The sequence below is a fragment of the Molothrus ater genome, chromosome 8, assembly GCF_012460135.2.
Source record: "Molothrus ater isolate BHLD 08-10-18 breed brown headed cowbird chromosome 8, BPBGC_Mater_1.1, whole genome shotgun sequence".
NCBI classification, from domain to species: Eukaryota; Metazoa; Chordata; class Aves; order Passeriformes; family Icteridae; genus Molothrus; species Molothrus ater.
Genome location: NC_050485.2, coordinates 33825430 through 33969133, shown reverse-complemented (window position 1 = coordinate 33969133; position 143704 = coordinate 33825430). Strand labels below are relative to the sequence as shown.

Sequence of the window (143704 nt, the reverse complement as noted above, 5' to 3'; positions counted from 1 at the left end):
CCTGAGCAGGACACTGGGCTGGGGCTACCAGAGCCAGGTGGGCTTTGGAATTATGGAGTAGTTTGGGTTGGAAGGGACCTTAAAGATCATTCCAGCCATGGCAGGGACACCTCCCACTGTCCCAGGCTGCTCCAAGCCCCAGTGACCAACCAGGCCTTGGGCACTGCCAGGGATCCAGGGGCAGCCACAGCTGCTCTGGGAATTCCATCCCAGCCCCTCCCCACCCTCCCAGGGAGGAATTCCTTCCCAAAATCCCACCTAAATCTACCCCTTGTCAGCTTAAAGCCATTCCCTGTGTCCTGTCCCTCCAGGCCTTGTCCTCAGTCCCTCTGCAGCTCTCCTGGAGCCCTTTCAGGCCCTGGCAGGGGCTCTGAGCTCTCCCTGGAGCTGCTCCTCTCCAGGTGAGCCCCCCCAGGTGTCCCAGCCCTGGAGCAGCTCCCAGGTTTGCTCCCCACCCCATTTTGGTGCCCCTGTCCCAGCCTGTCCCTCTGAGCACCCCAGGAGCTTTACAGCCCAGAACAGCCTGGGAGGGTCTTGCTGAGCCCAAAAAGCCTCATCTGGAGACCAAGCTCAGGCTTCAGGAGATGCTTGCCAAACTCCCCAGGACTGGGAGGGCTCCTACCTTGAGAGTCTTGGTGCTGCTCTGCTGCTCCCCAGCTCCCCGCAGGATGGGAGCATCCAGGGGCTCGCGGGGCTCCAGCCCTGACCCCACAGCCAACCCTGGGAGCAGGAACAGCATCTGAAGGGCCTGAGTTCCATCCTCACTTGGGCACCAGGTGTGGTGGTTCCAGTCATTGGTTTCTCTGGGTCTGGACTGAAGGCACTTGAGAGGGCAGTTCATGTTCACACTCAGGTGTTTGTTATTTCTTATCAGTAAAACAGCCTCACTGCTGTGAGTTCAGCAGCTTTTCATTAGAAGGCACAAAATGGCCAACAATCTCTTGGTACAAGGCCTTTTAAGACTAAACTGTCCAATTAAGAGCTGACACCTGGATTATTTCCCTTTTAACCCAACAACTGATCCCACAGAGCCCCCAGTGCAGACTTTTCTGCCCAATTACAAAATGCCACCCAAACCCAAGAAGAGGAAGGAGGAAGAAGAAGCATGGAGCAGAAACCCAGGAGGGCACCCTGTGCCCTCCATCTTGCTTCCATCCACAACACACTAAAAATCCCAAAACCTCAATTTCTCACCAAGTGATCCACCTACACTGCTCTCTATAATCTATTTCACACTTTTGTGGGTTGTGGTCAATCTTGAAGTCTGGGAAACTTTCTCCATGGATGAGGGTCAGAGTCAGTGCTGCCCTGGGGTCAGGGCACCCCAGAGCAGACACAGAAATATTCCCTGTGGTGTCCTGGGTTTCTGGAGCATGGGAACATTGTCACCCTGTGGGGATCTTCTACACCATGCCCTCACCCACCAGGTGAGCTGAGAAATCTCCTGGAAGCCACAATTCTCCATAAAACACATCAGGTGCCTGCTCAACACAACAAATAAAATAAAATAAAATAAAATAAAATAAAATAAAATAAAATAAAATAAAATAAAATAAAATATAAAATATTTTAAAAATAAAAAATAAAATTAAATTAAATTAAGTATAAAATTAAATTAAATTAAATATTTAAAAATAAAAATTAAAATATTTTTTAAATAAAATACTTTCCAAAAAATTTAAATAAATAAATAAATAAATAAAATATTTTAAAATCAAATAATAAATTATTAAAATATTAAATATTTTAAAATATTAAAAATAAAATAAAATTTTTAAAAATAATATTAAATAAAATAAGAAGCTTTAAAAATATTAAATAAGATAAAAATTAAAAAATATTATTTTAAAAATAAATAAAACAAAATAAAATTAAATTAAACAAAACCACACTCTCCACAACACGGCAAGAACATGACAAAGTTTGACGTTTCTTTGACAAAAATGCAACTGAAGGGTATTTCATTTTAGGCATGGTCCGTTTTTGCTGTGGAGGAAAAAGCAAATCACCAGAGCTAACATCAAAAATAGCATCTAATTTACTTTAAAACTAGTAAAAATTGCAAATAATTAGAGCAGGGTTGCCCAGGAATCGTTAGAGAAATCAATATCCAGCACCAGTCTACAAAATACCAGATGGTCACCAGTAAAACCCAGAACGTGAGAACTCAAACACTGCCTGGAAAGGGGAAAAAAAGATAAGTGTGAATTTTCCCTGGGGGAAGACAAAACTGATCAAAATTAAATTCGGCAATTTCACGATGAGCTTGTTTTGCTAATCAATATCTGAGCAGAAGGGCCAGGCTGGGATGGGCACCTGCCCTGGCTGGCAGGGATCCCAGTGGGAATGGGCTCTGCTCCTGAAAATCCCGTGCCAAGGGCTCCGCCTGCCTTCACGGGACTGCAGAGACCACTCTGAGCCAGAGAGAGGGAATTTGAGGGACAAATTCCAAAGAAAGAGATGGAATTGAGGCACCCATTCCAAAGAAAGAGATGGAATTCCTCAAAACTAGAAAGAGAGAGAGGAAGGAAAGAGAGGAAGGAAGGAAAGAGAGGAAGGAGAGGAAGGAAGGAGAGGAAGGAGGGAGGGAGGGAGGGAGGGAAGGAAGGAAGGAAGGAAGGAAGGAAGGAAGGAAGGAAGGAAGGAAGGAAGGAAGGAAGGAAGGAAGGAAGGAAGGAAGGAAGGAAGGAAGGAAGGAAGGAAGGAAGGAAGGAAGGAAGGAAGGAAGGAAGGAAGGAAGGAAGGAAGGAAGGAAGGAAGGAAGGAAGGAAGGAAGGAAGGAAGGAAGGAAGGAAGGAAGGAAGGAAGGAAGGAAGGAAGGAAGGAAGGAAGGAAGGAAGGAAGGAAGGAAGGAAGGAAGGAAGGAAGGAAGGAAGGAAGGAAGGAAGGAATCACAAAATCCCTGAGGCTGGACAACCCTCGAGGACCATGGAGTCCCAGCTGTGCCCATCCCCACCTTGTCCCCAGCCCAGGGCTCTGAGTGCCACCTCCAGGAATTCCTGGGACACCTCCAGGGGTGATGACTCCAACCCTCCTGGGCAGCCCCTGCCAAGGCCTGGCCACCCTTCCTGTGACAGAATTCCTCCTGATGTCCCTCCTGGGCCAGGCCACCAGTGTCCCTCGGTTCTGTGCCACCACTGCACTCCTGGAGGTCCAGCAGAGCCCAGCTGAGGGAACAAGCTCGGAATTCCATCCTCCTCAGTTTTCCAGGGTGAGACCCAGTCCAGGGGTTCTCCTTCTTAGATCAGGATGGCCAGGAGACCTTTGCCAGAACTTTCTGATTTTCTCACTTGGTCATGGCTGAAACAACCACTTTGGGCAGCTTTGGCTTCAGTTCAGTGATGGGAAACTATGTACAAATAAACATATTTTTAAAATATTAACTCAGGGTCTTCTTCAGATTTTAACTTCCTAAACCCTCCAGTTTTAGTTATTTCAAGTGAAGCTCAGGGACTTTGTTCCCCAGTTAACCTTGGAGAATGAATTAAATTGGAGAACTCTTCCTTCGGCTGACAACTCGCTGTCCACATGATGCTGGTTGGTATCCTGCAATATCTCCCAGAAGAGCTGTCTTTTACCAGGCTTACAAATTGGGGATTTGGCTCCTTTTCCAGCCTTTCTGATCGTTATGGAAGTGTGTCCATGTGGCCTCTGCTTCCATCTAATTAAATCTCCATTAAATAAGTGATTGCACCCACTATAAATGACAGAGGCATCCCCTTGGATATTTAACCCATAGCAACTGCTGTGACTGTCCCAGGCTGGTTTAAATGCACTTTTAAGGAAAGTCAAGGAATTTGGTGTGGCTCAGTCATTGCAGACTTGTTTCTTTGGAGCCCATGGAATTAGGATATGGAAATAAACATGAGACTTGGAGCCCTGAGTTTGGATAAAGCAGTGAGGATCAGAGCTGGGGCTGTGGGAGGTGGCCAAAAGGAACCTCAGAGGCCATGGCAAAATTAGAAATCACAGCTCTGGCCTTAACAGATATTTTAGGGGAATTTTAAAATTGAAACTTTATTGAAATGTACTGAAATTTAAATTGTAGGGGAATTTTAAAATGGAAGCAGATTTTTGGCTCCCTAAGGAGGAGATTGCACACAAACAGCATCAGTTTGGCAGGAATTTTTGGTTGGTTTTGTTTGTACCTGGATATCACTCTGAGGGGTCTGAACCAGCCAAAATTGCTGCTATTTCAGCTAAGGAATAACTCCCTTCCCTGGAAATTCAGAGCTGGACAGAGGGAGAAATGCCAAGCATATTCTTAATATGAATTGGGCTAATTTATGACCAAGTGAGATAATTTTCATGGTTTTACATTTCTGTCAGGTTTTAAGGCACTGAGGATTGCACATTCCCCTGCTCTTGGCTTAAGTGCAGAAAAGATGCAGAGGCATCAATTAAGAAATTTATCCTTCTCCTCCATGAATCAGTCAGAGAAACAGTCCATGGCTGCACTTGTGACTGTCAGGACTGTAGAAAACCAGGTTGGACAGCAAATCTAAACTGAATTTACAAAGCCTGCAAGGATAAAATCCTGAAGAAGAGCCTGGTTTGGGCTGGACTTTATCTCTCCCATCTATTGGACACCAGATCAGAATTTCTGCTATTGCAACAAAACTTGAAATGCTTTAAAGCTGATAGTAAATGAATGTGGCTGTGCAGCTTCAGTACAGCACAACAACCTACAGAGGGGTCATATTTCATCTTTAATTCATTTAAAATCAAGAGGCTGCATGACATCACTCTGACATTCCCTAAGATAGCAGCAGCCAGCTGATGTCACACACATTCTAAGGAAATATGTCAAAATGTATTAGCTCATATTTTTATCTGGACAGCTATCAAATGAAATCAACAGAAAACAAGCTCTGCTGAAAGCAAACATTTCCATTTCCACAGTCTCAAAAGGGACAGAACAAATTATTTATAACGCTGCAGTTTGTACATGCAGGCACGACTTCCTCTTCAGACTTTAGGAAAAAGAAAACAAGGAGAGCATTAAAAGCCAGCTTATCTTCAAGCCTGCACTAATTCCAGTTTCACAGGTGTACAAACCAGCACTCCCAGGAGACTGTGATACAGTAAAACAAAACAAAATAAAGTAAATAAAGTAAAATTCAGCCTGGAGATGGGCTGGGTACCACTTGTTTAAATGTGTAAATCGTGAGAGCCTGGGAGAAAACACCAGATTCCTTTTTTGGGGGTTGTTTGCCCCGAGCCAGAGGCTGTTTCAATCCCTCTTTTCCCAGTCCCACTGGGAATCTCACACACAAACCCTGGCACAGCTCAGGTTTGCATCTCACCCAAGCCTAAGGGGCAGAGGGCAGGGCCTCCTCTCCCTTTTGGATCCTCTGTCACACAGCTTGGTGAAGCTGCAAACAATAAATTTCATGGGTTTTTATATTATTGACAATTTTATATCATTGTCCGTGGCAGGGCATTCTTGCAGCCCTCCTTGGCCACTCTGTGCTCTCTGAAATGCTCCTTAGGCTTGGCCTTGATAAACCCCACCTGAATTAAGCTCTGACTTACCAGAAACTCCATTTGCTCCCAGAAGTTTGGGCTGTTAGGAATTCTCCTTGGAAACTGCTTTTTCTCACCTGAATAACCCAAATGGAAGATTCTTTTTGTCCTCAGACTTTCTAGGAAAGCCACCAACCTGAACTGTGGCCAGGATGGAAGATTATGAGGACTGAAATCAACTCTCTTGTGACCCTGCAAAAATTCCTGTCTGGATTTTAGGGGGGGGGGAAACGTTTAAAAAGTGTTTAAAATGTTAAAAATGCTGAATCGTTTGTTGGGGCTCTCCGAATAAACCTTTCAGGGTTTGATGCATTTTGTGGGCAAAGCTGGGAGGCCTCGGGTGGAACTGAGGAGTTCCACTGGGCTGCTGGGGGTACAAATAAAACCCGAAAGAATTCGGGGTGAATCAGAATTTATCAACCTTTTAGAGACACCAATCCAGCCTGAAATTCCTCCTGGAAAGCAGCACCCTGCGACCGAGGATTTTGGAACAAAAAGCATCACTGAAAAAACTCATTCACCTGATGATTCCTCAGAGTGGCCGGGAAAAAAAAGGCAGCTGGGCGGTGGCGTTTTACACTTAATTACCAACAATTCAATGCTAATCCTGCGCCTTTAACTGCTGCGGGTCCAAGCATTGCCCAGGTGGTGACACCCATCCAGGGGCTGCTCCTGCCCTGGATTTTTAGGACAGATTTCCTGATCTCTCACTGCCCCCAGAGTGTGAAACTGTGCAGATTTGGATAACAATAAATAAATAAATTTAAAATAATAATAATAATAATAATAATAATAATAATAATAATAATAATAATAATAATAATAATAATAATAATAATAATAATAATAATAATTATTATTATTATTATTATTATTATTATTATTATTATTAACTATTTAATATATTATTATTAACTATTTAATATATTATTATTAAATATTAATACTATTATTATTAAATATTAATACTATTATTATATACTATTATTATAATATATATTATATATTTTATATCATTATATATAATTACATAATATTATATATTATTATATATTATAGTCTATGTATTATTTTATTTAATAATAATAATAATGATAATGATAATAATAATAATAATAATAATAATAATAATAATAATAATAATAATAATAATAATAATAACTGCAGCAGAGTCCCACAAAAACATACAGGAAGCATTACATGAAGCAGAAGCTGAAATTCCACCTGAAAAGTGCCAAGGACAAAGAAAAGAAATGAAATCTTTGGGTATTTGGTGCATCACAGGTAGCACTGGAGGTTCTTGAGACATTTTATGAAAAATAGAACAAATAAAGATGCACCAGTCAAAGAAAGAATTGCAACAATTAACAGGAATTGCAGTGTATGGGAGGAAAGTCGTACCCAGATTTTCTATAATTTCTATTCTCTACAATTTCTCACCCACTTTGCACAATTCACAAAAGGGGGAACAGTGGGAACAGAACTCAAACAGGAGGAGGCAGGCAAGCTCCTGATAATGGGAATTACAAAAACTTCAGAAAAGGAAGGCAGGAAAAACATTTTTAAATCCCAAACTCTGTTTCCAAGCTGCAATTAGAAAGTCAGGATGACCAATGATTCTCCAGAAATATACATTCACTCATGATTTTGGGCATTTCTCCATAATCCACCACTTCAAAACCTGCTTAGATGTGATACTCAGGAACAGAAAAGTTTCTAAGTTCCTACAGTTGTACCTAATTACAAAGGCAAAACCTTTGATCAACACTTTATCATCTTTCATTTTGGGTACTGCAAAGACTTTTTAGATTTTTAAGTCTAATTCTCGTTCACCTCAATGTGATTTTTTTTATTGAAAGTGCTCTTTGAAACACAAACCAAAACAGTTTTTAAAAATTTACACTTGGTACAGACACTCATAGGCAAGAACTGTTTGAGTGGTTACAGAAATGGAGCTTGCAGATAAAGCAAAACTGATCAAAAATTAAGTTCTGGCCACAGAAAGTGCCACAGCTCATTTTTGGTTTTGGGCAAGCACCAAATGCAGCTCTCTGGAGAGAGGGGTTCCAGCCCTTTGTGTCACCATGGATTTTTGGCAGCCTTTAGTCTGAGGAGCCACTCGAGTTTGTGAACTATTTGCACTAAACTTGTGACATTTTTGATAAAATATACTAACTCCTCATGCACAGCTGCCACTTTTCAGTACTCTGATTTGATTATCCAATTTATTGGTTTTTTAACAGCAAAGAGTGCACAGTTTGCATTACACAGTGACAATATTCAGCTGTGGTGGTGGAGGGCTGATCCTGGCTGGTGCCACCAAAGCCCCTCCAGCAGCTGGGCAGGGGAGAGAAAACACAACCAAAACCTCAAGGGTGGAGATAAGGGCAGGGAGGGATCACTCACCCCTCACCCTCATGGGCAAAACAGCTTCCACTTGGGGAAATTAATTTAATTTATCACCAATCAAATCAGAGCAGGATAATGAGAAATACAAATCTTAGAACACATCCCCCCCCACCCCTCTCTTCCACCTGGCTCAGGTTTTCTCTCCCTCCCCGTTCCCAGAGGCACAGGGGGATGGGGAATGGGGCTGGGGTCACTTCATCACCCTCACCCCTTCCCCTCCAGCCTGGGTCCCTTTCCATGGGTGCAGAGACAGCTCCTGCCCCTCCTTCCTCACTGCCTGGGGCTGCAGAGCTGCTCCTCTTGCCCATCCTCTCTCCCCTGTCCAGCTGAGCTTGCACAGGGTTTTTAAGCCCCTTCCTAACCCTGTTATCCCAGAACTGCTCCCCCATGGCAGCTGGGCTCAGCTTGGCCAGCACTGGCTCCATCCTGGAGATGTTTATCACGGTGCTGCTGGGTTATAAAGGTGGGAAACAGGCTCATTTTATCAGAAAAAAATATTCCTGATTTCATTTCTCCCTTGTCCTGTACATAATGAGGGGCCTAAAGCTGGAATTGGCTCTGTGGGAAATGGGGAAAAGTCCCAGCAGCTTCTCCCAGAAACCACCAAAACCTTGTCAAGCAAATCCAAGCCAGTTGTAGGGAATAAATTCTTCTGGAATGAATGAACCACTGGGTTGATTTATTCCCCACTTGAGGAAAGCTGAGGAAGGGAGCCCAGCCCTGTGGATATCCCATGCTTTGGCTGTTTCTTCTCTCTCCTGAAGGATCCGTGGAAAAGCTTCAAGCTGAGCATCTAAAAGTGGGGTTCAGGGTGTAAAATCTGCCTGCAGTGCTGCCATGGGAGTGTGGCAGGGAATGGGAGGATGCTGAGTTGATTGTAGGAGAAATTTGTCCCTTTTGGAGCCAGCGCTGCTTGTCCTGAGCTGGGTCATCAAAATGAGGTGGCCCCGACACCTTGGGAGCCTCCAGGAGTCCTGGAGCTCGTAAAAACTGGGAGAAAGACTTCAAACAACGCCTGAGACAAGGTCAGAGCACTTTGGCAGCAAACCTGGAGCTGCTTTCTCCCTGCAGGAGATCCTGAAGTGATGAGCCCAAGTTTCAGCGTGGGCAGCACCTCCAGCCCAGAGGGTGGAGAAACCACCCCGAGGAACACGAGCAGTGTCCTGAGATACAGCAAAGGCAGCTTTTTCCAGGGAGGAACCATCCAAGGAACACATTTCCAGCAGGAATGTCCTGGAGATCCAGGAAAGGCAGCACTGGGCATTTGCTGGGGAATTGGATGGAGCAAATCCACATCCTGGCAGCAAAGTGGCCAATTTATTCCTCCCTTTTCTCCTCGTGGTGAACCACCCACACACAGCCTGTGGTCCCCAGGATCTTCTAAAAAATTAGAAATCTTAGTCTGTAAAAAGAGATTTTTACATCAAATTCAGCATTTTTAAACTTAAGCAAAACAAAGACAAAACTTCAAGCGCCACTCCCTATCACCCTGTGTATAAAAATACAGATTCTCAGTGTAATTCTACCTCAGTTCTGTTTTCATATTCTTCTGGGAAAATCCTGGGAATATTTCCTGAGCAACCCCAGCTACCAAACCTGCACTGAACTCCTGCTTTTCCAGTTATGCTTTATGGCTGGCAGGAAACATTTGTTATTTTCTTCCCAGGATATTTCACCTGGAAGAAATGACAGGGAAAGTGGAAAAAAAAAAAAGTTTCTCTTGTTTGCAGGCTGGATCCCAGTGAGAGCAGGACTTGGGGAGAAAAATACTTTATTCACATTTAACAAATACTTCATTCACATTTAACTGCTTTGCTTTTCTGAAGACAGATCCATTCATTGAAACAAAAAGAAAATTGTATCCATATAATTCATACAAAATTCTTGAAACCCTCCATCCCATTACACTATTTAAAAATATTTATGCCTGTGCATGGAACAGATTTTTTTACCTGCCAAAAGTAAAAGCTTCCATAATGAATTGTAGCAGGAAGTCTCTTCCCTAGAAGAGAAAAAATCCATAGAAATCCCAGATTCAAGCACAGGCATTTTAAATTAGTGCTCCTTAAAAGCACAGGTGAAACAAGTCTCAATATTTTCAAAGCAAAATTTTTTTTTAAAAAAGTTAATTATGAATGATGAAAATGATTATTAAAGGTGTGATTTGATTTCTGCCCAGACCGAGCACCTGAGTGCTGGGTGTCTCCTGACACCAAATCCACGTGAAGCCAGGTGGGAAATGTCAGGAGAAAACAGGAATAAAGTCACAAGAAATATTTGTAATATTTGTAATGTTTGTGTGTGTGGCTTTTTTGCCACTCCATCAACACCTCAAGCAAACCAAAAACCTTGTTTGAGTTTTGGCTTTCATTTTTAAATCTTTACTTTTGTATTTCTCTTACACTTTGTGGGAGTTTTTGGGTTTAACAAGTTGGTTTTACTCCTAATTTATAGCAGGAAAGTTTTCCTGCGTGTCTCTTTTGATTTCTAAAGCATTTCTTTTATTTCTAAATCTCTTTCTGTTGCTAAATTAAACTGCCAGTGGACATTTACTGAATCAGGGGCAGATCCAGAGCTGCTGCCAGGAAATAACCTGGAGCAGAAGGACCAGCCCTGAAAAGCAAAGGCTGCTCCAGATATTCCTCTAAAAGCACCACTCAAATCTAAGGTTAAATTTTCTTTTCAAGATTTTCCACTAGGAAAAAAATAAGACCTATATTTTTTTTATTTTTCATTTACATTTTCACATTTTTTCCCCAGGTCAGTATTCTCTTACCTACCTTAACATGACTTTTTTTTCCATTCTGAAAAGGCATTGATGCAAATCATTCAAAGCAAGCCATGCCTCTGTAGAAAATTAAAATAAAGTAAAGTAAAAGAATACGGTAAAATAGAGTAAAATAATACAGTAAAATAATACAGTAAAATAGAGTAAAATAATAGAGTAAAATAATGAAATAAAGTAAAATAGTGAAATAAAGTAAAATAGTGAAACAAAATATAAAATAAAATAAAATAAAATAAAATAAAATAAAATAAAATAAAATAAAATAAAATAAAATAAAATAAAATACGTCTTTTCATTCTGGGCTACCAGTTAAAAACAAACTTTGCAGCAGGCAATGAGAGTGTGAAGCATCTTTTTTTTTCCACCACAGCCCTTTTCTCTGAGCAGTTAAGCTCCTAATTATGTACAGGACAAGGAGATTCCCCAGCACAAGGCACAGATGAAAACAGGAATATTTTCCTGATAAAATGCACCTCTGATCAGGTGTTTCCCACCTTTGCAAGCCAGCAGCACCTTGATAAATATAAGTATATTGATAATATATAAGTACATTATCTTGACAGTATATAAGTGTGTGTATATATATATATTAAAATAAAAGTATATTATCTTGATAGTATATAAGTAAATATAAGTATACTGATAATAATATAAGTATATATTATATACTATAACATAACATAATATAACATAATATAACATAATATAACATAACATAACATAATATACATTATTATTTATAATATAGTTATATTATCAATAATATATTCTTATATTATCAATAATAAGTATCTTGTTGCAAATAAGTGTAATATATTATATTGACCATATAAATATCAAGAAATTGCTATTTAGTCCTCAGCAACAACCTGCCTTGCTGCCAGAGCCCATGACAGATTTAAACACACATATTTTGAGCAGGGACTATTAAAAATCACCCATGTTTTATTTTTTTTCTGCACTTTGTGCTGCAGATTGCCACAGCTGAGGAGCTGCCCCGGCCTGGGGAGGCTCCTGGGGCAGCGCATTCCAGCCCTGCCCTCCTGCAGCCTTTGCCCTCTCCTGAGCAGCCAGGCTAAATTGGGTAGTGCTTTTGGAAGTGAACAAATTGGGACTAGGCAAAGACCCCAAGCTCATTTTCAATTTTGTTCTGAGCTCCTGTTTGAGCTGGAGTAGTTAGGAAAGCAATAAATAGGCCAGGGCCATGGGGGAACAGCTCCTGATGTACATTTGGGTCAGGGGCTACCACCAGGATTTCTTTAGGAAGCCAGATCATATTCCTTTATGGAAAAAAAAAAATAAAATCCCAACCACAAAAAAGTTTGGTGTGGAGCATTTTTGGGAAGTTGTGAGTACAACAATAATAATTAGCATTGCAAATTAGAGCTGGATGAGATTTAGAACCAAGTTTATTTTACCCTGTCATTTATACATTGGAAATTTACCTCCCCAAATGTCTCAGCTGGCAGTTTAAAATAGGCATTCCACACATTTATGATTAATTACTATGCAAAGGTATTAATTGAAGCAATTCGTGCACTTAAACTTAGTTTTTAGTGAATTCTCTAATTTAGCAATATTAGACATATTAACTTTTATGTTAATATAAATCATTTAAGAAATATAAAATCTTATTAGGAATAGGTCAATGATAAAAACCAAAATTTCAGTCTTTATCATTTTTATATAGATCCTTAAGCTGCAGTCAGTGTTTTATTGCCCAAGGTTATGAGAGTTGCACAAATAAACAAAATAACAAATCTCTCTGCCTTTTTTGAGTTCTTCTGTCTTGTCCTTCAGACGATTAACACAGAACATGCAGACTGAAATTTGGCTTTTTAAATGAAGATTATTCATCATTTGCATTTTGGTGGGCTTTCAGTTAAGTTTGCTCTGCTTTTCTCATACCTGGGCCGTAAATTTACATTAAAATGGGCAAGGCTTAAGAAAGAGGAGAGATTTAGATGGGATATTGGGAAGGAATTGTTCCCTGGCAGGGTGGGCAGGGGCTGGGATGGGATTCCCAGAGCAGCTGTGGCTGCCCCTGCATCCCTGGCAGTGCCCAAGGCCAGGCTGGACACTGGGGCTGGGAGCCCCTGGGACAGTGGGAGGGGTCCCTGCCATGGCTGGGGTGGAATGGGGGGGATTTGGGGTCCCTCCCACCCAAACCTGGGATTCTGTGAGGGAATTATCCCTGTCCTTGGACTGGAAGCTGCCCAGGTTTACCTGCAAACATTCCCTGGCCTCAGGGCCCGCTCAGGGAAGGGTTCAGCCCATGGGGCACCAGCTCAGGGGATTTGCTCCCACAGAAACATCCTTGCTGAAGCTTAATGAAAAATATTATTTATTTAATTAAAAATTATTTTAAAATATTAAAATATTGAAATTTTATTTAGTTAGTTAAAAAATATCACCCTGGAGCCATCAGCTGCCATACCTGGAGCATCCAGAGCAGGACTCAAACCTCCTCTTCAGCTGGACCACGAAGGGTGGCTCTCACACACCCAGGATGCTCTGTAGGACAACATTCCATGGACTGGGGCTGTCCCAAAGCCCAGGAGTGTGGTTGGACCCAGGGATCACCAAAGCTGCTCCATCCCTCCCTGAGCTGGGCGGGAGGGACAGACAGAAAGGGCCAGGGTCACTTCTTCACCCTCTGTTCCTCCTCCTCAGGGACTGGAGCCCTTCCCTGCTCCAGCCTGGCTCCCACGGGAGCCAGTTCTCCATGCACAAAGGGAGTCCTGCCATTTATTTTTGCAGATAGATGATATTATTTTATTTAGAGGGATTCCCCTGCTTCTTTTTTAAGGAATTTTAACGATCATTCATAATTAGTGGAGCACTTTTCTGATCATTCCTGCCCTGTCTTTTGAAACAACCAAGGGACACTTTGGTATTCTTGGAAATAAATTAATGATTTATTCGATCTTATTAACTTAAATATTTTAAATAATTTTAAAATTTTTATTAATTTGATTTATTAACATGAACAACAGTGTTGTTCATTTTGAATTTTTTTTTCATTCCTCCACAGCTGGACACTGTTTATCACCACTCTGGAGTGAAAGTAAATAATAAAATAGTTCTCATGGAATGAATCATTCAAAGAAATGTCAGAAAAAAACAAAAACTCCAAGAAATTTTAAGGTCCTTCTCTTTCAAGGCCTTTCTTTAAAAGTGGAGGGAAAACTTGGAAGGGCCTGCCAATATCTGCTTTGATATTAATTAGAATTAATAGATCAGAATTGTATGAAATATTGTTTGCTGGTTAGAGCAGAAACACTTTGGGAGATTGCTCCTTTGAATAATTATGGGTGCAAAGGGAAAGATTAAAGTTTTTAAAGTAGTTCTATCCAGTTGTAATAATAAATGACCAAAAGTTTGGATAAGAGGAGAAATGAAGTCTTTGCTAATTGTTATTACAGTTGTTTTCTGTGACTGAGGTCATGTCAGAATTCCAATAAATTTGATTATTTCAGATGGATGAATCACTGCCCAGAAAGCCTACGTGTAAATACTGCATGAGTGGCTGCTCACTGTATCTCTTAATGAATTAAATCTCATTATTTCCCAAAATAATTTCTAGTAAAGGCTACTCAGCCAGCACAATATCCATTTATTTTACATAGAAACATAGAACCAGTAAGGTTGGAAAAGACCTTAAAGATCATCAAGTCCTACCATCAACACCTTGAAATAGTTCTGAAAAAAAGACTGATTTTCACTGAAAAAGACTTTTCTGTCCTCATTCCCTAAGGCAAACTTGTTTCCCTTTCCCTCCCTGCTGCTCACAAGGGAATTGGTCCTTGGAAAACATAAAAAACGACTTAGAAAAAGGGTTTTACTTTCAGAGAAAGTTCTTAACGTGCACTCAAATGACTTTTCTTTATTCCTACCTCACCTGTAGCAACCCCCTGTGTTTATGGACAGGTGTGAGAGGTGGAAAAGGCAATGAAACCCCAGCAAATGTGGGGTTTGGGGCTGGAGTCTGGCAGGGACACGGGGATGGGGACACAGGGGTAAACAAAGCGAGCCCAGGCTTTGCTTTCACCCAGCAGCAGCATTTAACCCCGGGCTTGAAAAGGAGGATGCTCACAAATACAGTGAAGTCATGTATTCAATTTTGCTCAACTACTGGTGTGAAATTTTAATCAAAAAACTAGAGAGCTCATTCAAAAAAGAAATTAGTGAAGAAAAAAAAATTAAAAAAAAAAAAAAACTTTGGTCGTCTCTCATCAGTGAAAACTGATTTAGTTATGCAAATTACTGCTATGAATATTAAACCACTGATGAAAGGTTTTTAATGAAGGGATCTTTTGTTTTGGAAATGCAAGGGTATATGCTTTAATTTCTTGCTAATTTACTGTTCTTTGATAATGTTCGCATTTTCCCCAAAGTGACTCCACTGATGGGTTTAATACTGTGAATAGAACTACAGGCCAACAATACTGGTTTTGACAAGCCTTCCCCTGTGTAACTATAGATCATGATTTGCAGCCCCTTATGCACAATTCTATTAGGGTGAATTTTGTCTACAGGGCTTTCCATGAAATGAATTCTCATTTTAATGTTAGCCTCCTGCAGTTTTTAATTTTTAATCTGTAATATGAAATTGCAAATTTTACAAACATCATTTGAAAAAGCCACTAGGACAGAACCGAATGCCAAAGTTTACATATTGCCTAATTAGACTGTTATGAGAAGCAGCTTATCAATGTCAAGCCAAAGATCATCAAAAAATCCAATTACTAATTTGAAAAACACATATATTTATAGGTTCATTTTGTTTAATTTGCATCCGATTAGCTTAATAATTGTTTAAAAATTGTATTAAGGTTAATAATTTGGGTTCAGTTAGCAACACACCTGGGCTGCCCAAGTGGGTACCCCACCAAAACCAAAGCTCTGTGGTAATCTTTTCCAGCAGAAAGCACAGAGAGCTCATTACTCAAATGACAAGGCAATTTTAAATATGAGAAGTTATTAAATCCACTCATAGGCTGCTCTTTTTTCAGCTGGTACTGGTCAGGACTGCTCAGGCTGGGCTCTCCCAAACTTCCAGGAGGATTCACCTCGTTTGGATGCTGAGTCCTGTCTCACCAGCCAAGGTCTGCTCCGAGATCCTAACAGGGAATTTGGGCTTTTAAAAGTTGGCATTAGAGGGGAGCAATGGTGGGCAAGGCAAAGGGGGTGTTTCTCTTTAAGGTCAGTTTTAGTGCAAGCTCAGAGTGGGCATTGCTAACCACAGCAAGGGACAGGTCTGGGAAATTGGTCCCACGGCTGGACTCAAAGGTCTTCTCCAACCTAAATGACTCTAGAATTCCATTAATTCCACCAAATAGGTGCCACAGCCAACATCACTTAAGAAATTGACTCCTGGGAATGTTCATCCTTCCCTAATGCTGTGCTGGTGAGGGCAGTGGTGTCCTGAGGAAACACGGGAGCTGTCCAAGGGGAACTGCTGATCCTAGGGACAGAATTGATCCTAGGGCCAGAACTGATCAGAGGAACAGGACTGATCCTAGGGACAGGACTGATCCCAGGGACAGGACTGATCCTATGGCAAGAACTGATCCTAGGGACAGAACTGATCCTATGGCAAGAACTGATCCTAGGGACAGAACTGATCCTATGGCAAGAACTGATCCTAGGGACGGAACTGATGCTAGGGACAGAACTGATCCCAGGGCCAGGGCTGATCCCGTGGCCAGAACTGATCCTACAGACAGAACTGATCCCAGGGACAGGACTGATCCTATGGCAAGGACTGATCCCGTGGCCAGAACTGATCCTATGGCAAGAACTGATCCTAGGGCCAGGACTGATCCCATGGCCACAACTGATCCTAGGGCCAGGACTGATCATGGCAAGAACTGATCCTAGGGACAGGACTGATCCTAGGGCCAGAACTGATCCTATGGACAGAACTGATCCTAGGGACAGGACTGATCCTAGGGCCAGGACTGATCCTAGGGCCAGAACTGATCCTAGGGCCAGAACTGATCCTAGGGACAGGACTGATCCTGGGGCCAGGACTGATCCCATGGCCAGAACTGATCCTGGGGCCCAGCACAGCCATGCCAGAGGCTGGGAAGCTGTGCCAGGCTGGGCAGGTGGGCTGGGACGGTGGTGTCCGTGTGTCCGTGTTCCTGCTCTCTCAGAAGCCACCTCAGCCTTGGAACTCCCCAGCCAAGCCCTGCCCGGGGTTCCCTCATTAAGCCAGGAGTGGGGCTGAGCTTTGCCTGAGGACCAAGGCTTTCCCTTCAGTTAATGGGAAGCAGGAGGTTTCTCCAGAGGGAGAACGGGAGCCCCAAGCCGAGCTGGAGCGCCCTGGAGGAACGGCCGCGGATCTTGGGAGGCAACTCCCCAGATGATCAAATTAGTGCCTCTGCTGCCTAATTGGCACGGGGTGCACCAACTAATGAACGTGGAGCAGTGCAACAAAGGAGGCACACGCTGGAAAGGGAGGAAAATGAGCTGGTGCTAATTGGTGGGCTTGACTTGGCTGGGATTAATCACACATTGTAACGGGAGGGCTACAAAGTAATGCCCACACCCCAAAAGGCACTGCAGGGCTGATTTGCATATCTATAATGAGCTGGGTTTTGGTGAATTGACAGGATTCGGCTTCAAAATAAAAAAAGCTGGTGGGTTTTCACCTGGTCCAGCTCCTAAAAGTCTCAGCTTTAGTTTTAAACTTAGTTTCAGGCTTTGACTGAGGAGATGCTCTCAGTAGGTTCAATTAAAATGGATTTGGCCCCTCGCTTGCCTCATGGATGATTTCTGATCTGCCTGACCCTCCTAGAGGGGTTTCTCATTTCCCATTATTTAAAAAATAGGTCATTGAGAGTTTTAGGAACACAGGCAAAATATTAATTACAAAGTTCACCAGGCACAGTTTTGGTCAGCTGGTGGGGTATCTCCCCTCAAAGAAAAACAAGCATTGATGGCAGTGGGTTCTGGGGAGATTTACAGGATAAATGCTCATAGGTGGTTAAGAAGAGCCTGGTCTAATCTAATTTACAGCTCTAATTAGCTGGTTTTTAAAAAAAATCTGTTTGACCTTCTTGAGGGCAGTGAAGGCAGCATCTTTCCCTGGTATTCACAAACATTGCAATTTAAAATACCTCCAGAGCTGCAAAACTGAGAGCATCAGATCCAGATGGATATGCAGCTCCCTCTGGAAGGAGCAGAGGAGAAAATCAGGGGTTCATTCCTGTGCCACACAGTAGCCACTAAGATTTCCTTACATTCATCCACCAAGAAGCCTGGAAAACTAAATTGCACAAAATCCCAAATTTCATTCCATCACGTCCTAAAGAATGGGATCCTCTCACTGAAGAAAATGACATTTAAAAAATTTAGAAGCTGAATATTAAATATAAAAAGATTCTACAATAATTTCATACTGACATAACTTACTTTATAACAGTATTTCTATGAGAAAGCTAAATATTAACAAAAATAATTTGAAAAATAAACTTTTACTTAGAATTCAATTGAGAAATTTAGAAATAAATTTCTGTTTTTCAGATGGCTGCAAAGCTGTGCAATCCTTTGATCTCCTACCACAAATAGCAAAAATGGTATTTTTCTGGAAATCATAAGTTTTTTTGTTTCATGAAAGAGCTGCAATTTCTTGCTAAGAAGTTTCATGTTCCACCAGAACAGAAAAAAAACTCCAACAAATTATTGTGTCTGTCCAGGTTGAAACTTGAGTTTAAACTGGGGTTAAACTGGATTAAATTCCTCTTTCTAAGTGCTGAAGTTCACTTAGTCCAGGTCTCTCCTGGAGCTGGGAAATTTGTGTTGAAGGATTTGAATCAGCAGATTTTAAACTGCTGAAGTCAAAATAAGATTTTTTAATTCCTTAATGAACACTGAGGAGCAAAACTCCTCTCACTCAGGTTTTGTTTTAAATATCCATCCAATTTTAGGTGGGAAAATAAGCCACGAGGAACATTCTGGCAAGATTTTTATCTTAATAAAATATCTTAATAAAATCTAAAGAATATCTTAATAAAGTATCTTAATAAAATAAATTTTAAAATGCCGTAACTTTACTCAGATAATTCCAATAGCAGCACTAAAAACACTGATTTGTTGCCAGTGTTTCTTCCCTGGCACACAGAGACACAGGAGAATTTGCCTCCAAGTGCTTTGATTTCTTCTGGCTTTGGCTGAAAAGATTTCCTGGGCAAGGTGATCTGGATGATGCTGCTCAGAATCAGCAGTGAGTGGGTATTGAAGCACTTCTGTCATGGTTTTATGGTTTCCCACCTTGAATTCCAAATTCTGGCTGCAGAATTTGGTTTTATCTCTTGATAAAACTGATTATTTTCAGTGAAATGCAGTAGGAAGTTTTACTCTTTCTGCCATGTGTCCTGTAAAAGTTGTGGTATCAAACTTTGGGATTACAAGGGTGCATTTTAGCCATGCACAATCCTGCATTCTACTGGAATTTAAAAATCCCTTCTGGAGAAAAAAAAAAAAAAATCAATCTGGAGAATTTGCTTAAATTAATTAAATAAAAAGGAAAATTTATAATGCTTTAATCTTTAAATTTAGAATTTTAAAGATCAGAATAGGATAGGGGTTTTAGCTTTCAAATACACTGATTTTCCCCAATTTTTAGTGTTAATTTCTTGTCACAAGCTGACAAGTCCTGACCTACCTGCCACTCAGAGAGCCACAAAAACATCAACATCTTCCACCTGAGCACCATCAAACACCCCCAGATCACCCCACACCCCTGATATTTAATTTCCAGTTGTTTTCATTACCTTTTTTAGTACCACAGAAAGAAAATTTACTTCAGGAGATGTTCCTCAAGTTTAGTTTATCCACGAATTCCTGACTCTGTTGGCAAACGTGAGAATATTCACTAATTAGGACTTTTGGAGTGGCAGGGAACCTCACATGGAATTTTTTTAAAGGATGGGAGTTCCCACCTGTCTCCAGTTTTTTTTGTGACCTCCTCTGAGTACCAGCCATAAATGATATTCTAAAGGATCAGGGAAGGAAGCTGGAGTGGGAATCTATGGAGACAATGTCCTCAAAGATCATAAATTACCTGCTCTCTGCTCATCTCTGAGAATTGCCTCCATCCGAGCCCAGCCTTTGGGAAATTACAGAATTTCCCAAAATTCTGGGGGTGTTTACAGCTCAGCTCCAAGGTTAACAACTGCTCTCCCAAAACAGCATCGCACCTCTGGGTCAGGGCAGGGGAGGAATGCCAGGGAAAGAGACAAAAGGTGCAAAATTCAAACCATTTTCTTTCCATATTTCATGTAATTAAGCAGCTTGTCTTGCTGTCAGGGAACTCTTTCAAGCCAAGGAGCCTGGAAGGAAATTGGATATGAAAGAGACTGTCAGGAACAGGCAGGGCTGTGGCAGTGATGGCAAGGCAGGGCTGAAATATTAAAATCCAGTTTTGTTGTCAGGAAGTTTTGAAGGTTTTGAAACTCCCTGTGACAATCAGGTTGATTTTTCAACCTTATTTATGTAGTGGAAGCAGGAAGTCCATCTATTTTTAATAAGTGTGGAGATGGAATTGAGAGGAGAGACGGAGGCTCCCACAGGGATCGGTGACAATTGACAGCACAGCGGTGACAAGGCCATCAAAAGGAGGATCAAACCAAAACCTCTGGAAAAATAACGCTCCTGCTTAAATAATAAATACTCTGCAGGGATTTAAGAGCCATGAGGATGTGGCATTTGGGGACACGGGACAGTGGTGGCCTTGGACTCAATGGTTTTGGAAAACTTTTCAAACCTAAATGAGGCTGTGAGATTAAATATCATCAACAGGCAGCTCTGTATATTTACACAAAATTTAAAATGCTCATTCCTCTTTACTACTCACTCAAAATCACTGGAGCAATTAGCTGTAAATAAATTCATAGATATAAAGCATATGTAATATGCTGAAATTAGCTTTAAACAAATTCATGGATATAAAAGCAATTTGTAAATGCAAGGAACAATCATGGATAACTAAGAGAAACCTCTGCTTCCTGATGTTATTTATGTCCCATTCTTTTCCTTCTTTCCTTAGGAAAATCATCAGCCCAGATTAAAAAAAAAAGATTGACAATGCAGAAAGTTTGCAATGAAATTTTCCTACCATTTCCTTTTTTTTTGTTTTAATTTGTGCTGCCACACAACCAACAATGAAGATGTAGCTCTACAGAAATTACAGAGAAAATAATTTGGAAATTTTCCTAGAGGAAAATGATTTGTTTTTTTTGGCTGACCCCTCAGATAAAAGATTCATCTCAGCTCTCCCTCAGAATTATCTACCTTGAGGTAGATTTGCAGTTTCAAATTTTCGGAGTGGAAATGGAGCTGCCTATAAAATAAAATACATATACATACAATAAAATATACATACAATAAATACATACAATAAATAAATTATCGAATTTGAATCAACAGGAATTCATGTTTAAATACCAGTTCTACAAAAGACCACAGGAAACATCCTGGACAGTGAGCAAAGCCCAGGTCTGGGTGGCTGCAGGGTCCCCACAACCAAATAAATACAATAAAATGCAGCAGCCCCGTACCTTAAACTCCTGATTTCCCTGGCTGGCTGTAGACACTGCCAAAAGTGACACAACAACAGCAGCATCACTCTCTGAGAGACTTCCACGAGTGAACCTTGCTTTGGGAATTCCCATCCTCCTTGGTCCATCTCTTCACCAAACACATCTGGCCTTGCACAGATCTCCAGAGCACAGGTGTGCTCCTGGCATTACAGACACTGGGTCTAGAGCTGGAGATCTCTGAAATTCCTGCAAAAGCAGTGGGATAAATTCCTCAGGAGATCTCTCCAATTCCTACAAAAGCACTCGGATACATTCCTCAGGGAGATCTCTGAAATTCCTACAAAAGCACTGGGATAAATTCCTCAGGGATAAATTCCTCAGGGAGATCTCTGAAATTCCTACAAAAGCACTGGGATAAATTCCTCAGGGATAAATTCCTCAGGGAGATTTCTGAAATTCCTACAAAAGCAGTGGGACACATTCCTCAGAGAGGTCTCTCCAATTCCTACAAAAGCAGTGGGATAAATTCCTCAGGGAGATCCCTGAAATTCCTACAAAAGCAGTGGGATACATTCCTCAGAGAGATCTCTCCAATTCCTACAAAAGCAGTGGGATAAATTCCTCAGGGAGATCTCTGAAATTCCTACAAAAGCGGTGGGATAAATTCCTCAGGGAGATCTCTGAAATTCCTACAAAAGCGGTGGGATAAATTCCTCAGGGAGATCTCTGAAATTCCTACAAAAGCACTGGGACACATTCCTCAGGGAGATCTCTTCAATTCCTGCAAAAGCAGTGGGATAAATTCCTCAGGGAGAGGCTCTGCCCACGTTAGAGGAGATTCTGCCCAGGATTCCTTCCCAGTCTCGAGACCAGCTCCAGTGAGGCACCTGGGAAAGTGGCAATGAGAGGAGACAATTCCTGATTTTTGATACTAGAGAAGGAGAATTTACTTCAGGAGATGTTCCTCAAGTTTAGTTTATCCACAAATTCCATCTTGGGGAGAAACCCCAGCTCTGGAGGAGAATTGAGGCATTTAATCCAAGCTTTGTTAGATTTGAACTAGGATTAAAAACCAAAAAGGGACAGATCTGAGTGACTGGAGAAAAAAACCCAAACAACTTCTTAGAACCAGAAAAATATTCCTGTGGATCCCTGTATTTCCCAACCATGGCATTGCTTATACAAAGGAGACAGTTTTGAATTTAGGGGAGATGGTAAAATTTTGCTTTTCTCCTCTGAGATTTCAGTGTTAAAGTTCTAGGAATGTCATGATTGGAAAACAGGGTTAAAAAAAGCCACAAAAAACCCAAACCAAACCAAAAGACCTCCCCCTTCCACCCACCATAGTATATTCCAATTCTCATATTTAACCATGTGAAGTTCAAGGGAAAGTAGCAGATTCTGCACCTGGGATGGAGCAACCCTAGATGTACGGACAGACTGGGAATTTTCACACTAGAATTGAGTAATTAAAAAAAAAAAAGTGCATTATAATTCAATAAAAACCCTCTGTGGATATGGGTACAGCACATTCCACATGATAAAAAACAAACAAGCAAAAAATCCAACCTAAATTAAAAAAAAAAATATTATATCAGATCTGAAGTTTGGAGTCTTAGGGGTCTTTTCCAACCTGAACAATTCCAATTCCAACTGCTCTGCTGCAGAACCATCCCCAACTCCTCACACACCACATCAACAAAGGATTTTGAATCAGGTCTAACAACTGCACACAAGTTTGATGCCCAGGCTGAGTTTTCTCTGTTTCTGCATTTAAGAAGCCCCCAGCCTTGAAGACAAATTATCTGTAAAAAGTCCTAAAAATTCTGCCTGAAAACCACATCAATCAGAGGATGAACCTTAAAAATGAACTCCTAAGACAGCAGCAATTATTCTTAAGCATCCTTAAAAGCAAAAAACCACACAAGTGCCAAACTGTTTACAAGTTTAATGACTTCAGAACCTGCACTTTTCAATACAAATTTAATTTTTTAAAAAAACTTATTAAAAATTTAGCATAATACTTCTGCTAATACAACTACTTTTTTTTTTTAAAAAGAATATTTACAGAACTCCAAGGAAAAATAAAACTTAAGCATAGGAAAATTTCAGCAGAAAATAGTTTTAGCTGGCAGTAATATGGCTTCCTGATTGTTGTACTGATCAGCAGGAAAAAGGGGAGAAACACTGGTAAACAAAATGGAATTTATGTTTGCAGCTTTGCACAAGCACCCCGTGGTTTAGGAACCACCACATATTGGCAAAGCTACTAAAGAAAGATCTACTTCCTATCTGTAGACACATTAAGAAACGTATTTTGCAAAGCAATCATGTCATTACCAAAAATCTTAGCTTAAAATCAGAGTGCAAATCAATTCACATTAAAAAAAACAACTGTAATTGGAATTACTGAATTGATTTAAAAACTGGTTCTGGGACTCCTAAGGCTATTTCCTTGTTCTTGTGCTGGATCTTGTCCTCCTCTCCATCCCTCCAGTGGTCTGAGCTGCCCTTGCATCCTCTTCTCCAAGTTTAGTTTTGTTTCTTCTTCCTCTTTGGAGAGACCCATTTTCATCATTCCCTATTTGCACATGGAAAAAATGTCAATTTGTATCATCAATCAAACATTTCCCACAAAATTCCATCTTCACCTACATTGTTTTGAAAGGAAATGTCCCCAATGACAACATTCCAAAGATTCTATCTCTGAATTCAACAAACCAAATACCAACCCCACACTTCTGCACATCCAATATCCTTTAAGTTGGATCCCTGAGGATTCACAGCTATTTCTGAAAGTAGGTTAACATTAATGAGAGCACCAAAACCAATTAGCTGCCATTTTAGCTAAAATTCCTCCCACCGATATGTGAAACTAAAACAGGACCAACACCAAAGTCCTGCAAAAATGAGAAGAGAGCAAGTTTTATGGCAGGCAATTCCTTGCTGCAGCACCAAAGAGTTGCTGCCATTTCTACTTCAAGGCACTCATTTGATAATATTTTCTGATTGGGAGTTCTTAAGTCAAGCTGAAAACTCCAGGGGATATTTTAGGTGGCAGCAGGACCAGGACAGTGATTGTCCCCTGCACTGGGGAGGCACCTCCAGTGCTGTGCCCAGTTTGGGTCCCTCAGCTCAGGAGGGACATGGAGGGGCTGGAGAGTGACCAGGGAAGGGAACGGAGCTGGGGAGAGCCCCAGGAGCAGCTGAGAGAGCTGAGATCTTGGATCTTCTCCATCAGCAGCCCCAGAGCTCTGTACTCAATTGGCGTATCTACAAACTCATCCAACCTTCAAGAGAAAGCCAAGCCTTGCCTCACCTGGTTTTAGTTTTTTGGGTGGCACATCCTCTGCTGGCAGCTGGCACTTCCTCCTGCGAGAGGCGGGAGCTGCCTGTGGAGCAGGGGCACCCTCCTGGCCTTTTCCTGGCTGATTCTCCTCAGAACCAGTGGATGCTCCACTCAAATCCTGAGTTCCCAGAGTGCTGCCACTTCCTGGCAAGTCACCGCTTCTGTGGGGAGAAGCAGAAGTAGCTGCCTCTAATGACACCTCCACCTTCCTCCTACTGTTTCTCAACTGCCTTGTTCTTCCTTGGCATGGATTATTTTCTGGAGATGCATCTTCACTTTCTTGAAGAACCCTCTTCTGACCTCTGCCTCTGGGCAGGTTGGGTTTTCCCCTGAGAGAAGTGGAAATTGTTTCTTCAGAAGTGGAAGTTTTCTTCCAGCCCACTCTTGATGGATTTTCTTTTGCAGGTGGAGCTACATCCAGAAGTTTACTTTTTTCTTCAGGAATTCTGTCTTTACCACCTTCTGGCAAACCCTGAAGTGAGGTGGGATTAAGAGCCAGTGAAGTGGTTACTTGCCTCAAGCTCTCTTGTACAAGCTCCATATTTTCTTGGGAAGAATTGTCCAAATTCTCTTTAGCTTCCCTATTGTTATTTTTTCTGCCACTTCGTTTTGACAGGACCTGGTTTCCCTGAATAGAACTTTTGGCTTCTATCAAGGGGGCAGTTTCCTTCCTCCTGCCTCTTCTCAGTTGATTTTCTTTTCCAGATGGATCACAAGTTTCTAAGGGAACATTCTGCTCTTCTTTGGGAGCTTCTTCTCCATCACCTGCCGGCAACCTGCGCTTCCCTCGAAGAGAGATGGACTTGGTTGTGTGTGATGCCAGAGCAGCTTCTTTCCTTCTGCCCCTTCCTGGTGCCTTCTCCTTAGCACAGGACACTGCTTCCAAAGGCACACTTTGTTCTTCCTGAGTACCCTCATCTTTAGTCTCTGACAAGCCACATTTTCCCTGGAGAGGAGTTGGACTTCTTGCCTCTGCTGCTGGATCCATCTTTTTCCTTCTGTCCCTTGCTGGTGCATTCACTTTTGCCTGTAAAGTTTTATTACCCAGAGCTGCATTTCCCTCTTCTCTCTGTGCCACCTGCGTAGCATCACCTTCCAGCAGCAGCCCACGTCTCGTTCTGACAGAAGGAGATCTGCTCTGTGAGGCTGCAGCCACCTGGCGCCTCCTGCCCCGCCTCGGTGGATTGTCCTCTGCTGAAGAGGGAGCAGCTTCCAAAGCTGATCCTGCCTCTTGTACAACAGCCTCATCTTTCCTATGATCTGCAGTTAATGTTTGTTTTTCCATAAAGGCAGGACTAGCTTCTTGTGGGATGGAATCAGGTTGCTTTCTCCTGCCCCTCCTTCCCTGTGAAGGAAGATTTTCGGAATTCTCATGTTGATTATCTTTGTCAGTCATCCCTTCATCACCCTCAGGTAAACTTTTTCCTTCAATTGCTTTGGAACTGCTTTCTTCAAGCTGAAAATTAACTTTTTTACCTCTTCCTCTTCTAGACACCACTGCATTTTTTTGTGCTGGACTGCCCTGCAGGGTTTCAGTTTGCTTTGCTCTAAGTATTCCCTGTTCATTTCTGGTCCTCCTCTGAGTGCCCTGAGCAGGACTGGCACTGTCTGCAGCTGGGACTGGTGGGGCACCTGGGCTGGGCTGCTCCTCCCTGCCTTGGGCTGCACTGACACAAACAGAGCCCACAGAGTCCTGCAGAGAAGACTCATCCACTTCTGACTTCAATTTGGGAGCAATTGGTTTTAGGCTGTTCACATTTTCAGTAAATTCCTCAGCTTTTTGCTCCAAAGAGTCTTTTTTGCCTCTCCTGCTTCTAGCCCTGTTTGCTTCCATGTTCTGAGCACTGACTGGCATTTTGTTTGTCTCTGCAGAAGGTGACTCTGCCTTTAATCTTCGAGCTGCCTCTGTTGTATTTTCCTGAGCATTTTCTGTTTCATATCCCTGAGATTCTTTCATCTTATTTTTCACGTGGGATTGTGTTTCTGCATCAGTTTCAGTTGATGTTTCCTCAGTTTTCTGAATGTTTTGTGTATTTTCAAGTGTGACCTCACAAGTGTCTGCTTTTATTTCAGCTGAGTGCTTTCTGTTTCTAGTACTTCTAAGAGATGTAACTCTTCTCTCTGTTGCCTTTAGTTCAAGTTTAGTGCCATTTTCAGATTCTTGGGCTGTGACAGCCTCAGGAGCTTTGTCACAAGCCTGTTCCTGTCTTTGTGAAACCTTTGGGGATGGGTCTTTACGAAGCTTTCTGGTTGTTCCATGAAGCTCTCCTGGAGAAGCTGCTTTACCTTGGTGATCCCTTGCCTGTCTCCCTCTTCTTGGTGGAATCACTGGTTCTGTGCTCTGCACTCCTCTGCGCCTCCTCCTTGGTGACAGGAGCACTTCTTCACTGTCCTCCATGCCACTGGCAGCAGCTTTGCTATCAGGATTATTTACACCTGTTTGCAGCTGACACATTTCACCCTGAATGCTTCCAGCTCCTGTCTTTGTGCCTGGATCACCTTCAGTTCCATTGGTGCCACAGTCCTGCAAACTCTGTTTGGTATTTGCAGGCGCTTTTTGTAGCACTGAGGAATCTTCAGCACAAGACTCCAGATGTTCATTTGGATGTTTTAACTCCTTCAGCTCTTTCCTTTTACCTCTCCCTGCTCTCTGAGCAGCTCCAGGTGGTTCCACAGATGAGACAATGTCAAGTCCTTCCTGATCAGGGCACTTTGGAGCCGCCTCTTGCATGCAACGCTTTGTCCTCCTTCCTCTTCCCTTGTTTTCAAGTGTGATCACTCCCATCTCCTCTTGGGTTTCAGGACTCTGCAACTCCTTTAAACTCACACCATTTTCACTTGGCTTTGCTGCAGCAGGAGGCACAGCCCTCCTGCCCCTTCTGGGTCTCTGGGTAGGCTGCTCTTCACCAGCTGAGTCCTTCTGTTGGGAATCTTCACCTTGGGAAACTTTTCCTTTCTCTTCTAGAGGAGGGCAAAGAGCACCAACAAAAATTAGACATTCCTGTGCCTGATTGAGTATTTCCATTTTCCTCAGAGAGGCATCTTGCTCAAACAAATCATACAATAAATACAGAAATATTTAACCAATTCCTAGATTAAAGGCCAGGCTTCTGACTGAAGTTGTTTAATTTATTTGAATAGGTCAAAGGGAAAAAATTATCTTAGCTCAGGAAATAGCTGAGCTCACTGAGAGAGGTTTAAACAACATTTGAACTTCATGGTAAAATTTATGATTTTATATATTCATTATTCCTCTAAGCAAAATATTTGTACTTACCACGTTTATGACTGGAATTAGAACCAGGAGATGCAATTTCTCCCTGAGAATCCATAACATTTACTGATCTGACCTAAATGAATAAAAAATAACCAATAAATGTGTGTCTGACAGGACAAGAACTTATGGAGCCAACCAAAACCAGATGAATGTACAGCAACATTTATAAAAATGTTTGTGAAACCCTTTCCTTACAAATTAAATCAATTAGTCTTATAAATGCATCATCCATTTATCTGATATAAACTCACAAACATAGCAAATTCAATTCTTGCCATCTAAAGTGAAAGACAACATTGTGGAGAGGTTGAGAAGTGCCTAATTTAGTGCTCAAAGGGAACTTGGGGTACTGAAGAGAAATTGAGTGCTCTGTAGTGTTTTATTGTGGTTCTAAGCACTAAGCCCAGGGATACTCAGCATTTTACCTATGGAATGTGAGAATCAAAGTAATTTTTTCAGGAAATGATACTGGCAGTGATGCCAGCACATCTCCACTGAAGATCAAGATTCTTGTCACAATAAAAAGCAGCACCAGAACAAACCAGGCTGGGCACAGACATCACCCACCCTGACCCACTAACTGGAGAACTTCACTTCTCCTACTTGCAGTGGTCAGTGTGGAATGGTGAATGAGATGCTGGCAATGTCACTTTTATATTAACCTTATCACTTTCATTAAGCCTGTTTTTAATGATACTTAACCTCAAAACACTTGTTTGTGACAGGTCCTTTCAAATAAATCCATTTTAATACACACAAATGCAGCTGTCCCCAAAAAATGTTGCAAGATAGAAGAAAGTGTCATACTAGGAAGTCAAAATGCATTTCAACCACAGGTTTCAAAATCTAAAAACATCCTTTCCAAAAGTTGAAGTATTTTACCTTCATTTCTCTGGGGTACCAAACATTTCAGTCACTCCAGCATAGTCCACTTCAAAATCAGAAGATTTCTGCCTGGGTTCTGCCATGAGCCTTTGCAGCCCCACAAAATCCTCAACTGGTTGATATTTCTCTTTAGGAGACTTCATCAATCTCTTAATTCCAAACATGTTTTCCACAGGCTGCACCTTCTCCTTTGGTGTCTGGAAAATGCGGCTGATGCCAACCATGTCTTCCACAGGCTGGGATTTCAGCTTTGGGCTTTTCCTGGCTGAAGTCACAGCTGGCACAGCTTTTACTGCTCTCTGCTCTCTACTGGAGTCTCCAGCAACCTTTTCAAGGCAATTTCATCAGTGACTGGTTCCAGCTCTTGCTGAGGGGTCTTCAGGAGCTGCTTAATGCCTGACAGGTCCTCCACTGGCTCTGGCTTCCGCCGTGGGGTCCTCATGAGCTGTTTGATGCCTGACAAAGCCTCCACAGGCTCCAACTTCTGCTTTGGGGTTTTCAAGAGGTGCTTGATGCCTGACAGAACCTCTACAGGCTCCAACTTCTGCTTTGGGGTCTTTAAGAGGTGCTTGATGCCTGACAGAACCTCTACAGGCTCCAGCTGCTGCTTTGGGGTCCTTATGAGATGCTTAATGCCTGACAAAGCCTCTACAGGCTCCAGTTTCTGATTTGGGGTTTTCAAGAGCTGTTTGATGCCTGATAGAACCTCTGTAGGCTCCAATTTCTGCTTTGGGGTCTTCAAGAGCTGTTTGATGCCTGACAAAACTTCTACAGGCTCCAACTTCTGATTTGGGGTTTTCAAGAGGTGCTTGGTGCCTGACAAAACCTCTGTAGGCTCCAATTTCTGATCTGGAGTCTTCAAGAGCTGTTTGATGCCTGACAAAACCTCTGTAGGCTCCAATTTCTGCTTTGGGGTCTTCAAGAGCTGTTTGATGCCTGACAAAACTTCTACAGGCTCCAACTTCTGATTTGGGGTTTTCAAGAGGTGCTTGGTGCCTGACAAAACCTCTGTAGGCTCCAATTTCTGATCTGGAGTCTTCAAGAGCTGTTTGATGCCTGACAAAACCTCTGTAGGCTCCAATTTCTGCTTTGGGGTCTTCAAGAGCTGTTTGATGCCTGACAAAACTTCTACAGGCTCCAACTTCTGATTTGGGGTTTTCAAGAGGTGCTTGGTGCCTGACAAAACCTCTGTAGGCTCCAATTTCTGCTTTGGGGTCTTCAAGAGCTGTTTGATGCCTGACAAAACTTCTACAGGCTCCAACTTCTGATTTGGGGTTTTCAAGAGGTGCTTGGTGCCTGACAAAACCTCTGTAGGCTCCAATTTCTGATCTGGAGTCTTCAAGAGCTGTTTGATGCCTGACAAAACCTCTGTAGGCTCCAATTTCTGCTTTGGGGTCTTCAAGAGCTGTTTGATGCCTGACAAAACTTCTACAGGCTCCAACTTCTGATTTGGGGTTTTCAAGAGGTGCTTGGTGCCTGACAAAACCTCTGTAGGCTCCAATTTCTGATCTGGAGTCTTCAAGAGCTGTTTGATCCCTGACAAAACCTCTGTAGGCTCCAATTTCTGCTTTGGGGTCTTCATGAGTCTCTTGATACCTGACAAAACCTCTCCTGGTTCCGACCTTTGCCCAGGGGTCCTTAAAATCTTCCTTTTGCTTGACATGACCTCAACTGGCTCCACTTTCTGCTTTGGAGCCCTCCTTTTACTTCCTGATTTCACCAGAGATGCTGGTTTTGTTGGAGTTACTGCCAAACTATCCACAGTATCTTTGTGCACAGCTTTTCTCTTTTCAGGAGTTTTTGTGGCTATCTCATCAAACATAGGTGGAGATGACTCCTGTCTCAGAAGGTGGAATATGCCTGGACTCACTTGCTTCTGCTCTGAAGCATCTGAATTATTTAATGGTGACACCATCATCTCTCCTGAAATAAGCAGTAGACTTATGTCATTTGGAAAATAAATTAAGCAGAAAACCCAAGCATTTTAATTGCTGCATAATAAAAACAATCAACTTCAAATACACCCTTCTAGAAATCAAAATCTAAACATGTGCATTGGGCATTCAGTGTCTGGATGTCTCATCAGCAGCTTGAAGTTCCATACCAAACAGAATGAATAATAAAATATCCTACTCAGAAACTAACTGGAACTACATTTTCCTTTAATACCTGATAAATCTCAATGGTTCCTCTCATGGGTTGCTGGATGCTTCACCTCAGTTAAATCTGCCTAGGCTGAGACTGCTGCTAACCCATAATATACCTCAGTATTCTTTTTTTAAAATATCAAACCTACCAGATTCCTCCGGAGTGTGCAAGTCAGAAATGTCCCCTGCAGCCCATGGTGGTGTAACATCAGCACTGTGAGCAGTGGCCAGAGGAAGTGTTCCTTCTCTCTGATTTTTTGGGGTTTGGAACATTTCAGGCACCCCTAGAAGTGACATTTGGGGAAATGAGCAGAGGTTTTGACAAAAGAACTGCACAGCAGGCAGATGAAGCAACAGACTTTGAAATCTCACCTGTGAAACTTTCATCCATATCCATGTTGAGCTTCAGCTTGGGATTTTTTACCACTTTAGGGACGTGTCCAGCTGACCTGACTGTGGTGGAATAAGCTCTACCTACAACTATGGTAGCAGGTGACTCTGCATGACCTGTGCTGAAGTGACCTTTTATTTTCTTCTCTGGAGTCTGCAGAGGGAAAAGGGAAAAAAAAAAACAAACAAAACCAAAACCAAACAGTTATTAAACAAAGATTCATGGTGGAAGAGCTGGCCAAGCTCCTTCCACAATTTATCATCAGTCATGGTTAACTGGGAGGCTCCAGAAGGCTGGAGGATGTCCAGGGCCAGGGAGGGTTGGAAGGTCTGGCCAGCCTGAGTTTAGGAAAGGCAGATCCTGCCTGATTTTTATCATCAGAGCTTGGATTCCAAGATCTTGGAAGTCTTTTCCAACCCTACTAATTCTGTGATTATTTTTGCACAAACCTCCATCTCCCACATGCTGTGGGAGACAATGACTCCCATTTTACATCACACCAAGAGCTCAGCTTCTCAATCAAAATCCATCCAGGCTGCTTGGTGGATATGCAAGAAAATAAAACAAAGCAACCTAAGAAAGAAAAGCATACCTTTGGTGGGTGCTTTAATCTCTTCAGGGCTTTGCCTTTATGGACAGTTTTTTTAGCAGTCCTTGGCTGTGGTCTTGCAACCCCCAATTTTACCACTTCTGCCCAAGATTTTGCAACTAGAAGAAAAGGAGAAAGAACCAATTCAACTCTCAGCTGTGTAAATGGAAGTTCACAATTATTTATGATTCCAATACATTTTCTGCAGTCTGGCAGAGGAAAGTGGTTGTTATTATCTGATAACACCTGAAGTGTTCTCTGAAATATTCTCAATTTGAAAATCCAATTTCAGCTGAAGTTTAAGAAGACTCCAAGTACCCAGTGTGGCTTTCCACAGTGAAACAATGAGCTTCATACAGTGAAACAATGAGCTGTGTCAAACACAGCTCAGATCCTACAGCTGACCACTGACCCAGTTCCTTCCTCTCTCTTTTGGAAGGAACTCATTTTCCCCAACAAAAAACTTGCCATGAGCTTTTCAGCCTTGTTCATTATAGATGAGCTTTACTCTGGTGAGATTTAACAACAGAAGAGAAATTGTTTCTAAGTGAAGTTTCTTTCACCACCTTCCTGAGGAATTTCAGTTATTTATCCTGAATTTAGATCTACACAGACTTCCCATAATTTTTCTTGTATCACTTTCTCCTTGTGACACACTCCCCAAATTCCCAAAGCAAGGTTATCTTCATCACAGCATCATTCTGTACACAGCAGTGGGAGCAGGGAATTACAGCTGTGGAATAAATGAAGCTGGAAGTTGTAGGACACCTGCCTTGTTTACTTCAGGAAAAAAAAAAAAAAAGCTATCAGAACAAAGGGATCACATAAAAGAAATGACTTTTTAAAACAGAGATGAAAAGGGGAATGCTGTTCCTTTTCCATCCAAGAAAAGGATGCTGTTATTCTCTTGTCAGAATTGCTATGTCAGTCTGTAAATAAAAAGAACTTTGAAAAGCTGACATTGTCAGGGCGTGCAGGATGCAGAGAAAAATGCCAAACATCCAGGAAATTACCCGAAAAAGCTCTGGAAACAGTTTTACTTTGGATCTGAAATTTTTAAGAGCTGTGATGTTCTTTTCATATTACAGAAGGAATTGATGCAGTGGTATCAAAAAAGCACATTAGTGAGGTGGTGAGAAATGGAATGCCACTGGTATTTGTCAAGAGCTCTGCTGCCATTAGAATGGACAGAACAATAAAGTAATAAAAATTCCTGGGTGAATGGGGAATTGGACTTTGTCAAACTGATTTAACTGATGAAAATAGGTGACAAATACACCCTACTTCAAAGCTTATTCAAAAGTCAAAACTTGAAGAACCAGAACTCCCCTATTACAGTTTCCAATGCTGTCAAAACTATTTCAAATCAGTGCTCAACACTGGGAATTCTGAGGATTTGAAAGGAACACCCAGTTATGATCCTATTTTTTATTTCTATCACTTATGTACCACTTTGAGTAGTTAGATATACACCCCAGTTCCTGGACAAAGGTTGTGAGCCTTGGATAAAAATAAGGCACAAAATAACCAAAGTAAAGCGGCATTGCTATAAAAGGTTAGGTTTTTCAGAACAAAAGTGATGTGATAAATATGGTTTAGTTTAACACTACTTGAACTTGACAGATTTTAAAGATCATGACTATAACCTTGCAAAGAGAATGTTAATTTTACCATTTTAAAACTTCTGAACATGAATATTTGTCTTTAATTATGTTCATAGATGCTTTAGTAAATGTGCTTTATGAACAAAAAAATGCAACACTTTGCACTTCCAATAAGGCCAGCAGATTTCAGAAGATTGACCAATGACCTGGTAGCCTCTGCATAACAAAACAAGTCTTTTCCAGTGTGGTTCCTGTACTTTAAAGCATGAAAGTGAGTATTAAAAATGAACGATTGAAACCAACCTAATAAATTGGCATTGGAGGCACCACTTCTCCTCTTGGCACTCATGACAGCCACAGCCCCACCTCTGCCCTTCATGGCAGAGCCCTTCAGGCGCAGCTGGGCACCTCTGGCTGACCTGGCAGCTGTCCCTGCCACCAAGGCTTTGGCATCTTGGGCAGCAGGAGGAGATTTTGGGCTTTTCCCTTGGGCACCACTCTGCCCCTCTGGATCCATGTCTTGTGTGCCAGCATCCTTCTCCTCTGCAATTGGGAAGGGAGTGGGGGGCTGGGAGATGGAGAAACGCCCCTTCCTGAAGGGGGCTGGAGAGCCCGAAGGGATTCTGGGTGTTGAGACGGGGGATGAGGCACCTGGGGACTGCTGGGCTGGGGAATTTTTGGATGACTTCTTCTCTTCCTAGAAAAAAAAAAAAAAATTAGTAAATGGAGGATTTTTCCTTCTTTTAAAAGAAGTGATCACTCCAGGCAAGCCCTGCCAAAGACTTGGATTTCACTTTTTCAGGAATGATAAGTGATTCCTAAACTGTTGATCAAGTCTGGGCTAAGTTGGGCAGGAGGGTTTACCTTTACTTTTGATCCTCACCCTTTCCCATCCTTACCCTTCATCCATCCTCAGCCACCAATTAAATCTTTTTATGTCCATTTTAGTTTCAGGTTGATTGATTTTAAAGTTTTAGCCTGATTTTTTCTGGTGTTTCACCCATCCAAAAAGTAGTAGTGACCTTGCCAATGAACTTGGTTGTACTTTCACTTTATAATAAACCTGTTTTAGCTGATGATTCTTTGAGCATCCCCAAACACTCATGAGTGACACCAGCATGCATCACAAAAGGGTTACTACTAATTTTGAATGAATAAATACATATATAATAGAATTTCTAAATTCTGATCACAGTAACAGACTCAGCAACTTGATTACTCTGAACATTTACCTGATCTATCAAGTGCTTCAAGCTCTGAGCCTTTTTGAGCACAGCCCGAGGAGAGTTTCCATGGGGTAAGCTCCTCCTGGCAGGGAGGGCTCCTCTTTTCAGGGGAGAGTTGGGAGGCAAACTTTTATCAAAGAGTTCTGGGCTCAGATGACCACCAAAGGACACTCTCTTCCTTTTGCCCAAAGTCTGAGGGAGGGTTTCACCACTTTTCCTCTTCTGAGAGATTCTTTTTGTCTTGCCTGAAAAGAACAATTGAAATGATTTTTAAGATATCCAAGAATCCAAGGCAGCACTTTAACCTTTCCTTGTGCATTTCAAAGTTGGAAACAAACCCAGAGAAACTTACCTTAAAGGGAAATAAATTTAATCCAGGATATTTTACACACATTGTGTATTGTTAAGGTCAAATGTAACTCCATGATAAATATTTTACAACTAGTGTCAGTAATTGGTTCCACATTTTACCCAAGTAGGAGAATTCTGAGGAAAGTGCTACAGAATTTCTCTCATACAAAAACAAGGCAGGGAATCCAATGTATTTACCTGAGTCTTCTCCGTGCAAGAGGCCAAAAGTTTTGGTTTCTGAGCCAGGCTCAGTGTCCCTCAGCTCAGCAGCACTTCCAGGAGATCTCCTGCCTGATGCTCTCCGAGGTCTTGTAGCCTCTTCCAAATCCTGGTTTTGGTGACACCTGTCCATGGCCAGCTCTGCTGGAGTCCCACTGGCTTTTCTGCCTGAATTGTGCTGCTCCTGAGCAGTGTTTGGCTCCAGTGCTGGTTCAGCCAGCCCTCCAGAGCTCCTTTGCCTCCCCCTTTTCCTTCCAGGTGTCTGACCAGCAGGAGATGCCAACATCCCTTCTGCAGCCAATGCCTCTGAATGGGCACTTTTGTCCAAGAATTCTTTACTTTCCCTTCTGCTTCTTCTGGGACTCTTGGAATCAGAGAGAGAGGCAGGGGTTTCACAATGTCCCACCTTTGAGTTATCCAGGTTTGCCTGATCCCAGATTTCCTTCAGCACCTCTTGGGCAGTTTTTCCTGGTGTTTGTTGTTTGCTGTTTCGTCTTTGCTTTAAGCTTTCCCCTTCTGGCAAAGGCAGTTGCGTGTTCTCAATTCTGCACACTGGATCTTCCCTTGGAGCTCCAGCTGGGATCTCTGGAAGTGCCTTCAGTTTCAGTGAGCCACGCCGTGGGGTCCTTGGAGTGCCAGGATTTCCAGGGTTCATCCCAGAGCTTTCTCTGGGAGGTGACACGAGCAGAGAGCGAGGACTCTTCCTCCTGGGTGTTGTTGGAGTGCTCAGCGCACACAGAGCTCCTGCAGCAGCACTGCAGCCACTGGGGCTGCACGCTGCCCGTGGAACTGGACACTCAAACCTTTCTATGGAGCACTGCTCCAGCAACACCAGGGAGCTCCTGTGGTTCTCCTTGCTGGCTTTGGGTGTAACTGCAGCACCTCTGGACCTGCCTGGTGTCCTTAATCCCTTGGGATCCTGCAATGGACTCTGACTGCTATCTCCTGACACCTCCTTGGAGATGGGAGCTCGAGGACTCCTGCTAAAACTCCTCCTGGGAGTTTTCCCCCCAGCTGGCAGCTGGTTAAACCCCGGGCTGTTTTCTACTTTCTGTCTCACAATTATACATTTTTCAATATTTTCCATCCTGCCTGATTCCTTTCTTTTAGCCAGGCTGCCCAGATCAAAAAGACCGCTCTGGGATGAAATGGGAGCACTTGGTTCTGGCAGAACACTCCCAGGGTCTCCTTTTGCAGCTTGCTGAGAGGAACTTCTCCTGTGCAGAGGTTTTTCCACTTTCAGCTCATTTTTCACACTTTCATAGAGTTTACTAAAGGGAGACATTTCATTTTGCTTTTTAAGAACATGATGTATTCTCTGTGAAGATTTGGGTGTTTGGAGTTTGACAGGGAAAGCTTCAGGAAGATTTTTCTCTGGAGTTTTTTTCTTTTCATTGGCATTTTTTTCTTCACACTCAGCATTATCTACAAAGAAAGCAAAGCAAAACAAAAACACAGACACAGAGTTACTTTCAAATTGCAGAACTACAAATAAAAGTTCCATAAATACAGATTAAAAATTCCTTATTTTCCCTCCCAAGGGGGAAGATCCAGGTCAGCCAGGATCTACTGAAATGGGACACCTGGAAGCAGCTGGGGCTTTTTGCATTGGGACAAAAATGTCAGAAATGATAATAAAAAGCCTTCTCTGAAAATGAGGATTATTTAGGACAAGAAGGATGGGAAGGTAAAGTCCTGGCACTTAAGCAGTCTATGGGTTATAATTATCCAGAATTAGCAGCTCTGGATTTTTCTGGTTCTACAGGTTCCTGTAAACAATTATTTCAATATATACCATGTACCTCCAAAATTATATTTGTTTCAAATTTTCATTAGGAAAGAATGCATGAGACAATGCCACATTTGCTAAAAAAAGGTGTAGCTGTAGGTCAGCAGAGCAGTTAAATTTTCAAGTAAAATTTTAATGTCTAAGGTGAATTCACAGCACTTAAACATGATATCACCACTGACACAGCAAGGTGCACTCAGATTGGAAAGTCTTAAAATGCCTTTTCTCCCCCCCTCTTTTAACTTTGGTTTAATTCTGATGCCAATAAAAAATGCAGTTAAGGGGGTAAAAGCAAACAAAGCCCTCATAAAACAGGCACCAACCTGAAGCATCAAGACTTTTAGCTCCTGGAGGTTGTTTGTGTAATAATTCCACTTCTGCCACCTGCTGAACATGAAGAACCTGTAAATTTGTACAACATTACAGCAGAGCAACAAATATTTTATACTTCACCTTTGAATTCTACATTGAAAAAACCTATTTTTAAGAGAATATGCACTGACCCTAAACAAGCTTTAAAGTATTCAAATTAAATCCTTGAACTTTTCAATATTTAACATTGGCCAATACATCTGAGGCCCTAGAGGGGAGAAGTTTATCTTGTTTTATCATCTGAATTCTGAGCTCAAAGCAGCTGTAAAGAAGAATGAAACACTTGAACCTCCCCTTCTTACCAAACTCAGTGGAAGATTTATAGCTCTGTCTTAGTGACGTCATGAATTATTAATTATCTATTACCAAAAAGAGATCAATTTTTCACTAAAATTTAGACTAAAAATTACTAAATTTTTCAAAGTATTTATCAGAGTTGATTTGTATTTTAAGACAGAAGGGCAGTTTAGGGCTGAAGAGTTACTTTTAATAAGAAAAGTATAATTTCTCTTAATAAGAAAACAGAACAAGGAATTATAAAATCATGTCACTACTACCAATATATTTGTAAAGAAAAAACCCACAGCCACAAAGTCACCTGCAGAGTTTCATCTTTTGGAGACCTGGAACGCTTCCTTTTCGGTGTTGATTGCAGAGGATATTCAAACCTGAAAAAATATTTTAAAATACCGTATTTTGTCAAATAATTGATGACTCAATTCTGATTATTAAGAGGAATGACCTAGGAATAGTTGCCCCCTCCCAACAGTGCACACATGTCCATTTGAAAGGCTTCAGCAACTTAAAACCACTTTAAATTTCCCCCTAAAACAAAATAAGAATGATGTCTCTAAACAATTCTATCTTCACTGATTTAGCTTAATGCAATACAAGTGATCAAAAGATAACTTTAGCAGTCCTGCCTTCTGATGAATAGATTTTCTAGAGAAATCTGAAATCAATGCCATTCTTTCCACTCTAGAATCAAGTAACTGAAGAGGCTGGCACCCACCTGAAAGAACGATCGATAATGGTTAACACATCCCCGTGCCTCAGGGGCACGGGCTGCTCAAAGCAAGCCCCGTTCAGCTGCGTGGGGTTCACTGAGCTCAAGTTGGTCAGGACTGCCTGAAAAGCAAGCAAAAGCCTGAGTGACCTGCAGGGATGCAGTGGCATGTCCCAGTGCAAGACCAGCAGCTCACCTCCTTGTTCTCGTTGATCTCGATTCTGCAGTGCTCGTTGGACACCCAGGGCAGCCGCATGCGGATGTCACATTCTGATTTCCTGGGGGGAAAAAAAACAAGGTTCAGTTCCACACAAACACTGGGAGAATGAGGGCATTTCCCAACATTGTAGTTAGGAATGGTACAGCAGCATGATGTGTCTAACTTGGGAGAAAATTAACTACCTAAGTATTTTTAAAGTGCAGCAAAATACAAAATAGCAGCTCATACTCCTCCAGCAGCAGAGAGCTGAGATCAGAAAAACAGGGAAACACCCAAACTGAAAAAAGCAGATCACAACAAGCTAAGACACGGCTACAGCACAGCTGGTGCTATGGGATCAACTTACTCCAGAGTCTCCTGAGATTTGTGGAATATTTTTACACAAAATGAGCTGTTAAAGTCATTCTCAGGCTTACATTTCTGACCTGGGACTGGCAACAGGTACCTGGACCTTGGTCTCACTTGCAGAACAATTTCTCCCTTCTTAAACGTTATTACTGAGTTAAAACATGTTTATAAATGTACAGACTTTTCCTTTCTGTCCTTTTCTTAAGCTAATCTCTAATGCTTTTTATTTGCTGCTGGTCTTATCACTTATCCCCTTTAATCCCTTCCCCTGATTTCCTGTGGCCATAAATTTAAAATCAATCAATAAATAGAAGTACTTCTGGCAAGGACAAAAAGCAGTAATAAAAAAAAGTTCAACTTTCTACTCTTACATTAACCCTAGTCCAGCATCACCTTCCCTCCTCCAGTACACCATGCCTAAATACATGTTTATTTTTGGCAAATAAGCATTAAAATACATCATCTGTAGGAAAACACTCATTATTTCAATGTATGCAATCGAATTCTCACCTTCCAAACAAACAAGAAGTTGAGGTGAGAGGATAAACAATTCCATCAGTCCCATTCCTTTTAATGACAACGATTGTTCCATAGCGTGGCATCTTCGAACGTAAGGAACCTTACCTATAAAAAACACCCAGATTACTCATCCTAATTATGATTTACGTGTTTATGAGAGTAAATGGATGTAAACTTTTATGCTTTATTTTGTACCAGAGATGAGATATTTTCTCATGGACAGCAGAAGAATCTCAGTGCTGTTTTAGCGTGGTTTTCTGTGTAAAAACTAGGAATATGTTAATATAAATTGTCAGACTAATGCTGGTATTCAGGTGATTTTTGTTACCCATCAGAACCTTGGAAAGCTTCAGGAGCAACACAGACTTTGTCCCATAAACAACTTAAAAACTCAACTCTCTTCTTCACCTAAATCTAAATCTTTCAATCTCTTACCCATGGGGAATATTCAGATTTGAATTTAAAGCAGAGAGCAGCTGATTGTAATTATATTTTCCTGGAAAAGAAGGGGAGAGGGAGCAGCTCCCAGGAGCAGCGGCAGAACAGCTGGGAAGGGGCTGGAGCTTGGGCAGCCCCCGAGCTCTGTCGCGATCGTGCACAGATCACGACAGGAGGAGGAGGAACAGCACTGGCATAAAAACCCCAAACCCACAGCGCAAGAAGATACCCTTTCATATATTTTATACAATTCATTATTTAATGTATAAGTACCTCAAGCGAGCCTCAAAGAAGCACCTTTATTAACACTCTATTTGAAAGCAGCAAGGCAAAACAAGGCTATTAAATGCAGTTAAGAGAGACTCTCACGGAATTTTTGGGTGGGTTTCATGCGCTGAAACACTCGTTGATAACAAGACACTACTTGGAGGGGAAGCCGGCGGTCCCTCAGCCTTCAGGGCACGCAAACACTCGGGGGCAGGAGCGCCCTGCCCACGGCAGCCACCAGCTCCTACAGGCCAAACGAGCCACAGGAGCTACAGAAACAGAAATTAATAAGCCCAGGCTTCAGGCGGTCGCGGGACAGGTAAACAGCGGGGGAGAAGGGGCAACAACCACCACGGCATGGGGCTAGATCCACCATTAGGGGGTAGCTGGCCACAGAAGCGGGGTGTCAGGCAGCCCAAGTCCTCCTCGCGGCACCCCAAGGCCGCGTCCCCCCGGCCCTACTCCCCTCCCCGCCGGCCCACCCGTACCTGGGTCAGCCGGAGCGCTGGCGGCCGCTGAGGGGCCCCGTGTCGCGGCGTCGGAGGCGCGCTCCCGCCACGGCGCGGCGCCGACTGAGCCCTTCCCGCGCGCGCGCGCGCAGGCCCCCGAGCCCTCGCACTGCGCCCCCCGCTTCCGCCCCGCTGTATCCCTCCGCCAGGCACAAAAACAGAGCCCCTGGGAACCGCGCAGACGGACGGATCGCTAGCCGCCGCCACCGCCCGCGCCTACCGGCAGCAGCCATGGCGGCGGAACAGCACCGAGCCCGCCCGGCCGCGACAAGCAGCACCGGGCAGAGGGACTCTTTTAGCTTTACCCCGTACCGGATCGGCGGAAGCAGAAACGAGCGCACCGCGCAGACCGTTGAACATTCGAAAAGGAGCGCGGTGGCCTCTAATTGGCCGAGGGGGCGGCGCGCGACGCGCCGCGCAGCCAATGGGGAGCGGCGAGGGCGGTTTGAGTTCAAACGGAGGCGCCGCCCCGCGGAGCCGCTCGCGCCTCAGGCGCTGCCCGGGAACCGCGGCGGGAGCGGCCGGTCCCTCACGGCGGGACGGGCACGGACACGGACACGGACACGGACACGGACACGGACACGGAGCTGGCACCGCTCCTGTGCTCGTACCTGCGCCTGGATCCATACCTGTGCCCCCTCCTGAACCTGTGCTTGTACCTGCGCCTGGATCCATACCTGTGCCCCCTCCTGAACCTGTGCTTGTACCTGCGCCTGCATCTGTACCTGTACCTGTGGCCAAACCTGTGCTTGTACCTATGCCCCCTCCTGAGCCTGTGTCCCGACCTGTACCTGTGCTTGTACCTGGGTTTGGATCTGTACCTGTGCCCCAGCCTGAACCTGTGCTTGTAGCTGTGCCCCCTCCTGAACTTGTGCTTGTAGCTGTGCCCTGATCTGTATCTGTGCCCCAAACCTGAACCTTTTCCTGAACCTGTACCAGTGACCAAGCCTGTGCTTGTACCTCTGCTTGGATCTGTACATGAACTTCTACCTGTACCCGAACCTGTACCTCTGACCACAGCTGAATCTGACCCTGTACCTGAATCTGAACCTGTATCTGTGCATGAACCAGTACATGAAGCTTGCTTGTACCTGCACCTGTGCCTATACCTGTACATGAATCTGTACCTGTGCCTGAGTCTGTACATGAACCTGTCCCTACACCCGTACCTGGATCTGTACCCAAAAAATTACCTGTGCTCATACCTGTATCTGCACCTGAACCTTTGTCCATAGCTGCACCTGTACATGAACCTGTACCTGAATCTCTACCTGAATCTGTACCTGAACCTTTATCTATATTTGTTCCTGAACCTAAACCTGAACCAATCCAGCCCCTCTCTGAGGGAGGGGGACTTGCAGGGAGCTCAGTGGTCCCAAATTTTCACCTGCCCAGATCAGCAAAACACACCCAGATTCACTTTATATCGATTCAGCTTCACTTAGGCTTTATAAAGTGAGTTCAGCATCTGTGTCTGATCAGATTAAAACAGTACTAGTCACAAAAATACTATTAATTACAAAGGTGAGGGGGAGAAGAATATAAGGAGCAAGTAAACAGCAGCAAAGGTTAAATTAGTATTTTAAGTCCAGTTGAATCAGCAAATTAGTTACCTTAATTTAGATATAAAGCTGATCCCCATCTCTGCTCCCAAACAGGAATTTGTTACTGAGACGAATTTGAGGATCTCTGAGGCCAAGAATTAATATGAACACTGTGTTGTTCTGTGATTGAAGACAGAAGAAAAGAAAAAAACCCTATTAATAGTAACAATAACAACAACAACAATGCATTATTGAGATCTGAAATGTGACCTTCATTCCAAGTTTGATGCTCGGGAAGGGGATACAGGACAAGGTCACCCAGCCTTTTGTGCTTCAGGGGATAAAATTCTACTATTCAGATCTTTTACAAAGCAGAACTTTTGATTTTACTCCTGTTTTATTTTCTAGCTTGCCTCAAAGACTATTTTATGTGCTGTGATGACTTTAGATGTGATAGAGTTAGATGTAAGCAGCTTTTTAATTTTTTTTTTAATAAATGACTTTGAAGTCTATTTTGTAAGTTTTGGTGGGGCTTTAATTTAGCTCAGATTAATAATAATAATAATAATAATAATAATAATAATAATAATAATAATAATAATAATAATAATAATAATAATAATAATAATAATAATAATAATATCTGTGTGCTACTGGACAATCTTTAATTTAGATATAAACCATACCAAAGTCAGGATTTTATTTTTTATCTAATTATCTAATTGGGTATCATTGCTAATTTAAAAATCCTTCCTGGGGGTCCTGAATGATGTATCTAAAAACAATTTCTAGCAGAAAAAACTCTTAGAAATTGAATTTATTGCAGTCTCTGCAGCCCCCATGTGATCAAAGAGCACAAATAAATAAACACACCTGCACTGTGGCAATAATTGTATTTTCTGGCGTGATTTACAGTGGTGCCACAGCTTTTGTGATGTGCAATATTTAGAGGAAAACACAAATTATAACAAAGGTTTTCAATGTCTCCAAGAGCAGCAGTGCTCTCTGAAACAGCATCTGTACAAATATTTACCAAAGCAGATTTACAGGAGGGAAAAAAACCAAAAAAAAAAAAAAAAAAAAAGGCATTTTCTCCAAGGTTTAAATTTGCTGGTAGGTTAATTTGGAAACATTTAATTTAGATAAATACACCTGAATCCAGCATGAAGTAAAAATAAAGTCAGTGCTTGAAACTCCTTGACAGAGAATTAAAAAATCAGCATTTTAATTTCTCACATCAGGATCCTCATACAGAGTTATTTATTCAAGTGTTGAACAGGTGGTGTGGGAGCACTGAATGAAGCTTATTTACAGATTTGTGCTGTGGTTTTTCCTTTAAAAAGCACAAATTCTGGTGAAAGCTTTGCCTAAATTAGGGCTTTTGCAGGGTATAAATATTCAGGCCACTCACACTGTGCAAAGCCAAGGCCAGGGATGAGAAGTCTCATGATCACCCCTGAAATTTTAAAGCTTTGCAACAAATCTCTCTCTTAAAGTCATCATTTATTTCACTGACACATTGCACCCAGAATTTTGGAGTGCTGCTATTCATGCACAGAACCTGACTTTGACAGGGTCTGCCCTGCCCACCCTCCCAGGGAACAATTCCTTCCCAATCTCCATCTATCTCTGGCACTCCATGCTCTCACAAACAGTCCCTCTCCATCTTTTTCACAGGTTCCCTTCAGGTTTTGCAAGGACAAATTTCTATAAAAACCTCAACTAGAAAATCCCACGCTCAACAATTCCTCCTCGAGTTCTTCCCACCTGGGAGAGTTCTCCTTGCTTTTTGTCCACCCAGCTGGTGAGAAGTCCCAGCTTGGAATCTTCTGTTCCATGTTTCTGGATAGTTGGAAAAATCAGGAAAATTCAGGAAAATGCTGGAGTTGTTTCTCATGAATGGAAACAGGTGAAAAGGATTCTTTGCACAAAGAACTTCCTTGGCAAGGTGTCAACTCGATTAATGACTGAGTAATTCCCCTCCTCTGGGCAAAGCAGCACAGAAAATGGATAAAAGTCATTAGAAGGAAGCTCTCACCAGAAGATCTAAATTACATCCTAATCCTTTAATTCCTCAGATGAAGAACACTCCCCAAGAAGTTCAGTGGCCTGGAAAATTCTCAATTCAACAATTTCTGCATCAGGCAAAACAGAGCTTGACATTTGTGCAGAGCAAACACCTCTGTGATCTGCCTTCGTTTATACTGTTTAAATATCCCATTAAACTAAATTTATTTCATGGACAGTTTACAATTAAATTGCATTTTTTTCCTACAAGTTGAGTTTCTAAAAACAGAACCAGATAAGGAACCAGAAAGTCTTTATGGTATCTTTTTTGTAATGTTTAAAAGTAGGAAAAAACCAACTGTATCACCATCAGAGTACAAAAACATCCATGTTTGCTGTGTGATCAACAATTGCAATTATCACTATTTATTTCAATTAACCAACAGTCAACTAATAACTGATAAATATTTGAGATTCTTCTGTTTTCTGAGAGCACACCAAGGCACCTGCCTGTCCTCACACACAGTTACCTCCAGTGGTTGCACAAGCTGCATAAAAGTATATCACCCAATCAAAAATATTTTATCAACTCTTATGGGATAATTTAAAAAAATTTAACAGCTTTTACATGCAATGGCAAATTAGAATCAGATTTGTTAAGTTTGGAAAAGAACATCAAATCCAACCACCAACCAGTTCACTACTAACCCATGTCCTCCATGCCACATCCACACATTTTTTGAACACTTCCAAGGATGGGGCTCCACTACTGCCCCAGGCATTTTCCAAATGCTGTAAAACCCTTTCCATGAAGAAATTTTAATTTCCCAACCTCTTCTGGCACAATTTGAGGCCATTTCCTCTCATCCTGCCAGTGTTAGAACAATGCCAAGGAAGGACATGCAGGAAATTTCTTCCCAACAACAAATTTCTTCCCAACAATTTCTTCCCCAAAAAAATAAATCCTAGAATTATCTACCCTGAAGAGGCATCTCCCAAATGGGAGATGTGGGGTGGAGCAGGGGAGACAGAAAAGGGTCGAACAGAGATCAGGCTGCACGAAATCCTGTTTGATCTGACATTAGCATGGAACCCCTGAGCAGTTACTCCTGCTTTACACAAACCTCCCCCCCTTGTTACAACAGCGGGGACTACAGGGTTAATTTTAGCAAGATGTCCAATGCAAAACTTGTCAAAATGAATTAAGAAATTACTGTTAATTAGAGTGAACTTTCAATTCATCACTGGTGACACAGCTGGAAGTTTAGATCCTATTCTTATCTTGGTATGACGCCACAGTTTAACACAGGATTATTTTACTTAATATAAATATTTACTTAATTTTACTGCACTTATTTCATCAGATCCCACTTATGGGGACATTTTGGAAGACCTGGATTCCAACTGTTTCCATGAGTTTCTACACCCTTTATATGCACAATGTTCAGTCCCAAAATAAATCAGAATTTTACTCCCAAACAGCTGCAGATAAGCACTGAAAAATTACTTATCTAGATAATAGATTTCAGCTCTTTTAGAATGCTTAATTCAAATGAACACACAACACAGGAATGAAATTAAAAGATTTAAAGGAAATAATGCAGGTGGAGAATAAAAAGGAAGCTTTGTTCTTGCATCAGAATGTATTAGATCTTGCAATTTGCATATACAAATAATTCAGCCACATTCACCGGCATTAAAAACACAGCAAGATCAAATTAGAAACGTAAGAAAAGAAAATACTAAGAGCTGAAACTGTATAATACATACATATATTATAAAGATTTGACAAATTAAATACATTTTGGTTATACAGAAAAGTTCCAGTAACTTTACATGAAAAATGGGACGAGGGAAACGCAAACATTTCAAAAGACTGAACACGGGGTGGTCAGGCTCATTTTAAAAGTTTAAAAAAATACATAAAAATAGCCTAAAAAACACTGCTAATTACAGTATGCATTCTTCATTAAGGCCCAAGTCAGCCAAGCACTTTGAAGGGATTGCTTTGGGGACAGGGAGTCCATGGCAGCCATGGATGGCGGGATGAGGGCGTGGGGAAGCGAACGCTTCAACGCTGAGCTGAGCTGGGACCTTCTGAACACATGAACAGTCCAAGTCACACAGTGACCAAAAGCACAGACAGATCAGAAGGACACTTCCAATCCCACTATTTGGCCTTTTGAAGGAATTCAAAAGACAGAGAGTCAGAGGAAAATTCCAATCCACCCAGACCCTCCCCAGAGCTCCGGCCAGCGAGCACACGCGGTGACTGCCAAGGGAGCTCTTCAAATTCCACAAAAACCTTCATGGAGCTACAGCTGGGAGCTCTGAATTCTGTTTTAGGCATTTCTCAGTCTGGTTATCAACTAAAATCCGAGTACCCACCGAGGATTTGGTGTTCCAGCTGAGCTCCATCCTGCTCCTGGTTGGAAGGAGGCCTTCAGGGAACCCCGTGGGAGTTGTGCTGCAGCTCCTGGGGGCTGTGGGACCCCCACGCCCTCACACCCCATCACTGCTGCACTGAGATCAACCTCACGGCCAACTCAACCCGAGGTTTTACCTCAGGGGCCCCAAAATCTGCCCAACACACAAATTATTATTGTTCAAATGCTGGCTAAAGCATCAGCAAGATCCTGACAACAGGATCATACCATGGGAATTCCTTACTTCTCCAACCTTTTGGATCTCCCTGCACTGAGACTGACCTCAGGAAACAACCCCAGTTTTCACCAAAGGTACCCACAAATCTGCCCAACAGACAAATTATTATTATTGTTGTTATTATTATTATTAAAATGCCCCCTAAATGGTTGGAAAGATCCTGACATCAAGATCATACAATAGGAATTCCTTTGCATTATTTTCCAGTTTTTTGGAGTCTCCCTGCACTGAGATTGACTTCATGCACAACTCACCCCAAGTTTTTACCTTAGAGACCTCAAATTCTGACAAATTATTATTCAAATGTGGGCTAAATGGTTGGAAAAGATCCTGACATGAGGATCAGAAAATGGGAATTCCTTTGCATTACTCTCCAGCCTCGGGGAGCCTTTGCTCTAAATCAAACTATAATTTCCAGGCTGAATTTATTCTGGCTCTTTCCATTTGGATGGAATTTCAGGAACATGCCCTTCCTCAGCTCCACTTTCAGTACCCAACCTTGAGTGTTTCTTCTCATAGAGACTCACGAGTGAGGTTTAGTCTTTAACCTCACTCGTTTCTGAAGTGCATAATTTACTGTACAAATAAATACAGGAGTGCAGCAATGGGAAGACAAGAACAGCCAACGGCACTGTGGGGATTGGGGGCTCAGGAATTCCCATCCCAAACCTTTTCCAGCCAGGCTGGAATGGAAGGAGACCTAGGGACACCTTCCCATCCCCTTGCATTGCTCCAAGGGGCAAGGAGATTCTACTGGAATGGGATAAAATAGTGCAAGAACAGCAGGGAGAAGCTCAGGTTAAGCTGCTTGTTTGAAATTAGGCTTTGATGCTGCATGGCCAAAGCCTGGCTGGACGAGACAGAACTGCTGCATATTTGTTATTTAATTCATTACAGATTCACCCCTTTGTGCTCATTAACTCAGAGATGCTTTGGGAAGAGTGGGAGAGATAAATTTGGTAATTATTCAACATTCGGGTGCCCTGTGATTTTGGGGATTTCCCAGCCCCTGGTCAGGGCTGTAATAAAAACTTTTATATTTTCTGTCACCAATTCTATTCTCAGTAGTACTTTCAATAAAAATATATCTCTGTACACAACTCTAAACCTCTTTAAGAAAGTCCTTTTTTGATAACATTTCTGGGAGGGTAAGAACCTGGAGGAACTTTTGCTACAATACTCAATGTTTCTGGCATTGAACTGTTCATAAAACGTTTTTTTCTTCCAATTTTTACCTCTTAATTATCCTGCTGAGTCAAATCAAGGAATAAGAGTTCATCTCTTATTTTAAAGAAGTGAGAAATTATGCAGGTGTTTATAGAGAAGAGAAGCTTTTAACTTAATTTCTGGCCTTTCTCTTCAAGTAGACAAGTTCAGGTGCTGCAAAATATACTTTTCAAATATGCAAAATATTCTGAAAATCACATTATTGCCTTTCTAAGTCAAATTAAACATTATTTGGGCAAAAAACCCAAATGAATAGGGCTTTGAAAATTCTGTTAATTCAAAAATTCAAATCTGTATTTCTACTGATTTTTTCCTATGGACAGTAAGACTCAAAATCCAACAAAAGCTGGAGGCTCTTTAAAACAGCCTGGAAAAATAAATATCTATTTTCATGGTGAACATATTTTCCAGATGAACAAAATATGTTCAAACATGTGCACCCAAATTCACTTTTTTGAGGATGAATTGTAAATCACTTGTCAAAAATTCAAGAATTGAGATAACGCTGTTGATAAATATTTATGAGTGGCAAAATTCAAAGGAAAAAAAACCCCAATAATTAATTTTTTGTTATTTAGAATAAAGATTTCTATCCCATCTTACAGTGCTATACAGTATAGACATTATACTTTACTTTAGAAGATATTTATATTTAAGAAACAACTTTATACAGCAAATGCAACTTTTAGAGCCAGCACAACGTTGTATTTACAGTTCAGTTGACAATCCGAGTGACACAGAATAAATTAACATAATATACAACTATTTATACAGACAAATTAAAAAATAAGGCAGAATTCTCATTTGAAATTAGCATAATCTGAAAAGATGTCGATGAAATCTTGTACCACTCTGTAGCAGAATTCATACTGTTCCTGGAAAACAAGGAAAAGAGATCAAAATGTGCTTTTGGTTACAATAAAAAACATGAATTCTGCAAATCCCAGGGATAAATTCAGTATGATCCTAACAGAGACCAGTAGCTGAGGACTGGTCTGTTCTGATTTCTGGTTATTATTTTAAATAAAACCAATGGTTTGTTTTCTTTGGTCAGACACAGGCTGATCCTTGCTCTTTAGTTCAAATGATTTCTTGAGCTTTTTCAGAAATGCTTCTTAAACTGAATCAGTTCTTAGGCCTGGCTTTTGATTTAAACCCAGCTGCTCACAGCAGAAACTCCTGAGCACCGCCCAGGGATAATCAGGGAATCAGAAAATCCCAGGATGATTTGGGTGGGAAGAGACCTTAAATCCCATCCAGTGCCACCCCAGCCCTGGCAGGGACACCTCCCACTGTCCCAGGTGCTCCCAGCCCCAGTGTCCAGCCTGGCCTTGGGCACTGCCAGGGATCCAGGGGCAGCCACAGCTGCTCTGGGCACCTGTGCCAGCCCAGCCCCTCCCAGGGAAGGATTTCTTTAGAAAATAATATAAAATATGACAATCATGCTTATTCCAGAGCCTAAGAATTAATTTCAAGTCAGTTCTTCTCATTCTGGATAGCTGCCCAACAGAACCAGTGAGGGATGTGGGAAAACCCAAATTTAGATTATTGCTAAAGCATCACTTTCCTTCAGCAGCTGTGGAAGGAAACTCCACAGCTGCTCTGGGAATTCCATCCCAGCCCCTCCCCACCCTCCCAGGGAGGAATTCCTTCCCAATATCCCACCCATCCCTCTCTCAGCCTGAGCATGGATAACCCAATTCCATTTCTTCATCCCTGTTCTTCCTATCTGTGGGATGGAGAGAACATCCCTGGAAAAAGGGTTTGAGGTAATTGTTTATAAGAGGTTTCAGCTGCTGAATGAAAGCTGCTATGGAAATCAAAAATATCAATATTTTTATGTATTTTCAAGTTAAGAAAAGTCTCAAAAAACTTTTTTATGTTTACTTAATATGGAAACGCATCTGAACTAAGGTTCAAAGAGTAGTTGGAGATGACTTGAAGGAAAACTTTAAAGATTTTAAACAAGTCAGAGACATTTCCAAAGATTTCCACACCCGTGGGAGTGCCCAAGGCCAGGCTGGACAGGGCTTGAAACAGCCTGGGGTAGTGGAAGGTGTCCCTGCCATGGCAGGGCTGGGAATGGGATGAGCTTTAAGGTCCCTTCCAGTCAAAACCATTCTGTGATTCCAGTTCATGCCCAGACATTTTAAGGTTACTTAATATATTTTATCACCTGCAACACTCAAAATACATTTAGTTTCACTGCCTCAAGTTCCTAAAAGTCAGAGAATATGTAACCAAATTGTATTTTTAGACATGCTCCAAAACCCCCTGTAAAACCCTGATTACGCCTTGTACACACACATCCACCATGCATCATTTATGCCAACCTGCCAAAAAAAAAACCCTTTTATTCTCCTTTCCCAGGAACATTTACACCCAGAACTCCCTTCCAAAGGCCTGGGAAATCCCATACCAGTGTTTGCACCATGTGTGGCCTCTGCAGCCTCAAGCTCTTCACAGCCTGGAACACGTCCAGGAGCCCCTCAGCCTTGACCCGCTCCAGGATGTTGCTCAGGGCTATGAAGGTTCCCGTTCTCCCTGCTCCAGCACTGCAATGAAAACACAATTTTTTTTTGGCATGAAGTGGGATAAAATGGGAAAAAGAGCATTGGAATCTGCAATGCAAGGAACTCTCAGAACTTTGGGCCTGTAAGCCAAAGCTTAGAATTAAACCCAGGATTTGATCTGAGACCTTGGAAAAGGCTTCCAAACCCAGGGGCTGGAAGGGAGAATGTGGATTTAGAGTTTAAAGCAGAGACATCTTAAACCAAGTAAAAGGAAGTTTAGAGTTTTAGAGTTTAGGATATAGAAAAAATAAAAGTTGTTACAGAGGTAAACAAGGAGTTTAGAATGCAGCACTGTAGGTTTGTGTGTCATAACATGATTGGCTAAGAAAGCTCACACTGTAGCATGGGTCCACAAGATGAAATATTTAAGGATTGGGTCAAAACCATAAATATCCTTGTTGGCAGTGTTTTATTGGTCAATAAATCCTTTAAAAGGTGTTGTAACTAAGGGTCTTGTGACCTTCTGAGCCATGCAGTGAGGATGTGAGCCAAACTCACCCTTCCTGTCTAGGTAGAAAACAAGAAAAATAAATCAAATAATCTAAAACAATTCAGAGGTCCTGTCTCTAACTCGCTCAAAACTTCAAAAACCCCCACCAAAGAGGAATGCCAGGGGCACAGAGCAGCCCAGCTGAGGTGCAGAGGGGCTCACCTGCAGTGCACAGTGATGGGGTGGTTCCCTGTCTGCTGCTGCTGCTTCTGCACAGCTGCAATGAGGTCGATCATGCCCTTCCCTTCGGCAGGAATCCCGATCTCCGGCCACCCGTGGAAGTGGAACTGCCTGACCAGCCTGCTCTGCTTCTCCTGGTTGCTCTGCCAGCAGGAAAACACCCTTCAGCCACTCGGCACTCCCAGGTGCAAACACAATTCCTGCCTGGAGCATCTGCAGCAGCCATTTTGCACTGCAGAATCTGCAACCTGGGCCGCACCATATTAAGGAGCTTGGTGATTTTATTGCCAGTGATATTCCATGATTCTACCCTGGCAGCTCAGCTTCTAAATCCCCCACCCACTGATAATTTCCCCTCTCCAATTTTCCTTGGGTTTGCCCTTAGGGTACACTGCAAGTGTCCAAGGCCAGGTTGGACAGGGCTTGGAAAAACCTGGGACAGTGGGAGATGTCCCTGCCCATGGCAGGGGTGGAGTGAGATGAGTTTTAAGGTCCCTTCCAACCCAAACCCAAATTTTGGGAAAAATCTTGAATCAAATTTTCTTTGATACCTATGTGGGAGTACCCATCTATGTGGGAGATGGCAGAAAATTCTAGGAATAACAGCAACAACAAAACAGTTTAAAAAAAAACCCCAAAACCCACCCCCCAACTTTGCCACCTGTTTCACTGATCAGAATTTTCAGATGCTTTAAACAAAATTGTCTCATATAAGCTTCCTCTTAATGCCAGCTTTTGATTAACCACATTTAAGTTTAGACAGAAATCACAGAATTTAAGATACATAACCAGATTTGTAAATGCCTTCTGATGGGAAAAATAAAAAAAAATTTAAAAAACCAACAAAACAACAAAACCCGCTGGAATTGTAAAGAATTACCGGGTTATATGTAACCAGGAAGTCCCTCACACTGATGGCATCCATCAGGCTGTCACTCTTGATTTCCACCGTGATCTCTCCGTGAGTCACAGAGCCCTCTGATGGCCAGTACTGGCAGCATTTCTCCTGCAGAATCCAGAGAATTGCAAATATTCCTTGATTTATTTTCCCCAGTTATCTACATTGTCATGAATCTCTGGCATAAGAAGTGACATCCAGCATAATAAGTGTGTTCTAAACACTAAGAATACAGAGATAAAATATTTCTTGAATGGAAATCATCTTGATGAAAAAGGCTCAGGAGGCCCAGATAGCAAATACTGCTTTAAAACAGAGGAGAATAATAAATGGAATTCCTGAAAGCAAGGTAATGTTGTTAAAAACCTCCCAAAGCCATCAAGAAAAAACTTTTCACAACACCCTTGTTGAACCCAGAATTTTCAAGCTGCAGCATGGAACTAATTAATTAATGACATTAATTCTCTATTTAAATAAAATAATGAATTAATTCCTGTATTTTAATCAAATTAGGACAAGCTCAGAATGAGCAACGGGACAAGTGGGATAAAAGTTTACACAAAAGTTTATTCCCAAATCCCAAAACTCTGTCTCATGTCAGGCATCCCTTGAAGCAAAGTGGAAGCTTTCAAAAATCACAATATTCTGCAGTTTTTTTGGTGTTTCCTGACAATTCCAGAAAAAGCAGCAATGCTGCCTCACACCAAAGAGTGAAGCAAGAGCTTGTTTTAGGAAAAGCCAAGAAAAATTCAGATTGCTGGAATTTTTAGACCAAAAAAAAAAACCCTGTTTCTCCAGTATTGATGCTCATGGTTTGCAGGTGGGAAGGGGAAGTGTGGGGCTGCAGGGGGGGCACGAGTCAGATCAGGCCTTTTCTGACCCAGACATGGGGCAACTGAGAGGCCTTTTAAAAACTTTTATTCCATTTTCAGTCTCGTGGGAAGGGTGAGACAATACAGATGTAATAATTCACACCATCACAATCAGAGGCTATTTCCTAATTACAAGACACTATAAGTGTTTCTTGGCCTATCAGCTTTTGCCCCACCATGCTGTAAATGCCTTAAAGCCAATCTAAAATTACCCCTCTTGGGTTATGGGAGAGGTTTTACAGTGACTTCTGTCGGCCAGAGAGAAGTTTGATCCATGTTAACCCCTGAAAGAATTTCCTACCAAGGGTGTTGACACAGAAACCAAGAAAGAAAGACGGATAAATAAGAGAAACCTGCAATTCCATTCCATTGAGCTCTTTGTTTGTCTTTCCTGACCAATGAGTGAAGTGTAAATTTAGGAGTTTTGTCAGAATGTATAAAAAGCACGCGTGGTAGAATAAAACCAGTTTGAACCCTTCTGAAAACAGAGTCTGTTGCTTTGCATTGTCTCCATCTCAACTACAACAGTGGCTCCCACTCCAATGCACCTTTCATGGTTCCATTTCTCCAAAGTACCCAGACTTATTTGCAAGGCCACCCTTTGAAACTTGCTTCTATTTCCATTTCTCCCTCAACAATGCCTGTCCTATTCCATGGCATCTCTAAGTCAGCATTTCCCATCTCAAGGTTTGTGTGTGAGCCTTGTGCCAGGCTCTGAGAGCTCTCCCCAGACCCATTTCCCATTCCCCACGTACCTGCTCCCTCTCCTGGACCTCGGTGAGCATCACGATGGTGTGGCACTTCCACTCCCACACCATCCTCCAGAAATCCTCCACCGTGTGAGGCAGGGGGCCCTGGGTGGCAATGAAATAATCCTTCTGCCGATAGCCCTGTGGGGGAGACAGGGGTCACACAGGGGACAGGGACGGTGGCCACGGGGACATCACGGCTTAAACGGGGGCTTCTCCCCAGGGAACGACGGGAGCAGCCTCAGGCTGCACCAGGGAAGGGGCAGGTTGGGTGGTAGGGGGAATTTCCCCACAGAAGATGTCAGTGAGTGCCCATCCTGGAGGGATTTAAAGCCATGTGGAGGTGGCACTTGGGGACATGGGGCAGTGCTGGGGGATGGTTGGACTCGATGGTCTGAGAGAGCTTTTCCAAATTCACAATGCTCAAGGTGAATTTCTCCAGTCATGGCTGAGGGGATGAGATGCTGCAGGATGACATTTCACAAGATCATCACAACAGCAGCTCCCAGCTTTTCTTTAGAATCAACTTCTGCCTCAAGTTTTGAGGTCCAGCTTTATTTCACAGAATCAATGAGGTTGGAGAAGACCTCTGAGGCCATTGAGTCCAACGTGTGACCCAACCCCAGTGCTCTGAGGGCACATCCAGCCTCTCCTTATTCCCATGCAGGTGTGATCTGCTGTGAAATCCACAGCCCACAGTCACTAACGTGGTTTCACTGCTTAAGGACATGATTAATTCTCATATTTCAACAAAAACAAGGCACAATCCCGTGTTCAGCTTCCAACAGGAAGCTGGGAAGAAAGCCTGGAATTCATCCAGCTCTGCCCAAGTAAAGGCTGGCTGCCAGACACTGTCACAGCTTTCCCTGTGCTCAACACTGACTTCTCTGTTTCTCAGAAAAGCAAATATTTACACCTGTTAACCTGACCCAGATAGTGGAATCACTGGCTGTAATTGTGCAGCTGATTTGTTTGGTCAGAATTGAATGAAAGATTTAGTTTATAAATCTAACAACAAGGTTTAAATTGCACAACCATTTAAGCTGAAATTAAAAACACCAGATAAGAAATGCATTTGGAAACTCCCATATAAACAAAGCTCATGTTCTTTGCAAGCTAAGCTGATTGTGCCTCTTTAAAAAGACCTATGAGCAGCAGCAAAATCTCAGATTTGGAAAGGAAAGGCATGAAAATGTTGTATACTTACATCTATGAAGGAAGCATTGATGTAATCTGTGTACTCCTGCCCTCTTTTCATGGACAGAATCACTCTGTTAAAATCATCTGAAAAAAAAAAAGTCTGGGCTTAGTTTCGAGTCTATAAAAAAAGTCTGGGCTTAGTTTCGAGTCCAATAAAAAAAGTCTGGGCTTAATTTTGAGTCCAGTCTTACTTTTGCCAACTGCCCATGGAAGAACAAACCCCACCCAATCTTTACTGTGAAATGTTCATTTTCAGGTGCAAACATCCCAGTGCTGCTCAGACTGTGCATGGAACCACACAGAAAAGGGGTGGTTTAACAGGTGAAATTGCTGAGTTATTTAATTCCAAATCCCTGACTGCAACAGATTTTAGGGTGATTCAGTAAAACCCAATTCACTGAATCTTTTACAGACGAGTTTGTAAGGGGAACTCAGAGCTGGGTTCTGCCAGCACACAGATCCAGTGTGTGCTCCCAGCCAGGATTCCTGGCACTGTCCCTGCAGAGGAGGAGCTGGGCTCTTACAGGGGATGATCTGGATGACCCTGGCTTTCTTCATGTTGGCTGGGAGGTTGCCAGTCCTCATGTTCTCCTTCATGATGCGCACGTTGGTCAGCTTCTGCAGAGAGCACAGAGCAGGAGTGAGACCCAGCACATCCTGCAGAGCCCTTGTGGGGTAAAAAATCCCTGCCACACTCACAGGGAGCCTGCCTGCAGCCACTGCCCTGTCCTGGCTATAGAAACTGAGAAGGAATAACAGTCACAGCATCCCAGAATGGGATGGGTTGGAAGGGACTTTAAACCCCATCCAGTGCCATGGGCAGGGACATCTCCCACTGTCCCAGGCTGGCCTTGGACACCTCCAGGGATCCAGGGGCAGCCACAGCTGCTCTGGGCACCCTGTGCCAAGGCCTGCCCACCCTCACAGCCAAAAATTCCTTCCCAGTATCCCATCCAATCTTCCTTCCCTCAATACTGTTGATTTTAGAACTTGTTGCTCTATCATCAAACTTATTTTAGATCATATTCCTTACCCAGTTCCCAATTTCTGGTTAACTTAGTTCTTTAAAGCAAAGAGAGAACTCCAGTTAACACCCAGATGTCAATTAATACTTTAAAACTACACAGAAAATAAATATTTTACCATAAGGATAATCATTAAAGAAATTCTAACTATTCCTTCAGGGAACTAAAATAATTTAAACAATGATCACACACAGCCAGTGTGGTTTTCTTCATCTGGGGTTTCTCCACTGATAAGAAATGGGGTTTTTGGGGTTTTTTTTTTTGATGTTTTTCTCCAGCCCTGTACCTTCCCTGCTGTCAGATACCTCAGAGTTAACAATCCCACTGGGATGCAGATTAGGAGCTCCTAATCCAGCTTCCTGTTCCAGCATTATCTGATCTGGCACCCTGCACCAGATTCAGAGAATCACTCCACTTTTCTTTATAAACAAACAAAAAGCATTTAGGGAAAGGCCATGGAATGACACAGCTCTGAATGAGGGAATGAGATTAAAATCTGAATTTAGGGAACAGAATGTTCAGCAAGGCCCCATTCACAACAAGCACCACATAAAACAACTCCTTCCCTTTTATGCACCTTTAAGGTAACACTTTTATCCTCTTGGCTTGCATCTTGGAAATCCTATGGCAGAGATTTCCATACTTACTTTAAATTCCTCTTCCAGCCCTATTTTGACCAGGTTTGGGGCTGCATTTTGGGAAGTCTGGAGGTGTTTTTCCAGGGATGACACATCCAGCTCCGTGTCACCGTAGAGGTAGTACTCGAGTAAGGCTTGGTAAATGAAGGAATATTGCATCTGGAAGGGACAGAGAGGAAGAGGAAGGGAGGGAAATGAGGAATTCTGGGACTTTTTTAATAATCCCAGAATGGTTTGGCTTGGAAGGGACCTTAAATCCCACCCAGTGCCACCCCTGGCGTGGCAGGGACACCTCCCATTGTCCCAGGTGCTCCCAGCCCCAGTGTCCAACCTGGCCTTGGGCACTGCCAGGGATCCAGGGCAGCACAGCTGCTCTGGGAATTCCATCCCAGCCCCTCCTCACCCTCACAGGGAACAATTCCTAATTCCCAATATCCCATCTAACTTCAAAACCACTGCTCTTTGTCTTGTCAGTGTTTGGTGACAATCTTCTAATTATTAACATAACAATAATTAGAAATTATTATGCTAAACCAGAGTTTTCCTGTTTGCTCACATTTCCACTCATATTCTCTGACATTCCACTCTCATGTGCATGGGAAAACCATGAGAAATAACTCCTAAAAATCAAGTGTTTCACATTGGTCTTCTCCACCTTTATCTTCTGCACCACCCCACATCCTTCACTGAGCTTTGTGCATTTTTGAATTAGAGAATCCCAGAACGATTCGGGATGGAGGACCTTAAAACTCATCCATCCCACCCCAGCCATGGACAGGGACACCTTCCAACATCCCAGGCTGCTCTAAGCCCCAATTTCCCAATTGCCCAATAGCACTGAGCTACAACAGAGTGGGAACACAGCAGCATTTCCCCTTCTGCCCAGGAAAAGCTGGAATTCCGGGTGACTGGAGTGCACTCACATCAGTCTGGACCATCTGTGGCCGCTGGTTGCGGATCCTGCAGACGAAGTCAAAGACATCCACCCTGTGCTCGGCGTGCATCATGTCGATGATGGCGTCGATGACGATGAAGGTGCCCGTGCGCCCCACGCCCGCGCTGGGGAGGGACAAACACGAGGTCATCACACACCCTCTGCACACAGAGACACGCTCCTCTCACAGGATTATCCTGTGAGAAAGCTCAGGGGAAAGGATTAGAACAATTCTCATCTCCGCTTGCTGCTCCTGTTGTTGGGCACTTGTGTGTGGCGGTGTTTGAGGGTCCCCAGGACAAGGGGAGAGATGAGAATCTTGACTCCATGTTTCAGAAGGCTGGTTTATTGTTTATGATATATATTATATTAAAAGAAAATGATATACTAAAACTATAGAATTAGAACAATTCTTATCTCCACTTGCTGCACCTCTTGCTGGGCACATTTGTGTGGCGGTGTTTGAGGGTCCCCAGGATGAGGGGAGAGATGAGAATCTTGACTCCATGTTTCAGAAGGCTGGTTTATTATTTTATGATATATATTATATTAGAAGAAAATGCTATACTAAAACTATACTAAAAGAATAGAAGAAAGGAGACATTAGAAGGCTAGACAAGAATGAATAATAAAAATCTGTGACTCTCAGAGCCTCAACACAGCTGGACCAAGACTGGTCATCAAGTAAAAACAGCTCCTATGAGCCCAATCCAAGATGCACCTGTTGGTGAACCATCTCCAGACCACATTCCACAGCCATCAGATACTCATTGTTTACATTTCTTTTCTGAGGCCTCTCAGCTTCTCAGGAGAAAACTCCTGGCAAAGGGATTTTTCAGAAAACATGTCAGTGACACCTGTGGAATGTGTTATGAGATGATTTACCACAGGGTGGTTTGTTAATTGGACACTGGATGGTGTTTGGAGAGATTGACCAATTAGGTCAAAGCTGTATGGGACAGTCTGTAAGGGTTACGAGTTTCTTATTAGTACAGTATAATACAGTACAGCTCAATAAAGCAATGGATCAGCCTTCTGCACTCATGGATCAGTGCTAATTACTCCCTGTTCAGGGGACTGTTGTTGCCACAATACAAACACACAAAAACCTCCTGGAATCACCCAAATCTGCAGGAACTGCTGCAGCAGTGAGCCTCATGCTCACACTGGATTGAAACATTAGATCTCAGATCCTTTAGTCCAGCAGTCCCCCCCATGTCCCCAGGTGCCACATCCACAGGGCTTTTAAATCCCTTCAGGAATGGGTTCCACCCCTGTGGCCTGTCCCAATGCCTGGTCACCCTTTCAGTGAAGAAATTCACAGAATTCCCAGAATCACTGGGTTGGAAGAGACCTTCAAGATCATGGAGTCCCACCCAGTCCCAACAGCTCAACTCAACCCTGGCACCCAGTGCCACATCCAGGCTTTGTTAAACACACCCAGGGATGGGGACTCCAGCACCTCCCTGGGCAGCCATTCCAGAACTTTATCACCCTTTCTGTGAAAAACTTTTTCCTTTTTCATTTTAACATGGACAGCAGAAAAAGAGGAGTGTTTTTAGCATAAAACCCCAGCTCTTCCTAGCTGATGGCATCAGAATTAAATTTAAAAAGACATTTGAAAAGAAAATCTGCTTGACCATCTCCAATAATTCTGTAATAGCTCTATAAGGCTAAGATAAAATAAATAACTATAATAATAACTCTAAAGGTTAAGATAAAATTTTAATTATTCTTTCAGGAATCTTTAGCTCCACATTTCCCAAGGTCACCATCCCTGAACACTTTTTGGTTTTTATATCCTTAAAAGCCACGAGAGGGAGCACGACTGTTAGAAATGACAAAATTCCAGCGACTTTCAGCTCTTCCTTCCAGAGGAAAAGGGCATGGCATCCTGTACTAGTCATGAGCAGCTCTCCTTTAACCTCTGGGCAGTTTGCTTGGCTGCAGTGGCCACAAACGCCTCCAGGAACACGATAAAAACGCCTCCCCTCCCCTCAGGGGCTCAAAAATACAAAGCAATTCTCAGCAAGGCAACATCAGGCTTTCAATAAGACCAGAAAAATAAAATGATTGTATTTATAGTACAATTATTTCCTTTCCACACACCCTTTACCAGCAGGGAAACCAAAACCCACGAGCTCCGCTGTTCCAGAGGTCTGGAGAGATGATGGAGATTCCCTTCCCTCTCCCTTCCATCCATCCCTCTTGGCCCTCTGGCACCACAAGGAATCCCCCTCATGTCCTAGTGCCTTAATTCCCACTCAAAAGAGATTGTTCTCCTCCTGACAGCCCTGGGAGCCACCTCTGAGCACAGATCTCCCTTCCCCAGTTCCCCCTGGTCCCTCAGCGCTCATTTCTGGAGGTTTCAGCCCAGCTCAGCTCCTCACTCCCTTTCCAGCCACGATCCCTTTTTGCACATCCCTGTTCCCAAATCTGGGATTTGGGATTCTGGATTCCATCCCTGCACGTTCCTGCTGAAGCTGGTGACTTCCTGCCCCTGGGCATTCACCTCCTGAGCGCCTCCATCTTCACCTCCTGAGTGTCTCCATCCTTAGCCTGCTTGTGGCATCCCTTACTCAGCCATTCCTCAAAGTCCTTCTCCACCCACTGAAAAAATTATATTTCTAAAAAAAAACCTATTTCTAAAAACGGACAGAATACAAGAATCAGCAGAAAACCCTGCCACTCCTCATTTTCCCTCCTTGACTTCCAAATGCTGTGTCAGTGTTGTATTCACTTCCCAAACCTCACTGCAGAGCTTTTGGCCAGGGTGGCTGGGGCAGATTTCCCTACAGCTCCCTAAAAATGGATGGTTACTCACTGCTGATGGCTTCCCTTTCCTTTTCCCAACAATTCAGTGGTGTCACATCCTGAGGGGGGACGGAAGCTCAGTGTCACCTCTGTCCTGCTCCACTTCTCACCCCGGCACACAACGGCCTCGTGTGCTCTGCTGGCCCTCGGGATTGAAATCTCTGCAGGTATTGGTGAAATTATTTTCTATTTTCCTGGCTTTTGGCTTTCCTTCTGCTGGTGACACCAAGCACAAGCAGCATTTCCTGCTGCTGCCAAATAAAGCTCAAGCCCAGAATGAGACTCCACACACAGCAAAGGGCTATAAAAATATTCTCAACTGAGACAACTCAAATCTACTTTTCCCATCTAAATGGTTTTTTTATTCATGACACCTGGGGGAGAAGGTGAATCCCAGCAGGACAAACACCCTCTTTTTCTCTATCACACATTTCCAGGGAGTATTTCTAGCAAGGAAAAAGAGACAAATACAGGAATTTACATTATTTTTTTGCCTCAAAGACAAGACCCAGACAGAGAAAGCTGTTCTTTTCTTTTCATTCTGCTCTTGTGCTCTTTTTACTCGAACCTTGCAATGAAAATTGCTCCTGAAAAGCCACTTCCTGCTTGGGGTGAGCTTACAGCTGCTGCAGAGGTTGCAATTATTCTCCTCAAACTGTTTGGGAGTTTGGTTTTAGTTTCATTAAAGATTTCAACAGTTTAGCAGCAAGATGTGCCTGTGTGAGTGACCAACGACTGGGAATTGGTTCTGGATTGGGATGAAGCACATTTTCAAAATTGCAGCATTTAAGTCTCTTGAATTCAAGTCTTTCTTCCAAACTTTTCAGGCATTTCATGGCTAATTTCCATTAAAAAACTGCAATTTGACTGTGGGAGAAGTGGGGATGAATTCCCAGAGCAGCACTGAGTGGCAAAGGCCACAGATTTCTATCACCAGTCTGTTTTTCTGACAAAGAACAGATTTATACCAAACAATGGAGATCCCTCATAAAGAAAAACCCCAAACAGCAGAACAACAACTTCTGTTTGAGTATTTAACTGGCAGCAAAGACAGAGCTTTGGAAAGCGTTTTTACTCTCAGCTCTCAAAAACTCAGCAGATTATTACCCTTGAATAGAAATATGTGAGTAATATAGCTATAAATATAAATGTATATATAAAATACATATAAAATATACATCAAATCTTAAAAATAAGTTTTAAAAAATCTCAATATATATAAATAATTCCAGGCCAAGCCACAAGAATGGTCTGAGGAGCACATAACATACCTACAGTGAACCACAATGGGTCCAGCATGGGCAGGATTCAAGGTCTTGACTTTTTTCAGGAATTTCAGCATGCCAATAGGCGTGAAAGGCACCCCAAAATCCGGCCAGCTGGTGAAGTGGAGCTGTGTGACCAGCCTTGGAGCTTTGCATCCCTCCTGGAGCTGCAGGAACACCCAGATACTCAGTGTGACATCTCCTTTTTCATGTCGCTTTTGTGGTTTTAGTAGTTGATAATTATCGAATTTTTTTTAAATGTTATTTAAGTATACAGACAGTATTAGTTATTTTACAGATATGCTTGAGTTGTTTGTATTGTTAGTTAGTTACAAAAACAAAAATATTGTTTGAAAGTTATAGCTATTTTTGTAGAAGTTAAACACATAACACATATTCTAATATTTTGCAAAAGTTAAAACTATAATATAGTTAAAACTATAACAAAATAATATAAAATAATTTAAAATAATAGTTAAAACTATAATATATTTATTACACTGGTCATAAATGAAAATATAATTAATAAATGATGTTGTGAGAATCCAAGTTCCACAGGGGCCAGATCACAACTATTATATCAAAAGCAGTTAAAAGTGATTATAAATATATTAAAATCCTTGTGATTAACAGTTGGTAAAAATGAATTTACAATAACAAAGCCAACAACCACTGGTAAAAGTTAATTTACAATAGCAAAAGCCAACAACCACACAGTTATTTAGCCTAAATCACTATGCAGTTGTTTTAAAAGTAGCTAGAAGTGATTATAAATATATTAAAATCCTTGTGATTAACAACTGGTAAAAGTTAACTTACAATGGCAAAACCAACAACCACGCAGTTATTTAGCCTAAATCACTATGTGGTTTTTGGCTAAAATCAGCCAAATTTCTGAAATTCTGATTTCTCAAATAGCCTCAATTCCTTCCAAGGGAACATTTGAGCTTTTCTGCATCCCCCAGGGCAGCTGGGGCCTCACCGAGTGCACGCAGAACTTGCGGATGGTGTAATCCACCAGCACCATGGAATCCTCCACGGACACACGGACACTGCCGTACGTCCAGCAGCCCTGGTCAGGCCAGTACTGGAAACACTTCTCCTGCACAAAAACATGGAATTTCAGGGACAAACATGAGGAATTTCAGAGCCAAGCATGGGGAATTTCAGAGCCAAGCACGGGGAATCTTGGAACAAAACCCAGGGAATCTTAGAGCCAAACCCAGGGAATTTCAGAGCCAAGCATGGGGAATTTCAGAGCCTAACACAGGGAATCTTAGAACAAAACACAGGGAATTTCACAACCAAACCCAGGGAATTTCAGAGCCAAGCACAGGGAATTTCAGAACCAAACATAGGGAATTTCACAACCAAACCCAGGCAATTTCACAACCAAGCACAGGGAATTCAAGAACAAAGCACATGGAATTTTAGAACCAAACCCAGGAGAATTTCACAACCAAACCCAGGGAATTTCAGAGCCAAACACACAGAATTTCAGAGCCAAGCATATGGAACTTTAGAACCAAACCCATGGAATTTCAGAACCAAGCACAGGGAATCTTAGAATCAAATAGAGGGAATCTTAGAACCAAATGCAGGGAATCTTAGAACCAAACCCAAGGAATTTCAGAGCCAGACCCAAGGAATCTCAGAGCCAAACAGATGGAATTTCAGAACCAAACAGATGGAATTTCAGAGCCAAACCCAGGGAATTTTATCGCCCTGACTTTGCTTTCACTGCCACGCTCTCCTAGGTGTATCCAGGGAAGGTGAGCGTGCAGAGCTCCTTATCTGGCACAACTTCAGCACCCTGCTGCTGCTTCTTAAATTGATGCAGAGAAGGTGAGAACAGCTTTGAACTGTTTTTTAACCAACTCAGCCCCCACAGCTTTTGTTTCAGTTTGGCAGCTTTGTTACAGGGTGTCCAACTGTGGGGACTGTGAGGTTTTCACTCTGATATGGAGCCTTAGCTGCAAACACTGAGAAATTCAAAGCAGTTCTGCTTTGGAGCCATCAGGAATATCCAGATTTAGCAGTTCTGGCTGCTCCCACTGGGAATTGGCCCTCATGGCCTGGCTTTGCTGTTTCAGCTTCATCGAGCTGCAGTGAAAGTGCAGGAAAATCAAATCCAGGAGGAAAACAAGGAATGCCCATCCTCAGGGGAGGAGTGGGGCACAGGAAGGAACAGCAGCACCCTCACGAAGTAGCAGCCTTCATTTCTCTTTGTTTAGTTGACAAACTGTGCATTTTTGAAACCTAATACTCAGGAAAAGGGGCAGAGTTTTTATCTTCATTCCTAATCAATCCCATCCACAAGTGCAGCCTTACACTGGGATAAAACCACAGGAGTTTTCCTTTGGCCCTGGGCTATGCAGGGCACAACTGGCCATCAGAATTTTCTCCTTGAGATCACCTGACTTAGAATGAGTATTTTAGAAATGAAAACTGTATTTTGGAGCAGAAACTCAGCTGTGCTGACAGGGGCCAGGGCAGGAAGTGGTGAGAAATGCACCTGGTCAGAGCCTGAGCAGCCAGGACTGCTCTCGGAGCACAGGGGACGTCCAGAGCAGGGTGAAAGCTCCTTACCTCCTTTCTTTCTTTCAGGTTGGTTAACATGACAATAATGGCTGATTTCTGCTCCCAGATCATCCTCCAGAAGTCATTGACTGTTTCCTGCTTGGGTCCTGCAGACAGAACAGGGAAATGCTCAGGAGAGGATGGGGCAGAGCCCAGAGCAGTCCCACACCCTGCCCTGGGCACCCACCCACAGCTGTGCCTGCTACACCTGCACAGCTTTGGAATCTACCAAATTTCTGTATTTATGTACTAAATAACCCCCACAACTCATGTTTTCTTTTACATCATCATGCACCCAAATCTACATTTTTGGAAGGAATCTCCTCTCTTGAAATACCACTCATAGAATCACAGAATGGTCTGAGCTGGAAAAGATTTTAAAGACATTTAAATCATTTAATCATTTACTTTCCTACTCCTTGCCATGGCAGGGACACCTTCCCCTGTCCCACGGTGCTCCAAACCCCAGTGTCCAGCCTGGCCTTGGGCACTGCCAGGGACCCAGGGGCAGCCACAGCTGCTCTGGGAATTCCATCCAGCCCATCCTCACCCTCACAGGGAACAATTCCCAATTCCCAAAATCCCATCTAAATCTACCCACTGTCAGTTTAAAGCCATTCCCTGGGTCCTGTCCCTCCAGCCTTGTCCCCAGTCCCTCCACAGCCCTCCTTGAGCCCCTTCAGGCACTGGAAGAGTCTCTAACACATTAACTCAAATATTATTTAATCTTTTCACTACTTTAACTACTATTTCCAGCAAAGAGGGTCAGGAGGGGGAAATGAGCCCCTGCCAGAGCAGAACCTACAGAACTGCCTGGAGGCAGCTGCTCACCTCACACACATCTCAAACTCATTTCAGCTGTAACCTCCAAACCCAGCCTCCCCCTGACCACCACCTGCAGCTAAAAACAACCTCTCCACCACATCTATAATTAAATGTGCTCAGCCCTGAGCTAGAGAGGAGAGAGAAATGAGAAGGAGTTACCTTGTGCTGCTATAAATTTATTCTTTTCTTTGTAACCCTGTGGAAACAAATGCCACAGCAGTTAAGGCTGTGAAAGGCCAAGGTGTGCTAGCAGAGAATTACTTCTTTAATGGCCAAAGTTGGGCCAGCTGTGGGCAGCCCTCAACTCACATCTATGTATGATGCATTGATGTAGTCTGAAGGTGGGACTCCATCAATTTGGGTCAAAATCACTCTGGAATGATCGTCTGAAAGAAAAGAAGGACATTGGCCAGTTATGCAATCTGAAATATGGTATTTCCTTGCAAGCAGGAGGCCTGGAAAAGCACAGAGCTCCCAAACCACAGACAACACAGGAACAGCACTTCTGACCAGTGCAATTGTTGTTATTTGAGTATTTTCAGCACAGGAGCACCACCAGCAGCCTGCTCAGTGCCAAAATGAATTGTCTGGTTTACAAGAAAAGCAAAAGGCTTACATGGCAGGATGTTGGGATATCTGTTCTTCTCCCTGTTTTCCTCCTTATTTGCCATTTCAAATGTTCCCTGCACATATCCAGACGTTAATGACTGAAAAAAAAAAAAGATATAGAGTCAATGTGTTAGAAAACAAACAATTTTGACTGCACACAGCTTAGGGAAAATTTGCATCCGACAACACTAAAAATATTTCAACTTTTCCCCCCCCAGTAACTTCAATTCCTCTCTATCCTGGCAGGTTTGACTCCAGACAAGGAGCTCAGCAGCTGGGGAGAGAGAAGGAATCTTTTCCCTCCGAGATCACAGTTATTTAGCAAATTGTTCAACTCTGAGCTGCTGCCTGGAGCTGCCATCTGCCACGGTGACTCAGAGCCACTGACAGCAGCCACAGGGGCTGGGCTGAGCCCCTCATCCACTGCTGAGGGCATCACAGACCCAACATCCTGCTCAGCTCTGCAGGTGAGGGCCCAGCCTTGGGTGAAAAGGAGGAAGGGAAAATAAATTATATAATAAATCAATCGAAATTTATTATATTAATTTTTATAATATAATAAATACTACAAATATAAATATACAAATAATGTATTTGTCATATTATAAACAATGATAATATAATAATAATTCTATTATTATGTTATTTCGCATTATTAGAATATATTATACTATAATTATAATATAGAATATCTGTATATTATATATTATATAATATACAATATTATATATTATTAATATAATATATAATTATATATATTCTATGCTATAATATAATTATATTATAATTATATAATTATATTTTAATATAATATAATATATAACATATATACTATATTATATTATTGCATATTATTAAAATATTATATTATTTATTAATAATAAACAAATTTTTTATTATTGGGTTAAAATAATTTTAATAATAAAGGGTTTTTATGCAGCGTGAGTTGAGTTCTGAGCGCAGGTAAATTTAGTCTGGCTCAAAAGTAACCCAACAGCCATGGAGGACAATAAACCAAAGGAAAAAGCAGAGCAGAGGGTGAAGATGCAAGCGAGGAGGTGCCCAAGGTGAGCTCCTCCACAGCTGAGATGCTGCCACTGCAAATGGACCAAAGCAGAACCGAATTTCGAGAAGTTTTTTCAGTGGATTTCATGAAGTTCCTTCAGCTGAGCTCCAAAGGCCCCAGTGGCAGCAGGGTGGGTCCCAGTGAGGTGAAATCCCAGCAGCGTGGGAAGGCAGCAGCACCTGGTGCCCCCCTGTGCCTCCCCTGCCAGGCTGAGCCACACAGGGCAAGGGCTGGGGCAGAGCAGGGCTGGAATCCCCCAGAACTGCACAGGGGGACACAGGGGACACAGGGGGACACAGGGGACACGGGGGACACGGGCAGCCCTGAGCCCCCAGCACACAGGGAACCTGCACACAGGGAACCTGCACACAGGGAACCTGCACTGTGGGGTTGATCTGTGGGGCTCTTGTGGCACACGAAGCTGTGAATGGAAAGCAGAGGAAGCTGAAAGAGGGCTGAGGAATAAAGCTGCTGTCAGACTGCTTAATTCCTCATGTGAATGAAGCTCGTGGCTTTTTATCAGCCCATTTTGCTGATTAAAGTACATTTCTGAAAAACAAAACCAAAAAAGAATAGGGGAAGGTGTCCCTGCCCATGGCAAGGAGTTGGAACTGGATGAACTTCAAGCTCCTTCCAACCCAAACCATCCTGTGACCCTATGAAATAATTATCTTTTTAACCACAATCTCTTCAAACTCCAAGTCAGGCACCCAATTTTCACATAACAGCCAGAGAAGGTCTGGATTTTCCTGACAGCAGCCTTTTTCCCCAGCCCTCTTTCAACCTCCTCTCTTTTCCATTCACAGCTTCGTGTGCTACAACAGCCCCAGCAAACCAAGCCCACGATTGCAGGGTTTCCTGTGGGCTGGGGGGGTCAGGGCTGAAATGAAAAATCCATTTAAAGGAATTATCTTTGGCCAGATCTCCTGTGCCCCTGAGCCCTGCAGGGCCCAGGCAGCTCCTGGTGCCCAGGGTGGGTGCTGAGCCCAGAGCAGAGCCCAGCTCCTGCTGCACCCACGGGGAGGATGTGAATCACCCCGGCTGCTCCTCTGCACATCCTCCCAAATCCACCCTCCCAAATCCACCCTCCCAAATCCACCCCAAATCACGAGGAGCTGACGGGTCCTGCCTCGTCTGTGCCACCCCGCCCTGACCTGTGTCCCCAGGCAGTGACCCTGAAATCCCACTGGAGCTCTGAGAGGCTCAGCCCACCCAGGATCAGCACATTTTTAGCACTGGAGGAGCCACAGGGGTGTCTTAATCAAGCCAGCATTTAAATTTCAAAAGAAAGCTCTTAGGGGAAGCTTTTCAGTAATTAATCAGCAATAATCCCAAACTTCCAGGGATGATCAACCGAGGTAGGGGCTTTACAGAAAGGAATCCATTTTATTTTAATTTTTTGTTCTTCTTTTTTCCTGTGAAGAAAGAACACACTCTTCCAGTGCCCAATGCTCACAAAGGAATCACATAAAAAAAGAAGGAGCCTCTGCTGTTCTGGTGAGTGTCCAAGGGGTGCCATGGACCTCTTGAGGGTCATGCAGGCTTTAAGGACAAAATCAAAGGTGCTGGAGAACAACATTAGGCACATAAATCCAAGAGAACTGTCCTCAGAGTCAGGAACTGTCCTCAAAACTCTTTTCTCCCTGCTGGGTGTCTTCATCTTTTCAAGTCTGGTTTCTTTTTACCAAGGGGCCAAACTCCTCAGGTTGGTGCATGTGCCTGGCTCCCAGAACTCACCATTTTCAGCCCAAATTTGTCCCTAATTCCCACTGGAGCTCCTGTATCTATATTCCCAGGGATGCCTGGCCCCTGACATGTGGGATGTGGAGTGGGCAGAGATCCCTGGAGCATCCCCAGGGCAGGGCTGAGGCACAGAACCAGAGACTCATGGAATGCTTTGGGTTGGGAGGATCTTTCAAAACCCACCCAGTGCCACCCTGCCATGGCAGGGACAGCTTCCCCTGTCCCAGGCTGCTCCAAGCCCTGTCCAACCTGGCCTGGGACAGTTCCAGCCCTCCCAGGCTGGAGCACACAGCTCATCCAGCCACATGGAAAAAACCACATTGAGCATCAACCCCACCACTGCTCATTTTTGGGGATCAGACCTCAGGCTTTTGGGTGTGGACAGAATCCCATATGCTCACAGCATAGGGCAGAAAATTACCAAAGCAAAGAGGGGTTTAAAAATGAAAACAGATGGTTTGTTTCATTCTGAACCTCAGAGCAAATGCATCAGGAGAGTCCAAATTCACCAGCGCACACCGTGTCAGGCTGGTCCTCACCACTTTCATTTTCAGCTTTGAGAAGAAGGATTTCCACAATGCTCCTGTCTGATAAGGCAAAAGTCTGTGGTTTAAATTTAAGTCATCAACCAAAGTGCAGCTCTAAATATGCTCCCAATTAAGGAGGTAACTCAGCAGCCTGCCTAATCAACACGTGCCTTGGCTCTCACAAATCCACGCCTGACATTTAAACTCCTGCTCTGCTTCTGCTGTGGAGGGAAGTGAAGTCAAGTCATAAAAAATCTGAAAAAAGCCCCCAACTCAGTCAGACTCCTGGTGTTCTGTTTCTCCAAAGGACTCCTGCAGGAGCTCAGCACAAACTCCAGGTGCAGCTCATCCCTACAACCACAAAATCCTGCCCAAGGCCACGCTCAACAGGAAAACCCTGAGAGCTGAGACACCTCACAGAAACTCTGTGCTGCAAAAGGGGAGTGCTGGGATGGCAACCAAGAGCCAAAAGTCAAACTATCAGGAAAAAAGAAGTCAAATCTCACCAAGACAAAGTCAAATTATCAGGAAAAAAGAAGTCAAACCCCACCAGGGCAATATTAAGGCCGCACTGCGTCCTCTCCTCTAAATACCTCCCATGGAGGTGAAACACCCAGATCCCCCAAAAGCCCCCAGCACCATCATGAAAAGCAATGCTGAAGAGGTTTATATTCAATGTTCCTCTCCTCCAGCTTCAGGCAAACACTAAAGACCTTCTTTAAATGTTAGCAAGAGGCAAACAGTTCATATAATACCAATTCAGCATCACCAATCAGTAAAAACTCCAGGTTTTATCCAGATGAAAGGTCCCCACACACGACAGAACCTGTAGGAACAGCACCAATCATGCACCAAACACAGAATTATTAATACTCACAAATATTTTGGGTTTTCCGCCATTTTCAGCCATCCATGTAAGAAAAACTTACATTAAACTCCTCCCTGAAGAGTTTCCCCTCGTCGGCCGAGCGTATCCGGATTTCCTCCTCCAGGTTTTCCACAGGAATAGGGAAATACTTCTTGGGGCCTGAGGGAGACCTGCTGAGCAGCATCACCCGCTGCTGTTCTGTCAGCACAAGGGCAGCACGTGTTAAAGGCACGGCCAGAGCCACAGATCCCAACTACAAATTCATCTTGGTGCTGAGAGACGCCAAAGCAAACTGCTGCCATGACACCCTGAGGTGCTAAAGGGGATTTAGAGGAAATAAAACCACCAAATCATAGGCCAAGGGGTTGCTTTGAGAGCATAATGGTGTCAAGAAGAACCACTGCTGGTGAAATGAATGATTTCTCTAGTTACACTGGATTTAAAAGCGACCAAGGTTTATTCAGAAAAGGAGAAGGCTCTTTCTGCTGACATGGCAAGGACAGCTTTTGGCACTTATCACCAAAGAGGTGCTGCCAGATTATTTAATTTCAAGGGGAAATAATGCTAATAATAATAATAATAATAATAATAATAAATAATTTAGCTATAACTTGGCAGCCATCAGAAGCTGTGCCCCAAGAGGAGCTGCTGCCCTGCGCACAGGAACACCCCGGCAGGAAGCTGATGGGTATTTTTAGGTTTTTGGCTTTTCCTCTGACTGTCACCCTCTTCAGCTCACTCATCCCTTCACACATGGTCAAGTGGGGCTGACACAAACCACAGATTGATTATTTCGTCTTTAACTTGATGATTTTTCTCTGGGTTGTGATTAGAACAACTTGCCCAGCCCTCCCCGGTTTGAGCTGGGCCCCACAGAGGAGCCAGCCTGGAGTTCCCCACGGGCAGAAACAAACCCAGCACAACTCACACCAGGGGGAAACACACTGAACTCCTCAGAGGGTTTTATTTCAGCACCTCTGGCTCCAAACTGCCCCATCTCAACCCCTTGCCTCACGTTCAGAAAGCACCCAGTGTATTCACAAAGTGTTAAGGACTTCTTGCCCCGTTTTAAGAAGAAATCCTGCAATTCCTTCTCCAGATATAAGGATCACAGTGTTAAGGACTTTGCCCCCATTTTAAAAAGAAATCCTGCAATTCCTTCTCTAAATACAAGGATCACAGTGTCACAAATGTGGATCTCAGCTGGCACCCTGGTAAAACATCTCCAAAGAGGCCAGGGAGGTTTTACACAGAAACATTTGCTGCATCACAAAGTGAAACCTATTTCAAACCAGCAACTGAAAATTAAAATGTTCCATAGACTGCTTGAGTATGATTTCTAAATATGGATCTCTAGTCCAAGGCCAGCTTGGAGGGGACAGCCAAGGGCTGGGAGATGTCCCTGCACATGGCACCAGGGCTGGAACTGGATGAGTTTAAGGTCCCTTCCAACCCAAACTATTTGTGATTGTATTTTTTCAGACTATTTTCTCTTTAACAACAACCCTGTCACTTATATTAGAAACAAAAGCAAACACTGAGTAATTCTGAATTAAAGACAGAAATAAAAGTGAGAGTTTGAAAGTGAATCTGCCCATACCTTGTTCTTCCAAGATCCCATTTGGCATCTTCTTGTCCCCGGAGTTGACCACAGCCTTCCTGTGTCTCCTGAACCTGGAACAACAGAGGCACCACATCAATCCACAATTCTGGCAAGAGCTAAGCAGCAGCATTTCCCCCCAGGCCCTTTTTTACAGACAATGTAATTCTGGAGAAGCTCTTTCTGTTCATGCTGGCAGGGAGAGCAGGGCAGGCACGAGGCTCTGCCTCCCTTCTGCTTCCGTGGGAGGGCTCAAAGAAAGGATGGGCTGAGCCCACGGAAAACCACCCACCTGAAAAAATACCCCACCAGCACCACGAAAATGATCACCACCAGCACCAGGATCAGCAGGGAAGTCAGCAGCTCCTTGTGCAAGGTGTTCTCCTCGGTGGAGTCTGGGGACAGAACGAGAAATGTGGAATATGAGACAGGGATTGCCTCATCTGGCACAAAAACCGTGCTTAAGGCACCAAAATTCTGCCCCATTATCTGCCTCTGCTTACCAAAAGCTTCATAATACCATGATACAGGCAAAGCTCAAATTGAAAGTTAATTTTTATTATTTTTCAGGTTTTTTCTCCCTCGTCAAAAGCACAACCAAACCAGTGCTGCTGAGAAAATCCAAGCTATTTTTCAATTTCCCTGTAATCAGAGAAAGTTGAACAGTTATAAGGTACCAAGCTGAATTTGAAGCCCATTAAAAGGTTTGCTGCAGTGCCCTCATGCACATCAGCTGCTTCTCAACCACCTTTCATATATATATATATATATATATATGTATAAAATGCTACCTTTCACAGGAATTCTATTCACTGAAATTCTAAGAGATTTTATTCACTAAAATTCTATATAAATATAAGAACAAGTAGGAATAATGACATTTTTCTCAGAATGGAGATTAAAGAACATCTTTGTTATATCTGGTACAAGCTCTGAGTCTCACCCTTCTGTTCACAGTGTTTTGTGGAAGTATCTCTTTACCTTTCACTTTCATTATGCTTCTATAACCTTTTCGTTCTACTGAATAATTCAATACAGAACAGATTAAAATCATTAAAAACCCAACATGTTTTATTTAAGGAAGCCAAACTCCCAGACTGAACCTTCAGCAAGCAAAACACAACCCTACAACCACTCTTCCAAAATTAAGGCAATTTCTGCTGCTGCTGGTATTTCGGATTTTTTTTCTCTTTTGAACTACATTTATACACTTTAAAGAGTTTTTTTGCCATTCCTACAGTGGTCTTTGAGAGCTGACTGACAGAAGGGTTGGATGGGATACTGGGAGGGAATTCCTGGCTGGGATGGAATTCCCAGAGCAGCTGTGGCTGCCCCTGGATCCCTGGCAGTGCCCAAGGCCAGGCTGGACATGGGACTTGGAGCACCTGGGACAGTGGAAGGTGTCCCTGCCATTTTTAAGTTCCCTTCCATCCCAAACAATTCTGAGATTCAAAAAAATATTTAGGAGTAGGCAACACCTGCAATAATCCAGAAAGAATTCATGTGGATCAGACAAACATCCAGAATTGATGGCTACAAAACCATCTGAGTGTTGGGGGCAGCTGGAAACTCTCTGGGCGCTCCACAGGGTAGGAGGGCATGGGGAAAATTCCTGGAGAGGCACAGGTGAGCTCAGGACACACAGGGAAAAAGGGCCCATAAATCAACACCATAACCCAGAGACAGGGGAGGCAATAAAAGGCATGAGGGATGACTTTTAGGTGGTGTATAAAGATAAAAGTGACAGGCATGACAAAACTGCAGTCAGGAGCTTGGCAGGGGTTCAGGAAATCACTCCTGGAAGGAGTGGCTGGATGAGGATGAATAACCACCCAACACCTTCTGTGGGGTGTTCTGCAACTCTGCCTGGAAGCCAAGGCTGGCAAGGAAACAAACACACACACAAAAAAAAATAAAAATCCCTGGTTTTGTCCCTCACAGACAAAATGCAGCCACTTGCACAGAGTCAGAAATGACACCCTCAGGATGTCAGAATGTTCCAGCATTTAGGGGTTTGTGCTGGTTCTCTTTAGCTCTGTGACAAGACCCATGACATGACAGGGGAAACAACAAGTTTGCATCACAAGGGAGTTAAAATTTCCCTCAGACAATTACACAATAAAAAAGAAAAAAATCACCTCTCTCTTCCTTTCACAGAACTGCTGCAACACTTTTGAGGTGTCTGTGGAGAAGTGATTCCCAGGCAAACACTGAAAGCTCAATCCCAGCCAGGAAAAGAGAAGCTGAACCACCAGTACCAGTAAATGTGAGTTTAACATCTCAGAGCTGAATCCCACTGGGCAAGGCCAGCACAGCCCCCCTGGCACTGCACTCCCCCACTCTGAGTCTGGCCTGGAGGGACCTTTAATGGTCACACCATCCACCCCCTGATCTGAAACCACCAATTTCTGAAGTTCTGCTTTGCAAACTAATTCTTAGAATTGAGTGTCTGCAGAGAATCCCTCTGGCATTTAAATACCGAGCAAAATGAGCCAGATGCCTTCTCCATAACTCAGTTTCCTGATGCTGCCTCATTTTCTCCATGAAACTACCACCACGAGTCTCACAGGGAAGTCCCAGCTCTGGGTCCTCCTGGGTGTTACAGAGTCCTACAATGGTTTGGGCTGGAAGGCACCTTAAAAATCACCCAGTGCCACCCCAGTCATGGCAGGGACACCTCCCACTGTCCCAGGTGCTCCCAGCCCCAGGGTCCAGCCTGGCCTTGGGCACTGCCAGGGCTCCAGGGGCAGCCCCAGCTGCTCTGGGCACCTGTGCCAGGGCTGCCCACCCTGCCAGGGAACAATTCCCAATTCCCAATCTCCCATCCAAATTTATCCTCTGCCAGCTAAACCATTCCCTGTGTCCTGTCCCTCCATCCTTGTCCCCAGTCCCTCTCCAGCTCTCCTGGAGCCCCTTTAGGCCTTGGAAGCCACAGTGAGGTCACTCCAAAGCTTCTCCTCTCCAGTCTGAACAATCCCAGCTCTCCCAGCCTTTCCTCCATCTGAATATTTTGGTTCATTCCCACTCATTTGGTTCCCACTGAACATTTTGGTTCATTCCCACAGCTCCAGCTCCTCCCCAGGGCTGGACACGCTGTCCTGGCTGGGATCTCTCCAGAGAGGAGAGACACAAAGTCTTATTTTCACATTGCCATTGACTTGTTGGAAGTTGAAACCAGCACTAAAGAGGGGCCCCAAAGCTGCCCCATTTCCCTGCCTTCTAACCTGCAACTCCTCTGATAAATTCATCCCCTCTGAAGGCTCAGACATCAGTGATGGGAAGGGATTGTGAGGATTCAAAGGCACCAGGAGCCCTCATGGAGCAAATACCAGTGGAATGTAAACATTTGGAAAGGTATTTAAAGGTTTACAACTGCAGCTCCCAGGCTGCTTGCACATTTCAACAACTCCACAAGTAAAAATACAAGAGGAAGTAAAACAATCCAGGCTATGATTAATGCTGGGGAACTTACAAATATTTGAATTACCAGGAGTTACGGGATGGTCACGGACAATATCATGAATAAACAGACTGTAACAAGGATCTGGGAGCATTAAGGTGTCTCTACTGGAAATATACATTTATTTATGCAAATCCTAATAAATATTAGCTTGGCAGTCAGAACTAGATGCTCCCTTCCAACCCAAACCATTCTGTGGTTTGATGGTTTATATTTATTTAATGCAGTTGAATACCTGGAGTAAAGATCAGGGCAAATTCCCAGTAAATGGCAGCGCAGTAAAGCCCAGAATATTCTCATTTTCTGAAAGGGAAATTTCAAGGTAGCAATTTCATGGCTGCAATTTCAGGGTGTTCTTGTAGGAGGTAAAATGGAAGCAGTGCTAAAAATCGACCCATCCAGACAAGGTAACCATGTTTTAAATAAGAATAAAGCTGACATTGTAATTCAGCAGATCTTTGAAAAAAATCAAGGCAGCTCAAATAATGACATGAAATCATTTATACCTATTCCTTTCAGAATCAAAAGTATCTTTTGGGATCACACATCAAATTAGCATGCAAAAGGAAAGCTGATTTTTTTAAGGCTCTTTTAGTTCTTTCCATAGTCTGTTAAATGGAGTTTTCTTTATGCTTCAATCAAAAATCTTTATTTTTGTATTTTAAAATGCTGTATTAATTCAATGGCTATCAAATTTATTAGATAATCCAATTATCTTGGTACTCTTTCTGCAGCAATGTAATTTTCAGGGTGCACCTAACTTGTCTGTCAGACAAAACTCTTCCTCACTGCAGAGCCAGGAAGGCTTTGATGTTTAGGAAAAACATTTTAGTCACACCAATCATTTCTGAATCATATCACTGAAATTAAGATTTAATTAAAATAGGGATGATCAGATTACTCTTATCCATATTATCAGACTTAAACTCAACACAATTTGGAATTAAGCTCTGAAGATGAACACACTGATAGCAAAACTCCCTTTGTTATTAAGATTCTGGGAAGTGATAAAAACAACAAGTGACTTCCCCTTCTCAATTCCCATATTCTGACATATTTAGCCCAATATTAGTAACTTGTTTTTCCACAGCTGAGGTGCCAGACAAGAAGCAGGGACCAAAAACTACTTGACAATACTTCAAACTGATTAATTAGCAAATTCACACTCGGCTAAAGCTTCATTCCTATGAATAATTTGGGGTTTTTTGGGAGCACTCAGCACAGCCACACTCAGATTGTCACTGCTGGCGGGGGAGCCCCTGGTTCCCCAACCTCCCCTTCCCCAGCTGAACTCTGGAGTGCTCCACTCAGAGTCTAGAGAAGCAAATGCTCACACCTGAATTAGCAGCAAATCCCAGACTGGTTTGACCCTCAAAATTATCCTGTTCCACCCCTGCCATGGCAGGGACACCTCCCACTGTCCCAGGTGCTCCCAGCCCCAGGGTCCAGCCTGGCCTTGGGCACTGCCAGGGATCCAGGGGCAGCCACAGCTGCTTTGCCCACCCTCATTTTCTTCCCAATATCCCATCTAAAATCTCCCCTATTTCCATTTAAATTACTACAACCAAGAACACCAAAACAATCCAAGGGGCCATGAGCCAAGCCTGGTATTTGATTCCTCCTTCCCCAGGGGTGTAAAGTTCACCAACAGATTAAAAGTAAATAAAGTAACAAATCAGCCTTCTGTGAAACACTGGGTATCAACACCAGTGACCTGAACAGTCATCAAATCATGGTCACATTGCTCACAGGGGACATCAGCAGCTTCATCTCCCTGCTTTGGGCTGGAAGGGGCCTCAGAGATTATCCCACCCCACCCTTGCCATGGCCAGGGACTCCTTGCACCATCCCAGGGTGCTCCAAGCCCCAATGTCCAACCAGGCCTTGGGCACTGCTTCAAATCCCCCAAATTCCCTTAACAAGCCCCTCCCCAGGACTGGCAATGTCAGGACGTGGTTCTGGGAGGGTTTGAGGAGGAAGAAATTCTGCAAACAGAAATGAGGACGAATGTGAGGTGCTATGGTGGCCCAGAGTGATGCCTCAGGTTTTGGCTTTTCTATTTTTCCCATTCTGTGCTGCTTTAGTGTGTGGGTCTGGGCTCACATCAGGGATGCTGAGCTCTGTGCACAGAGCAGGGAGACAAAACAATTCCTGCTCCAGCTGGGCACCAAGGACAAATGACCCAAATCTCAGCCCCAAGAGCACAAACCCCGTGGGCTGGAGAGAGAAAAACAAGCAGGGTGGGACTGCAGGGGCTAAAGCTGGAATGGGACAATGAACTGCAAGGTGCAAATGGAGCAGAACTGATCCCAGGGACAGAGCCCGTGCCCGGCCGTGCATTTTGGGGCCATTTTGGTTCATCTTGGGTGCAGCCCTGGCTGGGCTCTGGTGCTGCCCAAGGTGGATCCATGGAGGAGATGCTTTGAATGAATCCCTGCTTTATTCTGGAGCTCTGTCCAGCCTCTGTTCCAGGGCAGCCTGAACAAGGCATCGTGAGAGGAGGAGATCACTCTCAGCTCCTGGAACAAGAACTCCCCTGTTTCTCACCTGGCAGGACCCTCCACAGCACACCTCACACCCCCCTGGAGTCTTTGCATGAAAACACAGCACTCCTGCCAAGGCTCCTCAGAGTGTTTCAATCTGTTCATCCTGCTGTCTAATGAAAATTTCTTTCCTGTTATCTGTGCCCACATCCCCTCAGACCCCCCCAGCAGCTCCTGGGCCCTGCAGCTCCCCCACCTCTGCCCTGTTTTACCCTCCCATGGCAAAGAGAAAGTGAAACCCCAACACCACCCAGTGCCACCCGAGCCCAGAGGACACCTGGCACCCTCAGAGCTGTGCCAGTGGGGTCAGAGTCCTGCAAACACACCCTGGACCGAGCCCCCAGGGACAGCCCCTGCGGGCCGTGCCCATCCTGCCCCCCAGGTCTCTCCTTACTGGTGGTTGTGGTTGTTTTGGGCAGTTCTGTTCCATTGGGTGGCAGAGCTCGTGCAAAAATGAAACTAACACACAGCAGCAGGAGCGAGCAGGAATGTTCCATCCTGGACCTGCAAGGAAGCAAAGCAGAAGATAAATTTTCAGGTCAAATTGATATCATGTTTTGGTTTTTTTTTTTTTTTTTCCCCTTGTGGCAGAAGGAAGCTAAAAGTCAAAGCAATGTTTTATACTATGTTTTATACTCTCCCATCACCTCAGCACTGAATGTTCAGTTTTGATGCAAAAAGAAAAAGAAAATACAACTTGTGCACGCCAAAAATTCATTAAGGAGGTTTTAAATCCAACAACAGAATGGCAACACTCAGCCATGGTTCACAGACAACACCAGAAAGCAGGGCAAAAATGCTCCCTCCATAAAAAAAGCCATCTGAGGACACTGAGGAAACAATCCTGGGAGTCACTCCCAGAGATAAGAGGAAAATTCATAACAAAGAGGAAAAGGTTTTTACCACAAGCAGCCCAGTAACACCAGAAAGCTCTGGGTCCCTTTAACACACACTTTTAGAGTTTCCTGATCCCACTCGACTCCCTCAGCCACAGGTGAGGGGCTCCACGGATGAATTCCATGGGGGAATGTTTGCCACAGCTGAGTCTGCTTTCTAAACACAGAATTTCAGCATTGGTGAGACCAGAAAATCATCTCCAGTGTGAAGAAAATTGGAGGAAAAGTATGATGAGAATGTGCTGTTTGTTAATTCAGGGAAACTCATAGATGGAGACAAATAAACAGGTCCAATCCCTCTGAATAGAGGTGGAAAATAAAAGTTGTTATTAATTTGTTGTGATTTATCCAATCCCTAATGAACAGATTAATTAGGAGAGGCTCCCATCTCAGCCATTAGCCAGTCCTGCTTGATTTAGAAACAATTTCACACAACCTTTGCTTTGTGGCAGGGTTTATCCAGATGGTGGCTCTGCAGCCACTGCTAAAATTCTGTTCCTGGACATGCTGCTCCCCAGAGCTCCCTGTTCCAGGGTAATACACTGAATTTAACAGTACAATTTCCACAGGGAATTACACAGTCCTGCCTCACAACACACTAAAAAACCCAGGAATCTGGCAGTCATTAGAATAACCATTAGAAAAATCCTGCCTTCCCATGTAAAGTGGGATAATCCACCAGAAAAACTCCCTGGATAAGCTCAAATATAGAGAAATCTCCCGTGACAACAACTTTTACACCACCTTTGCACTGCTCTCACCGCTGTTACTCAGAAGTGAAATATTCCCAGTCATTCCCAGCCTCTCCAAAGCCTGGTCCTACACCCAGGAGTAAATCCAAACTCAGCACACAGCTGCTATTCCTTGGATACACAGCTGGGAAGCTCAATAGTTTTGTTTTTTCTCTAATACAATGAGTGAAAAAAGAATAATAGAAAATATTTTAAAATAGAAATAAAAATATTTAAAATATTATTATTTATTATAAAATAATAAAAATATTTTAAGATATTATTAGCATCAAACTTGATTTTCTTAATTTTTTCCCCCAGTCCAGCTTGCTACTAATTTACTCCTTCAATTCCTTGTACTACTATTTCTAATTTAAGCACCCTAAATGTCTTACAATCTAATCCCATTCTTGGGGTTTTACAATCCCATTCTTTCCCAATCCCATTTTTGGGATTAGACAGTTAATTGTGTTCAACACCTCACTGCAAACTGTGCCTGCATCATTTTGAGCATTATATAAATGTCCCAAATTAACTATTTATAATTATATTATATTTATAATTAGAAAGCTTGGGACACACAGGGGAAGGGAAGGGAAGGGAAGGGAAGGGAAGGGAAGGGAAGGGAAGGGAAGGGAAGGGAAGGGAAGGGAAGGGAAGGGAAGGGAAGGAGGATTTGGAAATGTGGAACAAAGCCAGAATCAAAGTGGGATTAACAAGGAAGAGGTGCTGAATGCTGGGATGCTTCCCACCCTCAACAAAGGCTGCTGAAATCCACTGGAATTTCAGGTACTCAATCCTGGCAGAGGCTGATTTTCCAAGGCAGTGCTGAGTTCACTTTCTCATCCTTAAAATACATCCTTAAAATACATCCAGCTCCTTAAAAAAAAACAACCCCGCAGAATAATTGAAGTTGCTGGAAGGTTTCCAGGAGAGCAGCAAGTGAAAGGATCATCAGTGCTTCTCTCCAAATCCCTGTCAGGAGGGTTTTCCAGATGCCAATTCCCTGCCAGACCCCTGGAATCTGTTCTCTGGGATGTGATAAAAAAACACCATCAAATTCTCAGGGATGTGATAAAGGGTGGCTGGCACACGCTGTGGTGTCCCTCAATTTATCAGAAATAAACACAGCCACAATGATTATGCAAATCCTGAGATTTTGGTTTTGGCCAAAGCCCTTTGCATTTCCAGCTCCTGAAAAGAGGAGGAGGAAAACTCCAGGGGAATCCAGGAGCTGCAGCTGAGGTGGGTGCAAAGGACTGGGCTCAGCAGCACCAAGCAGAAAATCAAGGAATTAAGGCTGGAAAAGACCTTTAAGACCATCAAACCCAACCATTCCCAGCACTGCCAAGGCCACCACTGTCTTATGTCCCAAGTGCCACATCTACATGGATTTTAAATCCCTCCAGGGATGGGGATTCCAAACTGCCCTGGGCAGCTGTGCCAGGGTTGGACAAAACTTTCCACAAAGAAATTATTCCCTAATTTCCAATCTAAACCTCCCCTGGCACAGCTTGAGGCTGTTTCCCCTCATCCTGCCCCTTCTCTTCCCAGTGGGATGGATGGGAAAGTGCCCAAGCTGCAATTCTACAAAAAAAAATCCCACAAAAACACCATGAATTTTATTCTATATTTATATTTATGGCCTTCACGTACAGGTCTGCAACATTACCATTTACTGAACCAAAACAAAAAAAAAATAGCAAAAACCCACTGCTGCAGGCACAGCAGCATTTCCCACATTTCCCTCACTCACAAAGGCACAAAGTCATGATACAGCCTGGTAAAACAAGAAGGAAAAAATAGCAACAACTCTCCTGAGAGAACAGGCAGGGAGAAGAACAGGGCTGAGCAGGGAAGGACGACCACGTGTTACAAAAGAAGCCTCTTGCTGATAAAAGTGGAAAGGAAAAGATCCAGGGAGAGACAAACTGTTATTATTACACAGCTCTGCTGTAGGGCAACTCCTGAAAAAAGAAATAGGAACTGCCTTTAAAACAAAAAAAAAGTGAATTTATCAACTGCTATCCTACTGCATCCAGCCTTTATTGCCTGGATGTGAACGAGTCAGGCTCTGCTCCCAGGGAAAGAGCAAAGGGACAAGAGGATTGGCCTCAGACTGTGCCAGGGGAGGCTCAGGATGGACATCAGGAGGAATTTGTCACAGGAAGGGTGGCCAGGCATTGCAGGGGCTGCCCAGGGAGGGTTGGAGTGCCCATCCCTGGGGGTGTCCAAGGAATTCCTGGAGGTGGCACTCAGAGCCCTGGGCTGGGGACAAGGTGGGGATGGGGCACAGCCTGGACTCAATGATCCTGGAGATCTTTTCCATCTGAAATGACTCCATGATTCTCTTCTGAATGGCTCAGGCACCTCAGGTTTCACCCCATGGGCTGATTTTTATTGTTCTATATTGGTGCTCTGGAACACCTTCCTATAGGAATGTGCTCCCTGTTGATGGAGTGACAAAACTATCCTTTATCCCTTAAAAAAGGAAAGAAGCTCAGAAGTTTCTCTCTTCAATTGGGTAAAAAGTCCCCTCATAGGCCAAGGGGATTTCACCTCTCCAGCATCCCAGGCTGCTCCAAGCCCCATCCAACCTGGCCTTGGGCACTGCCAGGGATCCAGGGGCAGCCACGGATTCCCTGTCCAAGGAGCCAGAGCAGCTGGAATGTGGCTGCAATGGGATCAGCTCAGGGATCAGGGCAGCCTGGGACACCCCTGGCCAGCTGCTCCTGCAGCCCAAGGAGGCAGTGTGAGGACAGCCCAGCTCCCCAAAACGTGAATAAATGGCATTCTTTCCAGGGATTAATGGATTACCACACATGGCTAATTTCTATTTTGGCCGCAGAACTGAATCCTCATCTGACCTGACAGCTCAAGAGTAAAACCTGGGCTTGGAGAAAATAGGCCAGCAAAACCTCCATGTGTCACGTGGCCCTGCCACAGATCTGAGTCCTGCTCCTTTTCCCAAGGATGCACCAGCTGCTTCAGAGCAGGTTAAACTGATCCCCACCCCTTGCATCCTCCTACAGCAGGGAAAAATAAATCAGAGAAACACCCCAGGTAACACAGAGGAGAGTGGAGAGAATGGTGGGATTTGTGTTTTCCCCCCAGCTCAGGCCCTGCCCCAGCCTCTCAGTGCTACAAAAGTCACATTTGCAAGGATAAGCACCATCAATTCAGAAAACAGAATTAAAAATTAGAGACACAAAAGCCTTGTCACTGCAGGCTGACAAAAGCCATAGGCCACACCAGGAGCAAGTGCCAACCTCAAAAATTTGGTAGTTTAATTTAAAATATCAACAAAAGACCAAAAAGGGAATGAGGAGACAACAGTCACCCTCTCTCTTTGCTCTTCCTGGTTTCCACCCATAAACCCCAACACCCTGCTGGTCCCTGTAAAGATTCTCCAGAGTAGCTGTGGCTGTTCCTGGATCCCTGGAAGTGTCCAAGGCCAGCCTGGAGCACCCTGGGACAGGGGAAGTTGTCCCTGCCCAGGGATGGAATGGGTTGGGCTCTAAGGTCCCTTCCAACCCAAACCATTCTGTGATTCCATGATAAGAATCCCAAGCCCCAGTGCCTGTTTTTCCAGCTGCCTGGGGGTTCCCATACCTGGAGCAGGTGAGCTGGCACGGCAGCTCCCTCTTGGCTGGAATCCCAGGCACCAGGAGCTGCTCCCACTTCCAGTTAGGCTGATTGCAGCTGTTCTCTTTTTCCTGAAGCCCTGGCTTCAGAGGAGTCAGGGACTGTGTCTGCTGACCCATCCCAGGCTGTGCCAGGTTACAGTTTAACTGGAATTGTTCTTCCATGACCTCATTTGTGCTTAGGGCTTTATTGCCCCATTATGTCATCAGGGCAAGTAATCCATGCTGCATGCAGCATTCCCAAAACTTCCCTTCAATGACGTGCTTACAAAACACCTGGGAAGAGAAGTGCTCCTCCATTGTCCAAAGGAATGGGGGAAATCAGGGACTCCCATCAAGATGGAACCATGAATGGTTTTAGAGCACGTCTAAGAACACAATTTGGTTAAATATTCTCTGTCTTTTAGGAACTTGAGGCAGTGAAACTAAACATATTTTGAGTGTTGCAGGTGATAAAATATATTAAGTAAATGGCTTTCAACCTATTTATCAGTTGTTCTTTCTTACCTTAAAATGTCTGGGCATAAATTGGAATCACAGAATGGTTTGGGTTGGAAGGGACCTTAAAGCTCATCCCATTCCCACCCCTGCCATGGGCAGGGACACCTCCCACCATTCCCAAGGGGCTCCAAGCCCCATCCAGCTGGAGTTAAACCCTTCATTCCTTGTGTTTCCAAGGGAAATAAACAGCTCTGGGAGGTGCCAGGTCCCACAGACCCCTCTGACCACAGCCAGCCCCTGCATCCCCATCCCCACCTTGGCACTGAAGTCTGAGGAGCAGCAGGACCTTGGATTCCTGCGCCCAGCTCACCAGGGACACCCACTCTCCCTGGGCCATCAGTTGGAACCAGCTGTTCAGAATTCCAGAATTTCCAATTCCAGCTTTTCAGAATTCCTCCTCTTGGGGTAACCATTCCATAACCATCTGCTACTTGGAGTTAAGACAATGAGCCCCAAATCCAGTTTCCAGAAGTTTGATCAAGTCCCGTGTCTTGACGTCGCTTTAACATTCAGGAGCTTTAAAAAACCCAAACAAATAGAATTCGCATTTTCTTATTTTTGAATCCTTGTAAGTCTTCCTCAAGACTCAGGATATCCCGAAATCCAGAGGAAAATAAAGGAATGGAGTTTGTGGAGATGTTTGTGCATGTGCTCCATGCAAGAAACTCAAGAAGGGACCTCTCCACTTGGGAAACATTCCTCAAAATCCAGCCACTGAAAAATTAGAAAACACTCCATTATGAACATTAAATTTCACCATAAATCCCATAATTTTTAATGGAACTGTTTACAGCACATTCAGTGTTGCTGTAAATGTATTTGCAACGTTGCAAATAAAAACCAGGCAAGCTTTGTTTCCAACCCCTTCAGAAACAACAAGGGAATTTAAGGGACAAATACACAATTTTATAATGATCTATAATTTAATATAACTGCCCACAAAATGATATCTCACTGTAAAAATTCCTCATGTATTCTATACAAATAGCCTCAGTAAGGATAATTTCAAAGAGATGGCAATAATTAGATTAAAAAATTACAAATCAGAATAATCATTTACACGTAAGAGACCGAGCAAGGCAAAGCACACAATTAACTGTGTAAAATCAATTTCCATTTGGAATAATCAAGCTTGATAGACTGTCTTGCTTATTTAGTCACTTTGTGTCTAATTCAGGTGGACAAATTATTATATTTGCTTTGATTTTCATGGAAGAGGAGGTCAGCAGATGTGGCAAATCCGTTATTTGTTCCAAAAAATGATACGGAAAGAGAAATACCCAAATGCAGACAAAAATTACCACTTTTGTAACACCAGTTCTTAAATTCTACCCAGCTCAGCTATTTCTGTGTGTCTTTCCCAGCACCCTGAGTGTCCAAACCCAGCCCATGATGGGGAACACGACTTCCAATCCATTTCAATTAGCAAGGCTGGGATCTCCTGGGAACATAAATCACGGGTTGTCACCAGCAGATTAAGCAGTGCATTAACAGGGCTGCTGCAGCCAGGATTAACTGACACTGCTGGTGACATGCCACCCTTACAAAGTGACTTTGCCACTTGAAAAGCAGTGGGGGAATTTTTCAATCAATGGGATTTCTACAAATGCAGCCAGGAGTGAATGGGCTGGAGCTTCAAAGGTCCCCTCGAACCCCAATTACTCCGTGGTCACCAGGAGGCAGCAGCACTGAGGGTGACAGGGATCCCTTTCCTTTTATTTCCTCTGCTCTCCAGGATTACTCAAAGCAGCTGTGTTGATATTCTGTGACATATAAACTGAATTAAAACCAGGAGCATAATGAACTCTGCAGCCTTAATTTGGGAAAAAATATACATTGCCTGCTCATGTGTTGCACATCTGGCTTATCTGCAACCCCACAGATCTGGAAATGAGGGGGGAAAAAAAAAAGAAAAAAAAAGAGAGATTTCTTTTCCATGCCTGAGTGGCTCTGAATGAAGCAATGCCAGGGCTGTCGTATCTAAAACTACCCAGGTCAGCTTGGAGTAGGCAGCTGTCAGATCAAAAAACTCCATCACAGAATCATGGAAGTTTTCAGGTTGGAAAAGCTCTCTGAGACAGAGTCCAGCTGTTCTTCCAGCACTGCCAAGGCCACCACTGCCCCATGTCCCCAAGTGCCACATCCACATGGATTTTAAATCCCTCCAAGGATGGGGACTCCAAACTGCTCTGAGCAGCTGTGCCAGGCCTGGACAAACCTTTCCATGAGGAATTTCACCAAATATCCACCCTGAGCCCAGCCTGGGGCCGTTCCCTCTGCTCCTGTCCCTGTGCCCTGGAGCAGAGCCCGACCCCCCCGGCTGTGCCCTCCTGGCACAAGGGAATTCCAGAGAGGGAAAAGATCCCTGGGGATCCTCCTTTGCTCCAGGCCCAGCCCCTGCCCAGCTCCTCAGGGATTCTCCAGCCCTTTCCCAGCTCCGTTTCCTTCCCTGCATGTGCTCAATGTCCTTCCTGTCACAAGGGGCTCAAACTGCCCCCAGAATTCCAGGATGGCCTCCCCAGTGTCCAGCACAAGGTGACCACATTAGGAAAAGTGCACACAAGAAAATGGAAGGAACTGCTTCAGAAAGAGAGACAGAGAGATGAGAAGTACTTTCGAATTCAAAGCTGTTTTCATGCTGCAATAAAAGAGGTCAGGATGACTAATGCATTCTCTCACAGATGTACATTTACCCTCCAACACTTTTTGAAGAATTCTTTTGCCAGTTTTTTGCACTTTCCTGACCACCTTTTGCAGGAAATATCCTGCAAAATTCAGCAGGTGCATTTCTGAAGTCATCATACAGTTCCAAAGTCAACACAGTGAGGACACGATTTCCTACCTGATGTATAGAAAGTTGTTTAAATATTCTCAAAAATCTCAACAAATTTCCCCTAGTTCCTTGTGTTATAAAAAAACCAAACAACCCCAAGCACAAAAAAGTAGGCTAAAGTCCCCTTACCATCTATTTTTCAAAGGTTAATTTGTGTTGTGTCATGAAGTGAGGCTATAATCATTAAAGGAGATAAAATAACTCCTACCTAAAGTGAAGTTGTGCAGTCCCATGATTTCAGTGTAATTAATTAATGAGTCATGTTTTATTTAGGTGCTTACACAAGTGCAAGAGGATTAATTCTAAATAAAACCAACAGAGCTGTAAAATGCTCATTTGGAAAAGGTCCTTGACAAGTCCCCAAGGCCAATCCCTCACCACAGGCTGGGCCTGTCCCATTCCTGGTGATGTGGTCTGAAGTACCCATCCAAATCTCCAATTTTGGAGTCTCCAAATCTCCAATTCTCAGCAAATCTCCAGTTCTTCAGCATCCCTGGCACGGGCTGCCCTCTGCCCCCTCACACATCATCTCCTGGCCCTCACATCCTCCCAAAGGCAGGGGTGGCTCCAGCCTCTTCCCACATCAGAACTGCAGAGGCCACCCCAGCTGCAGAACCCCCAGCTCCATTTGAAAGCCACTTTGTCCTTCCCTTGTCCCAGCCCAGGTCCCATCCCTGCAGCCACGTCACCACCCGGCTCTGGCAGCTTTGGCTGCCCATTCCCTGCTCCCTCCAGGAGCCTTTCCATCCCCTTTACTGCTGAGCAGAGCAAATCCAACACTTTTCCATGTGTTCCTTCACCCACCTGCAGCGTTCACAGCAGCAGGTATCACAGACATGTTTTATGAAAAATCCTTTCCTTAGGACTTTTTCTCCTGAGAAGCTGAGAAGCCTCAAGAACAAAATATAAACAATGATTATCTGCTGCTGTGGAATGCAACAGGTGCATCTGGGATTGGTCTCCTCTGTGGTTGTTTCTAATTAATGGCCAATCACAGTCCAGCAGTCTCAGACTCTTGGTCAGACACAAGCTTTTGTTATTCATTCCATTCTTCTTCTTGCTTGCAAGCCCTCTGATGAAATCTTATCTTCTATTCTTTTAGTATGCTTTTAATATATCATTCACTTTTGATATAATATATATATATATATCATAAAATAATAAACCAACCTTCTGAAACATGGAGTCAAGATTCTCATCTCTTCCCTGGTCCTGGGACCCCTGTGAACACCACCACAGCAGGAATGTCCCCTTGGGGACACACAGACCCAACCACGCTCGGCCACTCGTGAGGTGCAGCTGCACAGCAGCACCAACTCCACACACCCACAAGTCTTTTCAGAAACCACAAAATTCACGAGAAGCTGATTCTTCTCTTTTCAGGGCCAGAGAGAATTTCCTGGTGTCTTTGCTGCAGTTCCCAGTTCTGCCTCAGCAGCAAACCTCAGCTCTGAGGGGACAGCTCCTCGCTGCAGTCACAGCCTGGCTCTGATGGAAAATGCCAGCTCTGATAGAAAAGTGCTGGATTTGCTCTCCTCAGCAGCAAAGGGGATGGAAAGGCTCCTGGGGGGAGCAGGGAATGGGCAGCCAAAGCTGCCAGAGCCGGGTGGTGACGTGGCTGCAGGGATGGGACCTGGGCTGGGACAAGGGAAGGACAAAGTGGCTTTCAAATGGAGCTGGGTGTTCAGACCAAATCCCACCTCACAACAGCTTCAGCCAGAGCAGAGCAGCCACAATCTGGGAAGCAGGACAGCAGATCCCAGAGCTGGATGCCACCATCCCTGCACCAGGTCCCCTTCCAGTGTCCCACCCCCCTAAGCTCACCTTGCCCCCCATCCACGCTCGGTGTCACATGCCAGCTGCCAGCAGGTGACTCCACACACAGGTGCCATTCTCAGCCAGCTGCTGCCAAGCAAAACAAAACCTCCTCCAGAAGTATTCCTGCAGCTAAAGAACGTTTCTTCAGCTCCAGGAAGAGCTGAATTAGCTGCCTGCAGTATTTAAATCCCCACATTTCATGTAATCAATCCCCTGAGGTGAATCTCTGTTGTATGACATTTTTGCAGGAAGAACTGACTCTTTTCAGTTTGTGGGGTTTTTAACTTCTCCCCTGCAGCTGGGCTTGGACTTATTCCCTTTTTTCAGGCCATTTCACCATTTCCTCATCGCTGCCATTTGGGGTTGCAGCAGCAGCAGCAGTTCTGCAATGCAGGGCTGAGTGCCTGCAATTAAAAACTTGCTCCCAATTAACGAAACGACTTGGGGAGAGCCAGGGGCACCTGCTGTACCTGCTGCTGATGGCTGAAGGAGTTAACAGAGGGTTTCATTAGTGCTATCAGCAGCCAGCCATGCAGTTTTATATATAGCAAAGCTTATCATGAGCGAGGAGCCAGCCCGCCCTGGCCCCCCTCCCCAGCAGCTCTGAGGAACATCTGACTAAGCCCAGCTTTCTGACTAAGCTTTTGGAGCCCACAAAGAGGAGCCAACCTATTCAAAGGGAGTGTGGGAGAAAAGGCCTGGGCTGGTTTTGGCTACAGGAGGTTTAGAAATTGCCTGGGCTCTCACTGGTAACCCCAACCCTGGGCTGGTTTTGGGCACAGGAGGTTTAGGAATTGCCTGGGCTCTCACTGGTAACCCCAACCCTGGGCTGGTTTTGGGCACAGGAGGTTTAGGAATTGCCTGAGCTCTCACTGGTAACCCCAGCCCTGGGCTGGTTTTGGGCACAGGAGGTTTAGGAATTGCCTGGGCTCTCACTGGTAACCCCAACCCTGGGCTGGTTTTGGGCACAGGATGTTTAGGAATTGCCTGGGCTCTCACTGGTAACTCTGGCTTGCTCTACAATCCCAATTCACTGGGAATTCTAGATCAGAGGCAAAAGCCTAAAAGACACTTGAAAGGTTCAAGACAGAGGCTCAGCACAGCCAGAATGGAATGGAGATAATGAGTTCCAGCTTGAAAGGGGTGACTCTGCAGGGCTGAAGGGACAGTGGTGGCACAGCAGGATGGCACTGCTGAGTCAGCAGGAAGCCCCTGGCCACTGTCACTGTCCCCAGGCTAAAGGAAATGGTTGTGACTGTGGGGCTGGGGTGGCAGCTGTGACACCCAACCACGGCTGTCACCTCCACGCCCCCGCTGCTGTCACTGTCCCCAGGGCACCTCACACAGCCCCCTGAGAGACTGAGCGAAGGCACTGGGGGATTTTGTGTGGAAAATGAAATAAAACCACTGGATTATTTTCTAAGTACTTGTTGTCTACTGTCAGGTCTGTGCCACAGCCATTGCACACTCCTGTTCCACACACAAATGTGTCTCCTGCTGTACACTCACTGTCCATCTTTGTGGTCTCATTTTAGTTAGGAAAGGTCTCTGCAGCAAGGCTCTACTTTGAATTACTTACTATTTCTCCTGCAAGCTCAGCAAAGGACTGAGGTCATCAACACCAACACAGAGAAGGAAAAGAGACTCATCAGACTAACGAGGGCACCAATGAAATAATTCAACATTGGCCAGCAACAAAGCTCCAGGATTTGCTTAAACAATCTTAGAGGAACAAACATTTCAGATAAAAACCCCTTTGGCTGGTTTTACGTCTCATTAATATCTTTTGTAATACCCATACCCCAAAGTAATGGCATTTTACTGAACAGGGATGGGGAACCTTTCAAGCCAAAGCAAAACCTTGCAGTTCCATTTTCCCAAGTTTCCAGCACCCCCTGTCCCAACAGGCCTGCTGAAGTCACAAATTAGGGTCACCTTTCCCCATGCACTGTCAGCAAATCAATCTGGGCTGCTTTTCAAGCAGGGCTCACACATAAATTAGGCAGCCTGCCATTGATTCACATGAGAAACCCTTGAGCAGTGGAGTGAAACACCAATAAAATCTTACAATTAACTTGAGAAGTTGCCTTTGGTTCCGTCCCAGTGGCCCTTCTGCTCCTCAGCTGCACAAAACATGTCCTCACACAGATGCTCCCTTGTAATGGCTCTGGATGAATGTTTAAAATTGCTCCTTGAACACAAAACCTAATTACAGCCAAGGGGAAATACTCACAGAAGGGTTTTCTGCTGCATCATGGCCAGCCTGAACACCCGTGTTTCAGCTGTAGTTTCATTTTGGAGAGAAGAGGAGGAAGGGAAAAAGCAAAAGCAGAAGCGTGCCTTGCCTGACTCTGTGGAGTCAGAAAAGGAGAACACGCCACTGCATGTGTGAGAATTCACTCCAACACGCTAGGAGGAGCAACACAGGAAGGAAGGAAGGAAGGAAGGAGGGCAGCAGGGCTGTGGCTTGAAGGTTTTCAGCCCAGCAGGTTGGAACCCTCACAGGTGTACCCAAAGTCCAGCACAGCTCTGCACTGCAGAACCAATCCAAACAATGCAAGGAATGAATGCTGGGGTTGGATAAAGGATCTAAGTGTGCATGGGGAGCTGTCTCACTGCGGGTGGTGCAGAGGCACCAGCTCACTGCTGACTCTCTGAGCTCCAGGTCCCTGCAGAGGCAGAGCCCCACAGCCCCTGCAGGCAGGAACCAGCTCCAGGGACACCCTTCAGGGTGATACCTGTGAGGAAGTTCAGCAGCACAGCCTCTGGCACATCTTTCAGAGTCAAATCCATTGCCTGGCCAAGGTGAAAGCCACAAGGATCTTTTCAGTGCTGAAGATGGAAATGGAAGTTAATAGCAAAGTGTTTCCTTGGCTGGTCAGCTCGCTGGTGGGATGGGTTAGGGATTCCCAGCACAGAGCTGCTCAGATCTGCAGCTTCAGGGAATCCAGCCATGCCCCCTCCTCCTCCCTGTGTCCTTCATGGAGTTCACATGTCTCATGTGTCCCGTGAGCTGCAAAAGTTCTTGCTTGTAAGCCTTCAGCTGCTTCCCAAGCACAGCAACACAGAGTTTTAGCTGTGTACCTGGAGAAGCAGTGATGGCACCACTGTTTCCAGGTTTCCAATTCCTCTCCTCACCTCTGCAGTGCTGAGACTCTTCTCCAGCAGCTTCCCTGGCCATGGAGCTGCCAAAGGAAAAAGCTTTTGATGATAATGTGCTGAGGCCATGGCACAGGTTGCCCAGAGAAGCTGTGGCTGTGCCCATCCCTGGAGTGCCCAAGGCCAGCTTGGACAGGATTGGAGCAGGATCATCATTTTGATGATTTCAAATCTCTTCCCAACTTAAATGATTCTGTGATTCCATGTCCCTGCTCATCAGGGGGGTGGATTAGGTGGCCTTTAAAGGTACCTTCCAACCCAAGCTGTTCCAGGTTTCTGTGGCTGCTGCTGCTCCCAGCACACAGGGATCAGCTGCTCTAGAGCACAGAGGGTTTGCTGGCACAGCCTTTGCACATTCTCATTCCTTTTGTCTCCCACGCCAACACACCCTGCACATCACCCTGCAAACGAGGGGGAGGAGCAAGGAAAACTCACTTTTCCCTGAAATCTGAACCAGTTCAATGATCAAACTCACAGGCACAGCCCAACCCATGGCTGAGCCAGCAAAACTGAGCTGCCAAAACTGGGGTGGGCAAGGGACAGCAGAGCAGCAGCAGGGACAACAGGGCAGGACCCTCCCTGGGGTCTGCAGTGCCACATCTCTGCTTCCAGGGACTGTCCTTTCACTGCCTCCTTGTGGGTCAGATGACATCTTACTGATGTCAGACACACAGACACACAGACAGACACACAGACAGGATCTCCTCTTCCAGCTGAAGTGACACCTTACATTATTCCTTAAGGCCTCCACCTCAGGTTCTCCCCTTTCTTTAGGCTCAGAGTATTTTCCACAGCCCTGCTCAATCTTTTTCTCAGCTCCTGTCATGACGTGGCCCATGTGGCCCATCCACATCCTGAGCTGGCAGCCAGGCAGGAGTGGCTGTCACCAAAAAATCCCCAAAACATCCCAGGAAAGTCCCCCTCTCTGGAGCTGTTTGGATGCAGCTCCATCACACTGAGCCAGCTGTATCCACACACTGACAAAAACATGAACCAGAATCCTTCCAAACACGATAAAAGTCACTTTGGGGATTATTTTTAAAGCCAAACAACAGTTCTTGATGTTCAGACTGAGCCACTGATCTCGTGAGGTGAGCACAGGACCCTGCTCACTCTGTACATCCCAGGGGCTCTCAGGAAGCATCAGCTTCAAGCCAGCACATGCTGCAGTTTACACCAGGAAAAATCCATAGCCTTGGCAGCCTTTCCCCCTGCAGCTTCCACTTAGCAAGTGTCTATTTATTTATGTGCATTTCTATACATGTACAACTCTCTCTCCAATTTTTCACAAAGCAACACTAAAACTCCAACTAACAAAAGGCACCCCAGAACATTCATCCTCCCCAGAGTCCCCTGAGAGCAGCAGCAGTGACAGCAAAAAGGTTCCTGACACCACAGCCACGAGCTCCTGGTGCAAACCTGGCTCTTCCAAGCCCTTCCCACTGACCAGCAGGGAAATTAAACAAGTACAAAACAATTACAGAGCTAATGAAGCAAATGCTGCCAGATGTTGAACTGATGCCCCAGATAATTCCAGGCAACACCTGTTCCCTGCCTGGGGCTGTGTCCCAACAGCAGCCTGTGCAAATGTGAGCAGGGATTCAGGGGAACAGCTGTTTTGCCACGAGTTGCTGGCTGAGCATTCATCAAGAGGCTGATATTCCAATTATTTATTTGGAATGGCTGCTGTGGGCACAGACAGCAGCTCCCTGCTCCTGCAGCACCAGGAACTGAAGCAACAGCCTGGCCTGTGGTACAGATTTAGCACCTGCCACCAGTGCTTGCTATTCCTCTTTTCCTCCGACATTCCCAAAGTTAGCAGATATAGATTTACTCCCCAGAACTAACTTATGGCATCAACAGCACCAGCTTTCATTCTAAATCTGGCTCTGGGACATGAAATGCATCTGATTTTCTCATCCATTATTAAGTCCCAGGCATGTTAATAAGGCATTTATCTCTAAAAAAGATCATTACCCATGTGGGTTTCTAGGGATAGTCAAGTTCTTTACAGCCTGGAGTCTCAGGACATAAATAGAAAGTGCATTTACTATTAAAATTAAACCAGCAAGCCTGGGAGTTATTAGAAAAGTAAAAGCCAAGCCTGCAGCGTGGTTGTGCAGGCAGCTCTGGGAGCCTGCATCAAATCCTGGGGATGCAGGCACTGCATTTCCTGCACAGAAACTGCAGGAATGCTGAGTGCCTGCATCCCTGGAACTGCCCTGAAACCCTGGAATTGCCCTGCAGCCTTGGAACTTCCTTGCACCACTGGAATTCTCCCATTCCCAGCTTCACAGACACTGCTGAGAGCAGGAACAGAAGCCCTTGGTCTGCAGTGAGAAAATCAAATCCCCCTCTGAATAAACCATCAGCAACTTTTCATGCATAACAGGGGGTTAGGGTTTCCTGGCAGGGGGGAGATTTTTCTTTGCTCAAGTCTGGAAAAGAATTCCTATCATAAAAGAGGAACAGCATCAACAATAAAACCCCAAGAGGAAAATGCTGACACATGCTGAAAAAGCCACTGGAAAGAAAAATTACTTTAGTGATGATGTTTCTGCAGCAGTTGGGGGAGAATAAATGCAGCAAGAACTGCCACCCCCTCCTGTAATTTAGATTTTGAGGGAATTCACCACACCTCTAGGGGACTGCATTAAGTTTTCCATCATTTTGGCTCAGACCACTCTTGGGCTGGGAAAATTCAAGAAAACCCAATGAAGCACTGTCAGTCTGAGCTGAGTTTTTGGAGCATCTTTTAAAGTCTGGAAACTTCTCAAACTTTTAGCTTGCTCTGGATTTGGAGAAGTGAAAATACACTGAAAGAGAAAACCAAATTACTGTCATCATTTTGGAGATGAATCCTACCTGAGACACGTGGGGATGGGAAACCAAGCAGCCAGAAATCAACTGGAAAACAAAGGAGTGAGGGGCAGGGCTGGAAAACACGACTTAAATGTTGGAATCTCCATTTATAGCACCTGTATTCCACTCAAAATTAATTATGGTGGTCATATTCTCCAATCTAAACTTAGATCAACCGTATTTCATTCAAAATTCATTATGGTGGCCACATTCTCCAACCTAAAAGTTGGGATCCCCATTTAGATCACCTGTATTCCATTCAAAATTCATTGTGGTGGTCATATTCTCCAACTTAAATGCTGTAATCTCCATTTAAAACACCTGCACTCCATTCACTCTTTAGCATCAGCTGCATGATACAAACAATAAGCTTTAAAAATAGTTTTATATTCAGCTCAGAAAAATCAATAAAGCATTTCTCAAGTTGGTGCCACTTCTGGTAAAATTAGCTTAAAAATGGAGCTGAAAATTTAAAAATGTTGCTCTGTATCACCTGCAAATCACACAACAGCTGAACACCATTTCAGATAAATGGTTCTGACACCAGAGATAGAGCTGGGCTAAAATCTACCCAAAAAGATAAGGATCCCTGATGGCTGCACTGATAGCAGACACAGAGCTGCACAAAGCACTGACAGCTCCACCACCAGAGCTGTCCTTCCCCTGTGCCCACCTCAGCTCCCATCCATCATCAGCAACATCTCACTCTCACAGCCCTCAGCAGTGACAGATTCCTGTCCATTCCTTGAAGCAGTGACATTCACAGTGCAGAGGCTCCTGGTGAGTGTGAAATTATGATTTGTTACCCCTTCAGATCCCAGCTGGAAGTGGGGGCTCTTCCCACAGCTCCCACCAAAGCCAAACCGGGTTTGCAGTTGGGGGAATGGTTTCCCAGTGCCAGAGGACAGGGATGGATGGGATTTTGGGAAAGAATTGTGAGGGTGGGAGGCCCTGGCACAGAATTCCCAGAGCAGCTGGGGCTGCCCCTGGATCCCTGGCAGTGCCCAAGGCCAGGCTGGAGCAGCCTGGGACAGTGGGAGGTGTCCCTGCCATGGCAGGCGTGGCACTGGGTGCCACTTTAAGCTCCTTCCAACCCAAACCGTTCTGGGATTTTATCATTCTCGGAGGTAAAATCCAAAGTCTGAGCACCTCTCATGCTCTGTGCCCTGCCCCACTTTGTGTGCACACACAAAAAAGATCATTAGCCATGTGGGTTTCTAGGGATAGTCAAGTTCTTTGTCTTATGCCTCAGCCTGAAGATGCCCTGATCAGACAGAAGAATTCATGTGGGGGATAAAAAAACCCCAAAAGCAAACAGAACAAACTCCCCAATAAAAGAACACTCACATCCCCAACAAGCCATTAACCAACTCCCTTCTTCTTTGTTTGGGACCACATAACTAATCCAGATGGAAATCCAATAAATTATAGTGGCAGTATGTCCAAAATACAGAATGAAAGTTGGAGAAATGTGGCAAAACTCATCAAAATGAGATTTTAAAAAAACCCAAACAAGAGGAATAATTTTTTCCAGGTTTTGCTCAACTCCTCCTCCAGTGACTCCTCTTGCCCCACCGAGTTCCTTGGTGTTAATTCCCAGTTCCCCTCCAGGTCTGGTCCTGTCCCCTCCCAGGCTCCTCTGTGCAAACCTCATCTCCATCAATCCAGGGCTGTGCTCTCTAAGCCTCTGGCCTGGCAAGGCAGCAATTTTCTCACAAATAGTCTCTCCAGTGTCATGCTTTTTCATTATTCTAGTACAGGAAATGGCTCAGAACAAAACTGAAGGCTTCCAGTTAGGTATTTTTGTTTAGTTCACCACCAAGCACACCAATGCTCTGGCTGGGTAATAGAATTGTTGTAATATCCATCAGAAGCGTCTAAAAGCTTCTAAAATACTGCAGAACTGCCTTTTTTTTTCCCTATTAAAAGGGAATTATGTGATTATATTTGATACAGAGATATGACAGACATGCCATTATTTTTCTGATTCCAAGAGTTTCTGGAGCAACAGCTCATGGGGCTCTGACAACAGCAACTGAAAAAATCCTTTAATTTCCACCTGCTGAGGAATCTGGTGTTGCACATCCACTCCCAGCAGAGGTACAGCCATCCTTCTCAAAGGCTGGGGGAAAAGGGAATTTCCCTCTGGAATAAACACAGGGGTGGCACAAAAAGCAGGATCAAAGTGATGGAACACGACCAGAGCCACAGGTCACACAGAGGCCCTGAGCAGAGGTAAGGTGCCATCTGTTTGGATGTTATTTTAGAAATAATGGCCCAAACTTATTTTCTTAGTCATTAAAAAAGCTGGAAGATCAATGACTTTGTACTATTGTTCTCAATCAAGACCCACCTGATCAATAAATACCAAATTACAGCATTTTAATGGGTTTTTTTTAAATGTATTTTGAGGAAAAAGTGCCCCAGGCCAGGTTGGACAGGGCTTGGAGCAGCCTGGGATGGAGGAAGGTGACCCTGCCCATGGCAGGGGTGGAATGGATCATTTTAAGGTTCCTTCCCACCCAAACTATTCCATGATTTAATGTAGAAATTCCAACTGTGTAATGATACCTCTGCCCATCTTACACTGAACATTAAACTCTTATTTGGAAAAATATTTCCATTTCAGCTCTGAGACAAACTCAGAGAGATTAATTTGCCTCCAATAATTAAATTGCCCCCAATGCTGCACACTTCAGGCAGAAAAAGGTTGAAGCACCAAGAAAGAAACACAGGGAATTTTTCTCTAACTTCTGACTAATGTCTGTTTTATTCCTTCTGAATGAAAACATAGATTTCATTACTGGAACATGATTAAACTTTGGTTTTTTCCTATCTGAAAACTCAGTGATCACCACCTGAGCATCCCAGCTGTCAATGACAACAGCCCCAGGCTCTGATCTGCAGGAACTGAACAATTAGTAATTAATTAGAACAAAGCTGAATAGTACAACACAAGCTGTATTGGCATCTAGAGTTATTAGAGAAGCAAAAATTAGGGTTGGGCCTCCTGCTATGTGTGAGCACAGCAAGCTCATGGTTTCTTCAGCAAGTTCACAGAAAACTTCCCTTAAAAATGTGATTTTTTTTTTCCTTTTCTCCTTGATGTGACAGCACAAAACTTCTGTCCCCAAAAATACCCCTGTTCTCCACACCTCTGCAGGATGACAGGATGCCTTGTGACAGGCAGACTTTCTGCTTTGCCCAGTCCTCTGCTCCTTTCCACTCAGTTGTCTCTCTGGAAAAAAAAGTTATTCTGCCTCCAAAATACACCTCTGATCATCCTTGATATCTGGAAAATCCTTCACAGAGAGTAAAAATTGAAGAAACTGCTATTTAATTGTCATCCTTTGTTCATAGAGAGTAAAATTTGATGAAATTGTCCTTGAATTTGATTTTCATCCTCACAAATTCTTTACTAACAACACCTGAAGCCACACCCTGTGTGACAAAGAGGGAGCAAGGATGGAGTCCCCAGCTGATATCCCAGTTTTTGGCTGCTGTGATTGTGCAGAAGAAGCAAGGGTTTTGCACACGCAGCAATCACCATTTCTTGTCCAAAGCACAAGCAGCAGCCTCGGGGGTCTCTGGGGAGGGGCAGGTAACAGGAGCAGTGCAGAGAGGCTGGCAGGCAGCTGCAGGGGAGTTCAAGTGGAAAAAAACTCAAATACACCCCAGAGAGGACCTTTGCAGCCACTTTAGTGCATTAGAGATGCCACTTACAAACGTGAGAACAGCAGAAAACAAGAAGTCTCTGTTCACAGCGTGGAGAAATGATTGACAGAGTGGCCTGAGTAATGATAAATGTTCCTGTACGTGGTGCTTCTGAGTGTTTAGGAAATCTGAATTGTTACAGCAAAAAAAACCACCAAAATATTAATGAAAAACTGATGAAAAGTATCATATCAGCCCAACATCAGATTTACTCCATACCTTCACACTAATGCCCATTAAAATATATAAACAATCAAACCAGTGATAAGCTGAAACTGTGCCATAAACACAGAAAAAAGCACAAAAAATCCCTGCCAGTTTACTGGGTCCTGTAACCTTGGAGATCTCCAGACCTGCTGCTGATTGAGAGGAATCTCCATTTAGATCACTTCGATTAAGATCATTTTAGATCATTTAGATTAAGATTAAAACCCTCCTTTAAAGGAGTAGTTCTCAGATAAACACATATTTAGGTCAATGACTCCCCCTCCTTCCCCAAAATCTGTGCCACTGACTCCAAACCCAGGAATCCCTCTGGGGTGCAGAATGTGGATCATCAGATCAGGCAGCCAAGGGCAGGACTGATTTGGTTCTGCTGGCTCTGCTGAAGAACTGCAGCAGGGTTTTTCTTTCTTCACTCACACAGAAATATAAACAGCAACCTTCAATATTGAAATAAGTCTTCTGGCCAGCTTTGAGATTTGAAAACCTGAAAGGTGATAGAATCATAAAGTGGTTTGGGCTAGAGGGGTGTCAAGGATTACCTGGATCCACCCCAGCCATGGCAGGGACACCTCCCACTGTCCCAGGTGCTCCCAGCCCCAGGGTCCAGCCTGGCCTTGGGCACTGCCAGGGATCCAGGGGCAGCTGCTCTGGGCACCCTGTGCCAGGGCATCTCCATTTCTTCCCAATATCTCACCTAAATTCCCCCTCTTCCATCTTGAACCCCTTACTCCCCGTCCCATCACTCCAATTCCTGATGCAAAGTCTCTCCCTGATTCCTTGTGCTCCCTTCAGATCCTGACAGGTGCTGGGAGGCTCTCCACAGAACCTTCTCTCTCCAGGCTGACCACCACAATCCACATTACTCACTGCTGCCCAAAACCCCATTTGTGCCATAAATGTTGTGTTTGGGAGATCTGACTGGGCACCAGAGACCTCACAGCTGTGGAAATACTCCCATAAAACCATGAAATTACTGCACAACCTTTTTCAGTTTCATATTCAGGCACAATCAGAGAAGTTTAAGCCTCTTTCCAAAATGTTCCTTTTTCACCTCTTGCTTTTAACCATTCAATGTTTATCCTATGAGGTTGCACCTCCCTAAAGCATAAAATTGTGCCAAAGGGTGCAAATTGTCTGAAATGCATCAATCTATTGACAAGAAAGCCAGAAGAGCCATCAGGAATATTTGCATACACACAGCCAAAATTGAAATGCCAAATCATTTCTGCAAGAGCTCCTGTTAAAAAAAAAAAAAAAAAAAAAAAAGAGGTTTAGAGCACTAATGTAGGCCACAGGGCTAAAGCCAAATCTCAGTCACAAAGTCAGTCCTGCTCTCCCAAGAGCAGATCGGGTCCTAGAGCAGATTTCAACGTGCAGGGACATCCCTGCAGGCAGGATTCCTCCCCAAAAGCAGGATTTAGCCCATTCCCGTTGGGATGCTCCAGGTTCCTCCAGGTCTAGCAGGTTTACCAGCCCCCTCCCAGTTTGCTGCTGGGGCCCTGCTCCAGTGGCCAGGCTCGGGATCCCACAGGATTTGAGCAGGGTAGGAGAACAGCTTGGAAAACTTATGTACAACCTCCAAACCTCCAAATGACTTCCACTGCTGCCCACACACTCCATAGCCAGATTCAGCAGCTCAGAAACTCGAGGAGAGGGAGCTTTTCTTGCCCCAAAGAAGAGGAGAGAATGATAAATTAAATACCAGCTCTATATTTAGAAAACAAACTCTTTCCGCTGCAGTTCTAATTCGCCGAGTGTCACTACATTTTGAGTTTCCTTGGAAATATTATCTGCAGGGGAAAAAAAAAAACCAACATTTAAACACGGCACATTCTCACTCACATTTCCAGCTGCAGCAGAGGACAGCTCAAAAACACTTGCCAGGAAAACATGGCACAAGGATTCAGTGTCAGTCACTGCTCCTGCCCCTGGGCTGCACCAGCCCTGCGTCCCTGACACTCCATCCACACATTTCCCAACTCCCACCTTTTACTATTCCTAGCCCCACTAAACTGACAGATTTTAGGTTTAGGTTGGTTTATTTGCATTATGAAAGGAAAAAAGAAATGTTTTTCTCTTCAGAGAGCAGCAGAGTGAAGGTTGGGAGATGCTGAATGGCCTCCTTTGATGTGAGAGGGTTACACTTGACCTTCTGTTTTCCTTCCTGGATATTTATATCCCCTTGGCTCCCACAGCTGAATCACAATGAGATGCACACACTGACCTGCTCAAGTGAAGCTTCGATCCCTCTTCCTAAAAGTGAATCCATGGCACTTGGTTCCAACAGTTTTGGGGAGATAAATGACTAATTTTCAGCTTAATTTAGCTCTCTTGGCATTTCAGCAGCTAAATAGATTATTCCAAGCAAAAATTTATCACTTCAGTAATTCCAACGCATTGCCTCAGAAGGCAGGGATTAGTGCTTCAAAGCCACAAAATTAATCCCAAAAAATTCTTTCCTGAGAGGGTGGGGAGGCCCTGGCACAGGGTGCCCAGAGAAGCTGTGGCTGCCCCTGGAACTCTGGAAGTGTCCAAGGCCAGGCTGGAGCAGCCTGGGACAGTGAAGGTGTCCCTGCCATGGCAGGGGTGGAATGGGATGGGGTTTGAGGGGTTTAAGGTCCCTTCCAACCCAAACCAGTTTGGGATTCCACGATTCCATCCAGAGCACCAATGTTCTGACCCAACATAGAAACAAAACCTTGAAAAGATATCAAAACAACCCCTGGAAAAGGAGAACATTCATGTGCCGTTCCTAAAACACACAAATGGATCTGAAAGTAGAACTTTATGGATCATTTCTTCCTCAAAATGAAAACTACTTAGAAAACAGCAAATTTTCTATGTAAATAACTGTCAAAGCACACTGTCATGATGTCTCAACACTCATTTCTGAGACATTTCCAGGATTTTTTCTTGTCTTTCTACTGCTATAATCTTTAATTCCTTTTAATCAACATGAAGTATATTGTTTAGCTGAAAGTAAGGCAATTTTTATTTGGTAATAAAGCAGAATACAGACAAGAGAAGCAAGGCACCAATGAAAGATGGGGAAAAGGAAGAGATTCCATTTGAAATGAGGACAAAAACTTTGATTCAGGGAATCTGTTGCTTTCCAAGGAAAGTGAACCTGGAGCATCCTGTCATAATGTGATAATCCCAGGATATCAGTTCTGGGGACTCCACTGCAAACTCTCAGAGAATTCCCAGAAATGCTCAGGATCAGCTGGAAATGCTCTGATTTGATGCTAACCATGTGGTCATTTGGAACAGGAAAAACCAATATTTCATATCCATTTGCATTACAGAGCAGCTCTGCAGCCCACACAGGGTAAATATCCTGTACTCAAATTATTTCATTGCAACCACATCGAAATTGCTTCATTATATTACTTTAATTGTGAGTAACTGCAGAGAAATCTATAAAACAGAAAATAAAATATAAAATATATAAATATAAAATTCTGCAGCAGGGCAGAATTTTTGAATGGATCTGCCTGAAATGCCTCAAAAATAGCAAAAAAATAATAGGGATTTCCTACATTCAACATTTACATCAACTTTAAGGAAAGCCTGGAGCCCCTGGCAATGGAAGAGCTAAGCCTGTAATACTTTTCCTTTCTTGTAAACCCAAGGATTACAATCCCTTCCCAAGCCTGTGTTTAATGCAGCTAATACAGCCAATACATATTTATTGGAATTCTCCATGCAAACCCAGCAAAGCCCTCAGAAACTGAAGCCAAAAAGCATTAAAATGATCTTTAAGTCTTCTTTGGGGCTGATTCAGACACGAATTTTATAGGGGCATCACTAATGTGATAATCCCAGATTCTGGGGACTCCACTGCAAACTCACATAGAATTCCCAGAAATGCTCAGGATCAGCTGGAAATGTTCTGGTTTGAAGTTAACTTGGGGAAAAATGTCATTTCAAACACTTTCATACTGGAAAGTGTCCCTGGGGAGCTGCTCATTCCACTGTGCCACAACCTGAGGTCACACACAGCACCCAGGGACTTCCCACTGCAAGCGTGGCCAGGGATCTTCTCCATGCCCTGGGGAAGGGAATTACCCTGCCCTGCAATGGGAATGCTGGGCAGAGCCACAGGGACTGCAGCTGCAAAAACTGAGAGCATTTAGTTCATGGAATCATCACGGCTGGAAAAGCCCCTGAGATCATCAAACCCAACCTCACCTCTGCCCCGTGTCCCCAAGCGTCACATCCACATGGATTTTGAATCCCTCCAGGGATAGGGGACACCAGCACTGCCCTGGGCAGCTGTGCCAGGCCTGGACAAACCTTTCCATGAGGAAATTGTTCCCAAACATCCACCCTGAGGCCCAGCCTGAGGCCGTTCCCTCTGCTCCTGTCCCTGTGCCCTGGAGCAGAGCCCAACTCCCCCAGCTGTGCAGAGCCACAAGGGCCCCCTGAGCCTCCAGGTCAGTGTGGAACATCCCAAAATTCCACTTCTGAGCATTGCTTAGGTTGGAAAAGCCCTCCAAGATCACCAAGTTCAACCCCAGCACTGCCAAGGCCACCAGTGCCCCGTGTCCCCAAGTGCCACCTCCACACATCTTTTAAATCCCTCCCGGGACAGACACTCCACCACTGCCATCTAGCACTTTTTAAAAGAAGATGTTTGAATGATCAAAATTATGAAATTATTTTGATTATTCAAATGATGAATTTCAATAGTTATTTTATCTGCAGATTCATGAAAAAAAAAACCCACAAAATTCTCTACTTTGTCAGGAAGGAAAGGCACAAGGAGCTGATTGATGCCTCTGTCAGGTTATTGCCATGGATAAACAAATAGAGGAAAACTACCACAGGTTTCAAAAGTTAATCATGGTAGAGGTCAGGGCTTTGTTGCCAATTCCAACTTCTTCACCTTATGAAAGGCAGGTTTAATTAAATATATATAATTTAAATATAGTTTTTGAAAAGAGCCCAATGCTAAGGTTACACTCAAGTAAAAATTCATATGCTTTCCTGAGTCATGATTGTTCTTTATCCTCCAGAACTCACAGTAAATCTTGGAAACTCTTCTTAGACACTACAGCAAAAGCAGAACTTCCCAAATCATGCAGAGGGCTAAAAATATTTCAGCGAGTTCCCTCAAAGTCCAAAGTGTCTGTGAGAAAAGTACTTTTCCCACAGATAAATTCACAATACCTACCATTTATAACTAGTTCATAGTTACTTCTAAACAGCACAGGTGGGAAACACCACATCAAGTCCTCAAATAAAGTACAAATGCAGTTGTGGAAGGGTAAAAATCATGGAATGGGTTGGGTTGGGTGGGATCTTAGAGCTCATCCTGCCATGGGCAGGGATGATTCCACCATCCCAGGGTGCTCCAAGCCCCAGTGTCCAACCTGGCCTTGGACAATGCTCTTAGATCTCAATTCTGGTGCTTTCATACTTTGGAAAGTTCTACTGGAGCTTTAAGGGCCTTTAATACCTAAAAAAGTTTGGGTGTGGGTTTGAATAACCACAAGGAACAGTTCCCCACTTGCACAGGACTCACCTCTCTTAAAATGAATAAAACTACATAAAAATAAATCAGATAAATCAAAATAATGATCTAGCTTACCAAGCAACCTTGACTTTCCATTAGAAATTCAAATACATCTCCCCAACTCTCCATTTCTCACTGCTGGGCTTGGCTAAGCAGAAGCCATGTGAAATAGGTGTTATTAAAATGCCATATGCAGCATCAGATGGTATTTCCTTACACAGTTCAGTTTCTCAGCTCTGGAGGAAAAGAAATGGTAATTCTATGCAAAATAAGCTGTGAGTCACAGCACGCAGCTTTTGCAATTATCAAATTCCCCACTTTTATTTACATGGGTTCGAGTTCCCTTCGATAGTTTAAAAACTTCCTGAGCAAAGGAAGACCAAAACCAATTTCAGAGATTTCTGGATAAAGAAAATAGAGAGAAGTGGTACCATGAGGACTGGCCAAGGAGCCCAATATTAAATAAGCAGGGATATCACATGGAGGAAATGATGGGATGCATGGATACTTCTCCAGCATTGTAAAATACATCCCAAAAAGTTTCAACTTCCCAGAAAGACTCAAAGTGCTGTGATTTTATACCCCCCTCATACACACCTTTCATGGGGGCTGTACACAAAACTGAGGACTGCAACAGACTTTTTTTTAATCTTGCAATTAGTGGCTTTATAAATGCAATTAATGCAGCATTTCTTCTGTATTTTTTGGCTTAATCCCAATTATTTCTCTAAGTTTGCAAGCACCTTCACCTGACCATTAGAGAAACACCCACTCCCCTTTGGTTGTGTTGCTGAGAAAGTTTGGAACACAGATGTGCCAGAGCTGCAACCAGACTAAAATAAAAATATAATTCAATAAAAAAATCCATTGATAAAATGGATTTTAAAATCCATAAAATATAAATCCATAAATAAAATATAATAATTCAATAAAAAAATCCATCCATATATCTCAATAAAAAAATCCTTCTTAAACGAAGGAAGGGCAGACCAAGCATTAACTTCAACTCTTCCTGATGCCAAACTTAGAATAACTGCATGCCAAGGCATGCTTAAGAAGTTGAAACTCAAAAAAAAAAAGCCCCACAAACAAATCTATAAGTCCCCAACAAGCCAAAAATTCCCCAACAAGCTATGGGTTTGGTTTTGTTCTCTTTCTTTCATAAAAATGAGAAATCAGGACCCCAGGGAAGTCCTGAGGCCCAGGACACTGCAGAGACACCTCCAGTCCTGGGGGCAGCTTTGGGTCACAAAAAAAGAACCTTGAGGGGCTGGAGCACATCCAGGGAAGGAAACAGAGCTGGGAATGATGCCTCAGGTTTGACTTTTCTATTTTTCAGATTCTGTGCTGTCTTAGTGTGTGGGTCTGGGTTTCACATCAGGGGATGCTGAGCTCTGTGCACAGAGCAGGGAGACAAAACAATTCCTGCTCCAGCTGGGCACCAAGGACAAATGATCCAAATCTCAGCCCCAGAGCACAAACCCCGTGGGCTGGAGAGAGAAAAACAAGCAGGGTGGGACTGCAGGGGCTAAAGCTGGAATGGGACAATGAACTGCAAGCTGCAAATGGAGCAGAACTGATCCCAGGGACAGAGCCCGTGCCCGGCCGTGCATTTTGGGGCCATTTTGGGTTGTGGTGCCCAAGGTGGACCCATGGAGACCTTTTAATAAATCCCTACTTTATTCTTTAACTCTGTCTGGTCTCTGTTCTAGGTCAGCCTTCACAAAGGCATCAGGAAGGGGCTGCAGAATCCCTGAGGAGCTGGGCAGGGGCTGCAGAATCCCTGAGGGAGCTGGGCAGGGGCTGCAGAATCCCTGAGGGAGCCGGGCAGGGGCTGCAGAATCCCTGAGGGAGCCGGGCAGGGGCTGCAGAATCCCTGAGGGAGCTGGGCAGGGGCTGCAGAATCCCTGAGGGAGCTGGGCAGGGGCTGCAGAATCCCTGAGGGAGCCGGGCAAGGGCTCAGCCTGGAGCAAAGGAGGCTCAGGGGCCCTTGTGGCTCTGCACAGCTCCTGCCAGGAGGGCACAGCCGGGGGGGTCGGGCTCTGCTCCAGGGCACAGGGACAGGAGCAGAGGGAACGGCCTCAGGCTGGGCCAGGGCAGCTCAGGGTGGGCACAGCAGGAATTTCCCCATGGGAAGGGTTGTTGAACCCTGGATTTCTCCATGGAAAATGCTGAACCCTGGAAGGAGCTGCCCAGGCAGGTTTGGAGTCCCCATCTCTGGAGTTGTCTAAGGAACCATTGGAAGTGGCACTTTGATGGTTGGGTTGGCATGGTGGGATTCAGCTGAAAGCTGGACTTGGTGGTTTTGGAGGTATTGAGGTGGACTTTTTGTCTTTCTGTGGTCTTTCCCCACTTAATGATTCCATCTGAAAGCCAATTATAAATCCCCAATCAAGTGCTTGCAGCATCCCCCTGCCCCAGCACGACAGAGGCCTGTTCACCACGGTGCCCTCCAAACACAACTCTGAGGGGGCTGGGCAGCCTGAAAACAGAAATCTCCAAATAAAGCTGCCTCCTTGCCTTGTACTGATCACAGGGAGAAGAAAAGAGGTCACGTCAATTCAGCTGAAGCTGGTTCAAAGTGTGTTTTTAGGTTATCCTGCACATCAGCACTGTCAGCGCGATGAGCAGACGCCCGGCTGGGCTTGGGCATAACCCCCCCCTTTGCTCCTGACTCCTGCACCTCAGAGACATCATTAAACATCAGCCAGGTAGCACAGCACTAATCCAAATAATCCAATCATAAATTAGAAATTTACTGTATAAGCAGATAATCACGGGGTGTAACAAATGGTATGGGAAAAATACTGAAGGAGCTGAAGGAGCAGTAGTGAAGCAGGAATTGTGCCTGCAGACAAAGCTCTGAGGGCTGCTATAGCCCCTCCTGAATATACAGAGCCCACAGGAGTAGGTTGGTTTGGAACATGAAGGTTTTCCTCTGCAAGCCAAGCTGACAGCAAACATATGCTCAAGTGCTGCTGCAGCAGCCACTGAAGCCTGGTTACTTTGTAGCAATAAATATTAAATAACTACATATGTTAGATAAATATTTTTAAATTATATCACCAGAATTATTATACTGAATAACATTTAATAACATCATATTGCTAAATAATATTAAATATTCTCATTTTTTACATCAATTGGGCACAGACTGGGTTTGAGTAAGTGCCTACATCAATGAGCATCACATGGATATCACAGCTGCTTTCCTGAAGGAGACAAATTCTGTACAAGGTTATCATCATCAATAAACCACCTGGAAGGTCGATATTCCCTGATTTACAATGCCAAGGTTTTTCCCTGACCCCACAGAGAGAGAGCAGATAAAAATGAAAGGTTCTGCTTCCTGCAGACCTTGTTTGTACCATTCCACCACACCTGGGTCATTCCTGTGCATGGGACTCCCCTTTTCATCCCAAATTCACCCATCAGCTGCAAACCTTGCAGGTCTACAGCTGAATACACTCAATTATTGCTGCAGCTCCACCTGGCAAACAAGCAGGAGTGGCTTTTCTTTATTTTCCTGCTCCACTCAAGCCTGGGCTCAGCTGGGGCTGGTATTTGCTGCCCTCATTTCTGTTCTATCAGTCTGGGCCTCCCAACCAGTACATTCTGAGAAGTTTTACCTGGACAAAACCAGCAAAATTCCTTAAACCAGGAACAATTTGTGGGTGAGAGCCAAGGAAAAGCTTCAATGGTTTGGGCAGAGAGGGACCTTACAGACCATCCAGTCTGCCCATTTTGCAGTTCAGACAGAAGAGAATTCATCAAGGAGAATTTTCAGCTGCTTATCATGAGTGATGGTTTCTCATTTCAACTCAGACCTTGCCACCTTTGAGGCAGTAATCCTCAAAAAACTGACACTTAGAGAGAGAAACATCTCAGTTTTGGGATGGGAAGAAGCATTCACCAGAATAGCTGCAAGAGCTCAAAAACTGCCTTCTCCATTTATGTGGAAAAAAACCAAGAAGTGAAGAAAAACCTCCTCAGAACAGCGTGACCCTGCTGGAGAAAAGGGCTGCTGTGTTTTCCCACCGGTGCCTGGAACAGACAAAAGTGGAAGCTGATGACTAAAGGAACAGCTAAAAATACCCCAAGTAGTCTGGATCTGAGAGTTGTGTGCCCTCACTGCAATTAGCAAATTGCATATTCAGTTTCACTGACACTAATGAGTGCAGCCGAGTTCATCTACACCTCAATTAACTTCAAGAGACGCTGCTTTTGCACAAATAATGGCAATTCCTCCTTGCCTTTGCACAGGCTCTCTTTCTGCCTGACCCCTCGGGCAGTAAATCACTGCCTCGTTTGCTTCAAATAGGGTTTGGAGGGATTAAATGGCTGAAAGGAAAGAGAAAAATGCACTTCCAACACAAGGAGGAAGGGAGAAGGAAATCTTGCACTGGATGGGAGCAGATGGATGCCAGCAGGCTTTGGGATACAGCCCTAATTGTGTGCATTTAAGGAAAGATTCATTGAAGGAAATGTCCAGGCACCTCTGGTATTCTCTAGGACCTTTCCAGGTCTGACTACCACATTGTATCAGAGGTTAAAAAGCAGTTTTCAACTCAAACTGGAAGAGAAATTCCAGCCTGTGCAAGAATTGCCCAGAGCAGGATTAGCAGGTGGGGTCAGAAGGCTGCACTTTGCCACTGCTTGTGCTGAACAAAGTCCTTGTAGGTCCTTCTCTACTTCTCTCCTTGAAGGAGACAAGAAGTCCCCTTGGTGGGGACTGGACTTTAAACAATGGCAATGTAGTGCTTGATCAGATCATTTCAAGCACTACAGTTAAAGCAAGGAAATAAAGGCATCATTCAGAGGGGAGGAAGAGGAACTGGATTGATGGTGCCTGGGAAAATAAGATGAGAAATAAATCAAGAGATGAGATTTCAAGCCCAAGTCACCAGTGAGGATAATGCTGAGGATCACCCATGGGAGCAGCAGCATCCTGGGGGAGGACACAGGGATGGGCCCCAGCCCTGCCACCAGCAGAGCTTCCTGCTGGATTTGCTCTTTATCCCACCTGCTCCTAACACACAGGCACAGAATCCTGGAATGTTTGGGATGGAAAGGAGCTTAAAGCCCACCCAGTGCCACCCCAGCCATGGCAGGGACACCTCCCACTGTCCCAGGTGCTCCCAGCCCCAGGGTCCAGCCTGGCCTTGGGCACTGCCAGGGATCCAGGGGCAGCCCCAGCTGCTCTGGGCACCCTGTGCCAGGGCCTGCCCACCCTCACCATCAACTTTCCCTTTTGTTCAGACGCTGACAGCACTAATTAGCAGAGAAGTGTGCAAACAGATGCTAATTTGAGGCAGTATCACTCCGTTTGGCAAGAGGCAGTGGCTGATGGAAAATCCAGCTATTGATTTTCCTATCGGCTGCTGTCATCACTGCTGCTGCAGCCTGGGAATAAACAAACCCCCAGAACATTTGCTTTCCAATGACAGCTGGTGTCAGCATCAGTATGCATTTGCTGTCGTGTTTCCTGCAGAATAAACTGATATTTTGCTATTTAACGTGTTTCAAAATCATCACTGGGATTCCTGATGGCATTGTGCACTGGAATGAACGTGGATCTTCAAGCCCTGGCAAAGCACTGAGCATCCACAGCCAGCTCCCATTCAAACCCTTAAAAACTCTTTTCAAGACATGGCATTAAAAAGAATTCCTCCTTTTGAACATATTTACTAAGGGACAGAAGAAAACTCTATGTGAATACCAGCAAAACAATCACAGTAATAACACAGAAAAATCCTCTTGGGAAATATTTAGCACAAGTGAGTTTTGAGTGCTGCTTGGGGTATTTACAGCTCACAAAAACCTAATTTTGGACTTGTAAGGGATTTCTATAATTATTGATTTCTCCTCCTTACTTTGCAAGTTGGATTTTTGCAGAAAGGGATGGGGTTTTTTTGAGGATGGGGATAAATAAAAGCAGAGTGTTTTCCCTTGACAGCTGCCTCAAAGGCACATAAAACACAGAGCATGGTCCCACTTGGAACCTCCTTGGGGAGAAACTCATAACAAAGCTGTGGATTTGACCATCACAGTCACAGATACTGAAATTCCATCCAAAAAATATTTCTGGGGGAAAATACCCCTTGGTGAAGTGTGGTTTGTTACCATGGGAATAATTCTTTGGACTGAGCTGCATCCTGGACCTAAGATCAAAGAGAATTATATTTTGGAAATAAGAGTAGCTTAAAAATAAAATAGAAATGCAGCATTTGTGCAGGACATGGAGTCCCAAATGCGCAGGTTTGATTTTCCTAAATAAACCAGCAGCTGAGCCAGGGCAGAGCCCACAGCCTGGGCCAAGCACCAGCAGCACCCACTGAAATCCTACCCTTGGAAAGCTCCTCCTGGTGTAAAACCAGTAATATTTTATATATAAAACCAGTTGTTTTCTCAGAGTGCATTTTTGCTTTTTGTTTTTAATTAGAAACAAGCCTTTTATCTCACCCAGAGTTTACTCTGATCCCAGAGAGCTGGCAGGGCTCTGCCTGGGCCACCTGGCTGTGCTCTCTGGGACCTGCTGGTGGCCCCAGTGCCACAGAGGAGACACAAACACCCAGGGCTGTGCCCAGACAGGGCTGGTGGCCACTCAGACCCCGATGTGGCATTTGGGGCACACATCACACATGGAGGACACAAGACCAGTAGGGGGACAAGGGAGGAGCTTCCAGGTGGAAAGGACATTTCACAGCTCAGCAGGAGGGACTTAGGGAATGGCTCTGTCCCCTGACAAGGGATTCTGGGGACACTCAGGTGTCCCTGGGGAGCTGCTCATTCCACTGTGCCACAACCTGAGGTCACACACAGCACCCAGGGACTTCCCACTGCAAGCGTGGCCAGGGATCTTCTCCATGCCCTGGGGAAGGGAATTACCCTGCCCTGCAATGGGAATGCTGGGCAGAGCCACGGGGACTGCAGCTGCAAAAACTGAGAGCATTTAGTTCATGGAATCATGGAATCATCAAGGATGGAAAAGCCCCCTGAGATCATCAAACCCAACCTCACCTCTGCCCCGTGTCCCCAAGGGCCACATCCACATGGATTTTAAATCCCTCCAGGGATGGGGACACCAGCACTGCCCTGGGCAGCTGTGCCAGGCCTGGACAAACCTTTGCATGAGGAAATTGTTCCCAAATATCCACCCTGAGCCCAGCCTGAGGCCGCTCCCTCTGCTCCTGTCCCTGTGCCCTGGAGCAGAGCCCGACTCCCCCGGCTGTGCAGAGCCACAAGGGCCCCCTGAGCTCCAGGTCAGTGTGGAACATCCCAAAACTCCACTTCTGAGCATTGCTTAGGTTGGAAAAGCCCTCCAAGATCACCAGGTTCAACCCCAGCACTGCCAAGGCCACCAGTGCCCCATGTCCCCAAGTGCCACCTCCACACATCTTTTAAATCCCTCCCAGGATGGACACTCCACCACTGCCATCTAGCACTTTTTAAAAGAAGAGGTTTGAATGATCAAAATGATGAAATTCAATAATCATTTTGTCTACAGATCCATGCAAAGAAACCCTGCCCTGGGAGGGTGGGCAGGCCCTGGCACAGAGAAACTGCCCCATCCCTGCAAGTGTCCTCAGCCAGGCTGGAGCAGCCTGGGGCTGTGGAAATGTCCCTACCCGTGGCTGGAGATGGAACTGGGTGAGCTCTAAGGTCCCTTCCAACCAAAACCACATAGAAAGGCTCTGGAACTCCTTGTGTGACACTTTAAACCTCCAAAGATATGAAACTAAAGCACGACTAAACATGACTTTCTTCTGAATAACCCTTCCAGATGAAAGAGGATTGAAATGGCATCACCAGAATCTCCAGCAGGATCATTTATAAACACAAACCTCCCAATATTTTCACTGATTCTGTCTGTTTTACATTTCCATCCCATGTTTTGACTAATCCTTCCCACACCCTAACAAATTAATTTCTCTAAAACATGGAAACTTTCAAAGCAAGTCTCTTTCTGTGGTTCTTGAAAGACACTTGAAACTCTATTTCAGCTCTCTGTGTTCTCTGCTCCAGGAATTTTGGGGGTTTTTCCCCTGGTATGCCTGCACCACAATCTCCAAAGCACAAATACATCCCCATGCTTTTAAGCCCAAAGCACAGTCCCAGATTCACAAAAACAAGTCACACACAGGTACATTTTAGAGTAAAAAAATACAGGCCCAGGAAACTCAGGAAGGAGATCTTCCAAATTATATGTCCCCCAAATTATTCATATTTTGCTGTTCTACACCTCTCCCCTAATATTTTTAATTTTTATTTAATATTCAGAGTGCTTATTCCAAATCAATCAACAGACAGCTTATCAAGGTAATTTGGATTCATTTCCAATCCTTCAACTTAACTAGATGAGCTACATTTCAGCAAGATTCAAACATTATTTTTCTTTCCTTTATTTACCTCCTGTCCAACTGATGCAGAGATGCCCAAGAGCTGCTGCCCCACAGGACCCATTTTTTCAGATCAGCTGAACTCTGCTGCCTGTCAGACTGGTCTTTGAGGATAGACTGGCCCCAAAAAAAGGGGAGAGCTTTTTATAGAAGAAATTCAGATAGTGCAGGCCCACAGTGAGGATGGAAAACCTGAACGCTGAATATTTTGCTTGTGGCTTTAACATGTGATAGAAGCTCACCCCATGGATTCAGTGGAACAACCTGACAGGCTCTGGCCATGCTGGAACACCAAATTCTTCCTCCTGTGACTGGAAAATAAATGTCCAGGCTGATCAATGATTGGCTGAAGCTGCAACAAAGTGAAATCCCCTCTGTTATTCACCAGAGAACCTGGCCACGTATGTGTATCCTAGGAAATATCAGAGAAAATCTACTTGTGGTATTTTATATAAATATTTTAAAGATATGAATATAAAGAAATAAAATATAAATATAATTATTAAATATAGATACAAATATAAATATTCAGGCTGATCAATGATTGGCTGAAGCTGCAACAAAGTGAAATCCCTCTGTTATTCACCAGAGACCTGGCCACATATTTGTATCCCAGGAAATATCAGAGAAAATCTACTTGTGGTATTTCCAAATATAAATATAAATACAAATATAAATATAAATATAAATATAAATATAAATATAAATATAAATATAAATATAAATATAAATATAAATATAAATATAAATATAAATATAAATATAAATATAAATGTGGCACTTGGGGACATGGGGCAATGCTGCAGGAATGGTTGGACTGGATGACCTTACAGCTCTTTTCCAACCATATCAAGTCTGGAATTCCTAAATATTCCAATTGTGACACGTTCCTTTCCTGAAAGGCCACAAAAGAATCATACTCATATTGCTGAAAAATAAACTGGACAAAACAATGAGATTGCAACTCATTTCTGGCTGGTTTTGCACTTATTTAACTGGCTTAACTTTCTGGCCATATCACAGAACTAAGCTGCATAAAGAAATATAGATGTATAGATAGAGTTATATCTATATTTTATATTTATATATATGTACATGTATATATAAGTATATATGTGTGCATATACGTATAGATTTATATATATATTTTATATTGTATATATGTACACATGTATATATGTATAGATTTTTATATATTTTATATTGTATATTTTATGTTTTATAATATTGTCTATTGTAAGTTTTATATATATAGATTTATAATTTTTTAATTTTTATATATGTACATATGTATATATATGTATATGTGTGCATATATATGTGTGTGTACATATATGTATATGCATATATATATATTTTTGAAGTATGTATTTCTGGGGATTTAAAGTATGTATTTCTGGAGAGCAGAGAGCCAAGTCTAATTATCACCAAAATTCATGGTCACTTAACTTAGGTCAACAAGTCAATCCTACTCTGCAAAAAAAGCACTTAAAAAATCAGAACAGAACCCAAACCCACACAAAATGGAGCCGTGCTGGCTCCCAAGGGACCTTCTGTCCCCAGGTCAAGTCCAAACTATAAAGTGCTTTTGTAGAGATGAAATTAAATCATAAATATCCTATTAAATTAACCCCACTATGTCTGAACAGAGCCTTTCCAACCAACTTAAAATCCTGAGAGATATCTCAAATTTTATTTTATGGAAAATTCTTTGGTGCTGCCATCCACTGATCCTTGAAATGCTGCTTTCCCCCTCACACACCCAGAGCTCTGATTCTCTCAGGAAACCAACTAAAAGCATTAACTAAAAATAAAAAGCAAACGAGATCAGCTTAAGCAGCTTCCTTAAAAAACATATCCTATTTCACAGCACGCTCATTAATGGAACAGAAGTGATATTTTGATATCATGATTAAGAACAGCTCATTTTGAGCATCTTGCTCACCAGCAGATCAAGGCAATTAACTGGCAATTTGCTCACTAAATGACTTCCCAAGATGTGCTACTGAGATAAGGCAAAGCTCTTTTTAAAGTGACTTTGAGCCAGCGCAAGATGGACCTGCAGGGAGTGTTTTTATAAACAATGTGCAAGTGGATTCTTCAGCAGTAAAAGAAAGCTTCTGCTTCAGGAGTAATGACAAGAAAATATTAATTTATGTGGAACAGCAAGACACTGGGGGGTTTTCTCCTTATTTCCCAAACTATAGCCACTATAAAAAATGCTGTGATGGAGAACGCATCCAAACCATCTTTTTTTAGAAAATATACAACGGAAGTTCTTGATTTCTTTGTATTTTAACCATGGGAACAGGTGGGAGCTGAGAGCAGATAAATCGCTTTTCCCACCCTGTAATCCTTCTGCCCCAGCACTCAGTGCTTTTCCCAGGGCTGCTCCACAAGGAGCTGTGCTGGCTCCTGGGAGACAGAAATAAAAGCAATGCCATCCTTCAGGGGCTGGCAAGAGGAGCAGTTTTCTGTTCTGCACTTTGGGCTAGAGCTCAGTGTGGTGCTCTCCATGACTTTCCACCCCAGCTCAGTCCCCCCACCTGGAGGGTTATTACCTCCAGGTTGTTCTTCACATCCTCACCTTGAATTTGGCTCTGGCCAGCCCCAGGATTTGCATGTCCCTGTGCAGAGCATCCCTGCCCTGCAGCACAGCAACTGTCACCACATTTCTCTTCACAGAGAAAAGCAAGGCACAATTCTTCCCAAGAATGTTTCTGAGTTTCACTTTCTCTGAACCTCAGAGAAAAGAAAAACAATTCTTATCTCATTTACTGCTCCTGTGTTGTCCACAAGTGGAATGCCTGGTGGAAGATTGTTTACCTGAAGGGAATTGATAATTGGATTCTGTGTGTTTTGATTCACTGACCAATTGAATGCAGGTGTGTGTGTGTTGGGACTGTGGGCTGACAGTCACAAATGCTGTGCAGTTGAGTGCTTGGCAGATTCAGTTTAGATGTAATATAATATAGTGTAATATAATATAGAATAATATAGTATAATTAATTAATTAGCCTTCTGATAAGACAGAGTCCTCCTCATCACTGCTCTCCTTCGTTAGGGGCAGAAATATCTACAATCTCTATAGCAGCTGCTGCCAGCCAGAGCCATCTGGCACCGTGCTGAGCCAGCACTTGGTCCCTCAGCCAGAGGTGCTGCTCTGCTCTGCTCCAGAATGCTGAGCAAAGATCTCCCTGGCAGCTTTGTCTGCACTCAGAGGACAGTCTGCCTGCAGAGCTTGCTCCCTGCTGCAGCACACATTTGGTCTGGAGCACCCTTGTTGGCAGTGATGAGGTGATATGGGATGGTTTCAGTCTGAAACTGGGTAGAAATACTGATTTCACGTCGTGGTTTTGGTTTGCTAATTTGAAATTTGGCTCATTTTGAGATGTCTCGGTTAATGCACTGAGGAGTGTGGTGGGTCAGGTGTTGGCTCATCACCAGTGTCCCCACTTCCTGCTGGGAGGTAGGATGAGCAGAAAGGCAAAACAGGTTCAAAACTTTAAAAGGGAATAAAGAAAAATATATTAACAGTAACTAGAGAAAAAAGTAATAAGAATTAGAACAAAACCTTTAGAACACTTCTCCTCCCCCACGTTTTCTTTCTCACTGACAACGTAAAGAAACAGAACTTAAGGTTTTTTTTTTAGTTTATTACCTCTAGAGGGTTATTACCTCTAGAATAGTCTTTGATGTTATCACTCCAAAGCCCTCAATGAGCTCCTGGAAGGTCAGGAACCTGCAGAACCATGCCAAGTTTCAATATCTACCTCACACAAGCTTCCACAGACGTGAGCTTATTTGGTAATCGTCTGCATAACAAAATAAATCATTTTTTAAGGGCCTGGGCCAACGTAAACAGGAAGAAAACATTGTGTTCAGAGGTCAGGCTCTGCATGTTTTCCAGGGTTTTGATGTCCTGAGGATGTTTGTTAGGATGTTTTGGATGCACACAGAATACAAAATCAGGACTTTGTTAACCAACATCCAGCCCTTGTACTGAATCTTGAAAAAACCCCAACAGAAATTGTTTTTTGATGAATATAAAAAGCTTTACAAGCCTCACTTATTCCAGCAGACTGCAATTGCTGATGTTTTGACCATTTGCCTCAAGCACTTGAGGGAGATGAACTTGCAAATGCCACCACAAGTCACTGCAGCAGAAATGCAAACAGCTCAGCCAGGATGCTCCCTGACAGGAGTGCAATTACATCCCAGAGAGTCCACAGCCTCTCCTCAAAACATCAAATGAATAAATAAATAAATGCTTGGATCCAGTTTATTTATGCCCCAAAAGGTTTTTTTAAGCCCCCTTTTCACCTGACACAAATTGCTTCTACCATAAGGGCTGCATGCCCTGCAAGAAACCTTCCAAGTGATTTTAAAACTGGTCACAGCAAAGCTGAGCTTGGCAATGAGCTCTGGATCCCACTCAGGCCAATCATCCATGGAAAGCTGGGCTTCAGTTGAGCTTTTCCAGGAACTGTCAAGCAAATTCATCAGTATTTTGTGAGTGTCTTTCAGAACAGTAATTATGAAAATGACTTTTGTTCCGTGCTCATTAAGGAGCTTCCTTTCCCACACGACTGAAATGACAACACTGAGGCACTCACTGCACCTCCAGCTTTGGGTAAACCCACAGAGGAGCTGCAAGAGGTGAAGCTGCTCCAGACCTGAGCTGGCCAAACCTTTCCTGGGTTCTCCTGGGAATCCTCTCCATGGACCTCTCCCTCACCTTTAAAACCCAGGGAATACCACTTTGGGGAAGCCTGGAAGGGTTTTATCAAGCCTGGATAATTTACAGGAACTTCTCTTGTCCTGAAGCTGCCCATCAGGACAGCAGGAGGTGACTCATCTATGGGATTTCCACAACACTCATCTGATGCTGACACCCTTCCCTGGGCAGCAACATACCAGAAATCCCATTTTCCTGGAGATCCTAATTCACTCTGACACCACAGGGTGGTAGCACCACGACAGGGATGAAGAGCAGAGGGCTCTCCCACAGCATTTGGGGTCCCACTCAGCTGCCAACTGGGGTGTTTGATGTTCCTCTAGGAACACCCAACCTTTCATCCACTCCTCCATTTCACCCAACCTCCCCAGAGGCAGAAGTCACAAAATCCTCGTTTCCAGGACAATAACAATTTGTGCTGGAGCTCCAACTCCTTTCAGTCATTTCCCAGCATCTGGGCTGGATGAAACAATGGAACACAGAGATGCCACACAGATGGCTTAAAAGTCATTTCAAACACTCAACTGTTGTGGGTTTTCACCACAAAGGCAGAAATTGGCTCTTAACAAAGCTGGGTGTGGATGGCTGCCGCCAACTCCATCATCCCAACAGCCTAAAATTCCACAAGAATCACCCTGAACACAGCCCCAAAACAGTCATTTATTATTATTTACAGAGCAACAGAACACAGTGGTTCCAGAAGACGGTTATAACCATCTTTTTAATTTTTACTCAATGTAAGAGTCCATTAAAAATAAGGAAAAAAAAAAAAAGAAATTAAAGGCCTGCCCAGCTTTACTTTTTAAGTGTCACTTGTAATTTGGATGTAGAGTTTTTCTACAGCCTAACATATTTCTACATGGATTCTCAGGTCAAAGTCTGCAAGCAACTTCTCATTAGAAAAAATGAGAATCCACTCCAGACCTGAAGAAAGATTCAACCATCAGAAATCTGCTCCAGGAGAGGACACAGCAGGGAGAAGAAGGAAGGAGACACTTTGCCTTGTGTGCCTCACTGAAGTTGTTCCAAACACCAGCTTTCAGCTAATCACCTCTAGTGATCAGTTTTAGCAGAAAAGAACACTGAGAATTCATGGGTTTGACTGCAGAGCAAGAGATGAGCATGAGGTTTGGGAAATGAGGGTGGAACAAAAACAAACCAACCCCAAAGCCTCAAATTGAAACACCCAAGTGTTGCCCCATCCCTGGAAGCGTCCAAGGCCAGGTTGGACAGGGCTTGGAGCAACCTGGGGTGGTGGAAGGTGTCCCTGCCCGTGCAAAGATTACAAGATTCCGAAGTTAAATCCCAAAAAACCCAAAATCTCATGCTCTGCAAGTGCTGAGCACAGCCCTATGCCCCCCTCCAAGGATCTGAGCAACCTCTGTGACCTCCTCATGAGCAGCTCCTCCACAGGAGCAAACACTGCTGCATTCATTTAGGGAACAAAAGGAGTACTATGGGAAAATCTGCTGCTCACAGTTCTGCTGTGACATCCTCAAAAAGGGCTTTTGCTTCCCCAAACTTCAGCAGGGGAATTTCAGACACTCTGTAAGCAAGCAAAAGTTTCAGGTTTTCTTCTTTGAGAGCAGAAGAGCCATTTTTATAAGACACAACTTTTTTAGGAAATAATCATCCTTATAATGTGCTGAAGGATTTTGTTCTGGTTTTCCCTCTTGAATACGAGACGTTAAAAACTCATGGCACGGTCCCAGAATTTCTACAACTGCCTGAAAGCACATGGGGGAATTCTGCCTCCAGCAGACTGGAGGGAGGCCTTACAAAATGTTCCAGCCCCAAATCAGAGCTGTCCAAACTCACAGAGCCATGGAATTGTTTAGGTTGGAAAAACCCTCCAAGACCATCAAGTCCAACCATGGCCTCCAAGGCCACCACTGCCCCATGTCCCCAAGTGCCACATCCACAGAGCTTTAAATCCTTCCAGGGATGGGGACTCCACTACTGCCAGGGCTGGGATTCCTTTCCATAAAGGAATTTTCCCAAATATCCGCCCTAAACCTCTCCTGGCACAACCTGAGGTCGTTTCCTCTTGTGCTGTCCCTCGTTCCTTGGGAGAACAGACCAACCCCCACCTCAAAAGAGCATGAACATCTCAGAATCTCCTCTACCAGGATTTGTTCTTCTCCCCAAGCAAGAATGTAGCGACTTTTCAAGGCTCTGGAAAAATTCCCTGCTCCTGCCGGCCTCCCCCTCTCTGTTGTTCCTTTGCCACCTCAGCTGGGGCGTCAAATTCACCCCTGAAACTGCATTTTCCATAATATTCCTTGGATTTTCTCCTGTTTCTGTGCTGATCCAGGGTTTATGCCTCAGCAAATACCCAAAAAGAAAGAAACCACCAGAAAAGTCATTCAAAAAAAGTAAAAAAAGGCCCTATTTCTTCTCCTCTTTAGAAGTTATTGTGGAGTACACAATTAAATTGTAGCACAGTCTTATTTAGGAAAGGGTTATCTTCATTTTTTTAATATCTACATTGCATTAAGATCAACTATTTAAAAGATAATTAACATAACTCTATTTACAAGGTATGCAGCACTTTCCATTTTAATCCATCATTTCCTTTGGGAATTTCTGCAATAGATGCATTTCCTTTTTGAAAAATAGAGAAAGAAAAAGGCATTTACATGACTTTTTTTTTTTCCCTTTCCAACTGAATGAGGTTGCAAAAACAAAGCCCTGGCTATTTAAATCTTGCATCCAGATAAGCTATTTATGGCAGGGCAGTGTTTACACTTTGGACTACAACTCATTGAGAAGATGTACAGCAGCAGTGCTTGAAAAGCTGCTCTGTAATTGGGATCTGAGGCTCTAAAACAACCAAAAAAAAAAGGTAAAACTCTCCTTCATCCTCAGCTTCCAGGTGAAATCTCAGCACCACATGAATATGCATTTGGTATTTTATACACAGCATCACAAGTTTGCGAGGCGCCTCGGGACCTCTGAAGAAGGCACAGAATAAATGAAAATCATTTTAATTAAAAGCAAATTAAAGGGTCCTCTAATCCAGGCTGCAGCGGCAAATCCGTGGAGAGTTTTGAGGCTGAGGCTCCTTGAAGTTTCCCTCGCTTCCAACCCTCCCTAATTCCACCTTCCTTCCCTGACTCCCCCCAAAGGAGGCTTGGGAACGGCACGAGATCAGGTTTATTATGAAAATTCTGCTCCAGTTGCTAAAAACAGCTTTTGCTCCAGTTTCTCAGTGGCCAGGGGCGCTGGCACCCTCGCAGAGCAAATAATAAAGGAATGACAAAAGCAACGTTTGTGCTCTCTGCAGGGGGAAAGAAGAGATCAAATTCCATTTTAGGCTTTGAAGAAGTCGTTTCAGCACTGATTAGGAAAGTTGGAGTTCTCCTCCTTGACAGGAGCCTTTGGAAATGCAGCTTAAAAAATCAACTAAGTAACCACGAAGGGAAATGTTATCACAGGAATGGCTTCAGATTAGAGAAGTTACAAGGAAGGAGAATGTGGACAAGTAAAATGAAATTATTCCTGTGCTCTTTTTCACTGCTTCAGATTAGAGAAGTTACAAGGAAGGAGAATGTGGACAAGTAAAATGAAATTATTCCTGTGCTCTTTTTCACTGCTTCAGATTAGAGAAGTCACAAGGAAGGAGAATGTGGACAAGTAAAATGAAATTATTCCTGTGCTATTTTTCACTGCTGTTCCTGAGGCAGGAGGACGTTACTGGGAAAATCTCCCTGGTTTTTTCCCCCTGCCTGTCCCCAGCTCACCGTTGCCAATCCAATAAATTCCAGAATGAATTTACAAACGCTCCCAAAAATAAACAGGAAGCTAAACCCAGTCATAGTGTTTATTTCTGTCTGAAAGGCATTTTAATATGTATTTATCTCCTTAAATAACTGAATTCCTCTGCTACAAGAAAAAAAAAAAAGCCCAGAAAAAACTCAACCTTGGGGGAAAGAATCCAAACAACTGAACAAGAGGAACAGAAAAAAAGAGAAAAAAATGGGCAAAATGCCTGGAGAAACTCTGCTTTGATTTTGACACATGGGAATAAATGGGAAAAAAATATTCAGCTAACCCTTCTTTTAATCAAAACATCTTCCATCTCGTGTGCAAATTTCAACAGCTGAGAAAGCATCCTACTCAATCTCCCCAAAGTGGTGTCAGCATGTTTTATGTAAATACTGCTTAACAAGGGATGGGTGTTTGCAGCAAACATTCTGAGCTCTGCTTTAGGAGCTCTGGATGCACCTCTGGATCAGAGCAATTGGAATTCTGGAGAGTATAACAGGAGATGTGCACACAGGAAAGGGTTTTGGTTTTTTTTTTCCCTTTAAATAGTCAGGATGTATTTGTTAATGAAGAGTTTTCAGTGGTTATTTAATAAATCAATGGGAGGAAAACTCAGTGACTCAGCTCAGCACCAATCTGTGGCACAGAACATCTTGGAAATAACTTGGTAAGTCTGGAAATAAATCAGGGGTTGGTGACATTGTCACCCTGAAAGGACCCTGGGACCAGGGCAGCTCCCTGGGACAGTCAGAGCTGGGACACAACAGGACCAGCTCCTGCTCTCCAAGGGACATCCAGGGAAAGCAGCAAATTCCTGTCAGAATTTGGGGTTTGGGCAATGCCCCACCTGCCCAAGGGCACTGCTGGCACTGCTCCCCCCCAGCCCCTGCGCCCTCCCCTTGCACTAACCCAGGAAAAATGGGAATTTATTCTTCCTGCTCTGGTTCTGAGCTTCTGTCTTCATGGGTACCTACAGATACCGGGGCACCACTTGGGATGTGGCCCTATGAACCACCCCACAGCCATCTACAGCACCCCATGGCAATCCCATAACCATCTAAACCACCCCACAACCATCTAAACCACCCCACAACCATCTAAACCACCCCATGGCAATCCCACAACCATCTACAGCACCCCACAACCATCTACAGCACCCCACAACCATCTACAGCACCCCACGGCAATCCCATAACCATCTAAACCACCCCACAGCCATCTACAGCACCCCATGGCAATCCCATAACCATCTAAACCACCCCATGGCAATCCCATAACCATCTAAACCACCCCACAGCCATCTAAACCACCCCACAGCCATCTAAACCACCCCATGGCAATCCCATAACCATCTAAACCACCCCACAGCCATCTAAACCACCCCATGGCAATCCCATAACCATCTAAACCACCCCACAGCCATCTAAACCACCCCATGGCAATCCCATAACCATCTAAACCACCCCACAGCCATCTAAACCACCCCACAGCCATCTAAACCACCCCATGGCAATCCCATAACCATCTAAACCACCCCACAGCCATCTAAACCACCCCACAGCCATCTAAACCACCCCATGGCAATCCCATAACCATCTAAACCACCCCACAGCCATCTAAACCACCCCATGGCAATCCCATAACCATCTAACCCACCCCACAGCCATCTACAGCACCCCATGGCAATCCCATAACCATCTAAACCACCCCATAACCATCTAAACCACCCCACAACCATCTAAACCACCCCACAACCATCTAAACCACCCCATGGCAATCCCATAACCATCTAAACCAGCTCATGACCATCTAAGCCACTCCACAGTCACCCCACAGTCATCTGAAAGATCCCACAGCCCCCTAAAACACCCAATAGCCACCCCATAACCATTTAAAACACCTCATTACAACCTAACACACCCCATAATGATCTAAAACACCCCACAGACAGCCCATAACCATCTAAACCACCTCATAGCAATCTACAAGACCCAGCAGCCACCTCATAAGGATCTAAACCACCCCACAGCTACCCCAAAGCCGTATAAAGCACCCCAGAGACATCCAAGAGGCATCTAAAACACCCCATAAACATCATAGAACATGCCACAGCAAATCAATCTAAAATACCCCATAGTCATCTAAAACATCCTAAAAGTCATCTAAAACACTTCATAGTCCCCTAAAACACCCCACAGTCATCTAAAACACCCTAAAAGCCATCTAAAACACCTCATAGTTCCATAAAACACCCCATAACCACCCCAAAGGCACCTGAAACACCCTAAAAGCCATCTAAAACACCTCATAGTCCCTAAAACACCCCATAGTCATCTAAAACACCCTAAAGCCATCTAAAACCCCTCATAGTTCCATAAAACACCCCATAACCACCCCAAAGGCACCTGAAACACCCTAAAAGCCATCTAAAACACCTCATAGTCCCCTAAAACACCCCATCCCATCCCATAACCCTCTAAAGCATCCCACAGGCACCTAAAACACCCCATAGCCACCTGAAACACCCCTCAGCCTTAGGGAAATGTTCTTTCACCATCACACAAAGCAGGCACAGCTCCCAGCCCTGGAAAAACCAGTGTGCAGCACATGCAGGAATACAAACAGCACAAAAACAACCACCAAGATCAAAGGATTTCTGTTTTCCAACCTTCCTCTCCCATCCCCTCCCCTCCCTCTGTAGCTGAGAACTCCCTCAGCCACCCTGCACCAGTGTTTGCTGTGCCAGGCCAAGAGAATATCTGGGTTAAAAGAAATAAATTCAGTTTAAAGTGAGAATGGCAAAAGCCCTGCAGAAGGAAACATTTCCCTGATGGGATTTACAGCCTGAAAAAAAATGTTCTACATCCTCAGAGAGCAGCAGCTCAGGGGCATGAATAAGTAGCTGAGAACAGGCAAAAACCTGTTAACAATTTTTGGAAGACAGAATTCTTCTGGAAGAAGACACCGACATAACCACAACATCCTTCACTCAGAGCAGCAGCAGTTCATTTATTTCACATCTGTCTGTCTCCTCTGGTTAGTTTTTAACTTTTCCTGCCCAAAATCTCTGTCCCATCCTGGCTCAAGGGGACACAAGGGAAGATAAACAGAGCAGGCAGGGATGGCTGAGGCAGCTCCTGATGCAGCCAGGCAAGGGCAGCTCCTGCTCCCATCCCCACCTGCAGCTCAAGGAGAGCACAGACTTCACAAAATTTTGCCCAGCGGGATGGAACAGCAGCACAAACCCCCTTGCACAGACTTCACAATAATTTTGCCCAGTGTGATGGAACAGAAACACAAACCCCCTTCCCACCCTGCTGCAGCCTGGCATCCACATCAGATGCCTGCTAAGAGTGAATTTCCTTCAATTCCCCCTTCCACATCCCACATAATACAACTCCACTTTGCCAACAGCAGAGTCTGTGTTCCATATGATTAAAGGAATGCATTTTTCCATCAGCTGGAGCTACAGAAAAGCTGTTCCCAAAGCGATAACACCAGGCTGGGGATGGCAATTCCTATTTTCACTCTGCTCAGAATGTTATCAGCATGGAGGAAAGGGAACTTCCAGATAAGCACACACAATCTCTCCTGCCTGAGGCACTGAGTTTTATCTCAGGGGTTTCTCTCAATCACACACCTCAGCTGCAGGAAACGTTTGAGGATTGCCCTCATCTCCATCCTGCCAGCCCCAGCCATTCCAGGATCCACCAGCAGGACTCAAGGAGCTGTGCTGTCATTTTGTGATGTGCAGGAGATGAGACTTTCCCCCCACAACTGTCAATTTTCATTACCCAAGTCTACTGATGCCAAGCTCACCCACAGCCTTTTCTTCCTTTAGTTTTTAGGATTAACATGATGGGAATAAATGGTTTCTCTGCCAACTTCCCATACTGAGCCCAGTGGAGAGGACTTGTCCTTGGAGAAGCGCACAGCATCCTCCAGAGATGCTTTGAGGAGCAGAAATGGGTTCCAGGTTTGTTTTCTGTAACACTGACAGGATAAATTAAAAGTTGCTGCCCTCAGGGAGCATTTCTTGTTTGCGTTTACATAAAATTTCCTTCATTTGAAAATTTTGGGTATGTCCTACAGGGATTTGACCTTTTTGCTTGGATGCTGCTATCCTAAGCCCTTTCTGCAGAAGCCAGCCCAACTATTTGTCCAGTGTGGGAGATGAAAACTCAGATTTGTATCATTTTTTGCTTATTTCAGCCATTATACACTACAATGACCCAGAAAGAAATGGTGAATTCCATTCTTCCTAAAGTCCTTATTCCTGCTGGCTCCAGGAGCACTCAGATGTTCCTGTTCAAAGGCTGGATAAACAGCCAGAAATCCAGATACCAAACAAAAACTACCAGTGGGAGGCTGAAACAAAAAAGGACTAAATTCCTCACAAAAACACAAGACTCTGACTGTTCTGCAAATACTGAGGAGGAAGGAGCTGTACAACTCCAAGCTGAAACACAAAACCTGTTGGAACCCTGGATGCTGAGAATTTTAGACTTTCTGTGCTGAAAGGCACAGACCCACAAAAAAATACTACATTTGACCTGAGGCTGTGGAGAAGACTTCTACAATGGAATGATAGCACTGGGATTGTGGGTGTGGAGTTTGAATATAAGTGTGTAATGTCACAGGGTGGAAAACGTAAAATTTCAGGTTTCAGAATATAGTAATATATATGGGGAAAGATGGAGGTTTTAGGGCAGAGCCTGGTCCTTCTCCTTCACCCTCTTCTCCATGGGTTTGGGTGGTATTTTATAATTGGACAGAAAAGTCCAATTGCAGACTCTGAGTGATTGGTTATTGGGTTAAAAGTGAAAATAACTTAGGTGTCATTTCTTAATTGGACAGTTTAGCCTTAAAAGGCCTTGTAACAAGAGACAGCCGTTTTGGAATTGTTAGAATGCTGTAGAACTCACAACTTGTAAATTAGAAATAATAAACACCTGAGTCTGAACATGAACTATCCTCTCAAGAGCCTTCAACCCCAACCTCGACAGAAGAAGAGAAAAGAAGCCAAAAACCAGCAAAAATGGACATGGAAAAAATCTTCAGAGAGCTCCAGGAGCTGCTCAGGGCTGAGGATGAAAATGAGGACAGAGATTCCTGTCACTGCAGACTGCCAGGACTTCCAGTGCATGACACGTTTTTACAGAGAGGATTCCACAAAGGACAGGGATTTAATCTAGAAGCAGGCTGGATTCTCCATATGGGAGAAATGGAAAATGGGATACAGATTTATAGAAGATTTTCAAAACTTGATAGAAGGTTCACATAGTCTATATCTGTATGCAAACTCTGAGATAAGAAATACTAACTTAGAAATGCTATAGAATAGGATAGACATTGTTGAGAGAGAAATGAGCTAGAACCAAGTTTTAAAGGGTGGCCTTATAAATAAGACTAGATACTTTAGAGAAATAGAGCTATGAAAGACACATTGTAGTAGGACTCACATAGAGCAATTTCAAATAATTAACTTTAAAACATTTACAACATAGTGTAACTGAAGCTAATAAACCAAGAAACACTTATAATGCATTGTAATTAAAGAATAGTTAACTTCTAATTGCAATGGCGTAAATTATGACATCTGTATTGTCTCACCCTTCACATAAAACAGAAATGGAAATTAAAGTTTTTAAAACACCTCTCAGTTGCCCTATCTCTAAATCAGGAAAAGGCTCCATCCAACATCCATAGGCTCCCACTCCTTCAGTGGCAGAGAGTTGTGCCCAGCTTTTGGCACAGGCTCTGTTTCTGCACAAAGAAAACACCCTCAGTGACTTTGCTGCTTCTGAAAGGCTCAAATAACAGAGCCTGTCTTTCAGATGAACTTTTCTCTCAAAGCCTGGTGGTCAGATGTGCCTACCCAGATGGATTCAGCTATGAACAACACAGAGCTGGGAATCCATCAGTTCAGAAAGGCCTTGGATGCTTCTGGGCAGCCACAGCTTCTCTGGGCACAGCATCCAAGGCCTTTCTGAGCTGATGGATTCCCAGCTCAGAATTATGGAAAGGTTTGGGTTGGAAGGGACTTCAAACATCATCCCCTTCCACCCCTGCCATGGCAGGGACACCTCCCACTGTCCCAGGTGCTCCCAGCCCCAGTGTCCAGCCTGGCCTTGGGCACTGCCAGGGATGCAGGGGCAGCCCCAGCTGCTCTGGGCACCTGTGCCAGGGCCTCAAAGCCAAAAATTCCTTCCCAATCTCCCATCCAGCCCTGCCCACTGTCAGTTTAAAGCCATTCCCTGTGTCCTGTCCCTCCATCCTTGTCCCCAGTCCCTCTGCAGCTCTCCTGGAGTCCCCTTCAGGCCCTGCCAGGGGCTCTGAGCTCTCCCTGGAGCTGCTCCTGTCCAGGTGAGCACCCCCAGGTGTCCCAGCCTGGCTCCAGCCCTCAGAGCATCTCCACGGCCTCCTCTGGATCACTCCAGCAGCTCCACATCCTTACCATAACTGGTTCATTCCCAACTCCATGAATTATTTCACAATTAAAACAACACAGAGTAAATATTTCATCCCAAGATCAGCACAAGTCTTGCTGAAACAGAGCCTGCACAGCCTCAGTTGGCTCCTGGTGGGTCCTTGTGGGCCACGGGCAGCTGAGGTCAACTCAGCAAGAACATGCAATGCATTTGTTCCTTTTGTTCTGCACAAACACCAGGACAGCAAAACGAAAACCAGCAGAATTGTCCTTTTCAATGCTCACAGTAAAAATGTTATTGAAGACATCAGTGGCCAGGAGGTCTCTCCCAAAGAGAGGAGCAGAAAATGAGGCGTGACAAGGCCCAGGCCCAGCCCACGCACACACTGCTCAGCATTCCCAGCAAGAAAGCTGCTCCTTCTCCTGGAAACAGCCTCAGAAAACTCCCCAGATCTGCTCAATTAAACCAGGCTGGAGGGAAATGCAAGTGCTTTCCTTGAGGCTGCAGCGAGGGATCCCTGCCTGCTCCAGGGCATCCAGCTAACACCAAAGTGCATTTAAAATAAAGCCTTGCCAGGCACCCACAGGAGAAATTTGCTGACGTTATGAGAGGGTGAAAGGAGGAATAATTTGGATTTGGATCTCTGGATCACTGTGGTGGTGTTCACAGGGGTCTGAGGACGAGGGAAGAGACAGAGGATCTGACTCATGTTTCAGAAGGCTGATTTATTATTTTCTGATATATATTATATTAAAACTATACTAAAATAATGGAAGAAAGGATTTCATCAGAAGGCTAGAAAGGAATAGAAAGGAATGGAATGATAATAAAATCTTGTGACTGACCAGAGAGTCTGAGCCAGCTGGGCTGTGATTGGCCATTAATTAAAAACAACCCCATGAGCCCAATCCCAGATGCACCTGTTGCATTCCACAGCAGCAGATAATCATTGTTTGCATTTTGTTCCTGAGCCCTCTCAGCTTCTCAGGAGGAAAACTCCTAAGGAAAGGAGTTTTCATAAAAGATGTCTGTGACAGATGACAAAGCTAGGATATAATTTATAATCCTGGCCTCTCTAGGACCCAGCATTTTGAAGATTCCTCATCCATTCAGATCCAAGTGGAAGGTCTGAAAGAGGTTTTAAAGACTTGATGCTACCTGGCCAAAAGCTCATGGACAGACACTCAAGACAGTCTTAACCAACACCAGCAGAGACACTCCCAAAATAAGGAAAATTCCCAAAATAAGGAAAGCTAGCAATCCACTTGGAATTTTCTTATCCTGCCCAGGGCATCAGGTCAGATATATTAAAGGCTATTTCAAAATAAAGTGCAGTAGGAGCATCCCAGAGGCCCAATAACAATATCCTTTCTCTATTGTCCCGACTCTGTTTGCTTGGAAACAAAGCAGACAGATGATTTTTGCATTCCAGAAATTTATAAACAGGGGATGCCTTGTTTCCTACAGAAAGCCACATCAGCAGAAACGTGCTTAATATCTGCTTGCACAATTTGGGAAAAACAAGATAAATAAAAAGTTCTCAAGGAATCCAGGAACAAAATGGGCTGTGGGGATTCTGTATGGAGAAATCCTCTTTTTGGGACCCAACAACATCAGGACATTGCTGCCATAAACACGAACCTTGCTCAATTATTTAAATTGGATTATAATTAAAATAAATTGTAAAAAATCCAAGTAAAGAAACACACCAACCCTGCTGCCCCAACGACCCCAAAATTCATTTTACTACAACAATTACAGATTGCCACTGTTTACTATCCTGATATAACCAGAATGAATTCTGCATTTACCACGCCTCAGGCTTGAAGCTATTTTAAGGAGCCGTTATTTCCCAAATTCTGATTGCAAAACATCCCGTGTTGCAATTAGACAAACAAGAGTTACAGCTTTTAAAGACTCTGATCAAAGAGCAACGACATGATGCAATTGTTTAGATGTTTCCAGGGAGATTTAAAAAGCCAGAAAACACCTGGTGGTTTTAAGAGGTCCTCATGGGAGTTCTTAAACACAGAGGAATTACACAATGCCTCTGTGGTTTCTGAGTGTTTTCAGCCTTGCAAATTAACAGAATCTCTTTAATACCTTTGATAATTTATTAGCTCCTGCTGCAAACCCCTAAGCAGCAAATCCCTGATGCCACCAATTCTGCAAATGCATTGCTGCCTGTGATATTTCTGTGCTGCATCCCTCTGATTATTGATCTGAGGGGCTGAAAGAAGCTTGCAAAGTTCCTCTTCTGCCTGAAATCACAATATTTTGCCATGCTTACATCCCACAGACACAATTCATCAATGCACTGTAGACCTATATAAAATTACAATAGCTATAATATATAATAACTATATTATATATAATTATTATAATATATAATAACTATATTATATATAACTATTATAATATATAATGGCTATAACATAAAAACTATAATGTAATATATAACAACTATAATATATAACAACTGGAGTAGTTATATATATAACTACATAAAACTATAATAAAACCACCAATCCAACAAGGAATTTTTAAGAAAAGCATCACGCCCTCCTGACCTAGTGAGATTAAGAAAAAAAAAATAAACCTCAAATCCATAAAACACAACCACAAGCCCCCAAAACCAAGAAATGTCATCACCTGCCTTGGGCTGAGGGAAGAGGGGACTTCCCTATGCTCCTGCCCTGCCCTTCCCAGGATGGAACAAGTCCCTGCTGAACGGGCTCATTTCCCCTTGGGCTTTGTTGCTTCTGTCCCGAGGAAAATTCCAGTTTCCCTGCAGGGATAAAGGTTCCTGTGAGCCCCGAGGCAGCGCCCATGAATGGCTGCAGTGTTCAGTGCCAGAGCCAGTCATGCTCCCCCAAACAATTGGTGTTTGTGGTCCTCAGGCAGCAGCCCACAGGGCATCAACAAAGGGCTGGCATCACCTCGGGGAGAAAAGTTCATGAGAAATACAGTATTTTCCCTAAAATCCATCTTTTTAGTTTCTTATTTTCTCCAAAAAATCCACCTTTTTTCTGTTTCATACCTTCTCCAAAAATCCACCTTATTTTTTGTTTCATACCTTCTCCAAAAATCCACCTTTTTCTTTCACCCTCATACATCGAAGCAACTCAACAACCACCACTAAAGCCATGGCAGGTCTCGAAATGAAAAGCAGGTGGGAAATGAGCTTAACTAAGTGAAAACTACAGCTCAGCCTCACTCAAGTCATTAAAAAACGAGGGCAGATCTTGCTCTGAAAATCAATTTTTATGGCAAAGTCTTTTATGCACATAAAGTCACAGGTGCAAGGTGTTTTCCGTGTTCAGGCTCTGATTATTCCAAACAGAAATTCCAAGCCCTTCGCCCTCACCAGCTCTGAATTCCTCCCTGGGGCTGGTTATCCTGGGAAGGGAGGAGCAGAGATGGATCCTCCAAACCTTGTCCTTCAGGTGGGGTTTTCATCCCCACTCACCCTGGCCATCCCTCACTTCAATTCCTGCTTCTCCTCATCCTGCCTTTCCCAAAACCTCTGCTCCCCCACAAAGCCACTTCCTCCCCTGGGAACTAAAACCCAACTGGCTGAAGTTTCACTCCTAATCAAATCCCCAAATCCCACCTTGCTTTGTTCCCATTCAAACCATCCATGGACTTTCTGTAATCGTTGTTATTTGTACAGAAATCACACCTGAAAAATATTTTCCTCTATTTTGTCCTGTTCTGTCAGCTTTGATTCATTTATTTTGGTGGTAAGAGTCGATTTCTTTGTGTAGACATAAATATGGGAAATGGACATTACCCAACACTGAAACTCTACCAGTTTATCTCCCAAACTCCTTTCCCTCATCAGAGAGAGCGAATCAAATATCTTTGAATAATAAAAAGGTCATTTAAGATGGTTAAAGGTGTCCAAAGCACTGCTGGATGGACACAAAACAGCACAAGACACGTTTTAAGCTCAGCTTCAGGAGAGCTGATAGAAAGCACTGAATTTGAGTTTCAAATACATCTAAATTCAGGAAAAAAACTAAAAATTGTTAAAAACCATTTACCACACTTTTGAAAAAAAAAAAATAATAATACCCAGCTGTGGCTGCATTTCTAGCTGAAAAATCCCCCCCCCATTGGTGTGTCCCTCCCAGCCCTGCACAGCTGGGCACTGCTCTGCAAACCTCTCTGGCAGGACAGCTCCTGCCTCTGCTCCTTTCCCACGCTCCAGAGCTGCTTCCCATCACAGCTCCCACCGCAGCCTGTGGAATGAGGGGAAAACCCTCAGGGATGGCCTGGGCAGCCTTAAATCCCATCCCAGGAAAAGTGCACAGAGCAAAAGTGCCCTGGAAGAGCCTGGGCAGCAGCAGCAGCATCCTGCAGGGATTAACGTCTGGAAACAGCAATGTACAGCTCTGCTCACACAGAGAGGGGCTCCAAGGATTTTCCAAAGATTTCCCAAGGAAATTATTCAAGTTTCTTCCTTGGGAGGTTCTGGTAAATGAGGCTAAATTTCAAGGGTAAATAGTTTGATGCAGTGCAGCAGTTCTGGAGCTTCTTCAGGACAAACTGCAGCTTGAGTTACATGAGCACAACACTGATAAATAACTCGGGCAGTTCACAGTCAAAGATTCTGTCTTGAGGGGCCCAAAACTGACCCCAGGATTTGAGGTTCCTCCTTGAAAAATGCTCCATTATGACAGAACCAACCATCTCAACACCACAAGCTCCTAAGTCTATTTCTAATAGCTCAAACTATGTAATGTAAATAGGTCATTATTTAAATATAGTTCCCTGTTTCCACCTTTTCCTTTCCTCTCTGCCTTCCCAGAAATATTTAAGTCTCTACAACTTCCTCTCCCCCCACTTCTGCCAGGAACCAGTGCTGGAGTGGGAGGTTTGCCTGTGGAAAACAGATTAGAATTAAGTGTTGGATCTGTGGCCTTGAAATGTGCCCTCAGCTGAGTTTTTAATTTGGGCTTTTCAAGACTGATCAGCACACGTGTAATTTAAAAGCAATTTGAAGCAGCAAGGTAGGGAGTTTGACTTAAAATTAATGAGCTTTTGACATCTGCAAACAAAATGATAACATGAACCCATTTAAACTCAGGCTTGTGTTTAACAGGGAAAGCATCTATCATTTTAACATGGTTACACAAAGGCTTTGCTGCTGCTATCCTAAAGCTGTTCCACACAATCCTGCTCCCAGCAGCAATTTGCAAACTTGGTTGTATCAGATTAGTAGAAAGACAGGCTGCAGATCAATTAATATCATTGAATAATTAAATGTTTTAAGTGACATTCTGCAGCATGATTGAAGACATTCATGAAACCCAAAATTAAATTAATCAGATTCAGTCCCTGAGATATCTAAACCCACAGAACACAGGGTGCAAACATTATTTATGGCTTGTTTAAATCAGGATTTTACAGCTCAGGAAAGGCCCAGCATTGCAGCTCCAGCAATCCACAGCATATTCCAGCAGAAACCAAGACTAGGAATGCAAAGCAAAATAAATCCTCCAAGGACAACCAGCAGAGATGACAAGATTATAAAGGGCAAAAGACAATCAAGATGGAATTTAGCAAAAGAAACAGTGCACAGGGTGAGGGAAGGGTCAGGAGTGAAAACTGCGGCTGAGGAATTACAGCTCTTGCTAAAGAAATATTTACAGCTCCTTTATCAAATGTCCTGCAAACCAGAGAGTCTTGCCTTCAAGTTGTGATCATGCTGCCTCTTTTATTTAGCAGAGTTAGGTTTTCTTTTGGACAAAAAACTCCATCCAAAGAACCAAGGGAGGTAAGAGATGACAGGAGCAAATGCCAAGATCAAAGCAGGTGTGGTGTGAACCTCATGGAACTTGGTGCCACCTTTGGGAATTCACAGACAGGACAGCAGCAGCCCCTGGGGCACCTGTGGGATTCCAGAGCTCAGACAGGGAAGCATCAACTCCACCAACCAACCCAAAGTCAAGCACTGCAACCCCATCCTCACAACCAACCCACATCCCCACCCACCCCAGTCACCCCACAGCTTCGTAGAAGATAAGAGAGATTTCAGGATTACAAATTTCTCTGGGTAGCTGCTATTCATAAGAGCCAGGAGAGAACTGGTTTTTTCTTATAGAGAAGTCTCCATAACATTAACAAAAACTTCTCTCCGTCAGTAAACTAAAGAAAGACTATTCCAGAAGCAATAAACTGACTAAAGTTTTGTTTCTTTACACTGTCAGTGAGAAAGAAAAAAGTTGTGGGGGGAAGAAAAGTGTTCTGAAAGTTTTGTTCTAATTTGTATTACTTTCTTTTAATTAATGCTAATAAAATTTTCTTTCTATCCTTTTAAAATTCTGAGCCTACTTTGCCTTTCTCCTAATCCTACCTCACAATAGAAAGTGAGTACATGAATTATTAACCAGCACTGAACCCCCACACTCACTGCTGTGTTGGAAAGGGGGGTTTGGAACCATGGAGTTCCCAGTTCATCCCAGTCTGGCTCAACCAAAATTGCTCTGCAGGTCTCCAGGGGGCTCTGGGATGAACCACAGCAGCTCCAGTTCAGCTCCCTCCAGAAGCTGTTCCAGGGGAAAGAGACTGATTTTGAAGAAAACTCAAACCCACAGCAATTAAGGGAACACCCAACCAGCAGCAAACCTGGAACTGATGGAGCTCAGGAGGGTGAGACCTTGCCATGGAGGTGCAGTTGAGCATTTCATGCTAAATTATTTTCTCCACAGCAACAAAACCTACAAGTTAGAGGTTTATCCTCCAGCTGCCCTGATTATTGTGTCTTCATCTCTTAGAAGTGACATGAGTAACACACTTCTCACTTCTTCCCTTGCAAATCTGTTATTTGCTCTCTTTAAAATTCATTGTCCTACTAAACCAAAGCCTTCCCAGGTCCTCATTCTTCCTGGTGATTGTTGCTGCTGCATCCCTGTTTGTGTGTTATCTTCAGGGCACAGCTCCTTCCACTGCTGGGGCATCCTCACACTCCTGTGGGGAAGAGCTGCCTCCTCCCAAGACAGAAAACCCAGAATTGTCACTTCTAACACTCAGATATTTTTTTAGTTTATGTCTCATCTCACTTCTGCCCGATTTATGGTTTAGTTTTTTGTCAGACCTCTCATTCTTACCAAAAACACTCTTGCTGTACATTAGAAAAAGGAAATGTCAGCCAAGACAAGCTTTCAGGACTGAGCACTTTTTCCTTTTTACAGAGGGGATAAAAGTGATAGAAAAGCCCAGAAGTGAGTTGTTGTACATTTGCCAGTGACAATCCACCATCACTGCAAGCCACAAACGAATCCAGCACATTTCTCCCCTCAGCCAGGAAACACCTTTGAACACAGGCAGATCTCTGTGAGCAGATTTGACTTTGCCATTTCAGCACTGAGTCAGTGCCAGCAGCCAAAGGGGAAAGGGCATTTTTGGGGCAGGGGATGTCACTGGTGAGGCATCCTCTGCAGGAAACACAGAGGGTTTGGGCAGGCAGAGGGATATCAGGGATGGAATTGTTATTATACCTGCAGCAAGTAAAAATACTCCATGATGTGAATAACTCAAAATTAAATCCTGTACAAACACTTCAACAAAATGCTGCTGCTGCTGAGCTCCTCCTAATCGCTGCCTTATCAGTGTCTCATCTCAGCTCTGGCTTACACAAGTATTAAATATATTTGTACAACACACCTGAAGAGGTATCAACATGTCAGCAAGAAGTTTGGAATAAATACAGGCGAGTTTTTTTTCTTACTGTTAACACTCAGAGCATTTGGGATTGTGCAATTCAGATCAGACAGGACAAAAACAACACCAGGATGAAACCCTGTGCAGAAAGGCACAATGAGTAAAAACCCCAAGATAAGAGTTTAAAAAGATGCAGAAAACCTGCACAGAGCATCCACTCCTCATTGAGCCCAAATTCTGCTGCATCACATCCCAAATCAGCTCAAGCAACACCCAAATCATTCCCTGAGCCCAGAACACCACAGTCACATCCAGGGGAGCCATAAATGCTCCACCAAGACCACACAATTCCAAACTCCTTCATAATTCATGGAGCCAATTCTCAGCACTTCCCATGCTGGGCACAGAACGATATTGCAGCTTACAGAGGGATTTTCTGCCATTAATATTGCAGCAGGAGATCAATAATGAAATGCCCAGCAAGGAGCAGAGAGGTGCTCACTGCAGCCATCCAAACAGCATCCCCCAGCTCTGCCTGCTCTGCTGCTGCTGCCCAGCCTGCAGGGATGCTGGAAAACTGCAGCCTCCCCAAAAAACTGCAGCCTCCCCCCCTCAAAAAACTGCAGCCTCCCTGGGGAAAACGCAGCCTCCTCCAAAAAACTTCAGCTTCCCCAAAAAAACTGCAGCCTCCCCCCAAAATACCTGCAAAACCCCCTAAAAAACCTGTAGCCTCTCCCCAGGAAAAATGCAGCCCCCCCCCAAAAAAAACCTGCAGCCTCCTGCTCCCCAAAAAACCTGTGGCCTCTCCCTGGGAAAAATGCAGCCTCCCCCCAAAAAACTGCAGCCTCCTCCCCAAAAAAACCTGCAGCCCCCCCTCAAAAAACTGCAGCCTCCCCCCAAAAAGCCCTGCAGCCTCTCTCCAGGAAAAATGCAGCCTCCCCCCCGCAAAAAACCCCTGCAGCCTCCCCAGGGGTGCTGCATGAGGAGCAAGTGCCAGAGTTGGAGTCTGAGTCACCAAACCCACCCCATTGTGCTGCTCATAAAGGAAATGTGGTCCCTTCCTGCCAGCCCCCCTGCAATAAGGATGCAATTGCATCTTCTACCCAAAACATCTGTTTTCAGCCTCTTCTCCTGAGAAATGTTCATTGCATGTCCAGAGGCAGAATAATTCACTTTAAAAGCCCATTTAAAGGCAGGTTTTCTCCACCAAAACATCACCATTCGTTGATGACACCACACACGGGATCTCCAGCCCTGCCATAAATCCAAGCTGAGGAATATTTTGGAAACAAGAGACTGAAACACAACATCACCTTTACAAGATGCCAGCATCATTCCTAGGAGGGACCAGCACAACTCTCAGGTTCCCTAGAGTGGAACCATTTCCCTAGAGAAGCTCCCACACTTCCAGAGAGCAGGGTGGGCTCTGTGTGCTCCCAGCAGCACAACAAACAATTCATTATTCCTGGGGATCTCCCTTGCTGTTCCTCCTCCACAGCATTCCATGCTTGCTCTTTTTGTATTTTCCACTGCAGCTGACCTGCTCCAAAACCTTGAACAAATTTTCCTGGCATCACCAAGCACGAAGAACATGAACACTTTGCTGATAACGAGAGCTGGAGAGGGGTTTTTGATAAGGGCATGGAGCAACAGGACAATGGGGGAATGGCTTTAAACTGAAAGAAGGAACATTTAGATGGGATATTGGGAAGGAATTGTTCCCTGGGAGGGTGGCAGGCCCTGGCACAGGGTGCTCAGAGCAGTTGGGCTGCCCCTGGATCCCTGGCAGTGCCCAAGGCCAGCCTGGGACAGCGGGAGGGGTCCCTGCCATGGCAGGGCTGGCACTGGGTGGGATTTGAGGTCTCTTCCAAGGCAAACCCTTCTGTGTTTGTGGAACACGCGGGTCTGGCTCTCAGAAAACACCAAGGACATCTGTGACAGGGCAGAATTTGACTTCCTCCAGCTCTATTTCACAGTTCTGGCAGTTTGTCAAGCCCTGTCCACTCGTTTTTCTTCCCAAAACCTCTTACATGAGTGAGAGAAAGGTCACCCAGTCAGCAGCCAGAGCTCTGCTGGGTCACACTCTGAAACCAGCCCAGTTAATAACACAGCTCTGCAGCTTTGGCCATGACACCAGCAGCTCTGGAAACCCAACAAACTCCAAAATCCTTTCCACCTTCCTGAGAAGGGGCAGAGCCCACTCTGTGCAAGGCAAGGAGCAGCCGCCCTCCCTCAGCCCCACGGGAACCTGCGTGGGACAGGGGAGTTTCACACAGGTATTGAAGCTGCTGGGTCCCCCAGCAATCCTTTTCCATCTTCCCATGATTTCAGCCCACACAGCACACTCCTGACACCAGGCAGGAGCTGGGAATGCCATGGAGGGGGAGGGAAGGAGAGTAGGAATAAGAAAATTCAGGGATTCCAGACAACTCTCTATGAAAAGCCAACCCTTATTCAGAGATGAAAAACCTCGACTGAGTTTGTTAACAGATAAATAACCAGAAACATCTGAGGTGGAGAGCAAGAAAAAATTCAAAATACAAACACACAGGACCCAAATGGGCTAAAATTCCCCAATTTTAGAAATTCCTGCAGCCCAACCAGCCCCAGCACCCTGCTTTAGGTACATAAAGAAGTCTGGCTTTATTAAAGGTGCCAGCAAAGCTTTCAGAGCAGGAATTCAGTTTTGCTCAGTGCCTGGGAGAATCCCTGCATTTCAGGAACACCAAGCACAGCAATCCCTTTCTTGGGGAGCACAGCAAACACACCAAACACTACGCCCACACCATTTTGTTTCTCACATTCTTTTCTTTCCCTTCTTCTCGCACATTTCCGAGCTCTCTCCGCACATTTCAACTCGTCCTGGCACTTGAGAATAGAAATGTTTTCAGCTGAATTCGCTGTGCTGGGAGGTTCCATCATCCCACAGGTGATGTTTGCATCCCCACCAGCACGGTCCCCTCCTCCTGGGGACCTCAGCCTGCTTGTCCCACTCCATCCCCGCCCTGTTCTCCCCAGTGCCAGCCCCCAAACCCCACAGATGGCCCCATAAACACCTCGTTACCCCCATTAAGGCTCCTCTCCAAGCCCAAATTCCACCTGATCAAGACCAAGCCGGTCTCCCCAAACCACCTAAAATTTCCCACTCTAAGCTTAACTGGTTTCATTTATTCCCCAGCAACGCCAGGTGCGGGCTAACGTCCCTCCAGCATGAGGAAAGCACATTTTATCCACATTTAAATATCTTCTAAACTACACCCAGCTTCCAGCTGAATATCATTAGTTCCCATCAGAAGTTACTTATTTTCTTTATTTATTTATTTATTTGCAAGCCCCAAACACAGCACAGACAGAAAGTACAACTGTAACTCACTTAAAAATATTTTTTTTTCAATTCTCTGCACCCTTATTTCTACTTTCCACGGATTATAACATCTAAGGGGGAAAAAAACCCTTCAAAAATGAAAAGCTCGATAAGCACTGTCTTTTCTTTCAGCTCAGCAGTGTCTACCCCATCCAAATCAGACACAGACAGCTACACAGCTGAACACACAGAAAATCACTTCACGATATGGAAATAAGCCACATGGAGAGGAACCTCCCTGAAAAACTGGGAGAAAAGCAGGAGACAGCCTTTCACAATCAGAAAACACTGCTCCATCCCACAGCAAATACCCGTTAACCCTTTCCACAAAGCCGCGAGTAAAGAGAAAAATAAAATCCCGCAAAGGAAAGCAATGAAAAGCCACGTGAAAACCAACTAATAAATGGAACAAATGGAAATAGAGGGAGTTTAAACAACACCAGCCTTGACCGTGGAAGAGGACAAGAGTCCGTCCGCAGCCACCGGTCCCGCTCACCTGAACGCGGCCCCGCTGACTTCAGGAGGGGCTGGCTGGGAACCGACGGCAGAAATTCGCTTTTAAAGGGGCAGCTCAGGGGCCAGCCCCATCCCGGGAGCGGGGCAGGGCCCGGGGAGCACACCTGGGGTGGATGCGCGGAGATGGCCGGGGATACCCAGGGACGCGCGGGGATGTCCAGGGATGCCAAAGGACATCCAGGGATGTCGAGGGATGAGCGGGGATGCCCAGGGATACCCAGGGATGCCCAGGGATGTCCGGGGATGCCCAAAGAAGCGCGGGGAGCCGGCCGTGCCCTTGGCGCTGCCGCTGCCGGCGCGTCCCGCATCTCCGGGCGCCGCGCGGTCCCAGCCCCGCCGAGGAGCCGCAGCCGCCGCTCCGCCCGCCCGCGCTGCCCCCGCTGCCCCCGCTGCCGGGATGTGGCCGCGTTGGCGCCCAGGGCCGGCCCCGGGCAGCGCCGCGCTCCCCCCGTCCGTGCCCGGCTCGGAGCCCCCGGCCGCTGCCGGCACCTGCGGGCGGCGGCATCCTCGCTCCCTCCCTCGCTCCCTCCGCCCTCGCTCACCTGCGCGGCTGCGGCGGCTCCGCGGGCCGCTGGCGGCGCGGCCGGGCCGGCCGGGCAGGCGCTGTGGGCCGGGGCGGCGGCTCCCGGCAGGAAATTTCCCTTTGGCCGCCGCCTCCTCCCGCTGCCGCCGCCGCCGCCGCCGCCGCCGCCGCCGCTGCCGCTGCCGAGCCCCAGCCCGGCCGAGCCCGCGCTCAGCCCGGGCCGCGCCGCCCGCAGCGCCGCCTGGCGGACACAGCGCGCACTGCAGCGGGAGCGGCCCCGCCGGGGGACGCGGCCTTGGGGCTCTGTCGGCGACAGCGACAGCGACGACAGCCCTGCCACAACCCTGCCACAGCCCTGCCACCGCCACCACAGCCCCGGCACCGCCACCGCAGCCCCGCCGCACACACCGACCGCGCTGCGAGCGCCCGGCTCCCTCCCGAGCTCCCCCTGGAGCGGCCGGCTGCAGAGATGCCGCACCTGCCCGTGTCCCCATCCACGCCGCGATGTCGCCAGGAGCGGCCCCTGCGCTCGGGATGCCCCGCACGCTCCGGCCCCTCGGTGCCCAGCCCGCCCGGGATGTGTCGCTGCCTGCGGCGCCAGGGACGCACCTGGGGCTGGCGGTGCTCGGTGTCCCCTGCGAGGGACAGCGAGCGGGACGGGACGGCCGGAATAGCAGCGAAAGGTGGGGAAGCAGGGCAGGGAGGAGGGGATTTGCGGGAGTCAGGAGCTCGAGGCGCTTCTTGGCTCCAGTCCCTGCTACACACCTTTCCCAGAGCCACAGGAGCCTCCCAGCAGGAGAAATCCCTGCTCCAGGAGGGATCTGGAAACTCTTCCCCAACGATTCTCTGCGTTACTTTCAGACACCCCCATACCCACGCACACCGTGTTTAAGTTTTCCACAAGATGTCCCAGAGCAAGAAGAGCATCCCAGCAGGAGAAATCCCTCCTCCAGGAGAGATCCTAAAAGTCTTTCCTAAAATTAATCAAACTCTGGATTACTTTCAAGCCCCAATGCCCATGCACACGATATTTAAGTTTTCCCAAGGATGTTCCAGATTAAGAACAGCATCCCAGCAGGAGAAATCCCTCCTCCAGGAGAGATCCTAAAAGTCTTTCCCAACTTAAATGTTTCTATATTTTCCTTTCAACCTTCCCCATATCAATGCACACTCTATTATACTATATATAAGCTATATACACTATTATATAAACTATATTAAGTTTTCCAAAAGATGTCTCAGAGCAAGAAGAGCATCCCAGCGGGACAAGAAAGATCCAAGCAAACTTAAAAGCCTTTTCTCACCTTAATGTTTCTGTATTTTAATTTCAACCTCCCCCATATCAATGCACACCATATTTAAGTTTTCCACAAGGTGTCCCGGAGCAGGAAGAGCATCCCAACAGGAGAATCCCTCCTCCAGGAGAGATCCAAGTGATTTTAATAAACTTTCCCAACCTTAATGATTCTCTGTGTTATTTCCCAAACCCCCACACCCACGCAGGCAACATTTAGGTGCTCCAAAGGATGTCATACAATTGGGAGGTGCAAAGAAAGACCCAGCAGAAGGAAAAAAAAACCATCAGAACATCTGTGAATGTTTGTGTCTTCTGCAGGAAACTTCATCAGGGCCTAATTACATCCCTTTGGCATCGTGTTGACAAGGAAACAGCAATTTAGTGGGGGCTGAAATCCCGTGAGCACACGTGGCAGGGCACAGCACCAGGGAGGAGCTGGATTTTAATGAACGTTTTTTGCAGATAAATGGCTGCAAGTCAGCGATTTTCTCACTGAGAACCACTTGCAAGGAATTGGATATTAATTTAAATGAGTGCTTATAGCCAGGAGATAAAATAAATAGAATTATTAGATGTGTTGGACAAAATAACCACATTTTCTAGTAGTGCAGGGATTAAAGATACTATTAGGCTGTGTGGTCCGAAAATTAATTAGTCATGAGACAGAAATGGGAAGCCAAGTTGTACAATAAAGTTTTTAATGCATTATTTGGTGTGAAGGGATTTGCTGGAGAGAAGAACATCTAAATAATATCCAAATAAATTGTGCAACTGTGAAACAAAGCTGTAAAAAGAACATCCAATCTTCCCCACCTACGCCCATAATTGATGATTATATTGATAATTCAGCCTCGTTAATCCCCAGCTCTGCATCCTCCCAGTCCCTTCCAGGATGCTCCAAGCCAGGTTTATGCCACTTGTGTTTTCCAGGATACATCAAGGAGCTGGAGCCAACAGCCTGAGGCTGATTCTTTGTTGGCTGCAGAAAAACAACCCAGGGTGCTGCTCCCTGATAGAGAGCTGCAGCCAGAAATCCAGATTCACAGTCCAGGAGCGGGGATCTGAAGGATGAAGTGCCTTGAAACCCAATTTCAGATCTCTGCAGACAAGGTCTGAAGGGAATTTCTGTGGAGAAAGGGGAGAGGATGACAAACAAGGCTGCTCTGAGGTTTGTAGCCATTCAGTAGCAATTTAATGACCTTGACAGAGGGAAGACACAAGCTGCACCAAAAACTAAATTCAAGAAAGTGGAAGGCTGAAATATTGTGCAAAAATAAGCCAACACCAAGCAGCTGATCCCACATTTATCCCAGTTCTGGGATAATCCAATATCCCACAGGGACTTTCCTTCCTCCAGCTCCCAGCCCAGGTTTCTTTTCCTCTCTTTCCATCACAAATCCAACCCCTCTCAGCAGTGGCAGCCCTTGGGCAGCCCTTTCACCTTTGCTTCCCATTTTCCAGAGATGCTGCAGGGCCTCCCATGGCTCCTGGCTGGCCCCAGCCCCTGCATCCCTTCCTTGGAAGGAATTTATTCCACCAGAATTGCTGGGAACTTCACCCAGAGCAATTCCAGGCTTAAGCTCAGGGAATAAATGGTAGGAAAAATGCAATGTTTGAACACCAGCATTTTATTTTGGGTATTCCAGCATGCTAACCTTGGTGGCAGGGCAGTAAATTGGTCTCCTTGCTGATGTAGTGGAAGAAAAATAAGAAAAATAATTTCTTATTATTTTATACAAGGTAAGGAATTTCCCTTTATTCCTCACAGCTTCAATCAAATCCTGGCTGATTTCCACTATGTTAATGAAGCATTTTAATTGTTTAGGAATAAAACTTAAATAATTGTTTAAAATTATATTTATATATTCCTATAAATAGTGACCTCAAAGTCTCAAATTCCCCCAAAAAATCAGAAAATCAGAGGCAGAACAGCAAAAAACTGACACAGACCCAGGATTTCTGGGGCTGCAAACACAGCTCAGCCTGAAAAGCTCTTCAAAGTAGGAATAACTGGGCAAGCTCAAGAAAATAAATGATAGGAAGGAGGCAATACTTGACCACCAACATTTCATTTGGGTGTTTCAGCATGATGCCCTTGGTAGAGCAGGGTGGATCAGTGTTTTTGCTGATGCACTGGAACAAAAATTGTAAATTCCTGAAAAAAGGAGGAAATCAGAGGCAGGACAACAAAAACCACAGATTTCTGATGCTGCAAAAACATCTCAGCCTGAAAACACAAGGAAAACTCTTCAATGTATGAATAATTGGGTAAAAGCAGGAGGCTGTGTGATATTGCAGCAGCAGTTCATTCAATGACTTCAAAGGGCTGCTTGTCAAAGGTTTTTCCATTTGGAATCCAAAATGAGGAGTCTGTAGGAATAGATTGAAGCGTTCAAGCCTGCATCTCTTTAGAATTGTTACAGAAATTGCAAAAAGGGAAAGCCTGTCCTGCCTGCTCTTCTCTCCACCTCCACCTCAAGGGGCTGTTTTAAACACTCCACACCTTGAAGCAGCTTCAAAGCCACGCTAAATTAAAATTAAAATTAAAATTAAAATTAAAATTAAAATTAAAATTAAAATTAAAATTAAAATTAAAATATTGCAAAGGCTCTATTTGCCATTTCTTCAAATGCCAGGAGTGGTTTTTGCCCCTCACCCTTCAATAAACTGCACTTGACCACTCAATTTCACTATTCAGGCATAAATTCAAACATTTTAACCGCAAAAATCATCATTTTAAAGCTGTGGCATCTCTCAGGGCATGCAGAAAAGACACCCTGAGATATCTTAAAGGCTTTAGTGGAGCTCTGTTGTTTGGGGAAATGCAGACACTGACTTCTGGAGTGGGAAAAAAAAGGGAAATATCTCTATGGTTTCAAGATTTCATTTTAAAACTCTTTTATTTTACCATAAAGGCCTGCAAACATTGCCACCAAGGATTTTCCAGCTTGGAAACGGAGATAAACAGCACAAAGAAGGATGCTCAGATGCTCAGGGAGCTGCTGCTCCCCTTGCCCTGCCAGGATGGGTGTCCTGGGAGAAGCTGGGGAGGATTTCCATGGAAGGATTTATTTCCCATCCAACCTTACTGCTGGATCATTTCTTACCCCATTATCTTTGAGAAAAGGCAATTTCAGGGCTGCCATGTGAGCAAGGGCTGTTCCCACTTCCCAAATCCCAGCTAACCTGGAGCTTTGGAGCCATTCCTTCTTTTCCTGGCACTTCAGGCCTGTCGGGTCCGGCTGTCTGTCTGTCTGTCTGTCTCTGCCCCGACACGGGTAGTGTGGTTCTTGGGTGGCACGCGTTTCAAAGGACGAGTCTGGACTCTTCAGCTTTTCGGTCTTCAGATTGTTTATTATTTCTTATCTACAAAATTTTCTGTCTGCCCAACAGAGGTCTGATCTGCAAGGCAGCCAAGG

The 143704-nt window shown here is 44.3% G+C and overlaps 4 protein-coding genes across 6 annotated transcripts; all 4 read right to left on the bottom strand.

Annotated features, from left to right (window-relative positions):
• Positions 1-23206: 23206 nt before the first annotated feature.
• Positions 23207-29008, bottom strand: LOC129046753 (ribosome-binding protein 1-like). Its single transcript, XM_054515682.1, has 4 exons — positions 28817-29008; positions 27900-27972; positions 24593-27583; positions 23207-23854 (listed from the first exon to the last, which is right to left on the bottom strand). Exons 1-4 carry the CDS (start codon positions 29006-29008, stop codon positions 23721-23723), a joined length of 3390 nt encoding a protein of 1129 aa, XP_054371657.1. The 3' UTR covers positions 23207-23720.
• On the bottom strand, positions 28793-31209 carry LOC118688589 (proliferation marker protein Ki-67-like). Its single transcript, XM_036386249.2, has 2 exons — positions 31081-31209; positions 28793-30707 (listed from the first exon to the last, which is right to left on the bottom strand). Exons 1-2 carry the CDS (start codon positions 31202-31204, stop codon positions 29074-29076), a joined length of 1758 nt encoding a protein of 585 aa, XP_036242142.2. The 5' UTR covers positions 31205-31209; the 3' UTR covers positions 28793-29073.
• On the bottom strand, positions 31206-39648 carry MKI67 (marker of proliferation Ki-67). Its single transcript, XM_054515681.1, has 11 exons — positions 39557-39648; positions 38675-38756; positions 38485-38600; positions 38071-38140; positions 37424-37502; positions 35291-36736; positions 34748-34986; positions 33819-34212; positions 31915-32030; positions 31304-31475; positions 31206-31261 (listed from the first exon to the last, which is right to left on the bottom strand). The coding sequence occupies exons 1-11, from the start codon at positions 39646-39648 to the stop codon at positions 31206-31208; spliced, it is 2862 nt and encodes a 953-aa protein (XP_054371656.1).
• Positions 39649-45902: 6254 nt separating this feature from the next.
• On the bottom strand, positions 45903-138581 carry PTPRE (protein tyrosine phosphatase receptor type E). Of its 3 annotated transcripts, none has more exons than XM_036385900.2 (20): positions 138446-138581; positions 78075-78184; positions 71970-72072; positions 71678-71751; positions 70139-70275; positions 65881-65971; positions 65574-65650; positions 65424-65460; positions 64449-64546; positions 62842-62961; positions 61866-62026; positions 57770-57905; positions 56856-57005; positions 55708-55801; positions 55191-55267; positions 53990-54124; positions 52345-52470; positions 51447-51607; positions 50641-50776; positions 45903-49096 (listed from the first exon to the last, which is right to left on the bottom strand). In XM_036385900.2, the coding sequence occupies exons 2-20, from the start codon at positions 78175-78177 to the stop codon at positions 49022-49024; spliced, it is 2091 nt and encodes a 696-aa protein (XP_036241793.1). In that variant the 5' UTR covers positions 78178-78184; positions 138446-138581; the 3' UTR covers positions 45903-49021. The 3 variants fall into 3 exon arrangements, with proteins under 3 accessions (XP_036241793.1, XP_054371590.1, XP_036241794.1); XM_054515615.1 differs by lacking the exon at positions 138446-138581 and adding an exon at positions 129570-129591; XM_036385901.1 differs by lacking the exon at positions 138446-138581 and adding an exon at positions 111991-112013.
• Between the last annotated feature and the right edge of the window lie 5123 nt (positions 138582-143704).

What these genes read in the sequence shown, in the direction of transcription:
- LOC129046753 (XM_054515682.1), bottom strand. Translation starts at nt 29,008, where the DNA reads ATGGTTGGCATCAGCCGCATTTTCCAGACACCAAAGGAGAAGGTGCAG. An exon ending in TTGAAGTGGACTATGCTGGA is followed by an intron (nt 27,973 to 28,816) that starts GTGACTGAAATG and finishes TTATTCATTTAG; the next exon opens with GTCAGATCAGTAAATGTTAT. An exon ending in ACCCAAAAAACTAAAACCAG is followed by an intron (nt 23,855 to 24,592) that starts GTGAGGCAAGGC and finishes ATGTGCAAATAG; the next exon opens with GGAATGATGAAAATGGGTCT.
- LOC118688589 (XM_036386249.2), bottom strand. Translation starts at nt 31,204, where the DNA reads ATGTTCCAAACCCCAAAAAATCAGAGAGAAGGAACACTTCCTCTGGCC. An exon ending in GCACACTCCGGAGGAATCTG is followed by an intron (nt 30,708 to 31,080) that starts GTAGGTTTGATA and finishes TGCTTATTTCAG; the next exon opens with GAGAGATGATGGTGTCACCA.
- MKI67 (XM_054515681.1), bottom strand. Translation starts at nt 39,648, where the DNA reads ATGCCACGCTATGGAACAATCGTTGTCATTAAAAGGAATGGGACTGAT. An exon ending in TGAAGCACTTGATAGATCAG is followed by an intron (nt 34,213 to 34,747) that starts GTAAATGTTCAG and finishes TTTTTTTTCTAG; the next exon opens with GAAGAGAAGAAGTCATCCAA. An exon ending in CTCCAATGCCAATTTATTAG is followed by an intron (nt 32,031 to 33,818) that starts GTTGGTTTCAAT and finishes CTTTTCTTCTAG; the next exon opens with TTGCAAAATCTTGGGCAGAA.
- PTPRE (XM_036385900.2), bottom strand. Translation starts at nt 78,177, where the DNA reads ATGGAACATTCCTGCTCGCTCCTGCTGCTGTGTGTTAGTTTCATTTTT. An exon ending in TGGGATCTTGGAAGAACAAG is followed by an intron (nt 70,276 to 71,677) that starts GTATGGGCAGAT and finishes TTGTGCTGACAG; the next exon opens with AACAGCAGCGGGTGATGCTG. An exon ending in GCAAGTTCTGCGTGCACTCG is followed by an intron (nt 62,027 to 62,841) that starts GTGAGGCCCCAG and finishes GTGTTCCTGCAG; the next exon opens with CTCCAGGAGGGATGCAAAGC.